At 40.8% G+C, this 116,901-nt stretch overlaps 3 protein-coding genes and 1 non-coding gene across 9 annotated transcripts; all 4 read left to right on the forward strand.

Annotated features, from left to right (window-relative positions):
• Nucleotides 1-1,664: 1,664 nt before the first annotated feature.
• On the forward strand, nucleotides 1,665-81,252 carry dock11 (dedicator of cytokinesis 11). 3 transcript variants are annotated; one of them, XM_085267386.1, is made up of 55 exons: nucleotides 1,665-1,977; nucleotides 9,267-9,383; nucleotides 10,352-10,441; nucleotides 11,083-11,165; nucleotides 11,591-11,657; nucleotides 12,696-12,791; nucleotides 13,828-13,962; nucleotides 14,594-14,777; nucleotides 15,676-15,755; nucleotides 17,447-17,530; nucleotides 17,711-17,851; nucleotides 19,181-19,453; nucleotides 22,236-22,358; nucleotides 22,448-22,530; nucleotides 23,516-23,638; nucleotides 23,865-23,941; nucleotides 24,678-24,862; nucleotides 25,047-25,112; nucleotides 29,349-29,441; nucleotides 31,873-31,996; nucleotides 32,102-32,214; nucleotides 32,398-32,475; nucleotides 32,556-32,645; nucleotides 33,553-33,674; nucleotides 33,764-33,833; nucleotides 33,921-34,046; nucleotides 34,335-34,406; nucleotides 34,817-34,963; nucleotides 35,526-35,609; nucleotides 36,961-37,072; nucleotides 37,460-37,498; nucleotides 39,261-39,442; nucleotides 39,930-40,043; nucleotides 42,264-42,330; nucleotides 43,137-43,225; nucleotides 44,702-44,822; nucleotides 44,965-45,031; nucleotides 45,168-45,215; nucleotides 45,556-45,701; nucleotides 50,000-50,115; nucleotides 51,544-51,681; nucleotides 56,326-56,508; nucleotides 56,787-56,900; nucleotides 58,719-58,934; nucleotides 60,570-60,627; nucleotides 61,278-61,384; nucleotides 62,718-62,840; nucleotides 66,034-66,147; nucleotides 67,975-68,121; nucleotides 68,475-68,685; nucleotides 69,203-69,393; nucleotides 73,046-73,146; nucleotides 73,243-73,381; nucleotides 76,112-76,131; nucleotides 79,728-81,252. In XM_085267386.1, exons 1-54 carry the CDS (start codon nucleotides 1,873-1,875, stop codon nucleotides 76,115-76,117), a joined length of 6,180 nt encoding a protein of 2,059 aa, XP_085123512.1. In that variant the 5' UTR covers nucleotides 1,665-1,872; the 3' UTR covers nucleotides 76,118-76,131; nucleotides 79,728-81,252. The 3 variants fall into 3 exon arrangements, with proteins under 3 accessions (XP_085123512.1, XP_085123511.1, XP_085123513.1); XM_085267385.1 differs by lacking the exon at nucleotides 76,112-76,131; XM_085267387.1 differs by lacking the exons at nucleotides 37,460-37,498; nucleotides 76,112-76,131.
• Nucleotides 81,253-81,355: 103 nt separating this feature from the next.
• On the forward strand, nucleotides 81,356-92,228 carry LOC146580640 (interleukin-13 receptor subunit alpha-1-like). Of its 3 annotated transcripts, none has more exons than XM_085267390.1 (11): nucleotides 81,356-81,471; nucleotides 82,853-82,980; nucleotides 84,782-84,936; nucleotides 85,456-85,621; nucleotides 85,734-85,833; nucleotides 86,217-86,368; nucleotides 86,483-86,616; nucleotides 86,817-86,949; nucleotides 87,805-87,904; nucleotides 91,006-91,090; nucleotides 91,172-92,228. In XM_085267390.1, the coding sequence occupies exons 2-11, from the start codon at nucleotides 82,914-82,916 to the stop codon at nucleotides 91,262-91,264; spliced, it is 1,185 nt and encodes a 394-aa protein (XP_085123516.1). In that variant the 5' UTR covers nucleotides 81,356-81,471; nucleotides 82,853-82,913; the 3' UTR covers nucleotides 91,265-92,228. The 3 variants fall into 3 exon arrangements, with proteins under 3 accessions (XP_085123516.1, XP_085123515.1, XP_085123514.1); XM_085267389.1 differs by lacking the exon at nucleotides 81,356-81,471 and adding an exon at nucleotides 82,555-82,662; XM_085267388.1 differs by lacking the exon at nucleotides 81,356-81,471 and having other exon boundaries at nucleotides 82,670-82,980.
• Nucleotides 92,229-96,594: 4,366 nt separating this feature from the next.
• il13ra1 (interleukin 13 receptor, alpha 1) lies at nucleotides 96,595-107,151 on the forward strand. 2 transcript variants are annotated; one of them, XM_085267391.1, is made up of 10 exons: nucleotides 96,595-96,866; nucleotides 97,394-97,536; nucleotides 98,192-98,309; nucleotides 98,428-98,527; nucleotides 101,724-101,911; nucleotides 102,278-102,411; nucleotides 103,445-103,574; nucleotides 103,874-103,970; nucleotides 104,095-104,170; nucleotides 104,386-107,151. In XM_085267391.1, exons 1-10 carry the CDS (start codon nucleotides 96,809-96,811, stop codon nucleotides 104,479-104,481), a joined length of 1,140 nt encoding a protein of 379 aa, XP_085123517.1. In that variant the 5' UTR covers nucleotides 96,595-96,808; the 3' UTR covers nucleotides 104,482-107,151. The 2 variants fall into 2 exon arrangements, with proteins under 2 accessions (XP_085123517.1, XP_085123518.1); XM_085267392.1 differs by having other exon boundaries at nucleotides 98,195-98,309.
• Nucleotides 107,152-110,853: 3,702 nt separating this feature from the next.
• On the forward strand, nucleotides 110,854-110,927 carry trnar-ucu (transfer RNA arginine (anticodon UCU)). Its single transcript has one exon. It is a non-coding gene; the product is annotated as a tRNA-Arg (tRNA).
• The last annotated feature ends 5,974 nt before the right edge of the window (nucleotides 110,928-116,901 follow it).

Here is a 116,901-nt window from a genome sequence, read left to right on the forward strand (position 1 = left end):
GCTTTGTACCTCTTAAACGATGCCTGACAAAGTTACCTTATATTATAATAAAAAGTAAAGGAAGACCGTAACTGAAGCAAGCGCCCTCCCTCACTGCTAAACTGAACATTCAAACATAAAACTGAACCGCTGCAGACTACAGGTGGCACTTCGTTTGCTGCAGTTTGTGGAATAGTCCACAGGGTGGCAGTGTACTATTAGCTTTACCTGGAGCCAGCTATCGCACCTGAAGGATGAGATTCAGTAACTGATAAACGACCTGTTTCACATCTTCGGAACAATGTTTTATAATCCAAGACATCAAATGAGCCAAATTCCTGCGTACTAATACTTCAGATGTCACAAGATGCGCTCTAATAAATATATATAAAGGGGACACATACTTAATTTATTCCCGGCATTCTTTAACTCTTATAGAGCAGTTTTGCACAGTTCAAAATAGTCCTTGTTTGTTTTATTCCTGACCTCGTCACAACCCCTTCTTAACTCCCTTCCTCCTCCATTTAAACCAAATTTCTTCCCATTGGCTGCCCCTCTGAAACAAAAGGTTTGATCAACAGATAGATAGATAGATAGATAGATAGATAGATAGATAGATAGATAGATAGATAGATAGATAGATAGATAGATAGATAGATAGATGACACACTGACAGTATGTTGGATATACAATAAAAACTAAAGATTAAACATCACAAAGTTCAAATTTTCAAAGAAACAAAGAAACAAACAGACAATTTGCTGTGGCGCTGTACCCTTGTTAAGTGGATGGATGTGACCAGAAACATAACGTATACAGACATCAAACCATGGGCGTAACAACTCTGTGATGGGCCAGGGGAGGATATTTTTCTGGGCCCTTGCCCCCACGTTATACCACATTCTGTGTGTGTGTGTTTATATTTGGATGAAGGTGAAATGGTTATGTTTCAGTCTTCTATAATCATCTCTCAGAATTTCATCTGTTCAGCTTTGCACTCAGTACAGCCCTTGATAACACCACTAAAGTCTAAAGTCATCCTGATCTCTTCTCTCCTTCCTTCCTTTTCTGAGCACCGCTTTTTTTGTTCTTTTTGTGTGTCTTGATAAACATCATTAACAAAAACAAACTCCTCTATAAGATTCAAAAGAAAATTGTTGCACAGATAGCTGGTAGAGCTGACTTATGAGACGAATAATTATCAATTTGAAAATTCAGAATACGTTTTAATGACCAATAAATCACTGCGATTTCTAATTTCCACAATAAATAGTTAAAACAACAAAACACAGCTTTAAGCTTCTCATATATTTTGAAACTGATTTTGTTTTGTTTTTTGTTTTTGGAAGTCTTGATTGTTAATGTGCCTTTCTGTACATCACTTATTAAATTTCGTTTTTGTGATATTTTATTTATGGACTTCTACTTCTTTTTGTCGCTTATCCTAGTAATGTAAATGTCAGGCTTTTTTTTTTCAAGAATAAGTAATACCTAAAAAGCCCACCTGTGACGCTAAAAAAATGTAATAAACTCTCCAAATGCGACCTGTGTTTGCAGTCCTTGTATGTGGACCGTGTTATCATCTCACACTGACGATCTTTGAATCTGCTCTCCGCCGGGGCGGGAGAAACGGAAGTGGGTCCGAGTGAAGCATCTCACGCTGTCAGCCCCTCTTTGGTCTCCTTCCAACATCATCAGCAGCAGCGGTGGCAGCACCACCAGCAGCAACGGCCCCGCCTCGCGACGTGAACCGCTGGCTGGTTCACCTCCAGCACCGTCTCACATCTGGCTGTCAGGAAACAGCGCTGCCCGCCGCTCCGTCCGGTACCGCGGCATGCTCATATCCGAAGAAGAAGAGGAAGAGGATTTTTATTTATCTAAAAGGGGAGCGAAATGTCTGAGGTGCGAAAATTCACAAAGAGGCTGAGCAAACCCGGGACGGCCGCGGAAGTCAGACAGAGCGTGTCGGAGGCTGTGAGGACCACCGTGGACCTTGTGGTGAGCGGAGCTTTTTAAAGGCTGGCTGTGAACCGGTCATTTTAGCCACCAGGGATAATGTAACTCATAGCCGACCCCCTCCACTCTGCCCTCCTCGGGGAGGATAAGCCTATACGGACTAGTCCTCCTTTCTAGGTGGCTGCTCTTCTTCCTGGACTTTTATGTCTGTTTTGTGAGTTTTCGCGCTCCGTCTGTGTCCTCATTATTACATCTTTCTGTAAAGCCCTGGTATGTCTGCATAACTGCCACTGCTGCAACCTGTGCAAAGGCTTATAAACCAGGGTCACTGTGGGAGCAGGTATGTGCTTTAAATCCACTCCACGTGGTGGCTTGGTTTTTCTAAACGGCCTTTATTTGAAATAAATAAATAAAATGACAGCGTCCTCTAGCACACACGCTTTCTCAGCTCTGTGCGGCTCCTTTTGTGTGCTGGCGGATGAAGAGCAGTGCCAGTTGGACAGCTGCAGCAGCATGGCTTCCCTGTCCTTGCCTTGGAGCAGTGTGTGTGTGTCTGGCTGTGAGTGCTCGCCTCTCTGTTTCTGCTGGAAATTGCTCACATTGTGCATAGAGAAGCCTGTCTCCGTAATTGCTTTTTATCACATTTGTCTCGATGGTTGTGCAAAGCAGAAGGTGTTCTTTGAATGAATGTCGATGCTGGTGGCTGTCATTGGGATTAGGCGCAGTGGCTTGAAATGAACAGCGTTTAGTATCCTGCTGATGCAGCATTTGTGTGTCAGGGGAAGGATTTTCATAACAGTAAATCGAAGGCGTGACATTTGTCTTGAAGTTAAACCACAGTGATGTCAGCGCAGCATCAACACTTGCCTAATAATGACTTGTTTTCTTTTTCTTTTAACAAAATGCATCTGCCAACTCATCCGCTTTGTGTTTGTGTGACTGCGGCTTCTTGCATCTTTTTCCTTTTAGTTCTAGGTTAGTTTGAATAAGAGATAAACTCTTGTTCCCCTTGAGATCAGTCTCATGATGCTCATCTTGAGTTGTGTGATGTAAGGCGTTTCCAAGTTTAAAAACCCTGTGATAAGGCACTGATTGTTTTTCTTTTTACAGAGGTGAGAGTGTTGTGTGGCTGTGTGTATGTCTACTGTTTCCTGTTTTAAGGTTGGGCTGCAGCTGAGAACAAATGCTGTTTTGTGGAGGGTGCATGGCCTGTGCTAATTTCACATGGGGATTCCCTTGGGCATGCTGTGACCAATGCATCCTCTGTGACTGTGTCTGCGGATTCATTCTTAGCTTAGTCTCAGGAGAGTTGGTCTTATAGGAAGAGGACTCTACTCCTGGGCCCCAACAGGAAAAAAATAACTATCTTATCAGTTTCTAAGGAGAATGTTGAATAAAACTTAAAGTTGGGCTATGATACTCATTACAGGCTCCATATTTTTATTCTTGCTAGATTAGATTTCTGTAATTCATTTCAAGTAATCAGTATTTCTGCTGGGCCTTGGGGAAGCCCCTCACTATCTGAAGCAAGTTGTTTTGATCTCTTCTCTAGAGTGCATAAGGCAAAAACAGTTTGTTCCTAAAGTAGTAGTAAATTCTTTAAGTAGGAATAATTCTCCAACCGTCTTGAAGAACATTCGGAGCTCTGCTGTGGTTATCGGTCGCTGTCGAAGTGTCGAAACACTGCATCAGTCATGTTGAGGTCTGGGTATTGGTACATCCATGACTTTAGAGTTATTTTGTGAGATGGTATTGCATGGTGGATTAAAATCTAATTGAGATCATTGCTGATGATGTTTCAGCGAACACTGGATGAATCAACTGAAGGCCCAGATGTGTCTCTCAGGTCCTAAACAGGACATAGGACTTCCTGTTTCTTAAGGACATGACTTTCAGATACTGGTCGTCTGGTGTAAAAAACTTTTTAGTCCTGATACTTTTTCGCTTATCCTCCATTTGTCCACTTTCCTTCATTTTTTTAAGGACATACTGCAAACTATGTTGAAATATACCACGTTTTTGGCTAATAGGCTTTTGTTGGAATGGACATACAAAAACTACAGTTTTATGTTTGTGTTATCTTTGATATTTTTCATAGATTCAACAAAAGAAATGGGAACAAATTCTATGTTTTTGCGACAGGCTGTAATTACCAACATTAAAATTGGCTCTTTGCTAAGCTGTCTGTGCAGACATCCCCTGATTAGGTACCTGTTTTATGCTTGAATGAATCATATGCCAGCGTTATCTGGGTTAACGAAGCAAACAAACAAAAAGCACCCAGGGTCCAAATCAAGACTTTAAGGATCTTCAGAAAGCTCAGAGAACTATCGGTCGAGACCAGTTTAAAAGATGCAACAGAATCTGGATCCTTGGAAGCCAAAGATTTTTGCACAGTGTTATATATGACATAAAACATAGAAAAACTAAAAGGAAACTACACAATGGAGAACATGTGGGTTTTTGTCTGGCCTTGAGCCAACTGTGTTCCATGGAAATTCCCATTAGAGATGTGTTAGTGGTTATTGGGCTTCCTGCTGTTCCTAGAAAGTCCTGCTATCAAATCCACATCTGTGTGTGTGTTTTGTTTTCTATTATATTAAATTGCTTTGAACCAATTGGACAATGATAACGTACCAATCCTAAAATTGAAACCGTGTGATTACCGCTCTGTGTTGTGCCGGTGTCTCTGGCGTTATTTAATCTGACTTGATAAACGTGAGTCCTGCTGTGTGTTCTCAGGTAATCTGATAACAAGTACACAGTGATTTATAATTTCAGAAAACAGCCACTGGGAGTTGCTGGGATCTGTGGTGTGTCTGTGGTTCACACATTTGCCTTTCATGCAAAAGTCCCCTGGTTTGAGACCAGGAGGAGTCATAAACCCAGCCTCAGGGGGTCAGAAGGTAGTGTGTCCCACGTGTTGGTTGCAATGGATGAAAAAATAAGTCCAATATAAGGATCCATCTGCTGTAGTGCCCCACTGGGGAAATAAAGGAAGTGGGAAGTAGCTATAACAATGTTGGAATCCAGCTTTTTAAATGTGAAAATGAAATATCTTTGGATTTTGGACTAGTGGCACAGGAAGCCATCGATATATTGGCTGAATGTCGGTTTGGCAGATATGGGGGTTGATGACTCATGTCATTGTTTCTACAAATAAGGTAGCGTTTTCCAAAGTCAGTGGTCATTTAATCTGTTGAAGAGTGAAGAGATTTTTTTAAAATCTATTTTATAAATGGAATTTTTTTTCCCCCTCGTAAAAAGAGATATTTGATTGGTCAAATTGAAAATTAATAGCTGAGCATCATCCTTCAGATGGATCCCATTCTAAGGGTCTTGGAGTGCATCTGATGGTAGTCCCAATAGGAGCATTGCTGCATATCCGCTAGCTCTCCAAGGACTGCAGGTTAGAGCAGCACGCCAGCTCCCAGCAGATCTCTGGAGCAAAAGAAGGAATTCTATTGCCAGCTGGCAATTAGCCTCCATTTGACTGCAGGGTGATAGACTCTGTGGGAAAGTGGCTAAATGATACCGAGCACTGCCGCAAAAGCCGTCAGACTGGAGAACCAGTCATAAGTGAAAACACAAAGTGGGAAGAGTCGGGCCTAGCTGATTGGCAGTGACTAAACTTTCAAAATAAATCGATTGTGGATGGCTAAAAAAGGAGGAAAAGATCCCTAAAAGTTGTTCCTAATTCCAAGTTTAATCGTTAGCAAGTTTTTATGTGTGGGAAATACTGTACAAAAAACAAAAGAATTGGTACTGGCATGTGATATGAGTCATATTGGTATTTTAAATATAGCTTTGTCATAATCAGGGTATCTAAATAAAACAAGATGCCTGAGTGCATCTTGTTTCCATGGATTGTTGTCAGATATTCTGTAGACAATCGATACAGAAATCTATAAATAAATAGATTCATTTATTAATAAATTCTATAGATATCCTGTAACCCATGACATTACGGAGAAAACAGAGAACAGAGACAGGTGTAACTAAGAACAGATATGCTTTTTTCTAGATTAAGTAAAGATTAAAGATCAAGTCGTTGTTTGTTTGTTTTTTTAAAGAGACAGGAAGTAAGAGAAAGATTAAGCAGACGTATGCCTGTGCGTCTCACTTACACACAGATTGGAGTACTTAGTGGGGTCAGCTGTGGGACAGTGGAGCTGCTTTATGCTGTATGTGACTCTAATGTCAGTGTGTGTATATACTGTGTAAGCTCCCCTCTTAAAAGTAATGAAATCCACTCGGTCACGTTGGAGTCGCGAGTGCCTTACATCTGCAGAACCATAAAGGGACACAGACATCTGGAAATGCATGCTGCCCAACATCATCGTCATCATTGTAGTCCTATGGAGGCGGGCTGGGAGTTGTGCTTTGTACTCAGTGAATGTAGCTCACTGATAGCTGAGAGAAGTGAGTGTGTGTCCTAATTGGAGGTGGCAACAGTTTAAAGAGCCTCGACTGCTTTCAAGCTACACCCAAGTGTTGCGCTACATCCCTTTGATTGTTTTCAGCTCTCTTTGTGCCTCTCTGTTTCTCAATCAGTGACACCGCCTGTGGCTGCAAAGCTTCTTCAGTAAAAGCAGAACTTGCTCCTTCACAACTTGCTTCCTCTTACTCCCTCCTTCTGTCTGTAACGTGATCACCGTTGCAGTGGAGGCAGTGCGTGCTGCCGAGCCTGTCACCTCTGACTTGTAGCGCTGCGGTTCAGGCTTGTTGCACATGACAGGAAGCAGAGCTGCTGTGTTGGGTGCAGGGGCGGTGCACAGCCATATGTAATGGTTTTACCAGACTTGTAGGTGTTGTTTTGCTGCCGCCGGGTCTGCATGTAAAATGATAGCACAGATGCTACATAGCAGCATAAATAGGAAAATACTTAAATCCACATAGCACAAGTACCATTAGGGTCAGGAAGTTTTTATTTAAATTAGTGGTTTAAAAAATGCGAGACACAGGGTTTGTGTGGACTGCCAAGAAAGTCAGGCTCTGGTGGAAAATTGTGGAGGAACATGTACATGTACCACACTTCTTTCACAGGCTAAATTACTGGTTACTTACAAAAGGGAGAACTTTCTCTTCATTTATGGCTCATGCACAGATGCCACCATATTCAAGAAGCCGACATGCACTCCTGAAACATGCACCCTGATTTGAAGATTTAGGGTTTTGGAGAAAACGAAAAGCATTTGTTTTGGTTTAAAATGAAATAAAATTGATCAAAATGGCAATAATTACCATGTTAAAACTCAAACTGACTGTGTTAGCACATCTGAAATTATTTCTGTACAACTTTATTTGTACAGCAAATTTGAAAACACAGAATTACAAAGTGCTTCATGGTATCAATAAAAGCCAAATGTTAAAGATTAGAATACATGTTCCAGCATACAGACACACAATCAGCTGTAGGGTAACAGATTCATTCATAAATAGGTGTAAACTGTGGCCCAAAACAAGGGGAAAAGATTAAGGTAAAGCAAACCTGTAAAAATGTGTTTTCAGCAGCAGTTTGAAACAAACGTTCAAAGTTTAAGATCTGATTCTAAAGTAAGAGCGTGGAAGTGTTAGGAGAGCTGGATCAGATGTTTTGTGACGCTGGCTGCAGTGATAGAGTCTCAGTAGCGCTCATGTATAACAGGAGCCTGTCCAAAGTGGATGTAGCTAGTTGTTTGTCTGGAGCATCATCTTTAGTTTCTTTAAAAATAAAGTTAATAAAGTTATCATTTGAGCCTGGAGTCATCTATTACAAGTCTTACCTCGGGGTCTCCCACTTTCCCCTCTGTTCTAGTTAGAGCTAGTCTGCAAATCTGTGAACACATTTGGATGGATTTTCTGAGCTCAGCTCTTTGAACAAGCAAACAAGCAGAGCTCTTATTTTTTGCCTTTTCACTTTTCTTTAAAAAAACAAAAAATAAACAAAGTGCAAAGTGGTCCCACACTTTTTACTTAACTAAACTGAAGAAGCCTGCACTTGTCTAAATCCAGCGCACTTTCGAAAATTGTAATATGCCCCAAAATATCCAATATGTCAGGAAGAAATTTGAGGAAACGATACAAAAAAACAGCTGGCATTTTGGTTTTGAGCTTCAACTTTACTTTTTCACACACTGTAAAAATACAGCCTAAATAGGGAGTGTATAGCAATATATGAGATGTTGCTGAAGACATATATATAGGCTCTTTTCATGCAATCAAAGGGGTGAATGCTATATTTGATCATAAAGCTGGATATTTCCAAAAGGCCTATGTGAGAGCTTGGATCCAGCCGGAATAATTGCACAGGTAAACAATCCTAATGATAGGCTTAACCTAAAGTGAAGAGAGAGGGGGGCAAGCAGGAGCCAAACTACTGCCTTTCTGTTGCAATAGAAGCACAAAGCTCTAATCTCAGCTACATGAATGGAAATATGACAGAGTACAAGGTGGAAAATCGCTCAGTCAGTCTCTTCCAGCTGCAAAGCTCAGTCAGCTCTTTACAACCTCGGCTCCTTAGATTCCTCACTGCGTCTGCCCACTAAGCGTGTATCAGACTATGTAGCAGCGGCTCACTAATGGGGCACAGACGCTGATCAAATCCATACAGTCTGATTGCCTCCAAGCAGCGTGGTGTCGCTGAGCCAGAGCCTTGTCGGGCTAAGCTTTTCATCACTTTTCTCTCTGCTTAACTTGAGCTTAAAATGGAACTTTGTTGGAATTAATTTTCAATCCTTCCAAGTGGGCTAGATTTATATGTGAGATCACATTCTGACCCAGTTGTGGAAAGCTACAGTGAACAGAGGCTGCATGCCTCTTTAAGACACCGTGGAAAGGCCCATTTGTTGTCATCTACTTCTCTATGAAACTTAAAACAGGAAGTCGTGATAGTTTGTTGTGGTATTTGGTTGAACTTGCTTTTTTTTAGTTTCATTATGTCTCTGTCAAGCTTTATCAGACTTCATGAATCGATGAAGTTGTTGCCTTTGCTACCCTTTCAGTCCTTACCTGAGACTTTATCTTCAGTTTCTTCCTTTTTGGTCATCTTTTGCTTTATTTCCCTCCCATCAGCCCACATTTCTCCCAGCAGCTGTTTTCCTGCACTGTGACAGCCCTCTGAACTTTGTGGTTGTGTCTTTAATCTCTTGTGGCTCTGCTGAAGCATGGGTGGTGAGGAGTTCCAGAGGTGAACACTCATTAGCTGCTTTCAAACAGCAGGGGTGTGCAGGGCCCACCAGAACCACAGAAAAGACAAACATAATTGGTGCATGAGATCAAAATGAAAAGAAAAAGAAAAAAAGTTTATTTGAAATGACATGTGTTGGTGTCCTTTCCTTCCTCCCCTTCAGGAGCAGCCAAAGATCATTGAACCGCTCGACTATGAGGCTGTGGTGTTTCAGAGAAAGGCTCAGATCCACAGTGACCCCCACAGAGACCTGCTGCTCTGCCCTGTGGATGATGTCTCGGTGAGTCCACGCCATCAGAATAACCATGTGTCAGCTATTTTTTATAACAGGTGTAAACTGTTATTTTGTATAGATTTCTTCTGTAATCTGCAACAGTTCTGTTTATTGTGCTACATGGAATATAAGCTTTAGATCTACAATATTGTCAGGTGCTTAGTTGTTATTATGCTCTTAGTTTAGTATCCTTATCAGTTTATTTCTTATTATCACAGGTGGCCCATTGCTAGCTAAACTTGAACCCTGTTTTGGGCCCCAAAACCACGTTACACCGTTAAAATAGCAAAAATCCAAGAACTATATGACATTAATTACCATTGTAACACTTTAAAAAGTAACGATTTGAACATAGTTACTTTTTAAAGTAAATTTTTTGAATCTCAAGTCATTCCTGTTATTTCAAGAGTTACACTAGTATTCTCCCAGAAGGTTAAAGTTAAAGGAAGTGCTCATTCGCAATATAAACTAGTGCAGGGCTTAACCCGTCACATATGTTGCCTCTGTCTTTGGCTCCGTCTACGGCCTGTGATTTATGGATCTTTTACAAATATGTTACGCTCAAAGCACCTGCGCTGAAATTTCCACAGTAAACAGCCAAAATCAGCTGCTTTTTCAGTCTGTCCGAGTCAAAGAGCTGTGAACTATTACTTTCCAAAGGACGTTTTCCCATCATTAATCACTGAACATCCTCAAAACACTAGGCCCAGTTATTCACGGCTGAGTCCAGCTCTCACATACGGTCCAGTCAGGTATTTATTGCTGTTGCTTCAGACACATGTGGTTTTGTTCTAGTGGTGCATCTGTTTGTGTCGACTCTTCTCCTTCGTACTGAGAGAATTTGTTTCTTTGTATATTTGTCTTCTGTTTTCTCTCATTCTCTTTTCCCGTGTTTGATGTTATGAGAAATATCTCCATCATGCACCATGCATGTGAATCCACATGTGGCTCATTTTGTGTTTGCATGCGTACAGGAGTCTCAGATCTCCCGGCAGAGGAGGACCGTTGTTCCCTCTGTGCCCCAGAATGCCGAGCGGGAGGCTAGGAGTCTGTTTGCCAAAGAGGTACTACAGTTATTTTGCATTATTTTATCATATATATCATTATTTGCAGTCTGCTCAGTAAAGAATACGAGTAAAAATGATCAACAAAACAGGCTGTGTCTTGATGATTTCACACCAGCCTGCATGATACTGACCCTGACGTGTTCCTTGGGAGCTCATAAAGAAACGGGAGTACTCACCGTCCAGTCGTAAACACGAGCTACGCTGATGAAATATTGTATTAGCAATGAAAAACAGACTTCTCTGGCACGATGCAGTCATACACTGCTGCTCTACCAGGCTTTAAATCTGTGTTCATCTGCCAGCCGTCATGACTGCGATGTAGCACGGAAACAACTGTCATAGGGGCAGTTAAAACAGACCCTGGGCTTGCTCAGCATTTATTGAACATTCAGATGACTTGCAGGAGACTTTTTGCTTGCAGTTCTATGCTGAATTAAAAACACAAAAAGTCCACTTAAAAGTGTCTGATGCTTTGCAGACTTGTATTTTGAGTTCATGAAAAATGATCGAAGTTGATTCGTCACCCCAAAATCCTCCTCCGTGATTTACAGTCATTAAAAAAAGGTCTGCTTGCTGGTATGGCTCGCTTTTTCCATTTGAACGTATCCACTGCTAATCCAGCTCTCTGTGTTCTGCAGTGCATTAAGATGTACAACACTGACTGGCACGTAATCAACTACAAATACGAGGCTTATTCTGGAGACTTCCGCATGTTGCCGAGGTAAGGAACATGAGACAGAAATGAGTGGAATAAACTGAAAATGTAGTTTGGATATATGGGAAAACATACAGGCTAAAATAAGGTAAAACAGCCAGATGTGTAACATGCAGCGGATTTCCTCAGCTGGATCAATGTGTTAGTGCAGCTCTGATGTTCAGCCAGATGTTCCTCCACACAGCAGGTGCAGTCCAGATGTAAAGAATTTATTTCCATGGTGATAAATCTTACTGAGGAAATGACTTTATCACTGCAACCATGAATTTTGAGAAGTATTTTTGAACATAAAAAATACATGAAGGAGGCTGTAATCTGATCTAGCGTTACAAACAAGAAAGACATAAAGAACCCAGATATGTGACGTAGCTGTCAGCAGAGGGGGAGAAGGCCAGCTTCATCCATTCACCCTCTGTTTTGTGTTTTTAAAGCAAAGGCCTGAAGACGGACAAACTGCCAGCTCATGTGTTTGAAATCGATGAAGACGCCAAAGACGAGGTGAGTAGAGCGGCCTGAGCGTGGTTAGATCACAGACGTCGTTCCCTACAGGGAGGAGGAATGATAGGCTATTGACTCACTGGGCCCTTTATGAACACATTGTGTCGCGTGCATGTGCACAGCTTTTAGTGCTCTTCTATAAATCTTGCTTAGAATTTCAAAGCCTTCTGCTCAGCGAAGCAGGTATTACCCGTGTCTTGCATGTTCCGGCTTGTCGTTCGACCCCTTCTTAGACTGACTGCAGGCCAGTGAAACCAGAACCCTTATAGTTTCTATAAATAGCTCTCATCAACCCTCCTCCCCCTGCTACCCTCAGGCCGGATGCAGATAAACTTAGACAGAGGAAATTTAACTGAAGGCAAGTAAATGCTGCTGCTCTGCTGGCTGCACAGGGAGGGCAGCTCAGGCTTCTGTTATTTTATCTCTGCATCTTTGTGCATCCATGTTTTGATAAGATGATAAGAATAGTAGCACCTTTTTACAGACCTGCCAGTTTATGGGTTAATAGCACTCAGTCAGTAGATGATAATAGCAGGTATAGACTTGAGTCGCAGCTGTCAGGAGGACAACGAGAGCTGTGTGTCAGAGAAGGTACAAGAACCCTTCTTGCTCTGTGTTATGATTTCTGCATGTTGTATTCCTTCGAGTGGCCCGATGCATTACCATTATGTGTGTGTGCGTTTGTGTGTATGAGCGTGATCATTAACAGATTTGTTTTCTGTGGTGGTGATGAACAGTCCCATGATATTTACTGGTTGAGATGGAGATGTTACACTGACAGGACAAAGCCTGAATTATGATGAACTGCTTCATGGGATCCCAAAGAAATTCTCCCCATACACTGATTTATGTTCATGCTTTCTCACTGACAAAGTTAATACAGCTCTGCTCTAATTAACAAACAGTTCTCACAACCACAGGAAAAAATAATTGTTTCTTCATGGCAGAAAATACTACAAACAACGATATTAACGTGAGTTGACCGCAGTAATGAAATCCGTCTTTGCTGATTGCCAAGTGTTTGTGTTTGTGTGTCAGGACTCGGCATCGCTGTGCTCCCAGAGGGGAGGCATCTTGAAGCAGGGCTGGCTTCAGAAAGCCAACATCAATAGCAGCCTGTCTGTCTCCATGAGGGTGAGTCAGCACCAGACCTCCTGTCTGTTATCACAGCATAACAGCAACAAGTGAAACAACACAAACATGTAGAGGTCAGAATAGGAGCGTAGCTGCAGCTGCAATTTGTAATGCTGGAAAAACGATACACCGTTAAAGCTGCATCGATGTACGTGACTTTATCCTGTAACACCGTCCCACCCAGCATAAACCCTCACTTTCACAGTCCTGAATAATCAGCCCACATCATTTTACTTTCCCAGTGAAATTGCTGCTACTGTGAACCAGTGCTATATGGATAAAGTTAAACTGAATTGAACTGAGAATGTTTTGAATGTCCAGGATCGTGCAAATAAGTTCAGCATGCAACATATGAGACGTAGCGCCATGAGAAACATACAAACCCAACTCTGAAAATGTTGGGGTGGTATGTAAAATGTAAATAAAAACAGACTGTAATGATTTGCACATGAATCTGTCATTTATGAACAAAGGAACGCAGAGTTGGAGATAATTTATATGAATTTAAGGACTGGGACCACGATTCAATGCATGCCCCTTCCAGTTCTCTCTCTACATACAACCCCTGTTTGTTCTCTTTTTCGTGCCCCTCCCTCTCTTTTTCAATTCATTCACTTCTCATTAATACATGAGAAATACTCTGAGGCTTTCCCCAAACCGCATCCTTAATTTGTGTACAAGCTGTCTGCCATTATCTACTAGAAATGCTGTCTAACCTAAATGAGGATATGGTCTCAGATAGTGAAAGTATATAAACTGTTGGAACTGATAAACTGTACCATTTTAAGAATAATATTTGCTAATTTGGAATTTGATAACAGCAACTCATCTCCAAAGTTGGGACAGTAACAACAAAAGGCTGTTGCTGAAAGACACAGCTGTATAACTTGCAGTATCCAGTGTATTTGCCCTTCATTCTGGAATTTTAACTACATTAGGAAGGCAGCACATGAGCTTGAAGTCACATGTCATAGTGTCATATTTCTGCTGTCATGAGTTGTCAGATGAGTCATATGAGATGTGCTCTGGATTGCAGGTGTTCAAGAGGAGGTACTTCTACTTGTCTCAGCTCCCCGATGGCTCCTACATCCTCAACTCTTATAAGGATGAGAAAAACTGCAAGGAAACCAAAGGATCCATCTACCTGGACTCCTGTATAGATGTCATCCAGGTAGACTCAGTACAATTAGGATCCCAGCAGCAGTGGATAAAGCTGTTTTCTCTGTTGTGACCATGTTGGTGTGCTTAATTAAACTCACTGTGTTTATTTCCCTCGTGCGCTCTCTGCGAGGTTTCAGAACTTGGCACGAGCTCCCACCCTCGTGAAATTCAGCGTGTTTCTGTGTCTTACTTTCCCTTGGGGGCTTTTGGCTGCTTTAATTGGGCAGATCTGCTGCATTCCAGTGACTTGGGCAGAAACGTCAGCTTCTAGCAGATTATGAAGAGCTGTTGCTGGCTCATGGCACAGCCTAGTACCTTGATTGCTCCTCAGGCAGAGCTGACAGCTTTCAGTTTAATGAGCACGCTCAGAATATGAATGGAGGGAGTGAGGGAGTTCATTCTGGCTCATGGATTTAATGAGGAAGCTTGAGTTTAGCATGGAAATCAGGTTTTGTTTGGTTATGGCCGAATAGCATTGACTCTCAGTTTGTTTCTGAATTTAAGTTGAGATTCTTCTGATTACATTTGATTCCCTACGCTGTGCTTTTAACGGCTTATTTAGTTGTACCAAAGATCCTGTAATTCTCATCAGTTTCCACCTGTTAGTCAAAAATCAGTCAAATATGATGTTTCTTCCTCAGAGTCCCAAGATGCGGCGGAATGGCTTTGAGCTTAAGATGCAAGACCGCTATAGCCACTTCCTGGCTGCAGACAGTGAGGCAGAGATGGAGGAATGGGTGGCCACACTGAAACAGGCTCTGCAGAGCAGCACAGAGGCTGGCCAGGACAGGAGGAACGGTGCTGAGTCGCTGGACTGTGTCCTTGGTGAGCTGTTCTACCAAACTTTGAGCAGTTACATGTCCACATTATCTTTCAGTCAACATAGTACTTATAGTCTTATTTAAAGGTTTCTATAGTTTCATAGTCAGTTTACTTTAAACACTGATTCTAACCACGGGCCTATCATGTTTTTTTCCATTGGTTTCCACGTTACAGTCACACATATGCAATTAGCAGGCGGACTCCTTCACCTGTAGCCCCTGAGACAATAACATGCTAGTATATCAGCTAACTGAGGAACAATGGAGTTTGTGTATACAGGACAGTGCAACAACCTTGAGCCACCGCTCACTTCTATTCAAGTGGACTTGAATAATGGTTCTCAAGACTTTCTGAAGGTCCTTCAAAGTCTTTCTTGGACTCAATCCTGAACATTGTCAGAGGAGTATTTTTTTTGTTAAGTCATTTACACGGACGTGTGAATCGATCAACCATAAAAAAGACACTTAGGATAAGTAAATGTGTCTACATAGAGCAGACAGAGGGAAATAAACATTTTAAAATTGTATCTTTAGGCACTTTGTTGCAAAAACAACAAATGTATTCCCATTTGTTTTGTTAAATCTACGAGAAGTGCCAAAGATAACACGATGACAGGCATAAAATACTAGTTTTGAACCAAGATGATATCAAAAGAGCTATTAGCCAAAAACTTGGCATAATATAATTTCCTTAGGGATTAATAAAGTATTCTGATTCTGATATTACTGAATGGTGTGGAAAGAAAGAAAACTGAGGAAACTAGATAAGAGGAGAACAAAAGAAGTATTAGCATTAAGGGAGGGAAGCTTTATAGGGACTTGTAGTGTGCATGGTTCTTGGTGAACAGGCATTCATGTGGATTACATGTACTGATGTCTGGTTATTGTCCTTTTCCTCTCAGATGATGACACGGCCAGCCAAGGTAAAGGCGAGAGCATGCTGGAGAACTCGGGGAGGAGCTTGCACACTGAACTCATCAAGGTATGAAGGAATGATAGATGATTAATGAAGCTGCGTTAGTTGGGCCAGACTTACCAAGTGGGTCAAATTAGTGTGAAGCTGCAGAAATGTGCTGAAGGGAGTGGAAAGTTCTGTGGCTATTAACACCGCGCTAATTTATGAACACAGACCCAGACGGGTCTTTTCAGTAACCATCAGCAAATTCTACACAGAGCTGCTCTCTGCAAACAGCCGTGCATGTGTTAAAATATAAGGGTGAAGTCCTCCATTAGAAACTAAAGAGGGTTTGTCACCCTATCAACCTTTAGCATAACATAAAACAACAACAAAAAAAGAAGTGTGCAAACTTTAAGGCATTAAATTCAACTAAATGTACATCTCGTTTTTGCATGTGTTCTTTGTGATGCTGCAGATATCTGCAAAAATCAAAGGAGAACAGTCTGACTCACAGCCACCTGTGGGCTACAGCTACAGATGCATAATCCTGAATACAGATCAGTGGTTTGTTAAATCACACTGTGGCGCTTTAGTAAATGACATAATAAGAAAGCATATGAGATGATTTTAATGAGACATTATCTAAAAAATGAATCGGAAGCAGAACAAGTTCAGCATCTCTTTTATTTGTGGTGCTCAGACAGAGCCGCTCTGATGTGTCTATAAACCCCAAACTACACAGCAGCAACAAAGCCCTCTGTTGCTGCTGTTCCACTCTGTTTGCTTTGGGCCACTGCAGCAAAGCTTTTCTCTGTGCACGTAAAAACAAGGTCGAGTTTGTCTGCAGGCTGAGCAGACAGTGAGAACAGAGGCGCGAACACGAGGAAGAGAGGGGAGAGAAATGGACTCTGAGGGCTCTTACCTAAACCTGAGGCTTTGATTGTGCTCCATTGGACGCCCTTTGTTTTCCCCCTTTTGTCCCTTGACTACATATCAACCTTCCTGTCTTTTTCTGTTTGTGTAAGTTTACAAGCAGCTCACTGAGTACACTGTACCAGACCATTACAGTAAGGGCTGCTCTTCTACCTGCGGTTCCTGCCTCATTCATAAATGAAGTCCATGCAAATAAGCTATAAAAATCTGTTGCAATAAAGTGTGCAAATAAAAGAGAAGGAACGCAGCGGCTGAAGTGCTACTGTTTAATGTGTTAGAAGAGTTCACAAAAGGTATCAGAGATAGTTACAGATTTTTTTCTTAAAATGTGAGAGTAATATACAGATTTTGGATATTTATGTAAAAAAAAAAAAGCCAGACTTTGTCTTTTATCTCTAAAACATATCATCAGTTGATAACTTCCTGTTTATGTCTGCTTCAAGTGTTAAGCAGTTCGTTATGATAACTAACTCGGGGAGTCCTGAGGAGGCCAGGGCCCATGAAGGCATTGAATATTTTAATTTAGAGTTTTGGCGGGGATGTGGATCGAACAGAAACAGATGGGAATGCTGTTTGTTGTGGAAACAGTTTCTTCATGTTGTTTTGTTGTGTGGTTTATCCCTCAGCCTGAAAGGGTGATTGGGGTATTGTTGTCATCACTCCAGCGCAACTTTGTGAACTCGATACCTCGAGAACGAGGCGATGTAGGTTTTCAAATTTACACCATTTGTTTGTATAGATAAATAAATTCATGGGGGAAAAAATTCTGCAGTTAAAAAAAGAGAAGAAAGAAACACCTGATGGATTTTTAGCTCGCTTACATCGCTGCTGTCTGTCTGCAGTACACCAGGGAGACAGACCAGCTCAGTAAGATGAACAGGAACGAAGGCAGGCTGAAGCTCTCCTCTCTGGATCCTGAGACACAGGTACAAAAGGTTATTCCTTTAAAATGCTTAGCTTTCCTATGATTTATTTATTTCACTATTGATTCACCCTGTTTGATCTCTCCTCCCCCTTCCAACTCCTCACGCTCATCCTCCCTCCTCTCCGCGGGATCACTCTCTCCCCTCTCCTGCTTTCTCACTCTCCTCCTCCCTGATATCCAGAGGCTGGACTTCTCTGGGATCGAGCCAGACGTGAAGCCCTTCGAGGAGCGTTTTGGTCGACGTATAGTGGTCAGCTGCCACGACCTCACCTTCAGTCTGCAGGGCTGCGTGAATGAGAAGGGCGACGGTGTCCTTACCAATGTATGTCATCACCTTTGTTCCACAACACAGCTGTTCTGTGGTTTGCTACTTGTGCTACTGTTACATTAAACAGGTAAAAAAAGATGAATCATGGCCGCAGTTTTAAATAGGATGGCTTTGAGCACAGTCGCTCCATCTACCTGCTCTTTAAAGCATCAAGAGCTGAAGAGAGTTGAAACCAGGTATTATCTCTTCGTGCTGAGACTGTGAGGTAGCATAATGGCTCGTTATAGATTAAGACTTATGTTCAACAGAGTACATCACTACTCCTTCTAAAGGTATGTCGCCAGGTTGAAATCTATGGCTTTGACAGTGAATTACATCCTGAACCTGAGGATACATTTCTTAACTGCAGTACATAGCTTTCCTCTTCACACTGCAGATTTTCCGCCAGCCTCTCCCTCTGTAGTGCTGCCCCACATAATACACCTTCATAATTCATGTCAGTCTGGCTGGAAGCAACGGAAGTAGCCAAACTAGGATAACGCAACTCGATATTGTTGCATTAGCACTAAAACAAATCTTTCTTTATTTAAGCCTGAGGCATGGAGAGTCATGCAGAAATGTTTAATGTGTGCCGGATGAGGAGCTTTCAGTAGCGTGAGGTAGCATTTTTGAGCATATGTGAGCTCGGCCTTTGTCAGGGCTTTAGATCGCTTTAGATATAAAACACAGAGCTAGACCAACTTCTCCCCCTCCTCCTTTTCCTGCTTGCTGATGCATTAGAAAGGCTGGCAGGAGAAATCATCTGACTCATTTGTGGTTTGGAAGCAGCACACGCTCTCGTTCCCTCCTCTTCTTCCATCCCTTCTTTCCCTCGGCGGTCTCAGACAGCTTTAAAGTTCACTGGATGGAGCGATTTTGTCCATCGTGCAGGAATTGCAGGTTTCCAAAATAGAAAACTTTTTGCTTGTGCTTGAGGATGACACACTGAGAGAATACAAATATTTTTAGACATTTATCCATAAATATTTTGTCTGAATCTAGAATTTTGATTATTTCAGATTAAACAGATTAAACCTGTCCATTGAATCCTATTATAATAATTATAAATATATTCTTGAGCTCACACATACGACTCTCATGTTGTATTTAGTAAAACTTTGCATGTTGGTTGGACCCAGAAGTGACCATATTTGGGCAAAAGGTTGCTAGCTGATGTTAGCAGGCTGCATTACTGGTGGGAAGAGTGTGCATTATTGCTTAATTCATGCTAAAACTAAAGAGTCATATGACCTGATTTCTGAGATTTTGTCCTAAAGTGAAATGTTGTAAAGTAATAAAGGTACGTGCTGGACTGCAGCCTGTAACCGTCCCTCTGACTCGCAGGTGGAACCGTTCTTCATCAGCCTCGCTCTCTTCGATGTCTCCAAGAGCTGCAAAATCTCGGCCGACTTCCACGTTGAGCTCAATCCACCATCTGTCAGGGAGATGCTCACCGACACCTCCGCTCAAGCATCTCCTTCATCTGACTCGGACGGTGGTGGTGGAGTGAAGGACGGGGGACAGGGAGGAGTCCTCGTGAACGGAGACTCAGGGAAAGGAAACGGCCTGCCGCTGCTTCAGAGGGTGTCAGAGGCTCTGCTGCGCTTCCCCACTCAGGTAGGAACTATAATAGCATGTCGACAGGTGTCTGATAGAGAAAGTGACTGCAGCTGAGTCACACAGTCAGACCTGGGTGTGAAAGCTGAGTCACACTGGGTCATACAGATCTTGCTGTGTGGAAAACAAAATATTTTGTGCTCTTTGCAAAACTTTGGTGCTGGAGCTGGATTATTAAAAAGAGATCCAGCATGTTTGTCATCCTGCTGCGTTACAGGTTTAGTTGATGTGAAACTGAGACTGAACTCTGCTTCTGGTTTTACGTGACCTATGGTCAGTTAGCTTATATATAGAATACGCTGAAAAGGAGTGTTAATTTATTTGGGTGGGGCTTCCCTAATGACCGTAGGACATCACACAGATCGAAGAGTAAAACAATCTGAACTTAAGCTGCTGTCCTTATTTATAAAGATGGCGATGTCATTATGTGAAATCCATAACAGGAAATATATGAAAAAACCCTGAAAGCTGAAAAAACCCTAAAAAACTAACATGTTGAAACACGAAGAGTCGATCGTTCTTACGAGAAGAGGGAAAACGTGTCTTTGAGTAACTCTCTCCTTCGACAGAGCAGGTAGAAGCATGCAGAAACTAAAAAGTAATGAGAGACTGACTCAAACGCAAGAAAATGATGGTTTTATGAGCTAGAATTTATAGAAATCATTTGTCTTGCATTGTTTTTATCACTTTCTGCACTTTTCTAAGCCAAGTTGATGGTTGGAGGCGGCCCTCTGTCATGCTTAGTCTTTAAAATGTCTACACACTGTTGAGCTCTCATCTGGTTCTGTCACATAGGTTCAGCTTTGCCATATTGGTTGCAGCTGGCCCAGCACAGTCCTGGCCTCAGTCAGGACTGCTGACACTGTGTGTGCAGTGAGTTAGCTGTTTTGGCCAGTGCATGATCTTTTTTGTTTTTTCATTCATTTCTCCACTGTCATGCTGAGTGTGTCACAAGCCAGCCTTTGGTCCCCAACCAGACCTAAAGAACTGTGAAAGGATCCCGTTCGGCTCATTCGGCGAACATTTGCAAGTGATTTCAGAATCACTTTGCTTCCTGATGTGAGCTCAGGCCTCGGGATGTAAGCTTTATGTCCTGTCACTTTGTTTTGCAGTATTTTAAGTCTAGAGTTTATTTGGGGAGAAATAATGTGCATGTGTGAGCGTTACTCTTGGCTCAGGCCCTTCTGCAAACATTTGCAGGTGCTGTGAGTTCGGCGCACACACGGCCTGTTCTTTACCTCTTGCCGCTTGGCCCGTTGCAGCGATGAAGTCACTAAACAAGGCCGGTGCCTGGTATAAACCAGCAGCGGTTATAAAACAAGCTCACTTTCCATTTCCATGACGGGAGAAACGAGTTGATGAACAGCGCAGCAAAAAGCAGGAAAAAGCTCAGAGACGAGGGGATGAATCAGGGCAGAGAGTGACAAACGCAGGATTTCTGCAGCCAGCAAACCAGCAGCAGGGCCGCCTTAAAGCTACAGGCATGAAAAAGTTTCATTTTTGGACTTCTCTGCCAGAAACATCTGTGCAGCACCAGCAGAACACACATGTACACACAAATATATGCATACAAACAGAGCGGCTCCTGCCTCTGTGATTAGTGTGCTATTATAGGTCTGCAGACCGCAGTTTAATTTAGGTGCATTGGGTGTGTTCCAAGGACACAGGCTTCACCTCTCATCTCTGCAGTAGCTCTCAGGAGGACGCCACAACCTCTGGACCCTCTTTATTACGCAAGTCACAAATCTTACCCATTTGAGTTTCAGCATTTTCAGCAGTGAGATGGTTTATCTTTGCACAAAAAGGATGTGACACTGTTTATGAACTATGAGGAAAGTTTAATGCCCAAATGGAGCATTTACAAGCTTTTTTTTAACCACACTGTAAGAACTGGTCGACGATGAGCGGTGAGGAGCAAATAACGTCAAAAACTGAAAGCAAAAGCAGCTGTGTGTGGTTTTAAGGGCTGTGAATGAGGACAGAGGATGGATAGGCTTATGGCCTGGAGAGTAACCCTGCTCTGTGTGTGTGTCTGTGACTGGCAGCATGCTAGCCTCCTTAAAGATAAGTGTTAGTAATGTCCAGATTGTTATGTCTGCATCTGAATCAGCTGCTTCCTTGGTACTGTCATTCAGTTTTGTCACTTATGCTTTTTTTCTATTTCCAGAAATTTCTATTGAAGTTTTTATTAGTCATACCAGTGCGAGCAGCATAGCTTAGTCTGATTGTAGTTACTGTCGCCTTTGTTTGCTTTACTTGAACTTGGAAGCTTAAATGCAGACGCATCTCATCGGCCCTTAAATAGACGTGTGAGCACCATGTGGTTTTCCTGTACAGCTTTAGCATCAACCATTTCCCCTGAATCGATCTCACACAGAAGCAGGTGATGAATTTAAGAGTGACTTTTACACTATCACACATTCATACAGCGCTTTATTCCACACCTTTAAATTCCTTTTACCTCTCTCACACACACCACTTGATTGGATGACCCTTCCAAACAGGAAGTCAGCAACCGTTCAAGCTTCTGTGCCCACAACTGTGTTCCTGGCATGACCACGTTAGGGATATCTGTTTTCACTGAGATCATACAGAGCCGTGAACAGACTTTGGGAGTGAGAACGTGTTGAGCAGTCTGATAGGTTGGCGTATCATTTGAAACTTTGGCCACGTCTGTAGTCAGATTTCTCGGAAGAGCGTTCTAAGAAAAGACCCTCGAAAGCTGCCAAATCAAATCCCAACCACATGTCTTGATTGCTTCATTTCTCCCTCTCTTTTGCAGGGTATCTTTTCAGTGACTAACCCCCATGCAGATATCTTCCTGGTGGCCCGTGTGGAGAAGGTGTTACAGAATGGCATCACCCACTGCGCTGAGCCATACATGAAAACCTCTGACATCACTAAGGTACGCTGCCATTGATTTTGACCTCGTGGAGGAGACGGTGGAAACCGCTCCGGTGTTGACTTGATGATGTCTTTCCTGTGTCTCCTCAGACTGCTCAGAAGGTGCTCAAAGCTGCCAAGCAGACGTGCCAACGCTTGGGCCAGTACAGGATGCCGTTTGCTTGGGCTGCCAAGTAAGACAGAAATAATTCATGAGTCAAACCTCATAATCTTGTAAATAATCTGTTTTGATTCAACTCGGAGTGATCTCATGTGAACATGTGCAAAGGCATGAGCATAATAACATCATACAATTAGGTGTAAAGCCTCATCTATTTGTCATAGAGGGAGAAAATAAGATAATATTTACTTTTTGGACCCCAAAAGTTTAGGAATTTCTCAACTTTGAGGTTAAATAAAGTTCGTGTAAAAGAACATTTACTTGCTTGCTGATCTAGTTTGATCTGGATTATATTGATAAACATTATATTACGTTATCCCAGTTATGGAATTCAACATTCATAATGAAGAGCAGACAGTTCTGCTTTTTATTAGCTGCTGTTGGAAGTGCAGCTAATGAAAAGCAGCACAGAAAACTTCCAGGAACTGTCCGGTCTTGACGTGAAATTAGAATCTGTGACAGATTTTACAAGCCTCACGCCCCACCCCCATCTCCACCCTCATCCCCACCCCCATCTCCACCCTCATCCACACCCCAAGCCTCCAGGCCTAGTGGAGGCTTTCACATGTAACTGGTAATGCTGTGAGCTATAAAAATACTCCAGGCCAGCACAGAAGTCACACCTTTTTCTAAATGGTGTGAAAAATGATTAAGGGACTTCAGGCGTCATTCAAAAATGTTAGAACCCGCTGACATATATCCAAATATCCAGTAGAGATCACACAAAGACAAAAAGCCCCTTTCATACAACTGTTCTAAACTATAATCTGGAAGAAGAACAACAGCAACAAAAATATGGAAACACAGGGAAGCAGGGGAGTCTGTGTACAGGAGCAAGTAACTCTTTAATAGAACACATGAAGAAAACAAGTGTTTTTAAACAGTGAAAGCAAAACATTCCTTTATACTTCATACTTTATACTTTATACTGAAATGTTGGTATTTGGTTGCACATATGAGGCGAGAACTGTAATGAACCATGTGTGTTGTGGTTGCAGGCAGGTGTTCAAAGACGCTCAGGGCAGCCTGGATATGGATGGGAAGTTTTCTCCTCTCTATCGCCAAGACAGCAGCAAAATCTCGACCGATGACCTCATCAAGCTGCTGGCCGACATCAGGAAGTGAGTCAACACCACTCCTCTGCTATTTAAGCTAGCGCTTAGTTACTGTGGCACAAAACCATCATCCAGGGGTACACTTATGCCTTTAGGTCTATATTTCACATGCCATTGCCTAAGAGGAAGTACTACTCACCCAGGATTGTCATTAAGGAGGTCATCACATCTAAAGCACACTTAACCCTTAAAAGGACACTGATCTTGTACTGAATCTCCTTTTCCCTGTCAGACCAGAGAAAAGCAAACTTCAGATCATCCCTGGACAGCTGAACGTCACCATCGAGTGTGTCCCGCCTGATTTCTCAAGTAAGCAGATTTGTGGTGTTCACTGCATAAAACCCAACAATTCCATTAAATGATTTTACATTGGCCATCTCTGCGCGGGATGCAAGCAGCTACCTGTCTGTCGAGTGTCTGGGTCTGATGTTGAGGAAATGATCTCCATTCCTGAATGAATGTAGCCTGCAGATAGGCAGTGGTCACTGCCTCTGATCAGCCTAGTATATCCCAGTGATGTTCAATAAGAGACATAAATGATTATTTAGCCACTTTCTGATCCATAAAGCCTGAACTATTAAGCCAGTGTGTACGTCGGTCTCCGTAGATCTGCTGAAACAGCCGCAGGGTGGGACGCTAAAGCAAAAATCGCACAAGCACAGGTTGGAGCAGACACTCTGTTCCTTCAGATTTCCACTAAGAGCGATCAGACTGGGCTATTAGCATGCTGGATGCTGCCTTGTAAAAGCCTTGTTAGCATGTTCTTTGAAGAACAACAGAATCAAATATTCCTGAATTAAAATTTTGTTAAATCTGAGAACTTTTGAGAAGTTAAATTTTTAGATCATCCGTATTATCAGATGCAATGATTCCCACAGAGAGCATGTGACACGGCGTGTAGGCAGCGTCAGGTTTCATGTCTGGGTTTGCACAGTGAAGGGTTTGTTTTGTAGCTCAGAAATGACGTTAACTGACATGACACGAGAGGCAGGGACACAGCAGTGGAGGTTTGGTCCTCTGACTCGACGTGTGCTCTGTGCCCCAGACACGGTGACGTCCTCTTACATTCCTGTCAAGCCCTTCGAGGACGGCTGTGAGCGGGTGTCGGTGGAGATCGAGGAATTCCTCCCCGAGGAAGCCAAGTACAACTACCCCTTCACCACTTACAAGAACCAGCTGTATGTCTACCCCCTGCAGCTCAAATATGACAACCAGAAGACCTTCACTAAGGTGCGTGAGTTAGGATGAAAAAGATGTGATGGGTGATGGTGCTGGTACATTTTAAATATTGCCCGTTTGTGTGTTACTGGTGCATACTGAGAACGAAGCGTGCGTGACTGACTGAGCTCAGAGACACAGTCGTTCTTACCGATCGTCTGCTTGGCTGACTAATGTCACCTTTCCTCCGTTGCAGGCTAGAAACATTGCCATCTGCATCCAGTTCCGAGATTCTGATGAGGAAGGTGCTGCTCCTCTAAAGGTCAGTGTGTACTGCAACATGTGACTTTTTCTAGATGCTGTTATGGTAAAGGTCAAACATTTTTCAGGTTTACCAATAAACTGTGATTGTCTTCAGACTATCATTGACATGATATATTGATGTATGAATTTATAACCAGATGTGTAGCAGTGGCTGGGGGCTGGAGCGGACTCATCGCTACATGTTCATGCAATCTGTCCAGTGTGTTTGAGAAGTACTGCACCTATATGACCTTGCTGTTCCCACTGTTTCTGTTATATATAGCAGATGGTCAGAAATGCATTAACCAAGTGCAACATTAAATCACCGCTGGCAGCCATATATAGGACAGAGAAGCAGCCACTGTGACGTCAGCCGTTGCTAGCAAAGAGCTGCTGTGAAGCCTCAGAGTATTGTTACAGTTGCCACCTGGCTGTTGTAAAACTGGATGTGATGAGTAATTTGCATATCTTGTGGATGAATGAAAGGACGCTGCACACTAATAATTTATAAGCCTAATAGGGTCAGCTGGGGTCACGGCAGATAGCTGCCCCTCCCTGAGACTGGTTCTGCTGGAAGTTTCTTCCTGTTAAACTGGAGTTTTTGTTCCCACTTTTGCCAAACGCTCACTCACGGGGGGGTCGTTTGATTGTTGGGGGTTTCACTCTTTCATTGAAGCGTCTTTATAATACAGAATGCTTTGAGGCAACTTTTCTTGTGATTTGTTGTTGTATATAAACAAAACTGAAGTGAATTACTTACAAGGTAGGCCCACTCTAATTCAAACCCTGTTTTGCCATCTTTTTTACCTTTGTGGAGACTGTTGTTTACAAAATGAACATTGTGCTGTATGAAATAAGATTTCAAGCTAGCGGCTGAGACCATAAACTCATCAGGAAAGTTGTTTGTGAGCTCAAAGATCAACGGAGGTCCGTTTTTTCAGAGACGTTTATATGCACTAGGGCTCGGTATCGTCACTTATTTTGATTCAGATTCACAAGGTCCCGATTCAATGTGATCAGATTCGATTTGAATCGGGGAAATTTTGCCTCAGACTGTCAGAAATATTATAATTCTGATCATTTATCAGTACATATCCATATTTTTATGTCTATAAAAAGAAAGCTGACACTTGTGAGACTTTATCAAAGGTGTGAGCATCACAGCAGATGCCTTTATGTCAAAGTAGCTGAGGACAAAACACAGAAAAACATGTCAGAGATTTTCCTGGCCTGTTACAGAGGTTAAAGAGTTACAGAGGTTTTATTAGAGGCACAGCTAAGTGTTTTGCAATTTGGCATCATTTTAAGAAGTTTAATTTTCTTCAGTGAACAGCAGAAATGAGGCTTTGTTGTCAGAAGTCAGTTAAATTAAGTGGCCGACAGCGCTGTACATAACGGTAGACTGGTGCGTAATAAGCAAGCGAATGATGCAGAAAACAGAGATTTTTAGATGCGAAAGTGTTCTTAAAGTACAGAGAGAGAGAGAGAGAGAGTTGTGCAGGAAGTTTCATTATATCGTGGTGGAAGCAAAGCAGCAAAAGTAAGAGGGAATTCATGAGGATGTTTATGAGAAGCGAAATGTGAAGCGTAGTTTGGATCTTCTTTTGCTGCTGGTTCAGTCAATTTTGTTTGGAGACAGACAAAACTGCAGCTTCAGAGTCTAGTGCAAAAAAAGGACGTAAACACAAAGCACGGACCCGCCAACGCATCAGAATCTGTGAGCTTTTGGCTTTTAGCCCCGATGGCATCTCTGCGTACGTGCCGTCGGGTGAGAAACCTGACATCTCACTGATTCTGATGTGTTGTGCAGAATCCGTGTACCTGCTCTCATTTGGTGTTTGGTGGTTGTCGAAATTTTGTGAGGTTTAACCTGAGATTCTGTCGTTTTGGGCAAAATAAATTTTTATTTAAAAATCGGTTCAGGATTTTAATGAATCGATATCGTGTTATTCAAGCTAAAATCGATTTTAATCAGAAAATCGATAATCTAAACCCACCCTAATATACACTTCTTTGCAGCCAGGAATCGCCCCTCTGCTGGCTGCCAGAAAGAATGCATCGGCTTCAGTTTTACAGACCCTGAAGCTTTTTTTTGACATTATTCTGTACATCATTTTTCTTGTCTTATATGGAATATCTGTTTTTGCCTTATTACTTCTAGAGCTTGAAAAGGAGAGTTTATAGACAAGGAATAATGTATGGAAGAGAGAGTGACTCACATCTGTGTCTCATAGTTTTGTCAAAAGACAGGCTTAGGGTGATATCCTGGCTCTCTACATAGCTCAGCAAAGCTAATGGAGAGAAGAACATAGGAAAGGTTTTGAAATGCTACAGTCAACATAACGATAAAAAGGACACAAGGAAACAAATAGAGGAAGACCAATACAAAAAAAGTGAAGATTGTTGAAGAGGCGCACCAGAAGCCCGGATTATTGTTTGAGAAACAATAACACTGCAGTGGAATGTCCTGGGAGAGATTCGATCAGTGACAGGGGCCTCAGATATGATAAACTTTTCCTTTTATTGCTTTTTACAAAGTGGACTTGAGATTGCAGCTGAGGGGCCCAGGAGGAGAAGGGAAGCTCTCGCAGCAACCAGTTATTATAGCTGGCAACAGAAGATAATGAATGGTCACTCTTTTTCTCTCTGGCCACACATTTCAAATATTTGTGGTCGGAAATAGTCATCAAAGCGCTGCAGATTGTTTTTCTTTTCACGTTTCTTGAGGGAGAGAAACAGAAATTCTGAGTTTAACCACGAAAACATTGAGAATTTTCAATCAGCGGGCAGTCAGACATATTACACCGCAGCTAGAAAACACACAGATTGACCCAGACGTGGGTCAGACTGCGTTCCAGACAACGCTCAAAGTACTGTGAGGCAGAAAGCTGTTTACAAACAGGAGCAGGCGGCACACCTCTCGGGAGATTTAATCAGAGTTAGCGGAAGCTCAGTAAGGTCCTGGGGTTTGCATAAGACACAGCCGGATTGAGAGGAAATTCATTCAAAGCCTTATGGAGTCGGAATGTGAGGGCTGAAGAGGATGGAATTCTCAGAGGACGGGAATTTAAAGTGCATTCATTTCCATTTCATCGTTGAGAGACCAGTTGCTCCTCAATCCTTGAGTTCATGGTTGGAGTGCTCTCATTTTTGCACCAGTGGCCGACACTTTAAGTCATGTGTGGTACAGTTCATGTGCTAACATGCCAGCCTTCGGCCCCCATCCTGACTCAGACAATCGTAACTCCCATCAGCCTCTTTGCCTCTGCAGTGAGGGCTCTAAAGGTACACATCAAACCATGCACCACCTGCATTCCTGAATCTCAGATCTTTTCCCCCGCCTCTTTCCTGCTCCACCTACAGCTTGTTTCCAGATTGTTCTGGCATTTGTGAACCCTGTCTTCTCTCACGAAGCCTCTCCCATCCTCTGGGCTCGTCTCCTGCGGAGGCTTTCAGGCATTTGGCTCCTGTAGCTCTGTCCGTCCTGTTGGCTAGCACTGCACATTCATGCTCATTAGAGATGACAACAATAGTTAGCATCCTAATTACAGTATGAAGCCATCACAAGAGGTTGGAATTTTTTCCCTCCCCTTTGTCACCCCTCATTAGAAACATCCTGACCTGGTCAAGCTTGAGCTTGTTGCGATTTTTTAATTTTTCCCACAGAGTTCTTGCACTGACTCCTCCTCAAAAGTGATCATCAGAGGTCAAAAGTCAACTTAACCTTAGCCTGGTCCTGCCAAAGGGTTCTTCCTGTTAACGGGGAGTTTTTCCTTCCCACTGTTACCAAATGCTTGCTCATGGAAACGGGGTGGGATCTCTATTATTAGAGAACCCAATAAAAGACCCTCTATTGTTGTAGGGTCTTTACCTGACAATATGAAGCAGCCCTTGAGACAACTCTTGTTGTCATTTATTGAATTGAATTGACTTGTTTGTGTCATCATGTCCTGGAGGAAGGGCTCTGCTGCTCACATAAAATAAGTCCGTGAGTTTTGTGCAAGGTTTGCGCTGTGGCATCTGTCTAGTCAGAGCCCAAACATTTTGCGATCTTAGGTCGTCCTTTGTAGTTTCTCTCAGGCTATGTTTAAATCATTGCTGATTCAAAGTGTAATGCATGATCCATACAGGCTTGCTCACTCCCTCGCCTTTTGTACAAATTATGGCAGTAACCACAGCTTCCTGAGCGCTTACTCATCACTGTGCCCGTAAAATCAAAGGAGTCCAATAACCAATGTGCCTCTTTGCCTTTCAGTGCATCTACGGCAAGCCGGGAGATTCACTCTTCACCAGCAGCACCTACGCAGCCGTCCTGCACCACAATCAGAGCCCTGACTTCTACGATGAGGTGAGCTCATGTTGCAGGCTCGACCTTATTTCTTCTATGGCATCGCCTTTCAATTCATATTAAATTAGATCAAGTTAGCAGATTTAGAGGAATTTGAGTGCTTCCAAAAACTGAGAAATGAGTTTGATTTTAAAAAGAAATTTAGTTTATGCCCTTAAATCTTTTTTTTTTTTTTTTTTTCCTAATTGGCCGTCTTTAGTACTGACATTCCTCAGCAGCACTGAGATAATCCCATAAATCTGTCTCAGGGCTGTGATCTCGCACTAAACTGACCCGACAGTCAGTGCACGCATGCACATGCACACACACACAAATACAGCTCAGCGAGAGAGGTACAGTTAGAGCGGTAGAGCAGAGGGGGTCCATATGGCCTTGATATCAAACGGATTAGGATCTTAAGCTCCCCCTGTGTGCACCCACATGCATGCAGGAACACACAGAAGTGCACTCTGTGGGATTTCCCTTCACATTGTTCAGCTTCCAGTCACATCAACCAAAATTTCTGCTTCAGCAAGGCAACGATGATCTTTGTGCTTCTAAATCTGTCAGTCTTGTTAGTTCCATAGTGAAGTGCATTTAAAAGCAACATGTAGGACACATTTATAGTTACTGATATTATATAAAGGGTTCTGATTTTGTTTTTCACACCTAAAATTTGTTAACTTTTATATCTTAAGGATATATCTTGTCTGGTCTTTAGACCTTTGTCTAATTTACCGAGAAGAGTAAATTTAAAACAGAACGATGCATGAATCACGTGTTCTGGTGTTATAAATGTAAGAGCCGTGATATTCACTCATGGCATTGAGAGGCTGTTTATGACGATGTGGGTCTGTGCATGTCATCAAAACTTTTTTGTGTCATTTCCTGTCAATAAAAAACAGCATGTGTGGTTGCAGGGAAAATCCATCTCCCTGTTGTTGCTGCCCTCTGGTGTCTCAGTGTCACAGCAGCAACTCCCAGATGAAACAATGCTTTTGCTGTTGTTTGTTTTTTTGATTTCATTCTAAACATTAATTTAAGGATAAACACATAAATAAAAAAGCACAAGCAAACCCCTTTCATTTTCTTCATGGAGAGAAAATGCACAAAGTGTTCAAATTCATGCCAGAAACACTCAAAAAGAGAACTGTTACACTACAAAAGCATCCCAAACGTCTCCAAACAGCTCCAGTTTCTGCTTCAGTACATGTGTCGTTCTCTGTAGAAGGTGATTTGACATCTTTAGTGTGTGACATTTACTCCAAAACAATGCTGTTAGCCTTTCGCCATCTAAAAAATATCATTTTCATTGATGTTCAACTTTTTTACTCAAGTAAAAGTGTCAAAGTACAGGCTCTGAAATGTACTCACAGTAAGAAAGTAGCTCTTTGAAGTTCTACTAACAACTTTCATACAAAGGTAACTGAACCGATATTAATATAATAATATCATAATATTAGTACATATTATTCAAATTTAAATTCAAATTTTAGTAAATGTAATTAGATGCAGTGAAACAACAACTGAATTCAACAAGATGTCAGCAGTTTCACTGTGGCAGATGTCCGTCCCTTACACTGACACTAAACTGTTTATCCTGACTTTATACCAGACAGAACACAGTTGGTATAAAGTTGGAATTCAGTGCATGAATCTAATCTTCATCAGCTTAAATGCAAATGCATCTCTGCTACACTTGATGTAACCTAACTCTGACTTACTTTCTTATCCTTCTCCATCTCTGAGTGAAGCTGGCTCTCTTTCTTCTCTCCCTGTGAAATCCAGCAGGTGGACCTGTAGCTTGTAACACACTGTGTGTTTGCTGATGTTCGCTGAACTGGTAGAAGCGTTGCATTTAAAATGACCTATTCTGCAGCACAAGCTAGATTCTGAAGTACTGCTATCACAACTTACACCTGCACTCACCTGCGCCCACTTTAACTCCCAACTCTATAGATGATACTGCTGAAGTAACAAGTCTGTTATGAAAATGTAAGGAATAGAAACTACAGATATTTGTTTAAAAATGTGGGGAGTAAAAATGAAAAGTAGTCCAAAAAAGCTACTCAAGTAAAGTACAGATAGCTGAAAATACACAAGATGGTTATTTTTAGATGCCTTTTGTTGATTTTATGTTAATTTTACCTCTTAATAATTTAGAGGCTGAAGGAAACCCTCACTGTCAGTACATTTTTGCAGGTTTAGAGAAACACTAACGCCATTATGGTTAATGTAACTCCCTTAATTTGAGCAAAAAAACATCAAAAAAGACAACAAGGAAATCACAGCATGTGGCACATCCTTTAAAATGTTGCCTTGGCAGTACTATGTAATACCTATATGGTATCCATTATTGGAATCAGTGCCTCTAATCTTGTTTATGTGTGAAGATTGAACTGATGGTGACATAAGAAGATTAAAACAGCGACCTGCTCCTCTGTGTGTGCAGGTGAAGATCGAGCTGCCGGTTCACGTGCATGAGAAACATCATATCCTCTTCACCTTTTACCACATCAGCTGTGAATCCAGCAGCAAAGCCAGCAGCAAGAAGAGGGACGGAGTGGAGTCACTTGGTGAGAAATTTGGCTTAATGAAGCTTTATTAAAATGTTGGTGAGCACATTATTTAGCTTGTTAAAATGCCTTCTTCTAAAGCTCGGCTGCTTTCGCGTGTTTCAGTGGGCTACTCCTGGATGCCTTTGCTTAAAGATGGGAGGATGCAGTCGTTGGAGTTCCAGTTGCCCGTGGCTGCCACTTTGCCTGCTGGATATCTTTGTCAGGACACCAGGAAGGTTAGATTGTAGCCATGAAAACGATCTGGTCAGCTCTGTCACTGTCATGCTCACGATGTTAAAGCGAACGTTGACCCCTCATGTTTTAGCCCTGAAGGTTATTGGAGTTTTGAGGGAATGTGAAAAGTTTGCAGATACTTTATTGACTCTGTTTTGTCTATTATTCTCTTCGAATGGTCTCAGGCTGATATCAAGTGGGTGGAAAACGCCAAGACACTGTTTAAAGTGAGGACCCACGTAGCATCAACGATATATCCTCAGGTACAATTTGGTTCTTTTGCTTTTTTACGCACAAATGAAGGTTTTCAGGAACACTGATGTCCTGTTTTGTTTCGCCGCAGGACCTCCACCTACACAAATTCTTCCAGCACTGCCAGCTGATGAGAACAGCATCAGAGGGCAACCCAGCAGAACTGATCAAATACCTGAAGGTAAGATGCTGTGAGGCAGTGCACAGTCAGTTTTTTAGCTTTGGTCCATGTGCAGTTATTGATCATTTACAGTACTTCCACTATATGTGTCATTCGGCAATGCACTAACAGATCGATCATTTTTGTAGGGCATGCATCATTATGACTACTTATGAGCTTTCACAGTCATTCAACAATCAAAATACCTTTCAGTGCTATTATACAACAGCCTCCATTAAAGCAATAAAAGGCTTATAACACAGTTTATTAAGTTAATAAGGGATATGGATGGATGAATGGATGGATGATGGCAACCCCAAATGCAACAATGACAAAAGATATTGCCAAAAAACGAAATCTTTTTAGACATTAACCTCTTTTGTACTGAATTTTGTATGAAAAATCATAACTATTTAAATGCTAGAGGAAATCAGTTGAAGTATTTGTCTTATTTTTGAGAGGTTTTCCTTTGGGAAAACATTTTTATGGGATGACTAACATTTTAGGGAGCAATTAACATGTGTGGGGAATGAAGGCTGGCCCGGGTGGTCCGACCCAGCAGGCAAACTGCTGCAGGTCAAAGTTTTGCTGTTTTGGCAGCATAAGTGGTACCAACAGAATGTCACTGCGGCTAAGCCCATCTTTTTTATACAGTCTATGCTGTGAATATGAAGGAAATGTGTCAGCAATGTCTGACAGGGAATTTCATTACATCAAGCACAGAGATTCAGCTACAGATCAAGACAGATTTTCACATATATTTCTTATCAGATAAAATAATGCCGAGCGCTGATTTTATATCTAATAGGCTACAGTTTTTCAAGATCAGGGTGATATATATATATTGTGTGGAGGCGTGTAATCACGATTCTTGTAAATATCTGGGAGTCAGAAGTAAAAGTGATCTTGTCTGGCCTCTTTCCCTCAGTGCCTACATGCCATGGAGACTCATGTCATCATCACCTTCCTGCCAACAGTGCTGATGCAGCTGTTTGAGGTGCTCACAGCCGCCACCAAAGAAGCCCACGAGATTGCCGTTAACTCTTTGCGGTCAGCTAAAAAACAAATTCTTTGTACTTTTACTGCTTTTACTCCTGATAAAAGGACATAGATTGAATTTCCATGCTCTGTGCCCTCAGTGTGATCATACATATAGTTTCCAAATGCCACGAGGAGGGACTGGAACACTACCTGCGCTCTTTTGTTAAGGTAAGCTGCCGCAAACACTGCCTGTGTTTCTGCTTGTGTCTATAAACTAAAGTGCTTTTGTTTTACTGTTCTCTCTCTTCTTCGTAGTACGTGTTTGTAACCAACAATCCTGCATCAGGAAACTCAGTGACCACTCACGAGTTGCTGGCCACAGCTGTAACAGCCACCCTCAAGCAAACTGCTGATTTCAACACCAGCAATAAACTGCTCAAGGTGCGCACTCAGTCGCGCGGATAATTCATGCATCCGTCCACACGTAGAACCAACTTTAAGCAGCAGATGGTGCAACTCTCTAAGAATGGAAACGAAGGGTTCTGACAGCAGTTGTCACCAGTTTCGAAAGAGAAACTTGTTCAACATGTAGCTGCTTGTAGGACACTACACTTCTCATGTCTCTTTTATCTCTCTTCCAGTTTCCCCTGACTCACTCTGCTTGTAATGTACTCCCATTATATTCCTAGGAAGATTGCATAATGGGTAACCTTTCGCTCTTTTCTGCAGTACTCTTGGTTCTTCTTTGAAACCATGGCAAAATCCATGGCTCAGTACCTGCAGGAGGAGAACCGCATGAAGGTTGGTAAAAAGCGTTTTTCGCTCAATAACGCTGAGCAGTTCAAGAGTTTGTAGTCTTTAACTGAAAGTCTTATGTGGACTGGATGTTGTTATAAGACCTAGTCCACATATTGTTATGTCCGCGTAACCACATGCGATGACACAAAACACAGACACCCAAAGAAAACTCATTGTGTACTTGGCATTCTGATACCGCGAGCCTGTGTTACATCTGAGTCTTTGCCAAAAATCCTAAACATTCAGCAGCAGGCCGAGCTGCGCTGCTGTTTGCTGCTACACAGAAGTAGTTAGAGACAGTATAAACCTTTTAGTCTTATCTATATGCTGGGAATGATCTGTCTTCATAATATGGGTGGCTGTTTGACTTTAAAGTGATGCATCATTACATGCTATTCCTCCCCACTCTTTAGATGCCACGGGCCCAGCGCTTTCCGGAGAGTTTCCACCAGGCTCTGCAGTCCTTGGTGTTGTCCATTATGCCGCACATCACCATCCGCCACTCAGAAATCCCAGAGGAGGCTCGCTGCATCAACTTGAGCCTGGCGAATTTCATCAAGGTGTGAACCCCAAAGGCTAAATATGAAACCAGCTCAAAGAAGACCTGTTGCTCATTTCCAGCTGCTTATTTTTATTCATGGACTTTGCTAGAGTAGGGCCTTTTACTGGGCCTTGCTGTAGTCATTCAAGGCATCCCTTGATTTAAACAGGCTGATTTAGCTCCTTCTGATTGGCAGCCCTTCATAAGCAGACTGTTTACAACGGCAAACTGGTGAGGCTTTGTTCTTTAAGCAGCTCTTTAAGCCTAAGATAACCATTTTAGGTACTCTCTTTGAGGCCCTTTCCTTAATAGGGATCACTGTTATTTATATATGACAGAAAATTAAAAAAACAAAACAGGTTTGCTGTAATTTTAGTTCAGGGTGTATTACGAGCCTGAACTTGTATTAGCAGTGTTGTTGTGATCCGTAAGATTATGTGTTACTGCTGTGCCTCAGGACACGACAGCGCCGCCTTTAAATGCTGATCTCAGACAAAATAGTGCATTGTTTTGTCTGAGATCTCCATCGTTTTGCATGAATTTCAGCAGCTTGTTTTCTCGTGTCTGCTTTCTCTCCTCAGAGGTGCCTGACTGTCATGAACAGAGGTTTCGGTTTCGGCCTGGTCAACCACTACATGTGTCATTTCAGCCCTAAAGATCCCAAGGTACGTGTTCCACAGAGCTGGGCAACCTCACAACGTCAGAGTGGAGGTGTAGCACATGTGTGACAACCCAAGGCTTCAATAATTCAATAATAAATAGCACATATCAATAATATTTAATTTATTTGTTCAATAAAATGTTAATAAAAGTAATTTTATGAATCATACACACTGTTATTGATTATAGCTGATGTAGTATGTTTTCTAATAAAGGTTCTATTACTTCTCAGTGAGTCAGTTCTAATAAAGCCGCTTCCTGCTCAGAGGTTTCCTGTCACGTACAAAATTTCATAAACGTATTAAACCATCTGTTGTAAACACAAGAACGTAAATATTTTACAAACCTGTGGACAAATTGTTTACAAATCTTAAAATCATATTGTTGTTTGTTAGTGAAATAAACTGAATGGATGTTTCTGAACTCAGCTTTGTGCAGGCATACTCTTCCTCTCTGAGATCAGAAATGAATTAAATGCAATATTAAACTCTTTTAGCAGCTTTCTTGTAAAACTGTGCGTTTGAAAAATTCATGCATGATTGCAATAATTATATTCGCATTAAAAATATTATTACTGATGGATTAACCATTACAGAAACATGAAAAATGAGTTATTATAGTTTTATATTTATTAGTTTTATATATATTTATATATAATTAATTTTTAATTTCATTTTAAATGTTTGTTTTTAGTTAGTTTTGAGGGCAGCTCTTCTTATTTCAGTTTAATTTTAATTGTTTGAAAATGTTTAATTTTAGTTGAGTTTTTATTCGCTTCAGTGTCACTTTGAGTCTTTATAATTATTACTGTACGGAGGGCATATGTCAGAGGCAAATTTAGGTTTTTAGGAAGTTTTTTTTTTAAGTTTAAAAAAACAAAACAAAAACTAGTGAAACTACTCAAACTAGCCTAAAAAATTTTATCCAAAAAGGGGACATTTTTTCCCCCTTGGAGCAATTTATTATTGAATTTTCTTAAACACGTGCATCAGCACTGCTGCATTCTAAACATCAGTTGCACCTTTATGTTTGCAGATTCACGGCATTCATTATTTATTATTAACCACCTTAAAGGACAAAGATCTAAAGTGAACTGAAGCGTGCACTGGGGCGTTTTCGTGAGCGCCTCCACGATGTGTGTGTAGTCGCGCCCTGTCTCATGCTCACCTGTCGCTGTGTCTGATGTTGAACAGTTTCTCCCGGCCTTCTCTGTTTATGTTGTTTGGATTTGTTAGTCAAATGTGTTGCTCTCGCAGACGCCCCGCCGCGGGCAGCTTTTGATGTTACATTGAGAATTCTGTTTGGCCGAAATTTGCATATTTGTGTGCGAACCGCACTCTCGCCCGTTGGCCACAGGTGCTGACCGAGATGAAGTTTGACTTCTTGATGACCTTGTGTAACCACGAGCACTTCATCCCTCTCAACCTGCCCATGGCTTTCGGGCGCACCAAGCTGCAGAGGGTACAAGGTAAGAGCGCGCTGTGTAGGCCTACTTTTTACCGCACATGTATCCACTGACCTGCTGTCACACGACCCCAGCCCCTGACCTTTTTCTGACATGCATCCACCACACTGATCCTATTAACCCGCCTGATTGTTTGGCCCACAAACACACCCACACACACACACACACATTACATCACACCTATCCGCATTAGTCGGATCTCTGGTGAACAAGGTTTGCCAACACTTTATCGCACAACCCGTTTTACACGACACCATGAAAACAAACACTGGAGTGCGCGCTGTGGAAATGCTGCATGGATTGTTTACAGTTTTACCCCGAATGTCTTTATTTTTACTCCACCCCTCTCTGTTTTTTGTTGTTTGTTTGTGTGTTTTTGCTTGTGGTCAGATTTTATTCCGTATGCGACGGAGCTTTTTGGGCCCGTAGGTAGGTGAAGCCCACCGCACCCATTGACACCACCACGTTTGCTGACACCTTGCACATGACTGCTCCTCCTTGTCCTCACCTGCACTAACCACACCGCCGCCTGATTTTTTTCCCTCCCACCCACCCTCATAGGGCACTCGGAATAATGCTAATTCCGGGCTCTTGCCTTCATTTTCCTACCAGGGCCCGAGCCTGCGTGCTGTAGAGGAGAGCAGCTGGGCTGTTATGGGAATCAACAAATCCTCTTTTCCTAATGCTTAATTCACTTGATTGTTGTAAACACCAGTCAGAAGCATCTCTCATGAAGCTGTGGTTCTCTCTCGCTTTCCTCCGCCCGTCTGTCTCTCTGTCTGCCTGCCCGTGTCTGTCATTAGAGGAGATAATTGGAGATGGTTTCTGTTTTCCAGGCTGCACTGCCTGTGTTAATATTAACCCAGGGCTGCTGTTGAACTCCATGTCATTGTTTCTGTTGAACTTCTCATTTTTTAGTGGTCTGTTTGTTTACTTCTCTTGTCTGAATAACACCGAAAGATCATTTCCAGCAGATTTCCTGATGAATTATTCAAGTCCGCTCCGCTTTGTGTGTTGTGGAAACGTTAATGTCCTGATGAATGTGTTCCGTGAGTTTGTTGCATAGTGGTTTGGAGCGATGCACTTTGAATGATTGAATTTGCCACACTTGCTTCTATCAAACATTATAACTACTGAATAAGACACATCATATCGTATAAATCTGCTGTGTTTGTGTCGGTGCTTGTTTGGTGCTTTTAATGCAAAGCGCTCTGAAGCATTTATCTTGCAAGGCGCCGCAAAAGAGAAAAGCCAGGAAGTAAAACTCTTGAGGGCCAAGTTGTGCACTATTAAGCCAGGATGTTTTTTATTTATAGTTATTTAGTAAAAATATGCAGTCTGAGGAGAAATTAAAGGAAAAAAACAAACAAAAACAGTTCATTAGCCGGATCACTGTTTCCCTTATGAAACATTGATTTCAGCATTCGTGACTGGTCTAAAATCTCCTATATCCAATCAAAATGCATTGTTTCAAGCATGTGTTTATAATAAAATAAAGCTTATTTACTCATGCTTACTTTCAGTATGTTTCAGAACCTAATTTTATATGTCATTCTATCGTGTTTTAAGGGTGTGAGAAAATGTGGGAATATCACTTCCTGGCCGATGAGACGACAGAAAAGAATAACCTCACCAGTAGTTCTAGGAACCCAGTTGTAACTCCCAGAATATCCAAAAAAATCTTTTTATTGGGATTCCCGTTTTTTTTTGTCATTCACTCTTGCAGCTTGTCCACAGTTTCTGTCCTTTCCAGCCTTCAGCTGCCTTTACTGGGTTTTGCAGGGCTGGATGATGCTGGGCTGATTCTATCATGCTAACCTTTGTTTCAATAAAATTTTGTTCCCATTTTTCCTGTTAATAACTAACAATAGTTAAATGTGTCGTGCAGACTTTTTGTGGTTTGAGAAGTGAAGCATACCAAATGAAGTTCAGAGCACTGCCCTAAGGGGCCTAAAGTGTGCTAGCAGAGTGTGTTACACAGCTGCTGAGGTCGAGGATTTAGGCTTTCCCTTTAACATCTGCAGCTTACGTTGTTACATTATAGACTGATTGCTCACAAGGAAAAAAATGTTGTAAGAAGTCGATTCAGTTAGATTGGAAACGGATTTTTACCAGACCAGAATTTACTGTTAGGAAATTTCACTTCAGCTCATCCTGATGCTCTCTCACTTCCTATTTGGCCCAATCACAGAGCAGAGTCTGGAGTTCAGTTTGACGGAGGAATACTGCCGTAACCACTTCCTGGTGGGGCTGCTGCTGAGAGAGGTGGCTGACGCCTTGCAGCAAGCGCCCGAAGTGAGGCAACAGGCCGTGGGCATCCTCAAGAACCTTCTTATTAAACACGCCATGGATGATCGCTACACCGCTTTCAAGGTTAGGAGCATGCAAACAGAAAGGAACTAGCAGAGGCAGGATGAGCAGGAATGTGGACGGAGAAAAGGGCAGAACAATGATTTATTGTTCTCAACGATTCTGTTTGGGAACAATGCAAAATAACAATGAGTTCCAATGATTAAAGTATTTGATTTGGCATTTACACAATACACACCTGCATTAAAAACAACGCCTATCTTAGAAACAAAATAAAGGAGATATTGTTTAATGTGTAATACATCAATCATCAACAGAGGCCAAATGTCCTACCAAGTGAGCTCAGCATTTTTACCCATAAAAGTAAATGAAGTATGTGACACAGGTCACCACCTGTGCATACCTTTCTATTTTAGTTTAGATAAGATTGTCTCTTATGCAAACCACCTAAGTTAGAGTGCAGCCACAGAAAGGTAAGGGCTATGTGTAGTTAACATTAACCTACAATAATCATCTCCTTTTACTTGTTTTCAAATGTTTATGGTTTCAGAACCAGCAGGCCAGGATCTGTTTGCTGTACCTCCCACTTTATGAGCTGCTCTACCAGAACTTGAAGCAGCTTTCCGCTCAGCCTCTCATCTCCAGTCCTGGGCTGGGCCTAAACGTGAGTCACCTCACAACGCTCCTTTTCTTGGGGATTTCTGTGATGTAACTAAAAGTCAGTTTCACATATGAATTGGCTGTTGTGCTGTAAGATCTTCAGTCAGGCATAGACTTATTCAGAAGGAGTGGTTGTTGTAATTCAATGGAATCATGAAGCATACTGTACAGTATGTACCAGTCTATTTTTATGACCGTGTTTATCAAAATAAAAATCTGATTTCATCTATAATTAGGGCCTCATAAGTTTCTCAGTTCAGTTCAAAAAGTCTCATTTACAGTTTTCCAGTTTCAAATAATTAGTTGCAAAATCCTTAATATGACAGCTACTTGTCGTATGAAGTACTAAACAAAGCCAGATACATGATGTAAAATCGAGGTAAGGAATCTTGAATTTTTCTCCAGCACGTGTCCAAACTAGCCTGTCTGACAGGACTGAAAATGACAAATGAATTAAAAAGGTTAGTTTACCTGTGCTATACAATAGGGCCCAGCCTACTGTGCTGTCGCTGTTGACCTGTTTTCAGTTCAGCAACATTGTGAGGCCTCTTGGTGGATGTGGAGTGAAAATTCAAAATGTTAATGCGAATGCAAAGGTAGAGTCTTAACACCTGGCTTGAAACCGTCTGCCAAGGACCAGCGTGGCCTGCAAAGCTTGGTTTTGGAGTGAAATTAGCCTCAAAAGGTTTACAAATGTGCGTGTGGTCTAATCCACAAACACAAGCTAACATTTACAAATGTTTACAATGATTTGTGTGCACATTTTTGAGTGCTAACAAATGTATACTCCAAACCGCACACAAATACAGAGCAATTCAAACACAACGCTATTTTGAAAAATTGATGGGAGACGGGAAACACCAGGGTAACAAGTCACAGCTGAAACTGATCAACAGCAATGAGACAGGGGAGGCAAAACTACACATCAACAAAAATATCAAAACACCAAACAGCGAGTGAGAGTTAACAGGGAAACACGGGAGGGGGGGATATAAACTGAAGGTCCAGGGATCAAAGAAACAGACGTATTCATCTTTCTGATGTCCTGAAACTCAAAGTGGTTGTTACAAAGATAGCTGAAGAAAGATCCCCGACTTGATCCCAGGACAAATACTCTCTGCCAAATCAAACATGCAGAGCTACCCGCTTTGGTGACCTCCTGTGGATAAGAGAGTAGTCAAAAGTAGCTTTTAGCTTTATTATTTGTTTTCCTTGGCAGATGACTTTAATGTCATGTAGTTTGAAGGAGCACGTTTCAAGAAGACTGCAAACCCCACCCATATGGAAAAGATATATATAAATCTTATAAAGTTTGTATCTGTCTTGTGTGAAACTTGTATGAAAAGCATATAAGAGTGAAAACAGATATAAGATCCCTTGAAAAATTATATAATGAAACTTGTATGTTTTGGATACTTACTAAAACAATATATGAAAGCGATGAGAAAGTGGCCACTTTCATGAGTAAATCACATATAAGTTTTTACTATTTCTTTTCCATATGGGCAGTGTCGCTGACGCCACTCCAGTACTGGGATTACTAGCATTACTAGCCGGAGCTTCACAACTATTCCATCCCAGGGAAGTGATCATAAGACAAAATCTTGCAGCATGAACTCTGACCCGCAGTGGGCACACATTCATGGGATCCTACAGACTATAAAAGTTTTAATGTCAGTCTCTCTATTTTAGATTCAATTCAGTTGTTGCCAAATAGTGTACCGTGGTGCCAAGTGCAGTGGATTTTGTGAAAACTGGTCTGGTCTGGTATACAGTTAAAACCCAGTGCATTTACAAAAATGTACAGCAATTATTTTGGTAATTACTGTTAATTTAGGGCAGCTGTAGAATAATAAATTGGTGGTGCAATAGATGTATTAAGCACCGTACGTGCTGGGAATCCCTCCTGTGTAATGCAGGAATTCTCAGACTGAGTGAGTAAACAGTAAAAGATTGCTCCGAGGAAGCTAAAGTGGCACAATACATTCCGAACAAAGGTGCCAGAACTGTTACGTTTTTCAATTCAATTCAATTTTATTTATATAGCGCCAAATCACAACAAAAGTCGCCTCAAGGCGTTTTGTTTTCACCGTTAAAATATTTCCTCAAATTGCAGGAAATAGAATGTCGAACATCTGCTCTTGGTCTGATTATAATATTCGGAATGTGCCAGCTCACCTCTTTGCAACACAGTTTTCACTCGCTCCATCTTGTGGTTGGCCAGGGCTCCAGAGATGACCTAATATCCACAGACATGAGGAGGATCAGCACAGCGATCGAGAAAGAGCACGGTGAGTAGAGAACAATAGAAACCGTACATATGGCGTCTTCCTGTTTACGTTATTCATTATGATAGAAACATATGGCTTCAACACCCACTGATCCATTAGCAGCACTCTGTCTGAAAGCAGCAGCTGTTGGCCAGACAGACATCAAACTTCTTAGCCAATCCTACAACATTTCTAGTATTTTATTCACTACCAACATGATGTTGAAATCAGATGAATAAGATCGGTATCAAACAGAATCCTCGAAAACCCAGTGAACGTGGGTGTTTTACTGAGTTATAGCAGCTGCTCATTAGGTCAAATACACGTTGACCTGAGAAGATTGGGAGGCTAAACAGTTTTTATTCTTCGAGACCAAAAGGGTTAAATGTTTAAAACAGGGACCACGTAGTCTTGCATTTCGGTAGCGTAAATAGGCAGATTGAAAGTAAACAAATATGAAAATCAAAGCAGCAGAAGCAACAATGTAATCATCTGTAGTCTCAAGTAGAAAGCCTTTGTTTATTCCAGAAAAGTTCATTAGCTTCTTATTCCCTGGTGACACAACAAGGGTTGTGTTCTCAGACATCACGGTGCTGGACTACTGCGTACAATGATGTTCACAGGCTCAATGGAATGAGTAATGGTGTGTTGTTCCTGTATAGCATATTGGCCCAAACATTTCCTGAGAGTCCTGACGTAAGAATGGTTTCATACGTTTTTATTTAGAATTATGAATTTGTTTAATTTTATTGGAAAATATAAAGAATTTTCCACTAGGAGCTACTGTTAGGAAGCTTTGGACCCCAACAAACCTATTTTGGTTGCAGGTCAGCCAACTCAGAATGGCCACGTTGTGAGGAGGGAAGACTCCAGAGGCTCTCTATTTATGGACCCAGGAACACCGGACAGCAATGAGGTGAGGTAACATTTCATTTTAGCCCAACAGGTTAAACATATTTAGGGCAGATTGTCAGTCAGTTCATTTTTAGATAAATAAACTTTGTGGTTTCTCTAAGTTCCAGAAAACCGACAAGCTGGACACTGGTTTGTTCTTCTTTGTTTTTTCCCTTACCTGGAATGTCATTCAGAAATGTCAGTTATGCTGAACTGTTGACATCAAGACAAGTCTGACAATGTCTGATTATCACGGTTTTGCGTTGCAGCCCTGAAACTTTTTATATGCATTTTTAAATACTTCTAAGAATGCAGTCTGAGCCCTTTGGAGTCACCTCACGGAAGCACTTCTGAAACACTGTGCGGGAAACCTAAACATACCGTATGCAAAGCAGCCTTGAAACATGCGATATGCAAATTTCGGTTTAAGTGTTTTGTTCACTGGTAGGTTTGTTGTCACTTCCCAAATCAGGAAATTCTAATTAGTTCTGAAGTGCTCAAACTTTTGCGCTGCTTTGTTCCACTTTAACATTTTACTCACCGGACGTGGGCTTCGTGTAGGCCACATACACACACGGCCTCGGCGTTACATCTGAAGCCTTCACGGCTCACTTTCTGGCAATGATGTTAAAAAGCAGCTGCATGTTACTTTTGGACAATGGCGGTGTCTTCTCAGCAGGAAACCTCTGTAAACTCAGAGCCAACATAAACTCTTCTCCTGCTCTTCAACCATGACTCATTTGGGAAACGTGTGACGTGGCTTGTACTGGAAAACGCCACCTTCATGTGAACCAGCGATCATTCGCGTTTCGCTATGAGATGCCAGATGAGCAGGCGCCCGTGCTTACAATTCAGTCGCAACGTGAGAAAGTGCTAGTCATGTGGATTTGACCTGTAAATGACAGTTAGATGAAACCCCTGACAGATTGAAGAAAAACACATAATGACGTTTAAACAGAAAAAGCACTCTGAAGCTATATCGTCCCCCTAAGGCCAAGGTGTAAAGACAAGTGAAAAATGAATAGGTTCTTCCTTTTCTCCGTCTCCTTCTCGCCTCCAGGACTGATGACATTCTGCTCAGTGGTTTTTGTGCAATTTTGCTCTAAATTTAGCTTTTCTGCTGGTTTATCTGTAAATCTGTATATTTTTACATCCACGATTCACCTCATCAGCATAATTCTAAGAATTGTTTCTTGTCACTGCTTTGTGTAATCAAAAGCAATAACATGTTTGTTTTGTGTGTTTGCTGATAAGAGATATTAATTGCGAAAGCAACCTCTCACATACTGTTTGCGCTCAGGATTTTTTTTGGTAACAAAGGTTTCATCAGTGAGCCTGTCCTCAAGTCTGGGTTTAAATAAATCATTCTCCTTCTGTAAAATACGACCGTTTAGATCCTCTGACACTCAAAGATTTTCCTCTAGTGCTGGTCCTAACCAAACAGGAAGTAGGAGTGCTTTAAAATGAGTTAACGAGCGTTTTCTGTGTGTTGTTCCAGCTGCAGAGACGCGCCTCAACCATGAGCAGCAGCACCATGCCTCCTATCGGCAGACTGGGACAATATGAAATCAAAGGCCTACTGTTCTCTTTCCTGCACATCGCCAAGACCTTGTCAGAAGGTCAGTGAGGCTCTATAGCCACAGTGCACATCACTTACTCAGAACGTGACTCGGCTACCTGTTCTGCTATTTCTGACAGTGATCGCTCTGGGGGACTAAAACCATATAGCCAAGTGTGTCCACTTTGTCTTTTTGCCCACAGACACTCTGATGGCCTACTGGAACAAAATCAGCCCTCAAGACATCATGAACTTCCTCAGTTTGCTCGAGTGAGTAGCTAATGAAACAACAGCCATATGTAAATATTAAACAAAACTATACGTGTGTTTTAACTGCTCTATCAGTCTTGTGTCAACATTCTAAGTGGATGCAAAAGGCGCCTCGTGCTTCATGTTTTCTCCGCAGGGTCTGTCTGGCTCAGTTCCGTTACATTGGAAAGAGGAACATCGGCAGGTAAGGCTGGAAAACAAAGCTGCGCCTTTGTATTGTGTGTCATATTTACCTTATCTGTCAGCGCCTGAAATTTGAAACCCAAATAAATTTAGTTGAGTTTTAAGGATGCAAGGTGCCAGGTCATGTTCCAATGAAATACACCTTTACTCCTCTCTTTTTTTAAATGTATTAAAATGTTCTGTTTGGTATTAATCAGCTTGTGTCGATCTTTTATTAATTATCAGGTATTAACATATTTGTTATATATCGTAATACATCCAGCTCAGTGAGAGTTACAGGAACAGGGTCTTATGTTATTCCTCTTCCTCCTTCCTTCTTGCTCCTGTTATTATCGATATAGGAGCCAGGAGGCATGTGTGTCGAAGCTGTTCTCGTCAGGTGGAAAGTCTCAGACTATGCCACCCATGCGCTGCAACCGTGCCAGCCTCATGCAGAGCAAGATACACCAGTTCAACACCATGGAAGCCTCCTTCACACTCAACATATGTAAGCACTCCCACTAGTTCACATGCAAAACGTCAGGTTGCAAAACACTTCACATCTAAGATTCCTAGAAATTTACAGGAATTGAAGTCGTAATGGAACAGTTAATTCTGCCAGCACCGCACTAATCGTCAAGAAATCATGCGGGTAAAGTGATATAGATTGCATTTGTGTTCCAGCCGAGGGAGTCTGCATACAGTTGAGGTTTGCACAGGAATATTTCATATGAAAGACAATAATTCCACAACCAATGATTTGTTTGTTAAAGATTAGGCTTGCAGAAAGATTCACAGGAGAATCTGGAGAGAGGCGGTTACATTCCTAATGTGGCACGCCTAGTCTGTAGTGACAGTCCTTATTATCCTTATGTTCACCTTTTCTGTTGAAATGAAAGTGTTTAATTTAAGAAATGTATGAATGTGAAATTATTAGTTTTGTTATTGTTTTATTTGGTATTATTTGAGGACACAAAAATCTATAAGTAGTAGAATCAGATGCAAGGAACTGGAGGCAACTGGAGCTACAATAGAGCATGCACACTAACACTCCCATCACATCATAAACCAAGTGCACGTTCCAATTTTGGCATTAAAAAGATAAAACATGTTCTGTCTCAACCTCTGTCATGTGAGTGCTGCTGCATCACTGCCTGTTGCTTCAATCCTTCCACCACACCAGCTCCACGTGTAGGCTCTGGTAGGATGTTTGCTGGTCACGCTCCAATTTGTGTGTCATATTTGCTGGTGCAATGAGTAGTTGAAAAAGTGTGTCAACAACCTAACTGTTCAGCTCTTCTCTGTGCATGTGGACGAGGAAAAAGAAAACTTCTTAGTATGACACTAATTTCCCTGTAATCAAAAGGAATTTAAATGTATTTTATTTACAAGGTAATTAAGATTTTCCTGCAAATACTTAATACTACCAGTCAGGTTTTTACTGGAAACAAATAGTTAAACTAATTTAAAGTAAATTTTAATAGTCTGTAAGTAATACTTCTTTATTATTTGGTAATTTGTGGAAAAAACAACAGCATTTTCCCATCTTACCCTGTTGTAGGCTGTATTATGAAGGGGTTATTGTATAAGGTCACATAGGCCTGCAAATGTAAACTGGTAAAGAAGAACAGCCCTTCTCACATTTATATTGGTAAAATAAAAAGACAGTTGAATGATAAATAATAAATGCACATCAGCATAATGAATTAAATAAAGTTGTAAAAAGGCAAGATTACGATTTATGATTATTTACATTTTTCTACAAAATTAGCATGAAATTGTACACTACTTAAAATTATTTACAGTATAGTCATTTCTTTGTTTCCTGTAAAAACCTGACTTGTTATTCTAGTGCCTCTACCTTTAGGTATTTATAGGTAAATGTAATTACATTGTAATTTCAAATAACATTGGTTGAAATGACATTTGATTACAGGGGAACTACGCTGTTAGTCGCCGACCATATTACAAAGTGCTACTTAAAGAACTATTAGAAACGATCAGTTCTGTTGCAGAGCAGCAGTTTCTCAACTGTGTGACCACTGATTTCACAAGTGCTAAAGTGTGAAAATCACCAAAGAAAATTGTATCTGTGAATCGTCAGAAGAAGGTCTTTTTAGAACATGAATCCACGTGTGCATCTACATCCCCCTAACCTGGGGGATGTGGCCATGACCTGGTTAGGAGCTCTGGGGGCTCTTGGATGGTGTTTTCCTTGTGGCTGCATACAGCGGAGATGGGGGAGGGTCTGTGCTGGCGGACGTTGGTTACTGGCCTGGTAGCCTGGCTGCCCCTGGGAGGGTCCGGGACGGGCGTGGAGGCTTGGGGGTCTGGGGGTGCTCCGCCCCCCGGTCTGGGGTGCTGGCCGGGCCTTGGGCTTGGGGGCTTGGGTCCTGGCTGTTGTGTCGCCGGAGCAGTGGGCAGGTGGGTGCAGGGGGGCTCAGCCCCAGTGCAGGGGACCTCTGGTGCATCGGCCCAACTAGGGGGCTCTCTAACTGGTGGGGAGGTTGTTATATCTTTGCAGGTGGTCACCTCACTACAGGAGCTCACTCTGCAGGTGGGGGGAGAGATATAGGAGAGGTGGAGAATGAACTCAACCTGTCTGTGCAGTGTCTATTTGTGTCTGTCTACACGTTGGGTGAGTGCCGAGTATTTGGTTGTGCATATGGGGTGGGAATGCACGTCTGTGTCCGCGTGTGCCTGTTCGTCTGTGTCTATATGTCAGGTTGGGTCTTAGACTCGAGCTCTCTGGGTACATCTCAGGCCCTCTAAAGTACGCAGGCCTATCTCCCCTCACCACACTCCCTGCCGGTGGCTGATGCCCTCAGACGTTGGTGTGTTGGTGGTCCTTGTCGTCTGGGGCTGGGCGCTCATGTATGTACCGGCTCACTCCTGGTGGCCGATTGGCGGGGCCGGGCGCCTGTGGCCCGGCTGGGCTCCTTCCGAGGGGTGGGGGACCCTCAGGCCTCTGGCCTCTGGGCCTGAAGCTCGGTCCTCTCTGGCACAGCTGGCTGCCGGCAGAGCCCGCGGGCACACCACTGCAACCCCCTCTGGCCTCTGCTCCGTAGCTGCGGGGTGACCTCTCCTTTGGGGCTCTACTCAGCTCTTCCCAGGAGGGTGGCATGGTTCCCCCCCTTTGGTGGTCCTCCTCGGGTCCTTGTACTCTGGGGCCTCTGGATATCTGGGGCCTGGATCTCCTCCATACCTGCTTCATACCCTGGAGGACGGGGCTGTGGCTCCCCACACTCCCTAGCAGATCGTTACATGGAGAAACCTTTGGAATACAAGCATGCTGATCCACACAGGTGTACACATGGGTGTTCACAGACGCGGACTACAGCTTTCTTGGCTGCTGCCTCAAAGCACATTGTGCGCTGTCTATCTTGCGTGCTGCACAATATCGTTTATTATTTAGTATCTACTGTTATCTACTGCTAGCTAGTTTATTGTGATGGTGCCGTTTTTTTTATTATGTTGCTCTTTGTTGTTTGCTTTCTCTTCTGTTTTTTTTCTCCATACAGGTGATCCAGGTGTTTTGTGTGTTTGTTTGTTTGTTTGTTTTTCTTTCTTCCCCCCCTTCTCACCGTCTCTTCTCCCCTTTGGTTTTCTTTCTCTCCCTCTCTTTCTTTCATTCTCTCTCCCTGTCCTATCCCCCAGTCATGTCTGTCCCGTTTGTAGCAACTGAAAATAAAATAAATTCATAATTATAATAAAGGTCAATCAAATGGACCAATATGGCAAGGCCATGATGATCCACTTGGCTAAAGATCCAAACGGGACACAAAAAAAAAAAAAAAAAAAAAAAAAAAGATGTGTTGTCAGCGAGATGAAGAGCGTAAGAACTGAGGGATGACAGGGGGTATATGCGCAGGAGGGGCTGTGTGTATGTCGTCACAGATCATCCACCTTAAAGGCGTGAATAAAGGTTTCTTCAGCCAGGAAATGCAAGGGCGCGATATCCCATACTTATGTGTTGTACCGAGTGAATCGACTGAAAGGAAACAGTTCATCATGGGTTGAAATGCCGCTCCTCCAAGACAGAGCTAGCCAACTGACTCTCAGGCTGTGCTTTCTAAACAGACATTATCTTGAGCCACTGACCGCAGTATGTCGAGCTCTAAGGCCTCTCTGGTCTTCACGTAATGGATTTGCAGCAATGCTAGATTAATGCAACAGTGTGTAGAATCACCACGGAAAACGCTGTTGCAGAAAATAAATGGGCGCGTTCACCCGCATACAAACAGGGATTTTCTTTGCTGCATCTTAATCTTAAACATAAAATCCTCTATAAAAAATTCTCTGTGGCTTTAATGCAGTGTTTGCTGTTTACAGGATTCTCAAAAGATTTGCATGTAATAACCTGTGTATAAAATGATTGTACATGTACCCTATAGACTGATGTGTCACATGTGTTTTCCTTGTTATTTTGCACTTTACCGAGAAACAAGTTGTTCTTATCTCTGGCTCTATGCTAATAATGAAAAATGGACTTGCGCTGGATGTTATGTTCTTTAATAACATTTGGTACCTACTAGGAGTATCTTAAACAAGATGTAATTACATGTTGATTTGTGCAATTAAATCAGTCAATGAAGCATTTGCCTAATGAGCTGTATGTAAATTACCATTTCAAAGCAAGCAGGAAATCAGCAAACACAACAATACTTAAGAATAACTTTGCAGTCATCAGTATTTTCTGGATAAAAGGGTTACAATTAGAATCTGTTCTACACCACAATGTGAACCATTAGCATGCACAGCACCTCAGGATTTCTTTATGTCTCCATGTGTGTTTCTGTGTTTCAGGGGCAGGGCTGTCAGAAGCAGAAATCCACCATCAGGCCCTGCTTGAAGGCAACACCTCCACCGAGGTCTGCCTCAGCGTCCTGGACATCCTGAGTCTGTTCACTCAGTGTTTCAAGGTAAGCACTGCACACACAGTCCAACCAAGATGGTAGATAAGCTTTTAAAGTGATTCAAATGTCACTGAGTCCTTAAATAAGTGATGTGCTTGTTATGAAATTTTGAGTCAGCCTCCGTGATGTTTAAGAGGTTTTCAGCTCTTAATAACACTCAGAGAAATCTTAATATGTATGCTCATCTTTTCTTTACATATTTCTGCAAGTCACCCGAGTAAGTGCTGAGTCTGATGTTGTCTAAATGAACGATTTAAAAAATGAACACATTTTAAACAGTTTGTTTAACCTTTCGTGGCTCTGCCTGCTCCACTCTGTGTGTAGCGGGACACACACACTTTTGCCTTTTATGTCTTAGTGAGGACATCTAATTGACATAATGCTTTCACTAGCGGCTTACCCTAACCATCAAAAATGAATGCATAACCCTAACCCCTAGCATAAATCGAATCATAACCTAACAGTAACCACATTTTGAGCCTCAAAAATGTGTTCAAACTTGTGGGGCCTGGAATTTGGGCCCATTTTTTGTTGTCGTTGTATTTATGAGAGGCTATTCAAGCATTTAAAGCTCCTTCGAGTTTAACCATCACTCCTGAGTGCCAAGCTAAACCCAAGTCCTAGTCTTGACCTCATGCTTCACAGTGGATGGATGTCTTTGCTGGATTTGTGGAGCTAATTTTTTCATCCTTCATGCAGGTTCATATCATTCTGGGAGAGTTTGATTCTCTGTTTTATCGGCTCTGCCTTTGTTTGACGTCACAGCTTCCTCAACTGCTCGGTGTTGTTTAACGCAGCTTACCTAAAGACAAAAAACAAACCCAAACACCAGACTTGGTCCTTTTGCTTATTATCCTTAAGTGGAGATATGCTTTCGAGACAGTTCTGGACCCCAGCCAGCCTACTGAACATCTGGTGTTGTTCTCAAGTAGTCCTTTGGTGTGGATGGAGTGAAGTTGGACATATTTAGATGTCATTCTTTTTATTTGTTGGCAGCTGTTGTCTGGCTGGGTTTTTCTCAAGAAAGTTGCAACCAACAACCTACGCAATTCGCATTGCCACATTACAAGCAGGCTCACATATAGAAGCTTTTATTGGGTGTATCCTCATGCTCTAGCTGTGGGTTTTTTTTCGAAACAGTAACTTTATCAATGGCTTCATCTGATGCGAGCATGAGTACCGATACTGACACTGGATCCCAAATTGTAGGGTCCCGAAATTGATGGGACACAGTAAAAATCAGCCGCTGCCATCAGTCGTTGTCATCTCGTTTGCTTTTAGTCGATGAGAACAGAATGAGATGCGCCTAAAACGTCATCAGCATCGTTCAGCTCATAAATCTGCTCACACATCAACAGTGATGTAGGAAATTGATGAATATAGTTTGCACTGATATTTTGTGCATCTATTCTTGTGTGTGTATGTGTGATTCAGAACCAGCTGCTGGACAGCGACGGTCACAACGCACTGATGAAGAAGGTGTTTGACGTCTACCTGACTTTCCTCAAAGTCGGCCAGTCAGAAGCTGCCCTCAGACACGTGTTCGCCGCTCTGCGTGCTTTCATTAACAAGGTATGTGTTCACATTCGTACGAAGTGTTGCTGCAGTAGTAAAATCAGTATGACTCAGATGATGCCTGGAGCAGGTAAACATGCTGTGTTTTTGATGACCGGAGCTGATATACATTTTTGTTTTTGTTTTTGCCGCTGCCTTTCCACTGTGAACAATGAGATGAGTGAGATGTCTGGTTCCAGCCTTCACACAGACGTTCTCTCTCATTCCATCTAATAGCTAAAAAAAACCCATAGGTCACACTGCTCCAATAAAGTAACCTGGCTTTTCAGTGTTTCTCGTGTTTTCTGCCTCATTCCCAGCCACTGGCTAGAAAAATGCTCTGAAATGTATCTAATAGGGCTGCCACAAACGATTATTTTGATAGTCGACTAGTCACCGATTATTTTTGCGATTAGTCGACTAATCAGATCATCATCATCCACTGGACGTAAAATGTACAGCTTATTGCACCAGCAGCATCTGCTCTTATATAACTATCATTAGCTTACAGCTTTAAGTGTTTAAGGTCTGTGCTAACTAAAAATAAAGACAAGATGATAGTTTATTAAATTTTAATGAAATCTGCAGATTGTTTCATTGGAGTTTAATAAACTCAGCCGTCTGCTCCTTGCTATCTAAAATATAACAGGACACCGCAGTATATTCTTGAGCATCTCACACTTCTGATAATCAGCTGTCTGCTTGACGTTTATTCAGCTGTGTAAAAACTAACTTTAATCTCAGCCAAACCGATTTACTCAGGAACAAATAAAATACTGAAAAAAGCCAAACAATAACATTTTAAGTTATCCAAGTGACTTATATATGTTTAACCTGAGTAGCGAAAGACGGTGGTGGGTTTGAAAACGATTTGCCCGGAGTCCGGTGTTCTCACCGGCTCTAGTGAGCCTTGAACCCCAGCTAGCTATCGAGCTGGTGGGTAACAGACGTCTCCGAAAATGTCTTGATAAACTGAGCAGATATTTGAAGTTTGCACAGCTACATTCTCGCCTGAAAACATCTTAAAACTTTATTTTGTGACCCAGAAAGAATAATAAGAGTAATATTAAAACTAACTAGGTGCCGCCAATGTTGGAAACTGAGCAGGGCCACCCTATGAATTCTGGGATAGGTTGGGCCACGAAGTATACACCCAACCCATCCTTCATATCTGGAGAAATGAAGGGCGCATTTGTCGGGCGCATTTGTCGGAGTCTTCAAATTTGGACAGCCTTCGTCATGTCGCTGTAACGTAATCGGCCTACAAATGCGGGCAGAGGAGGATGTGGTTTCTGACTTTGGACACAGCTACGACACAGGAGTTGCTTCTTCTTCTTCGGGGTTTAACGGCAGCTGGCATCCTTGTACATGCAGTGCTGCCATTTTTCTGTTTCAGTCCGTTATTACACTCTTAAATCCTACTACTTATTCCTGCGTCCTTTGTGATCTTACAAAGCTTCAAACGACGCGTCGACTATTAAATTAGTCGTCGACGATTTTGATAGTCGACTAATCGTGGCAGCCCTAGTATCTAATTGAGTATTTCTCACTGTTATGTTGCATAGAAATGAGCTTCAGCACAACTCAGTCAAAAGCTGCTGAGGTAATAAAGGTAGGTCCCAAGGGAGAGAACAACCCTCTTCCTAGAGTTATCATATCAGCAGTGTCAGTGTCATGTGGGTTAATTAAGTGATGAATCAGAGAACAGCAGCGGTGAAGACTTTGTTCTGGCGTGCTTCCTCCTGTTACAGTTCAAGCATTAAAGGTTAGCCTCTGCAAATAGTAACTATCCGAACATGAACACTTTAAACACTCGTGCTTGGATCAGGCGAATAGTCGTCTGCAAATTGATTACAGTGTGTACAGGTTCATTAAAATGTCAAACAATGAGGTTTGTGAGATTCTAAAACCAATAAACTGCTCTTTGATTTCTTTGTAGTCCAGGTTTCCTGTGTCAACAGATTTTGCGCACAAACTGTTAAAGGCACACGAGCGAGCCACAGTGCAGACGTTGTCCTTCATTAACACAAATGGTGGAGTGTGTGAATGCACGGCTGAAAGTAGTCCCCCAAAAAATAGTCTTTGCAACTTGTACTTTAATCTATTCTGTCTTTATTTCTACAAAGTGGTCTGTTTACACTAGTTTGTTTTGTAGAGATTTAGTGTTTACACAGAATAAAAGTAGCAAAAACCATCACTAGGTGTTTAAATGCTACTGTAGACATCTACTAAAGAGACATGATGTCTATTTAGTAACTGAGCAGTGCTGATACAGTTATTTTTGCAGCCAGACTTATTAGGTTGTGTTTGGTATGTTTGTGTGTGTGTGTGTGTGTGTTTCATTTTCTCTGCAAACACTCAAAAAGCTTAATTTAACTGAATTCAAATAAAACTTTGTAGGAGTGTGGAGTGAGGTCAGCTTAACAAGCCTTTAAAAGGTCTTCAAGGTCAGAAATTGAGTCAACATATGGAAAGTACTTTGTAAACATTTAAAGTATCACATTACATTTGATGTTTTTTCTGCTTTTTACTGTTTAAAAAGAACGAAGAAAACAAAATGAATATGTACAAAATCCAATACTATTCCCTTAAAAGTCCACACAGCCCCGGTAGTCAGCTCTCTTGGCGGAGGTTTGAGTGCTTGTGTTTAATTTCACAACACAAAAAACAAAAGTTTGTCTTTATTTGCTTTGGCGGTCGTCATTCATTTATTTTAAATGCTGGATGAAGATGTTATCACTATGAACGATGATCCCAAAGCTGTGAGCCCCTTCATTTCTGTTATAACAATAACTTACTTGCTTAACTGATGTGAACTTATCATAGATTGCAAGAGGCAAATATGCAAACATGGTTTTCACATAGGCAGAGCGGTGTCTCTGGGTTTTAGCCGCAGTTTTGTGTGGCTAAAAATCCACCACACAGACAAGCTGAGAACGGTCTGTTTGTCTGTTCTCAGCAGTCGACACACAGTCGCGTGTTTTTCTTCTTTCTTCTTTCAGTATTGGATCTTTCACACTCCAAACGGAAATGTCAGTGATCTTTTGCTTTCTTCTGCACATCATGTTTATATATGTTGGAGGTAATAATGGAGCCTTCTCTGGCTCAATCTTGTGCTCCAACTGAGCGGTCAGATTCATCCAGGTATCGCACACATTTATCCACGCACGACACCTTCTAACAGAAGAGCTCGTCCTCGTATCAGAAACATATTGATTCTCCTTCAGCTGGCTTTCTTTGATCGGTTTCCATGTGGAACACATGCGTGAAACTTGTGCCGACTGTTATTTTAATCAGGGATTAGCCACGCTCTCATCCGGTCTGCTTGTTTTTGATCCACTCATTTATGCTGCGTTTGGTAGAAATTAGGCCTTTGTTAGCAGACAAACAGAACTTTCCACTTCCAGAAGTGGATTTTTGCTATTGTGAGTATTGTGACTGCCTGAAAACTGGAGAAAGGTGATATGGGCAGCGAGGACTTTAACAGCAGCATTCTTTTGCAGTAAATAAAAAAATGTAGATAAACAGTTCAGATTTCCCCCCTCATTAGTTAGAGACAGAATATCAGTTTTTGTGACATTTTATTATTTATTTCGTCACAGGTTTATATTTGTAACTGCACTAGATTAAAACTCTTACCGGCAATCATAATTCCTGGCAGCAGCGTGCCGTGTTTTCCTGTTAACAGCCAAACCTTTGCTGTTCTTGGCCACACAAACACTGGTAACAACATAGCGCATCGAGACTAATTCAAGTCTAAACACGACTCAAGACTTAGCTGGTACACAAGACTCATGAGGCAGGCATTGCAATAGTGTCCTTTAGTTCATCTTATATGTACTAGTTCAATTTATATGTACTAGTTTAAACCAGTCAGGGTCATTACAATGTGAAAGAAGAACTAAAATGTTAACAGGTCCGTTTTTTGTTACTTCCTGACAATAAAATCACCACAAAAAAAAACCCAAGCAAAACTTTGCAATAACCTTTTAACGCCAAGTGTATCATGTTTGATACACAGGTTGATGATGCAGATGTTTTCTAGACCTTTGATTTCCCCCCAAAACCTGAATAAATTTGACGTTTTACGATGTTTTGATTGAAACGTGCTGATGCCATCCTGCTTATTTTTAACAGCACCCTAATGTCTGACCTTTGACCTATGACGTCGAAGGATTATTTACCAGAGAAGCGTCTTTTCTTATCTCCTTTACCCAGTTGTCGTGCAACTCTCTCCATGCAGTTTCATGTGATATATTATTACTCAATATGGTTTCTTGAAATTTTTTTCAAGGTGAACTTTGACCTTGAGTGCTAACAATGAAGGTCAAATGCTTAGCCAACCTAGGTACTTAGCCCAGGAGGTCTACTATGTTTTTGTGAAGTTTGAAGATGATCCATAAAAAATTGTGGGTAATATAAAGTTTTTTATTTTTTATTTTATTTTTTAGTTATTTTTTGTGGTTTTATTTTTATTTTCAGCCAAATCTAAATGGACTTATTATTAGTATCTACCATAACACAAAGTTTTAATGTGATATCTTCACTGTGTATCAAGTGATTTATCGTTTTCCTGCTGTCTTTCCTACACACTCACTCTATTTTCTAACTCCAGCCCTGTCCTGAATCTGTCTTTAATACACTAACCCGTTGTCCCGCCAGTTCCCTTCGGTGCTGTTCAAGGGTCGCGTGACGCTGTGCGAGGCTCTGTGCTGCGAGGTGCTCAAGTGCTGCGTCTCCAAGCTGGCCTCTCTGCGGGCCGAGGCGTCGGCCCTGCTCTACCTGCTCATGAGGAACAACTACGAGTACACCAAGAGGAAAACCTTCCTACGCACACACCTGCAGGTAAAGTGTTAATGTTGACAACTGTTGACGTTCAGCACTCGGTTTTCTTTTCTCCAAGCACGCTCCTCTGAGCAATTCACGTGCAGTAAGGGAGGAGAAGAATGTAAAGCGTGTTTAATTGCAGACGGTCTGCTGAGTTTCTCTTTCTGTTGTCTCGCAGTGATTAGTGCACATACTATTTACTGGATCGTGTGTGCATTTCCTCCTTTCATTTTCATCTTTCTCCGTGCCCACTGCCCCACCCCCTCCACCTTCCCCTGCTTTTCTTTCCCGAGTAGATCATCATTGCAGTAAGCCAGCTGATTTCTGACGTGGCGCTGACCGGAAGTTCACGCTTCCAGGAGTCTCTCTCCATCATCAACAACTTTGCAAACAGCGACAAGGCCATGAAGGTATTGTGGAAGTCTAGACAACCAATCACAGCTGGCACCAACAAACATTCATTGTTACCATTATTCACTGAGGAGTTTCCAGGTGGATGTATTGTAAAATCAATCTGTAGATTGATCTAAATCCACACTTTCTTCATAGATGATAATAATCAGCGAATGAGCTTTATTTTTATGCTCTTTTCGTGTAAATGAAGTGTCACAACAAGTCGTTACTCATTGCTTCATGATTTTTTTCACTATAATTCACCATTTTTCTGTAGTACACACAAAGCACGGTGCTTCACTTCACTTATCAGGACAGAATGTGATGATTAGGAAATCCCGAGGTATTAGTGTTATAATTCAAAAACAGTAATTATAGTATTAAAGTATTAAAGATGTTATGACTTGGGTTTTTTTTTAACTTGTTAATCAGGATTCAGACAGTCTAGTTAGCAGTGGATGATTAACCACCAAAGTATCTCTGTTTTTGTCATGAGTTGTTTGGAAGAGACTGTGAATTAGCCTTCGACGATCTTCGATGACCTGAAGGTTAATCGAGCCTGACTTAACCTTCAGGTTGTTCCTGCTTCGTTTCTCTTGTTCTTTCATGAGCGATTGAAGGGAGCAAGTTTCGCTCCCCTTGTTGTTTCTTTGTGTTCTTAAGAGCAGCCACACAATCACACTTGTGAAACATTACTCCTCATGGGAATTTGAATCATTGCTTGAGTGATGTAATTTGGTTAAACAGTAAATACCGCTCAGGAGGTTTAGATGACAGATTCAAGTTACTGCTAGGACTACTAGTGTGAAGTATGGCGCAGTGTTTTAAGGCGTATAGTATTTACTGATTAACTTAGCAGAACAAAGTGACGATGAGAATAAAAAGTTTACGTTTCAATAATGGCAAATGTAATCTAGCACAAATAAGAGGTCACAAACAACCAGCTTGTTGAGAAACTGACTGGACTCTGCAGCATCATGAAGCTTGCTGGAGACTTGGATTCATCTGGATACATTTCACACCTCACACCTCACCTAACAATCACCCAGAAAAAATGCTGCTTTACTACAGACAAGTCCATAATAGATGAGCTGGCATTGCTGTGCCACTTGCGTAACTCGGTGATATTCTTCCTCCACGCAGTGTCATACAACAGTTGGTTAATAATGACTAAATGATGACTCTGATTTGCTCTGACTAGCTGGTGATCTGGTGTTGTTCCCCCCTCCGGCATTTCAAACAAATTGGCCTTCATGGCAACTATCAAAGATGCAAATTCCGACAAGTTTTGGCTCAACTTGGCAAAAACGCTTTCGTGCGATTCCTGTAAATAGCTTCCTCCCCAGATACGATGCTCTGAAAAGGAAACAAATACACAGGAAGCACAGGCAGCAGCAAAAGCTACTGCATTCACACCTGTAGTCACTAAATTGTCTCTGTGCATTGCTGTTGAGTAAACCCCAATATTAGTATTTGAATGCAGAGTAAATCTGGTCCTACGTCTCTTGCACCTTCTTGTGGGTAGGACCTTACATAACGAGCCAACCATATGCATAGGTAAGATTGTAATGTAATGTAACTGTAATGTAACAAAGCAGTAACACACATAAAATGAAGGCTGGAACACAATATGGATGACCTGCATGTTGTCTTCTGTCGCTCCTATCAGAATAAGAGCCTTTTTTTAGAAGATTAGAAAGTCATCCCCCACGCTGCACTTAAAACGTTTAAAGGAGTTAATTTTAGTCTAGCAGCAGGATGCAGGCCACATCTGAAGCTCCTGTTTCCTCCTAGATCTGTTCCCTTTTTAACCAGTGTCTGTATGTTTGCTGCAGTCCACAGCTTTCCCCTCAGAAGTGAAGGGTCTGACCAAGCGGATCCGCACAGTTCTGATGGCTACAGCCCAGATGCGAGAGCATGAAAAAGATCCTGAAATGCTGCTGGACCTCCAGTACAGCCTGGCCCGGTCCTACGCCAGCACCCCTGAGCTGAGGCGGACCTGGTTGGACAGCATGGCCAGAGCGCACCTCAAAAATGGAGATTTGTCAGAGGTATGAACAGGAAGACTGTGAGTGATTCTGACGTCTGTGTCTCTCCCTTTTTAGTCATTATCTTTGTATTGTTACAGTCATGTGGATAGCGGTCTGTAGGAGAATAACGCGGACAGGCAGGTTGTGTTGTTTGACCAGACATCTTTGATCGCACATCAATCACATTCACGCTGTCTGGTACACAGACAATGAGACCTGCAGAATTAGTCCTGCAGGCCATGTTTTCCTTTCTCAGCTGCAGTGGTGTTCAAGTTAATCCAAGATGCTGTCATTTCAAACTGGACACTGTAATATCTATAGGCCCAGCTCAACATGTATTTGAGTATTTTCAGCATTTAGTATTTTTATTGTTATTAAATGAAACTTTAAACGTACAAGTCCACTTACTTTTTGTCCCCTTTTCTTTTGTTTTTGTGTTTTTGGTGATGCTGCAGCAAAAGGTTATTCAGGGTGACTAAGACACAAAACTGAATGCTGCATCCTCTGCCAAATGAAACTCAAATGAAAATTTTCATATTAATACCGTGAATACATCCAGTCCCGATGTTGTACAAGGAAACGCTTGGTCAGGATTAGATCATGGGAAAGCGAGTTCAAAGGTGAAGACTGATATAGAACTTGACCCTGGGTCGTGCAGCTGATGCGCTGTTAAGTGCAGGTCAAGTGTATTTATTTGGTTATTTAAAAGTTGATATTTATATAAGGACTTTTCTCAAAGGATTTTTCAAACTTTTCAGTATAAAGTGAGCCAGTTAATTTAAACACTCCAGAGGGATTGTAACATTAGATCTGTTTTTATCTCTGCCAACGAGGTTTTTGGTAGCGTTGTGTGCGTGTGTTCTGGACTTTGTAGGTGTGTGGACAGCGGTCAAATTAGCGATGCAGTTTAGCAGACATCGAGGTGTTCAAGGTCAGCTCAGTGATTTATTGATTTATTATTGATGTGAGGGTCAACATGATAATAATTCTATGTAGAGCTGCTATTCTTTTTATTTGCAACATATAGGCGTAGAATTATCGTGTTAGCTTATTGTGGCCTTGTTACATACATTACAGTAACAGGTTATAACAGTTTAAATACACATTTATGTGCAGTGTTCCTGAATACGTTTTTTGTACTTGATGTTTATTACTAAATATTTAAATAATGAATTGAATGCTGCACATGTAGCCACACAAAAACTAATTACACGTCAAATCATGTCAAGTTTATCCACATGGGTTTCAACAGGATGAACATTTTTATGTACAATTAAATGAGTGAAGTGAAAAGAACTGCTGAGCTTTTCAGCTACTGTCTATTCCACATCACGTCTCTTCCTGTGGAGAAACATATTGGGTTATGCTTCAGTAAAGGATAAGAGAAAGTCAAAAATGGCTTTCATGCCTTACAGCTATTTCGCACAGTCTGAGAAGACAGTTTCGTTTCAGTGGTAGGTGTGGCTGTAGATATCTGCCTGAATGACTGAACACAAAAAAGTCATTAAATGCAGCCTCGAAAATCATGTGTAATGATGTTATGTTGCTTGAAATATTATTGAGCAATTGCCAGCTGCATTTAAACAGTGTGCCCTGGTGTTAAAAAGTTTTTTTTCAGTGTGTTCTGTTCATGATGGCCTCTTCTTGTCTCCACAGGCTGCGATGTGTTATGTTCACGTGGCTGCGCTGGTTGCGGAATACCTGAACAGAAAAAGTAAGGTCCCCCGCCCTTCTGTACACAAGAAATACTTTGATCCTTCTTGGCATTGTGTGCCTAGTGTAACTGATCTGCTAGAAACTCGTGAAGCAGCCTTTACTGTGGACCTCCTGGTGATATACTTGGCAGTTTGTTTGTGGCTCGCTGTTGTCACAATGTGCAAACACTCCACAGCACAGTGGAGTCGCAAAAGCAAATTCTCACAATGCCGTATGTTATTTTTTTAGGTTATCTTTATCTTATGCAAAACTGGCTGTAAGTCTCTGTAATCCGCCAAACAAATGTGTGGTGGATACGCTGACAACAGTTGGTAGACGACAAAGCTTATCTCTGAAAATTTGTTTAGGTTTTAGTCCAGCGGTACGTATGAACTGAAGCTACCTTCCATCAGGTAGATTAACTATCACCAGGCAGTTACAGCATGTTGGGAATCGAAGAATATCCACCTTTCATGTGTTTCATTTGGTTGTGGGTCACACCTATCTGGATTTTCGTGAGTTCTCAGTGTCACAAAAACACCTGCCACACCTGCTGGGGGAAATAAATAAATAAATAAATAGAAATGTGTTTTGTAGAAAATGTTCTAGTGGAGATTTTTGTGAAACATTTTTTGTTTTCCTCACTCATCTTTGCTGTTTGCTTACCAGAGTTGTTCCCCAGCGGCTTGGCAGCTTTCAAGAAAATCACCTTTAACATCGACGAGGAAGCTGCCATGAAGGAAGACGCCGGCATGCAGGATGTCTATTACACTGAGGTGTGGCACCTGTTCAGGAAAAATGCTTATTTAAGATTTTCTGAAGATATAGAGATCGACCCGACAACCCAGTTAAACAGTCGTTTTACCTCAAATCAAACAGAAACAAAAATAAACGGCTTATTTGTCACTGAATTTTGTACTTGGATTTATGTTTCTCAAGCAAAGCATCAAAAATCTGTTTGGCCATCTCTACTGTAGAGTGTTTGTTAAAGAGGACCCACTGTGCTCAACACAAATTTGGATTCAACCCTTTCATGCATGAATTATGACGACCTCAATCAGGATTTATTTTCTTAAGTATTTTTATTCGTCTTTAGGCATGAAAAAAATGTTTCAAAGAGTTTTTTACATGTCCACTGGCTGACCAGTGGGTTGCTGGGTATGGAGTGACAGGTTCTTATGATACACGCCGGGTTACAGGTAGAAATCCAGTAGAATGATGCTCCCGCTGATTTAAGTAAAACCAACATACATGTGTAGATTCATTCCAAATGGTTCTCATGTTTCCGATCTCGTAATATAGGGACGTATTAGGTGCCCGGAAGTGTGATATACCAACGATTTGTCACCTAGCGTAAAATGTTACGCTATGAAAGTGAGAACGTGTTAGGAGTGACACATCAGTGTCCAATGTACTGGCTTATGTGCGAGTATACCATCAACACTGACACAAATACCAGAAAACAGCCTTTGAATAGCTGTAGTGACCACTACGGGTTAAAGGGTTAAAACTGTGAATTCAGTTTATTAATCTAATAAAAAACAACATAATTTTTAGTTTTAGATTTCTAAAATATTTGGAGTTTTCTTGTTTTTATAACAAATGGGGTTTCCTAATCAGTGTGTTCAGCACCGTTACAGTGGTGGATACTTATATTAGACCTTTCAAATAATACGATGAGCAGATATAAGACATTTTTAGGATCCAAATGTTTCAGCACCGAAGATGTGAAGACGTGTCAGACTGAATAGGCTACTGTCATGGGAAGAGTCAACATTCACAAACAGGTGTTAAAAATAATAAGACTTCTAGCAGGAGCAGCTAAACTTAAATTTTAATTTAATTTTAATTTGGTCATGTTACATATGCAACACTGGCTGTGAGAGTGAACCATCTAGGAAAAACTTGGTCCAAGGGGGAGGAGCCTAATTGGCTTGTTTCAGACAGAGAATGAACTGAGGGGCTGCCCCAAGGCTCAGTACAAACTGTAAATGATGCAAAGCTACTCTACCAGAGTCCACAAATAAAAGAGGAAATGAGCATAATGGGTCCCGTTTTATGAATCAGTGTTAACATTTTAAGGACATTTCTTTTTCTGCCATTGTTTAGGAAGTGTTGGTGGAACACCTGGAGGTCTGCGTGGACGCGCTGTGGAAAGCTGAGCGCTACGAAGTCATCACACACATCGCCAAACTTGTTATCCCCATTTATGAGAAGCGCCACGAATATGAGGTAGCGTGACATCATCCTTACACGCATCCGTCGTGCATAAGGCTGTGTTCCTGTGAGTGTCAGGAAATGGCCTGCATTTACAGAAGTGTCCTCTTTCACATGAAGTTCTCAGTAACTTTACCTGCACAGCGGGACATCATTTCATCCCTTCACAGTGCATATTTTCACTTTGCGCACCTTCTCACCCTGTAAGAATTTGTGGTTGATGATTATTTCGGTTTGACAAATGCAGCTTTAGTGGATTTGGAGGGTTACTCTGGGAGTCATGAAAGTGGCTCTCTGAAGACCTGCCACGGAGAGTTTCAGTTTAAAATCAGCCAGAAATGACACCTTTTCAAAAGCGTGTTCTAAGTGTGATATCAAACTGCGCAAAACTGCAAATGACTTCAATGCAAACAAGACTTCAATGCAAACTGTGCATCGCAGGGTTACTGGAACTTGCATGTAATCATTTAATGATGCAGAAAATGCCTAAATGTTGTTATAGGTGATTCTAATCTGCTGTAAAGGAATTTCAGCTGCTAGAACCTAGAAGCAAAGTTCCCTCTAATTTTTCACGTGTCTGAGCGAACACACAAACCTCCTGAGCGATCCCTTTGACCACTGTGAGCGACGTCAGACGTGTGCACTGTGGTCACGCCGGCATCGAATCCATCCAAGTTACATGGTTTATTAAAATAATCAAATTAGAGCGTTTACATTTATGTTAGACTACTTTTAATTAACTGCTTTAGCCCACTTACCATGAAAATTTAAAAAATCTTGTTCATGACCTAGTATTCCAATATGTTAACACTATTGGAAGCAAAAATAACTTGAACTCCAATTTCGAAAACACAACTTCTTTTTTTTATATATATATATAAAGCTCTGGCTTGTATTATGAGTCTGGGAGAGAGTCCTGTAACTCTCTGTCTGCAAAATACAGTAAATAATGACCAATGTTGGGCAATTAATTATATAGTTACTTCTTCAAAAAAGTAACTCAGTTTGGCAAACAAAGTTTTTTGCAGCTATTTTTTTAAATGCAGCCAAGACGTTTTTAAATAAACATTTCAAACTATTTACAGAACAATCAGCTGTTCTGCATCAAATCTGATGCCACACAAATTATTTGTGCCACTCCAAAAAATTATTTCTGTCCACTATGAGATAAAGGAGAACAACAGCCTGATGCAGGCCTGACAACAGGAGATGTATCACTCTGGAGTTTGTTTTTGCTCACAGGTGGAGAGTGCTTTCGAGCCTTTTTTTTTTTTAACGCCGATTTAATCGTTTCTTCCCGCAGTAAATATAAACAACCAGTATTCAGGAAGAAAACCAAACATTGCATTTTTTTTATCACAACTCTGGTTTTACGTGGCCGATCAACACAATTTAAAAACTGGTATAAAGTCCACACTTTTTCCGTCAATTGTTCCGTCTGTCCTGCTCACATCTCCAATGGTTGTACACGTTGTCATTAACGTCGCTTCACTCCACATCAGCCACGCCGCTTTGCCAGCTAAAACACTGGTGTCGGCACATAAGGACGCTGTCATAGGTTGTCAACGACCTTGATTGGCTGCGTACATATGGTAGGCATTATTAGCTGGACTATGGGATAAGGTGGCATCGTTCTAATCCCATATGGGAGCAGCCAGTCACTCACTAACACTGCAATACAGCATTGTTAAAGTTTTAATTTTAATTTCAATTCAGGTTAGATTTTTTTTGTGCGCAACGCAGATTTTCTGTGCGCAGCTTAGAGGGAACATTGCTTAGAAGGCATACCAAGGATACCTGTTTTATTGGTGACCTTTAATCTCTGATCAGAAACAAATATCAGCGCTTTGATAATAAACCCAAGCTTCAGTGATTTACAAGTTTGCCACAGTTTGAGGTGACACAGATCTCTTCGGGGTCGTGGCAGGAAGGGAATCTGGCACAAAAATAAGTGGCAGCTGCCTGCTGTGATGACCCCTTGTGACTAAGAAAGCTGCCATAAATAACTATAACAAAAAGAAACTTTTTATTTATTTTAAATCTCATGTTTAACAATTTCCTGCTGCGTTAACCTCTTGTCTTGCTTGCAACAGTGTTGCATTTCACTGTTATATTTATCTTCTCTGTCGATTTTTACCACCAGTTCATCATCATCATCATCTGATAACGTCTCTGACTGGAGCAGGCGGCACTAATAGGGATCATTTTGTGCAGAAGAAGAGTCATATGATGCATGAAACATCTCCTTTTACTTCAGTGCGCACCAGTCTGAAGCATTGAATGGTAGAGGACTGTGAGCGCTCACCGAAACGTTCCTGTGTGTTTAAAAACTTCAAGAAAAACAATTAAAAAATGCAGGAAGCATCTTGAGTTTGAAATCAGAGATGTCAGCATTACAATCCCGAGGAGCCACTGGCACTGGTGTTTGTGTTAGATTATTTACTGCTTCATAACTTCATTTCAGTCTGTCAAATACCAATTTGACCTTTCAAAACGCCCAGTGTTACACTTTCTCTCACGAGTATATCGGGTTATATTTTGTGCTTTTAGCAGCTCTTTGCTCTGAATGGAGGAGGTCTTTCGCGGCATTTCACCCCACTCTTTTCCTCTTTTTTTTTAAGTACCTGCTTAACCGGTTCCGTCATATCTTTACTGTGCTCCACTGCGGCAACATGTTGTAACAGCATTGAAAAACAGCATGAACCAAATGTCAAAATGACAATGTGTGCAGTGCGTTGGCTCCTGCACTGGATGTGTGTGCGGCTCAGAAATAGCAATGCCTTCTTGGCGCCGTTAGTCTACTGGGGGCTGTGCTGGAACAAGTCTGATCCACAGACGTTCCAGTACTTAACCTACATCAGGGATGAGCGGCTAACCAAATACAACAGGACACCATGACTGGTGTCCAGAGTCCATGCCCAGGGAGGTCATGGTTGGCGTCACACGATGTAGCAGCGACATGTTTGGCAGAGCTGTCATAATATTTTGGTTTGTCTTGATATACAGAATTGCTTCTTTGAGCCGTGGGTTTGCAGTTTTTTTTTTTTTCTGTATACAAAAACAAATAGACTTTAATTCGTGTGTGTTTTGCCGAGTTGCATAACTCAAATTCCTGTGCCGGCTTTGTGTGTACGGCCCACTTGCTGCGATAAACAAACAATCGCTAACAACAGGCGAGCTCTGATGGCATCTGTTCTACTTTTTCCAGAAACTAAGCCGACTGTACGAAACTCTGCACAGAGCGTACAATAAGATCATGGAGGTGATCCAGTCGGGCCGCAGGCTGCTCGGGACCTATTTCAGAGTGGCCTTTTATGGACAGGTGAGGTCAACAAGCAGCTTCTGAAAGCACCCACACACTCACGAAGACTGTGTGAAATGTAAATGTTGAGTGTATACAGGGCCTGGTGATGATTCAAATAATATAAATAACAGTACTAATAGTCTTGTCACCTCTTTGCTCACTTACAAAGAGGTGAAGAGTCGTCTCTAGTTTCTGTGGGCGTTTACATGTTAATGGAGAGAGACCAAAATCACAGAAAAAAACACATTATCGATTTGCATGTCACTGAAGGACATAAACATTTGATCCCCTGCAACACAGAATTCTGGCTCCCACCGCAGATTGGCTGTGTGCCCGCAGGTTGCAATCAGTAGTCACTCATTCAGTCAGTCAGTCAGTCACAGATGCTCCGGATCTCACATAGTAATGCGCCTCTTCCAGTCTAACCTCTCCACGACCTTGGGCAAGACCAAAGATGTGTCAAAGGACATCAGGGACACGACTGTAGAATAAAATGCTGACATCCAAATTAATTTCTCACTTCTTTAGTTGATATTCTGTCTCTCTCCTTTAAAATGAAACTACCATAAAAATTAGCCGCTGTTCATTTCTTTGTAAATGAGCAAACTTGCAATTTAGGCAGGGATCAAATAATTATTTCCCCCACTGGGAGTCCTCAGACTTATGTGTGAAACTTTGCTATTTTTGGTCATTCTCGCCTGTTAGGTTTATTAGTGGCTACTTCTGGCTTCTTTGCATGTTTAAGCTAACAGCTATGTTATCGTTGGCTGGGAAGCCAATGATGTATCAGATATTCATTTCTTCTGTTCTGACACCATCCCAGTTGGGTTAGATAGATAGAGCTTCCTCAAAAGTGTCCATGTTATGCTTTTCTCTATTAGGCAAAAGAAGAGTTGTTTCATGTGTCAGAGGTTTCAAATATCTATTTACTCAAACTACAAAAGCAGGCAGTTAGCAGGAACAGCACGCCTGCTAATTTGTCTGTGCTCATGTGCAGGAGAGCAAACAGGAAGAAATTACAAGCTGTACAAATCTCTTTGATGGACATTTCAGCATTGCAGTTATATAAATACAAAGCAGGATGTTCCGTGTTTTTTTATTTGAATGAAGCTGTCATGTTCCAGCCAGTCCATGTAAGGAAAAAGACGTTATGCTTTTGAACGTAAAAGAAGTAAATTGTTCGATGGGAGATAATTAGGCCTTGAAATGCTTCTCCTTATTTCTAGGGTAGTCAGACATTATTGTGTGTTCACTTTTCTGGGAAAATGTCTCAAATTCAGACTTTAACCCTGGTCTGCGAACTACTAAGCTAAATGTTCTGCTTCTTGTTCCCTCTTGGCTTTATATGATGTCTTTAATATGGCAATCTGTGAGCACAGAAGCCCCACCCTCCTGCTGCCTAGTCTTTCTATTTATGTGAGGACAGCCAATCAGCCAATCAGACATTTGGCTTGAAGGAAGAGGAACCAAAAAGTACTTTTTCAGAAGAATAAATGAGGCAAAGTTGAAGGTAAATGAGGATTATTTAGAACTGTGAATCAGTTTCTCAACTTTGCTTTGTGTGATTCAAAGCTGTGAGTAAAAACAGTCACCTACACAATCTTAAATTATAACGGTTAGAAAGTGACTATAGGCAAGATTTGAGGAAGTTTGAGGAAAATAAAGCAAACATGTACAATGTGACATCCTTCAGCATGCGCCATGTGGTCTGTGACTGCATCTTTTATGATCATTTACTAATCAGTAAGGACATTTGTATTGAAGAAAAAGTTGAAAATTTAGTCCTAAGCAGTTTTGCCAAGTTTTTTTAAGATGTTTTCCAATATAAATGTGTATTTTGAACAGGGCTTCTTTGAGGAGGAGGACGGGAAGGAGTACATTTACAAAGAACCCAAACTGACCGGCCTGTCCGAAATCTCCCAGCGGCTGCTGACGCTCTACGGGGAAAAGTTTGGGCCAGAAAATGTCAAGATAATTCAAGACTCAAATAAGGTACAGTAGATAAATGGAGGAAGGAAAGGGTGGGAGACGGTTGGAATACTTTAATTGGCAGGCTCCTGTTTTTGTGGAAAGCAGAAAGTAGCAGAAATAGAAATAATTAATTTGGCAGTGAAGCCACACTCGGGTGTTTACTCAGAAAATTTGTCCAACATAAAGTGATCAGTTTCCACCCCGTGGATTTTCAATGAAGTCCCAGTTGGTGGTTTTAAAGACTGTTTCTTTGTCTGCTTTTGATTTCAGAAGAATTCAGTGGGTTATCTAGTGATCTTTCTTTCTTTAATAACAAGACTTCATGTTGCTTCTGGATGACGTTCTCATTTAGCTTGCTGACTGCTTGCCTGCAGGTCAACCCCAAAGACCTTGACCCCAAGTTTGCCTACATCCAAGTGACCTTTGTCAAGCCCCACTTCGAGGAGAAGGAAGCGCCAGAGAAGAAGACGGACTTTGAGAAGTGCCACAACATCAGCCGCTTCGTGTTCGAGACGCCGTACACGCTGTCGGGGAAGAAGCACGGCGGGGTGGAGGAGCAGTGCAAGAGGAGGACCATCCTCATAAGTACATAGAACACGTTTAGAAAGCAAACACGAGAAGAACGTCTCATAGAGTTTTGCATGTGGATACGCCACATTAGTAACACATTCTTCCTCCGCCGTTGCACATTTCAAAGGCAAAAAAAAACACCTAGTAGCAGTGTGCAGAAACATGGGTCTTTTTTTTTGTAGTTGCACGTCTGCCTACTGAATTATCAATAAATACTGAACTGTATTAACAGCTGGTTACTGTAGCAAGTGACAGCTGGACATTAGTCTCCTCTGAGCAATGAAGAGCACCTTTTATTTTATCTATTTATCTATTTCTGTTTATGTATGCTGAATGCTTGTATCTCTCATTGTTTGCGCACACAAAAGTTCATATGTCCACTTCTGCTCGGGCATGTCAGACAACAAGAATTCACCTGAATTCACCCCTACAACATGTCACTGTCTCTTTTTTTGTTGATTTTTCTTTCATTGTTTGTTGTATCTGCAGCGTAACATGACCTAACAGGTTCTGCCTGCGCTCTTGTCTTTAGCTGCCAACACTTTCCCATATGTTAAGAAGCGGGTGGAGGTGGTGGCTGAGAAGCAGGTGGAGCTTAAGCCGGTAGATGTGGCCATAGATGAGATGAAGGCACGGACGGCGGAGCTGATCAAGCTCTGCTCCAGCCAGGAAGTGGACATGATCCAGCTGCAGCTCAAACTGCAGGGCTGCGTCTCTGTGCAGGTAAAGGCGAAAAAAAAAACAAAATGTAAACTTTCTCAGATGTGCTGCACAGCTGATCACTCACTTTTATTATTATTTTTACATTGGTTTTTCTGTGAAGAGTGAAACGATAAGCGCTAGCCCATCTTAACTAATAAAAAGGTCCAGTACAAGACGGCGCTGCTCATCACTTTGTATCTCTAGCTATCAGAAGCACACACCACATAAGGCAGGGAGATGAATTGTTTTGAATTTCACAGATTTTCTTTAATCTTAGAGAAAGGTCATTCTAAAATCTGTGTTGTTTTAGTTTACAGATTACCAGTGTTGGTCAAGTTACTTGAAAATGGTAATTAGCTACCAATTGCTGATTACTTCTCCAAGAAAGGAATCCTGTTACTTTACTGATGACTTATTTTCAAAAGTATTGCTGAGTTACTTTTTAAAAACATGATACATAATACATAAAAAAGCAATAGACCTTTCAACCCAGCTCTATTTTTCTGCATAATTCATCATATAAAATTGAATCAAATGAAAAAGCCTCTTTTTAAAACTTGTTTTATTAGTTTTAATCTTTTAACTTTATGCACATTGCATCAAGCAAAAATTAAATTATATGCAACAGCCTCTGACTGGAAGAAATGTCTTTAACATTTAAACCTATTTTCTGCATATTCCAGCATAGAAAATAAAATAATGTTTTGTGTTTATACTCACTCTTTCAAATAGATGCGAGTAAAACACAGCAGAGAAAAAATAAAATCAAAGATTCAACGGCTCTTAAATCTATTTTCACCTGTATAGCAGGAGTGCGGCAGGCGGAGGTTTGCCCAGTGACCCAGCGGTCATGTCAGTGGGAGGATCCAGGGGTTTCACATTCAGCGTGCTAGCTGTTTGCTCAGATTTGAAGTTAAATTTTTTGCTGTAGAAAGAAGTTTTCCTCTCACGCAGAGTGAACAGCAGATGCTAATGTTTTTGTGACTTTTTACAGAATCAAACTCAAAGTAATGTCAGCACTTCCACGCTTTAGACGCTGCACTGTTATACTCTCTCCCGCACTTGCTATACTGTCCATTGTTGTTGTTCTATGGCATTTCTTGCACACTCCCACTAAAATAGTATTTATAACTTATTAAGCATATATTCTTTAGGGGGTGAAACCTCAGTTGACTGGCCATAGGTACCTCCAGATTAGTTGAGATAACAAGATTTACGCATAAATAGATATTTCAGTTTTCTGTCTGTAGTTGACTTGTATCTGTAGTTGACTTGTATTATTTCTTTCTTTTACATGTTGATGAGTTATAAGTGTCATTCTTGAGTGAAAATGCTGATGGGGGGTGATTGACCCTCCTCCTCAGTCATACAGAGCACAGGATGAAAACGTGCAGTTACCTGGGAAATCCTCACTGACTCAGTAGTTACAAAGTAACAGCTCCATGGCTGAACTTCTGTCCGTAATAGGGCTGTAAATCTAAGGATGACTCAGAGCTCTTTCTTGGAATAGATTAACTGATAACCAGGCAGAAGATGTGCTAAACTGAAAATCTGATAATTTTGCTGGCTTTGTGTTTTTTTCCTCATTTTTTACAATCACCCAGTGGACATTACCCTTGAACAAGGCTGTGCTGGCAATGTGTCTGAAACCCCTGTTTTACTGTCTTTAGGTATTTCTCTCAGTGCCGCAGTCTTTCACGTTTTCACTCTTGTAGATCACCGAAGGAAATTCAAAGGGTTGATTCCAGAAACTCCCTCCAACAGTCTCCTTTTAGCGTTTGCAGTTTAACTATTAGTTATTAAATTAAATATTGCAGTTTTTACCAGAGGCTAACACACTTTTCCTGAAACCATTCACACTAAACAAACATTTCCCGAAGCTTATTGTCTGTACAGTCAGCTAGCATTTTTAAAGAAGTCAGACTTTGCCATCAGAGAAGACACGCAGGACTTTTGAAAGCTTCTTAGAAATCACGTTTACATTGCAAATGTAATTACTGAGCAACTACAGTGTGTCATCGTTTCTTGTGCGGTCTGGACCCGGCCACACTTTTTATTAACACCACATAGGATGTGTGGCCTGGTCAGGCAGTCTGCCAGCTTTAACCTTGGATGTCCCGTCAAGCCTTGCTTTGCATCTATGGATACTTCCCACAACCTCCCTAATGGAATTAAAGCGGTTTCCTTTCGTGTAGGAGTTTCTGTCAAAACACTCCCACTACTATGCTGAGAATAGATCCCCTGTTTACAAATGTGCAGTTTTTGATGACGAGAACAGGCTGGCGCTGCTCCAGTTCCCCTTCCTGTTAAAGTCACCTGAAGTAAGACTTCAAACAGATGTGCTCGTGAAGCGGCTGCTGTTTTGATGTACCATTTGTCCAGCTCGAATGTTTACAACAGGTTTTGTTGTTGTGGTCTTCTTTAAAGCTCTTATGCGGGGCAAATAAGGTGTTCACCTCCTAAAAACAAGTACATCATTCACTGTACCTGCGTGATGGATGGGACTGAAATTCATAGCTCTCTATTTGCCCTGTAACATGTGGCATTTCAGTTGTTTCTGCCCGTGAGGGTAACGTCTCTTTTTTCCAGTAAGCTGACAATTCCTGAAACTTCTGTTCCTCGCTGTGATTGGTGGACAGTTATCTTTGGCCACATGGCCACAGGCTCGATGTCGGACAGTTCACGTTAGCGACCTCCACGCTGCTTCTCTTTTCTTCGTGCATCCTTAGTCTGCCATATACTTCCAGGCGGTTGAATGAGCTGAGGTGCTTTGTAGTGCAGACACAGTCCTGTAGCACTCTTTGCTTATGATTTGTTCTTGTGGAACATCAAAGAACTTCTAAGCATTTGAAGTTTGTTGCATTCCTCCTCCAGATGGTTCAGGATAACGTTAACGCTACACAGTGGAAGGAACACAGTGTTCATGCGAGTATGTTTCAGGTGGCGATTGAGGGAGCGCTCGATTTGCTTTCGCTTCGCCTTCTGTCGGTGGTGCACACATTATCAATATCGCTCGATCGTGTTCGTTTAATTCCGGGAAGCCAAAATCACGATTGAGATTAAAATTCGATTAATTGCGCAGCCCTGCTGCTTTTCTTAATGATTTTTCTTAATGATACTTTTCCTTAATGTATGCTTGACATAAACTGGAGATATACTGATGAAGTAAATTTCATTTACCTGATTCCATTGCTAATGTTACATGTAATCAGATTAAGTCAACATTTTCGGTGTAAATAGTTTTTTTTTGAGTGCAACCTTCCTGGTATCTTGTAAGAATCTGCTTCACCAAATTTGACGAGTAACTTTGCGTTAGCACTTTACGAGAAAGTGCGTTCAGATGATAATCAGTGAAATGTGTTTGTTGTTGTGTGTTTATTTTATGACTCACTTGGGCAGAGTGCCAAGTGTTAACTGTGTGTATTTTTTATTATTAAATAAGTCCCCGTAAAAAACGAGTACAGAGCTGTTTTATTGCTGTTTGTAGTTAGAAAATACAGACGTTCCTTACACATCACTTGCAGACAGTCATAAAATCACTTGTATTCCCTGCAATCCACCCACCACGTTTGACGCTTGGATGAAAGTGAGTGGCATGTACCAGTTGTTATCTGCGTGCACTGATCAGTGAAGAAGAAGAATGCGTTACATTTTGAGGCATGTTTTTCTGCAGGTGAACGCAGGCCCCATGGCGTATGCCAGAGCATTCCTGGATGACAGTAAATCCAACCAGTCCGGCAACAAGAAAGTAAAAGAGCTCAAGGATGTTTTCAGGTATATGTCTGCTTTATGAGTAGAAAAAATCGCAAGGGGCTTATTGGCTTACCCTCACTTTAACTTGTTGACATAATGTCTTTCTTCTGATTCCAGACGTTTTGTCGAGGCTTGCAGCATGGCGCTGGACATAAACGAGCGTCTGATCAAAGAGGACCAGTTTGAGTATCACGAGGGCCTGAAAACCAATTTCAAAGAAATGGTAAAAGAGCTGTCGGACATCATCCACGAGCAGGTAATTTTATTTCCCCGAGCGCAACTCATACGTCATTTGTCTGTGTTAGGAGTGGGAAAATCCCACAGTGCATTAATTTAACCTTTATATTTTGTTCCGCTTTGCAGAGGTGTGTGGCAGAGAGGTTCCTGCAAGGCAAATCAAAATGTAGTTCACTAAAAATTTATTTTTCCGCTTGCGGTGCACACAGGTGCAATCAAAATGACCACACTCATAATAAGGTTTGAAGACAAAAGTACCAAATTTAAATTTGGCTGCAACCTTTTAAGGTCATTAAATGGTTCAGAAATGCACCGCTTCCAGCTCTATTGCCACATTTGGATCCTGCCCTGATAGTCCTGTTCTGACTGCCTACAGAAGCACTTTGTTGACACGCTCTGGTCTACCGTTTTTAAACCGACTTAAAACCACTATCTTGAAACTTGAATATCACTTTTGGGAAGCAGAACAAATTCCCATTTGGTAAGTGAGATCTGGTGGTGAGCCACAACTCACTATCATATCCAGATACAACAATGTGTGCACAATGGCATTTATGAAAATGTCAGGCCTTTGTACTAAATGTTTTCCCTGCGATGCATCAGGGCGCCGCACCACCATTTGATGTTCATTTTCAAAATCATGGTAAACAGTCCCATGATGACATAGGCAGCAAAGGCACTCATGAGCCTTTTGAACCTTCCCATTAAATAATGGAGGTCGGAAAGACGTACAGATCATGTCTGTATCAGGTCAGTCGGTCCATGACCAATTCTGGACATCTACACGACGTCCAAGGTCAGAAAATTGGACATCCTGCCGTGACCCAACTTGGACGTCAATATGACGTTCAACATTTGAACGTTGGACTCGGAAATTTTTTGGGACATCATGTGGACGTCTATGACAGGGTTAGGGAATTTACATGATTGTTAAATGTAAAATCTTTTTATTTACATTTACAACATGGATTATTTATAAACAAACACAATTTATTATGCGTTAGCCTACTGATTTATTCAGTACATGTGGGTTGGTTTTTTTGTTATTGTGGTTTTTAATTTTCCTGCTTTAACTGGTTTATTTATTTTAATTCATCAACTTACTTGTTTGTAACCAGTTTAAAACTGGGATTCATTATTTTTTTTAATATTAAAAACTTTGAAATATATGTTAAAATATAAAATAATAATGGTTAAAGTATTTAGAACAATGTTGGAATTCATTTCAATAGGAGTACAATGTGTTTAACAAGTTCAAAAGTGCATTTGCATTATATATAGTTTGTTTTTATTTTAGTGAGGTTGGTATCCTGTCTTATTGTAAAGAGTCTTGTCAGAGGAAGTGAGTGTGTGATCAGAAGTAGCACTGGGAGGAGTTGTGATGGAAAGTCCGAGAAGTTCGTGCGAGTGTGTTTGTATGAACTGGACTATCTGCTCCACAGTCTTTGTCGATGTGCACGTTTTGCAAACTGTCTGTGAGAAGCTCAGGACATTTCTGCTCCCCGGAGCAGCTGCTCACTGTTGTTTAGTTTAACAGCCCATCTGGAAACATGGGAATACAGAGTCTATACATGTGGAAGCATTACGAAAACGATATCGAAAATGAGTCTAAGTTTGACATTTAAAAGGCGTCCACAACGACCATGTTTGGACTATAAATACCCCGAACACGGAGGTTGTATGGACATCAACACTAGAAGTATAATAGACGCCTGCCGTTATAAAACAACCCCTTCAGTAGAGCAAAATTGTATGTCCAAAAGTGACTTTGTGCAGTGGGTTGTTTCTGGGTCGTTGCTGGACAGCTGTCAGGTGCAGGATGAAACCACGCAGCTGTAAAAGGTCAGAACAGGACTTCCAGGGACCGATCCCAATTCACTTCAGAAAGAGTCTGTCTTAGAGTCTAAACCTTTATATGCTGGACACACACTGAAAGATTCATGTGTAAAAGTCACTTCCTGTTGCAATGCCTGTGTGCTGGATTTTGCACCGGTGTGGAGAGTGGATATCTGAAAAGCTGGGCAAATGTCCACATCGGCAAACGAGCTGCCTGTTTTTAGGCTGATATTCAGAGTTACCCTAGTCAGGGTCAACAATGAAAAACTGTGCTTCATGCTCGATATAAACGGGAATGCTGGTGCGCTTATCATTCAACGTGAGCCAAGTTAAGTTTCATGAACACAGGCCTGATTTTGTGAAAGCGTATGTTGAGATTATTTGACCCTTTCGGTTACATAACTCACAGAGCGGTTTTCAGAAGCAGACTTTTGATTCCTCATTTTCACCACTGGGCACAACCAAACTGGAAGTGAGATGTGATGAGTGACAGTGGGAAGAAACAGTTCCTAGAAAAAATTATTCCCAGCGTTACAGAACACTGCTTGTGTCCTTTGCCTTCTAGTTGCACGGTCTTCAAAATCCTTGACAGTAGAATTTAGGCTAAACCAAAAAATGTTCGGCTTAAAAAAACCAAATGAGTCGGCTCTTGTGAAACACGTCTGTGTTGCAACTGTAACAGCGATAAATGAGTTTTTATGCATGAAAAAACTGGTGGGTGTTGCTCATCGCATTTGTGCATTAGTTTGACGTCTCTTCCCGTAAATGATAAGTCATGATGTATTGCTGCACAGCTGCCACACATCCCGTTGGTATTGTTAGGCCACATTTTCATTTGTTTTTGTGCCTGCCGATTTTTGATGCAACCAAACTAACTGGTCTGACTTTTTCTCTCCATTATGCTGGCCTTAAGCTTTAAGGAAAAAACCCAAGGTAATGTGCGACTGTGTGTGATTTTGTTTTTTTTTTAAGTATGTGTTTGATTAACATTAATGATGACTGTGCACTTTTGCGGTTAATTTCTTCCAGACACCTTATGGTTAAATCTAAAAGTAATCTAAATACATTTATCTGGATCCCCAAAAACATTCCAGCAGCAATCGATACCTGGGTGGTTAATAGTCAGGTCCTAATTAGAAATAAAACGGGATTAAAAGGAATGGATCCGACAAATGCTTGTTTAATGTCAAATAAAATGCATTCAGCTGGAAAGATCTTTATAATGCATTCAGAGGTTAAAAGTGGTTTGGCAGACGAGACACATTTTGCACACAGTTACTTCCTCCTTTGACAAACTTGTCAGATCACACTGGGACACACTGTCATCAATAGCACTACTGATGGCGCTGAAAACCATGCAAATGAGAGACATCTTTAATCAAATCCTGTTTACAGTCACACTGGTGTCCTGGTTAAGGTTTGACTATTTGCGTGTCCGCATATGTAAAAACAGAATCCCAATTTAAAAAAAGGGATCTTCTGCCATCTGAATTATTCCCAAGCAAACTAGACTACAGGCAAACATACCATCCACTTGGCTGCCATCTGTCACCTTGTGTCTTATGTCACATGGGTGTGTTTTTAGTAGGAAGGCTTCTCTCCTTGTTAGAATAAAACAAATATAGTTTTGCACTGAATGGTCAAAGTTTTGATCCTGTTGATTTGAGGCGAGGTGCTGTTGTTGCGGGGTCATCGACAGCTGGGGAACACCCGGAGGATGCTGTGCAGCCTCACTGACTGCTGAATCATCTGTGGAATAAAGAAATATTTGCTTTTGTTTGCTTTACTGTTGCACCTTTTTTGTAAATATTCCTCGACATAGCTTGTTGACCCATATGGAAAAGATAGATAGATATATCTTATAAAGTTTGTATCTGTCTTGTGCGAAACTTGTATGAAAAGCATACAAGAGTGAAAACAGATGTAAGATCCCTTGAAAAATTATATAAATGAAACTTGTATGTTTTGGATACTTACTAAAACAATATATGAAAGTGGCCACTTTCATGAGTAAATCATATAAGCCTTATATGATTCACTATATGAAGTAGGCCACATCTTATGCAAGTATTTCATAAGTTTTTTCTATTTCTTTTCCATATGGGGAGGCTCAAATAGATCATAGTAATGCCAAGCTGTCGACGACCTTCCTCTGATTTATGAAAGCTCTGACACTGCCTGGATGAATATCTGCTAGCTAAAGTAATTTTTATGTTGTTGCATTTTATCTTTAATAAAATAAATAAAGTGACATGCATTTTAAGTCGATAAGACATTATTCTTCATAACCTTTTTCACTAAGAGTGCAGATTTTAGTGACATCACCCTTTCCAGTGTTTAGTTTTCATTGGAATGACTGATGATGTTTTTGACTTATTACAGGGCCTCTTAGTTAATATTATTCTATTATTTTTATATGAATATTTTTTAGATTATAAATATATATGTCACCGTATGTCAAATTTTTCAAAGGGAACCTATTGTGCTCATTTACATTCTTGGATTCTATTAAAGCAGCTTTACCTGAAATCACAATTCAAGTTTGGGCAAGCACTTGGCGACAGTGGGAAGGAAAAACCTCCTTTTAACAGGAACAAACCTCCAGCAGAACCAGGCTCAGGGAGGGGCAGCCATCTGCTGTTTTTGGACAGGATTAAGACACAAGACAAAAGAACCCTTAAGCCATAATGATCCACTTGAGGAAAACACCATTGGGCATCTTTCTTGGCCTTCACATAATAATTCTGATTGTAAAAGTAGCAAACGGGACAGGCCAAAAAAAATCCTTATTTTTCTCATGCGCCTTGGTGAAGCACTCTCACTTTAAACCTACTTTCTTCTTATTGCAAGACTCTCAAACATAAAGTTTTAACAGCAGGTGGGTGGGGCTGGTACTGTTAGAGCTTAGTGCAGCATTTGACACTGTGCATCATAACATACTATTAGATTATAACATTCAGTTGGTCCCACAGGAACAATCCTTAAATGATTTAGTTCATACCTTGAAGGTATAATTATTATTTATTTATATAGATTATTTTGTCTTTATTAATACTTCTCAGTTGCATAAAATACTGCGTGGAGTCCCACAAGGGTCCGTTCTTGAGCCACTTTTGTTTAATCTGTATATGCTTCCTTTGTGTGACATCATTCAGGAATACAAGTCAGCCTATCATTGCTATGCAGATGATACTCAGATTTATTTGGCTATCTATGTTTGTGCCTTGAAAAAGTGAAAACAAAACAGAGATTATCCTATTTGGACACAAGGATACACGATTGCAACGTGTGGGAAAAAATCATGGAAGAGAACCTTAGATTCACTGAGCGTATTGGGGCTGTAACTAAATCAGCTTTTTGGCATCTCACAAAAGTAGCTAAACTGAGAGATTATGTCCTCAGCAAGATCTACAGAAGCTCATTCATGCCTTTATTTCTTATAGAGTTGACTTTATTGGCCTGGCTAAAAAGACTACAAGACATTTACAGTTAGCCTAGAATTGTGCTGCTAGAATTTTAACAAAATCCAGGAAGAGAGTGGATATCACTCCAATTCTCAGCTCCCTGCATTGCTTCCATTAAAATACAAAATTCAATTTAAAGTTTTTTATTTTAAATAAAAAATAAAAATAATTTTTTACTGGTTGTTAAATGTATGCCTAAGATGTCTAAGATACAGATGTGGTAGGCTTCTCCAAGATCTGGTCACCTAGTGGTCACAGAGCTTAAACTAAATGGGGTGATTTAGCCAGTGTGATGCCCAAAGCTGGAACCAGCTGCCCACTGAGGTCAGGACTTCTCCAACTGTATCCATTGAAATTAAAAGAAGCTAAACCAGCTTTATTCACTATTGCTTTCAACTAACCGAGTAGCTGTTCCATCATTGTTACCATTGTCGTTTTTATTTATATTATTTCTGTCTTCTTTTTTTAAAAATCCTGTTATTTTTGTTTTTCATTTTTCTTGTAAAGCACCTTGAATGACTGTAGTGTTTGGTTCCATATAAATGAAATGCCTTGCCTTGCCTTGCATGACCTTCTCAGAAAACTATCTGCACTTTGTGGCAACACAGTACACAAAAACTGTGTTTTTGCTGCTTGGAATTAATATGCTTCATAAACACAGTTTATTGATCAACCATAGAATAATGCATCCGTTAAACACAATGTTTTATCCTGTAAATGTATCTAGCTTGCTCACAGTGCCATTAAGCCATTATTCTGCCAGTGCAGACTTATGCCATTTTCACATCTCCCACAGTCTGCGCTTTGACTCAGTACATTCTGAAATATTCTGCATTTGACAAAAAGTACCCCACTGTTGAAGATTATGGCCAAAATTCTGATCTTAGTCTCTGGTGAGGGCAGGGCGATGCAGGTGCACCATCACCCACTGTGGTGTAGGCCACTGTGCAGTACTATAAAGTCCAGCTTTAGTGTGCACTCAGCTTGCATGTGAAGAACATCAACTCACAGTACTCAAAGTGTGTGTCTGACACTGATTGTGCTTTTGTTTTGCTTTGACCCCAGATATACCCGGAGGATATGATGCGATCGCTACTACAGAACTCCCTCCATGTGTTCCGTGCCATCAGCGGGACGTCCACTGACCTCGGTTGACCTCCTGCACACCACCCTCCGTCTCTTGCGGCCACCCACACTTCTGTATATCCTTGCACTTCTCCCTTGAGGACCTGGATTGGTTTATAACAGGGAATTTGTCAGTGCAAATCTGCCCAGCTATGCATGCCAAAACATTCCCCCTGGTGAAGATGCCATTTGGCTATCAACGGCATCTTTGCTGAATGTGCAGTGGACGGTGGGGGTAACAGCTTGCGGCACAGCACTCAGATTTAGTCCTCAAACCACAGCAGCAGTAATTCTGAGAATGTATTACAGCAACACCATTTACGTGTCTGCATGTCAGGTTTAGGTGTTACGCTCAGCTGCATTGCACTTTTTCCCCCCCCCACCTTTACAGCAAACTGCCAGACTGACTGCTGGTTAAACAGTTTTTCTATTTTCTATTTGCAATGCCGCCCTTTAGATCTATGCAGGACACTGCGCTCCGTCCCAACTTTTACAACTTGAGTCACCTTTTTAAAGACAGTAGCACCTTTAGATTGCGTCTCAGTGTTTGTGGCGAGAGGTTTCGTGCTACCATACCGGCTCAACTAGTTCAACTCTTTTATAAAAGGCACTAACCGAAAGCATTTCGAGACTCTGTCTGGCAAAGGGTCGATGTTTATGTGCTAGCAGCGCATTCCTGACGACTGAGGAGAAGGTGATAAACAGATAAGTCACAACTAAAGAGCAACAGCTTATAGAGCATCAGGGCAAAGTTACTACCTTGTTTATTCAATGGCAGGCCTCTTGTGACTGCTCCAAAGTCACAGTGAAGACAAGACAGAGCTCAGGGTTGGAATAAATCTGACAGGAGTGGCTTGTGTAGTTTAAAAGTTGTCAAGTGCATTGTTAAGACAAAACAAAATCCCTTTGGAGTAACAGTGTTCTGGACTGTGCGCGCGTGAATGCATAATATAGATTGCTAATTCTATTACAGCTTGAAAACAATCATTGAAATATTATTATTTTTGGACATTTGAAATGAGAAATTGACAAAGCGATGACAGCGTTGTGATGAGATTTACTTCAGTGCATTGAGTTATTAAAGACCTGATTTTGGATCCAGTGCCTTTGTGCTCTGTCTTCTGAAAAGACTCCTTTATCTTGAGTAATAAGAAGCCTCACATGCTGGTTATTCACAGTATTTCACAAGTGCTACACTGAAATTAGCAGACAGATAAATAATATTTAAGCAGATGTACATAATTTGTCAACATGCTGTAAAATAAACTCTGTATCCATGTATGTTTATATGTATTGTATGTATGGTGTATTATTTAGCCACTTTTTTGGACTCTTGTTGGTCCAGAATCCGTCCTAGCAGAGATTTCTGTTTGTCATTTTTATTGCATTGTTTACTGAGGTGAAGCTGCTTGTCAAACTTCCTTTGTAAAATCCCTTTTTCAATAAAACCTGTGGGGGGGAAATACTCATTGCGTTTGCCTAAAATGATGTTTGAACTTAAAGACAGTAGTTGAAAAGATCTCTGTAGGGCTTTTTTAGTATCGCTCATACATTCTTTCTCCGCAGATGTGGCTGAGGACGCCGCACTGGCCTTTTAAAGCCAACATAAACAGTCTCCCAAAACATTTTCATTTCCATCACAGCTGGGAAAGCACAGGAGGAGCGTATACAGGCTGTGTCCAGTGTAAGTACAAGCAAAACCCAGTTATCTGGATATTATTTAAAAGGCTGTGTCCAGTGTAAGTACAAGCAAAACCCAGTTATCTGGATATTATTTAAAAGGCTTTTAAAAAAAGAATTGTCAGTAACTGAATCAAACGATGAAATGAGAAATTTGATTTTTGCTCATTTAATGTCAGCAACATTTTTTTTAAGAGAAAACATATTTCACCAAGACAGTACCAAAGCACATTCCTCATATATATACCAGCCTCGCTTCATAAGTTAAAAAACAAAAGTTGTTAGGTGTGACACTGCCTGTCAGCAAGCCTCATTGTTCAAAACACTTGAGCCATCATGAAATGAGGCCTGGAACAAATCCTACATGAGACGATCATGATAAAACTTTCCAAATGCATGAAGACGTAGATGATAAAATTATTCACAAATCACTGCAAGTACAGCGTGCAAACAAAAAAATGTATGGCTTTTGTCTGCACACTCGATTCTGCTTGTCCTAGTGAGAAACAGGGTTTATGACTGGATTATACTATCACGTCTCACACCACACATGAAGTGTCGCAGCAGCAGCTCGCTCACAGGTTTTGGGTTTTCAGGCTTCATGCGCTCTTTGGAAACCCTCGCTGGGGTTTGCTTGTTCCTCTTTCAACCACCGGCTGCTTTCTGCATGTTGAAACAGGCGAAATCCACCACAAAGTTTTCAGCAGTTTTCTTTACAACCGCAATTACTGTAGCATTAATTTAGTCTAATATCATCCACGGAGGCTTTGAGCTTGACCCATAACCGAATAAATCTGAAGTCTAACACAACTATCTATGTTTTTCTTGGCCTTTCCTGCACCCGTGTTATCAGTTTGGCCCACTCTATATTGTTTGTTGCAGCATAAAGCCATTACCACATAGATAATAAGCAGACTCATTTAGGGCCTGACGACTTCCTGGAGGAATGGATGGACACTTGCGGTTTGATATATCGCACTTAAGATCACACGCATGCGTAATGTTGCCCCCATTAAGAGAGCGACGGGAGCAGCTTCCTTTATTCCCCAAAACGATTTGTTGTATGGACGCTGGATTCCCGTTTCCGACAGCGTTTGGTAACCGAGGCTGACGCATTTTCACTCCGTGACATGTCGTAGCTTCGTTGTCATTACAGTTTCCTCCCACTCGAAACAACTCCGCCCCGACCTTCCCGGTAAGGTTCAGTGGGCACGGAGACAGTTAAGGTGTAGCTGGAGTTTTGGCTTCGTTTTCTCGTTTCCCGGTTTCCATTCACTTTTTAGAAAAAAAACAACCTTTTTTTCTTTTAACCTAGACGGTCTGTCGCCGGTATTTTTTCCTTTTACATAGATATATATACATTTATTTTCTACTTTGATTCCTAGAGGGAATCAAACGAGCTCCTGAAACGCTTCCAGGAATAAAGTCCGGACGCTTGGAGGCAACATGACTGTCGCTCAGCAGTTTTTCATCTTTCTCTGCGCGACCACCATGACTTTCAACTGTAAAGCAGGTAAAACACTCATTCGTTGTTATCCCAGTTTTAATAATAGTCTACATCTAAAAATTGTTCGGTTAAAGGGAACCTGTCGGTGAGCGTACCCAGCCCGTCAAACCAGACTTTAATTAGCATGTTTTAGACGCACGCGCGTTATTCGTTAACCGAGCGTCTCGAGCTCTCTAACAACTTGCTATTTATTTGCCAATTAAATTAAAGCACTTTTGTGGTTGTAGTTTGTGTGTTTTTGCCCTTGTAAAAAATAATAAATTAACGCATAAGTCAGATAATATTTAAATTTTAAATGTAAGTGCGTATTTTTATTTTTATTTATTTATAGTTATTTCTGTCTCCGCTTTCCTCTCACCTTATCCGGGAATCCCACCCTGAGGTTTCTTCCTCTTCAAGGAGCATTTCCTTTCCGCTGCACTAATAACACTTGGTGAAGTGTTACTTTAAGGGTCTTGACCCTATTACACTAAGTGGTATTATTACTATTATTATTATTGTTGTTATTATTGGCATGTAATGAATTATTGCTATGAATAAACGAATTGGAAAGCACATTAAACTTGACCTCGGTGGTTTTGCGTTGTTAATTCTAATCCCCAGTAACAAAATGTGTTAATGTGTTAGGGTAGTTATCTCCAAGGATCTGGCTAATTCAGAGAGCTCTTTGGAACACATTCGCTGATGTCTTTCTGTTTGAGTATAAATTCAGAGTATATTTCTTATTCTTATGACTTCACTCAGTCTCCCTCGATTTTACCAAGTGCACCTTAACGGTTAGTTTGCGCTTAAAGAGGCTGTCTTTCACTTTACAGGTGCGCAGCGCAACCAGTTGCGGGGTAACCTGCGCAAGTGAAAGTGTAACAATGACAGAGCTGAGGCAAAATTTAAAAGGATGTCTCATAGCATTTAAATTAAATCATCTCCCCCATTATTTTTGATTCCAGGACATCTGTCTAAGATATGATATCCCCCATTATGTTGTATCACTTTGCATAAAAAGCCTGTGCACATATACTGTAATCCGAAGAAAACGTCAGCGTCACATTTTCAACGCCGAGCAGCTGCACTTTATTGTGTGATTGTAAGATAAATCTAAAGACGCATTCATTTTTATGACAAATGAATTTAAAATGACACATTCATATTTATAATCATGTGTTTAAAAACTACTAGGAATCACTGCTGTCCTTTTCCATGCCCAGTGTGGATATCAGCGCATTTTACTACACCCTAACACTCCATGTGTGGGTGGTGCCGAGGACATTTTGCATATGATTCAAGAGCATTTCCAACCAATCTAATAGTAAAAACAGAGGTGGAGGGGGAATGTGAGGAATGTCCTCCAGTTCATGTACAGTCAGGTGATTTTCATGCTGGATATTTCCCTGATTTGGCGCAATTAAATGATTTCATTTTTCCTAGGTATTCCTAGGTGCAATGACATTTTCCGTGAGTTTGCTGGTAATAAATCTGATCATCTGTTTTTGGAGATGACTTTGCCAAATTACTGCCAATCAACTACCATTATTGCATAACAGAAGCACAAAAAATGATATATATAATGATGTATAATGATGACAACAGTTACAGCTTTACAATCTTCAGCTTCAGTCCGAGGTATTACAAAACACATCAGTGTCACAATGAGTGTCACAAGGAACTAATTGCAGACTGCAGCGAGTGTTGTGAAAGAGTTCGTGGGAAATGTCATTTCTGGCTTCGGTGGTAGCCCACCACGATCGTTTCTGAGCAGCATTGATCATTTATGCAAAGCTGGGAGTAACGGCTCTTCTTATACCTGCAGATTATCAACTTCCCGAACCAACAGATGTGACATATAGGTGGGATGACCAATTTCAAGTGACCGTGTCCTGGTCCTGGAAGAAGCCAGACAATCTCCCGAAAAACTGTACAGTCAAATATGCAGTATCCAGATATGAATTACCGCAGTCAGTTGAGGTAATATTGAACTGAAAGCCAGCAGTGAGACAGGCTGACATTAGATTTGTGAAACAAAGTTTTAACCTGTATTTGGTATTAGTTCTTATTAATAACTGTTTTTTCCATGTGTAATGACAGTTTTCAAATCTATAAAGAATATCCACTTGACCTATCTGGCATTTTTTTCATGTACCATAGACCTACTATCATCAAACGTATGGCAAATTAGTCCAAACATGTTTAATGATAATATGAAAACAAACAAAATATTAATCAAATTCTAGTTTTTCACAATGGTGAATTTATTGACCTGATAAGTTAAAATAAATAAATAAATAAAACATCATTTATATTGAACAATACAGCGCCGTAAATAACCCTAAAGTTAAGTTAAAAAAACACAAAAAGCGTCATTTATCTAAAAAAATGTTTTCTATTTATGAAAATAAAGTGCCCTTAAAGTGGATATCAGACAGAGTGCTGGAGAACTAAGAATTATTTAAATTTCACTAAATATATATATATATTTTTTTCCAGCCATTGCCCCGAAGCCTAGTTAATCATTTCACAGTGAAGTACTTCACAGAAGATGAGCACTCTGATCACTGGAATATCAGCATTCAAGCTGTTCTAGATCCTGTGTGTAGTCACTGGAAGGAAAGCAGACCTGTGATCAAAACCATTAAAACTTCAAAGCGCCGCAGTAAGTACCAGAAAGCTGAAATGCTGATATATAATAACTTAAGTCCTTCTAGAATAATTTTTTTAAAATATATATCTATGTGTGTGACTTAATTCTTTTGTTGTACTTACAGCTGAATTGGTGACGGACTTCAGATGTTCACTTGAGTCTCACAGAACAAAGTGTTTCTGGAAACCAGTCAATGAGTCAGTCAAGCTGAACATCAGCTACAGGTGAGCATAAAAGCTGCAAACAACAAAAGAAATGTAACGCAGTCTCTGTGTGGAGCGAAATTTTATCTAAAGAAAAAATATAGGATTAGTGCCGTGAATCAGCACATCATTAGTCAGGGGTTCTGTGAAAATGAACTACTGCAATACATTTCTGTAGCAGTACTCTGTGTATGGATGTTACAGAGTGACAAATATTGGACAGCAGTATTTTGTTAAAACCTGCTTGTGGCTTCGTCAGAATCTTGTGCCGATTTGAATTATTTAACATTTCATCTGAATATTAATCTGGGAACTTTGAAGGAATCACATGAGTCACTGGCTGAAGTGAAAAAGCTTTTTATGTTTTTCACTTCTCTTGTTAACTCCTCATTCTGTTATTACAGGACTTCAGAGGAACATGATAAAATCAGAGCATGTGATGGGTCCACCAGCCATGAAAAGGATGTTTGTTATCTAAACGTGAATAATCTTAACTTTGGCATCTATGTGCTCGTGGAGACTGAAACTGGACGCAACACCCTCAAACCTAAATTTGGTTGGTGTTATTTTTAATTTTTTTATTGTTAATGTCATTCCAAGCTGTGAAAATGAATACGAAATGTTAACGTTTTTTGTTTTTTTTTTAACAAGTGTTTTGTTATTTCCTCAGTGATACCTTTACCAAAGATGAACATCGCAGAAGATAAAGGCTATCTCGACCTGACATGGGAAGATCGAGGTCCGGCTGTTGGAAAATGTGGATTAAACTATAGTGTCTGCATCACCGAGTGCAATAAAGTCAGAGTAAGTTCTCACATTGTGACGTTCTGCTTAAGTGTTTTATGAGACGCTGGAATAATCTCATAGCTGAACATTTCTATCAAATATCAGAAAAAAAATTATTTTCACATTTGTCTGTCTTAAATCCAGATATTATGTCAATGCTACAGTTGTTCCATACTGACAAAGTGCAACATTGGTTTTGTGTGCTTCTTATTTTTCAGACTCTCCACACTAAAGAGCCACCTCTGAAAATCCTCTATAACAAAAACTGCCAATACAAATTCCAATACAGTGTGCAGACTGATCAATACTGCATCCCTTTGTCCAGTGACCTCAGTGAAGTCATAACTCACGGTAACTGTCTAACCAGTATTACTAATTATTAATATGAGTATATTTAAATAATTATATCTACATTATCATGAGATCCCATGATGTGCACACAGAGTTGTATGTTCGTGTTTTTATCATGTACTAATCACATCACTGACAGCATATTGATTCAATGATTCAAGTTTCACTTCATCTTTAAATTTTGTGTCAAACTACATGTTGGTGCAGATATTGTAATGTAGGCCAAATCAGCGTGAGGCTGCAATCGGAAATGCACCAATTAGTGTATAAAGTTCTGTGGGTGGGTGAAGTCGGGTCATTTTAATAATGACTCATCATCATCAGGAACTTCGTTTACAAGAAAATAACTCACAGTCACTTGGACACAAGGAATCAAAGCAACACTGTCGTATACTAAACAGTATATTTTAAGGATCACACATTAATCTTACACACTCCATAAAACAAATAAATAACTAAAATGCCTGTGTCTGATGTTGCAGTGTACCGTGCTACAAAAAAAAATAGTTTTGCAGGTGCTGGCTCACTAATTCGAGCTATGTTGTACAACAGGAACACGGCTAGAAGCAGAAAATCCCAGCATTCATGTGATGGGTGATTGAGCTATCTGTTAGTTAATGAAAGCTCTATACAGCCTTGCTTTTTAGCTGTTCTCCATCATGTCTAATGGCACATTTTAAAATGAATTTACAAAAAGTATTGTTTGTAAACTTTGGAGCACTGAATTTGGATCATCAATTAGAAATTAGACACTAGGAAACCACTGTGATACACAATATTATGTGCAACACAATGTGCAAAAATGTTGAAAATCTCCTAAAAGCTTTACCAGGAAGTCTCTCTTGTTCACTCCAGGGGAGAATAGGTCTCCAGATGAGATGCTGACTGTGATCGCCATCGTCGTCCCAATTATTCTTTCTGTCTCCGTCATTCTGTCCTGCTACTGCTTCCAGAGGTACATGCCAGAATGATTTCAAAAGTGAATGTTTGTGTGCAAGTGCAGATTTTGCAAAATCCATGTTTTAAACAATGGTTTTGCACAGCATACAGTATTGTTGAGTTGATTTAGTCAGTGTCAAGAATGATTTGTGCAGTAGCCTCATTGCACTCAGAGAGACATTAAAAGACTAATGTCAAAAGAAGCTTCTCCTACTGCGTCTGTCAAGCAATAGTTAACCAAATAAACACTAGCATGGAAGCTACCTGAGGAGGTTTCTTCTTGTAAAAGTTTTTTCCCCTCCTCACTGTCAGTAAATGTTTGCCCCGGGGAGAGGGCTGAGTTTCTCTTTGCTTTTCATGTAGTGAAAATATCTCCTGATGTGATTTTGGTGTAATTTGATTTTATAAGAAAAGAAGATAATAGAATTGATAGACCATGGCGAGTGGCTACTCTTGAGGACTCTTGAGGACTAGTGTTTAATCAGTAAACAGAATGACGATGCCTCTGAGTGGAAAGGTTGACAAAACTGCCCCACCTGTAGCCACAGGCAGGTAGGTGTGGCCTGCAGCAAACACGTAGCAAATAGCAGAAGGCTTAGTCATAGGCCCAAATGATTAAAAACCTCTCACCCTCTCCTGCCAGACTGTGCCTTTATACACACAGACACAGCAGAAGTGAAAGCACTATAACCTCCCATAGTGCTATGAACTCATATGACTTAGCAGCTTAGTTTATTTACTCTAAGAAAAGCTTTCACACATTTTTATATCATAACTTTATTGAGTCTGTGGCGTGATCTATGTGCAGGGTAAAATAATAAAGGTTCAGACTAGAGCCTGGCCTATGCAGGATCTTTAAAACTGATATTCATGTTTGGTATTTTAAAAATCAGATATTCTGTTTGTTGTCAAAACATAAATAGATTTCTTTTACATTTATGTAGTCACTTATTTACTCTTTTGTGCTCTACATGACTCTGGATAAGCTGGTTGTTGTGTTTGTGATGTGTTGCCAAGAGGGAAGATTCAGAGTGCCCTCTGGTGAAGAAACTCTGTAACATCATGGCATGGTTGTGGGGTGTTTTTCCCATGTGTCATTTACTGGCCGCTATTAATGCCAATGCTAATAGATAGGCAAGTAGCTAATATCAGCTGGTTATACTGAGACCTAAAGTGATTCTCCCAGCACAACAGACTGGTGTGTCAGGTAGAGCTGCATCGATAAAATAGGTAAAAATATGACCTACTCTGCCATTTTCCAGCTGTGGATTTGTATTCATGGACCTACTCGACTAGCTGTGCATGATCCATAGTTGGAAATAATATTTATCTAATACTGGAGCTTCATATCGTATCTGTGTGAACGTCTGAAGTTACAAAACATACTGCTGTGACAGCCTCTTTCTGCCCTCATCCTGGCTATAGAATTTGAATATTTTATTACTACTGTAGTTTCTAACTATTTAGCACTAGCTTGTAATGAGGAGTGAAGGACTGTTTAAAACTGCTGCTTTAGCAAAAGTAGCAAAAGAATACTTCACATGAAACTGTATTACTGTAAAATTGCACATAAAGTATCAAAAATCAAAGGATTTACTTTGCAGAAATATGTTTCCCATCAGTGCTAAATGAATTAATATTATTGCTGCAGATGTTTAAGGTTGGACTTATTCTAAACACTTTCTTTCATATACATGTTCTGTTTAATCTACACTAATGCCTCATATCCTATCAAATCATAGGTTTTCATCATGATTTTAGCATGTATTTTAATATTCATCTATTCAAAAAGAATCAGAGCTGAAATGAAAGACCTGAGCATGGTCTAACTTGATTTAAGAAAATATGTGGGATTAAATAATTAATGAAAAATGAAGGTTGTGTATTAGTAAAATAGCTGGGTTAATTGTACGTTAGGTCAACCAGGGGGTTTCTCAGAGATATTGAAAGGCACTTTCAATATCTCTGAGAAACCCCCTGGTATAAAAAGTTAAAAGTAATAAAGTTAAGCAAGCTGACCAGGTGATGGTTCTACCGTGCCGGTAGAACCATCACCTGGTCAGCTTGCTTAACTTTATTAAATTTAAACGTTTCTTACATCACGCATGTCGGCCAAAGTGGTCACTAAGAAAAAAACCTCTTCTCTTACAATGATAAATGAGAGCGCTAACTCTTATTTCTACAACTCTTATTTCTGGTAACTGATCTCAGAGCAGTGAAAGCAGAGCCAGCAACAGCTTAGCTAGCACGCTAATGTTTTGTCAGTCTTCCAACAAACACCAAAGATTTACCCACAATGCACATGTACAAAAAACTAACCAACTGCAAGCTGCTGAACACCTACCAGTCCAGATTTCAGTGGCTTCAGTGTTAATTGTGCTTCCAGAGACCATATCCACTGGTGGCCTCAAGATGGCAGTGGTGTAAAGGATGGGTCCAAACATGCACGTTTGAGGAGAGGTCTGCTTTTTACAGTTCACCTGACATGCTCTGGGTGTGTTGTTTGTCCTGACTGAATGCCAGTGAATCATGTAAAAGGTGCAACATGTTTTCAGATAAGATTTAAGATCTTTAATAATTAGTTAAAAACTTAAATAAAAATATAATATTTTTCTTGATAAGAATTAATGACAAAAATAAAGACTATATACTCCTATAGACACTGTCCTGTAAGAAATCCAGATTTATAATAAATGTTGATAAAACAGCAAATATGCAGACACACAGAAATAACACTAGACCTTCAAAGAGTCCCTGTTTTTTACACGAACTCCTCCATCTTCCTTTTCTGCTGCTGTTTTCTTGGAGAAGGTGAATTGGTTCACTTCAAGACATAAAAACGACTCTGCTTTGAATCTCAGTTGGTGTTATCTTACCTGGCTAAAATACTGGAATAAAAACCAAAGAAACCTAGTTCTCACTTTTGGTTCTTGAAATCAATGAAAGAACTTGCAGGTATTTGTACTACTTCCCTGAAAAGTATTTGAATGATGGTTTAAATTTTCCATATGACGTTGTGTAACATGATTTCACACCACAAGGTACTTCCAAGGTATTTCCAGTGTCAGAGTCATGCCTAAACATGATGTGTTGGGGTTTTGTGTGTGTGTGTTGCAGGAACAGGGAAATCTTTTGTCCCAGGATACCTGATCCTTCAACAATATTCAAGGAAATGATGATGACTGGAAACAGAGATTCTAAGGTATATACTTGAAAAAAAAGTCTAGTCAAATGCTCTTTCTGTCCTCATAAATACTCATTTTTACACTGCTGTGTTTTTCAGTCCATCCCTGGAGATCTGTACAAAGCGGAGCCAGAATCCACTGAACACATCATCCTTGTATCTGAAAACACAATTCCTCAGGAAATCTCCTAATCACACATGTTCAGAGGAATGCTCGCAGTGCAGATGGACTTGAAGGAACATATACATAGTAACTTAACAGCAGGTTGAAAACATTTAGTTTCACTTGCCTTTTTTCGGTTGAAAGTTTCATACCTGTTGCAGGTTTGACGTGTGCTGTGGGGCACCTCTGCTGCACTGGTGAACACCTGTGTCCGTGTTTGCATAAAAAGGAATTTCACCTGCTAATAAGTAACTCTGTGGGACAGTGCAGATCCACGCTGATTGAGCGTGCTGTGGACAGGATAAAGAAATGCAGTAAATCTTCGGAATTTGCTTCAGAAAAGCTGCCCGACCGTGGACCCAGAAATGTGAGTGGGATTGATATCCTCATGCTGAGGCAGAGGAAGATAAGGGGAGGCTTTGCATTCCCGTTGGAAAGAGAAGACCAGAGGAGGCTGATTAATCTGGAAGATGTTCTAGTGGTAACAAGAGCTGACTTTTCCCTGGATATCTACTGTAACTCATAAAATGGAAAGAAAAACAAGTGTAATCTTGTCACAACATGAACCTTATTTGTACAAATGAAAATTTGACTGCCATCCGGAGTCACCTGTGCAGGAATTAACTAGGATGCAAGGTTTTGGTAGCAAAAAAAGCCCCAAACTGTGGAAAACACGTCGGGATGAGAGCACACTGCTGGGCTTTAGTGCTGGGTGACTGCGACAGCCTACGTATACTTCTCTGTTTTACCATTGTTGGTGCATGTGAAAAGAACTTTCACCTTGTCCGTCTAAATATTCACTTGCATGAACTCTGCTGGCAGACATGTTTTGGATGGCATTTTCTAACTAAAGTTAAGCTGTATAAAAGATCTTTGATGTGTGGCATTAAGAGTTTTCTGTCTTTGTACAAAACTTTCAAACTTTGTAAAGAGAGAAGTGATGTAAGTACTCCAAGAACTGTAAACATCTGAACATATAATAAAATAATTACAAACTTCGACGTCACACTGTCAACTCCGTGCAGCGCTATTTTGACTTGGCATTTAACACAACCAAATGGAAATATCACCTTGAGAGGGAAATGCTCTTCCTTGAAAAGGAAGGAAGGAAGGTGAAGTCCAAAGTAGCTCCAGGGGAAATGGGGGCTTCCAACACAACTTTTGAGCTTTAGAGACTTTTTGAGAGAGATTAAAAACATGGATTTGTTTGGGGGAGGGAAACATGTGTGTTGATCTGTGTTTTGGATGTGATAATGTGGAACCCGCTCAGCCTTTCTTGTAATAGTTGCTCAAACAGAAATGAGCAGCTTGTCTCAGCATCTGGATGTGTGTATTTTCAGTGAGCAGGTATTAACCTGAATCATTAACATGTTTTTGTTCCTGAAAGACGGAAACAAAAAAAACCTACCCATTGTAGATTAAACTGGAGGTTGCAGGGGGAGATACTCCCCGAGGATAAGTACAGAAGCTCAGTTTTTCAGCTCATTCTTAAAACAATAGTCAGGTTCCTGTATGAGCACTGAAACAGGATCTCATGATGTAAGTGAAGAAGGGCAGAACAATAACGCTCTTTCTAAAGCTTATATGAGGCTTCAGACACTGAGTTTGGGTTTTTTTTTTTTATCATTTTTTTAATGATCAACCTATTTTTCCCTTTTTGGCTGCTGTGAAGTCATAGCAACAAAAATAGGCTTTAAATAAACTGACGCATTTGCGTGAAATCTTTAAAAAGTGAGGCCATTGCAATGGAGTTGTAAACCTGCACTTTGTTCTACTGGCCAGCAGGGGGAGTTGCTGCAAAAACAAGTGTATAAAGGTTTTAGGCTGGGCATGTGAATACTGTATGAGCACACAGTGTCTGTTTATCTGTCAGATCCAGCCCTGCTCAGCTGATTTCAAAACACTGAGGTGACAATGACAAAGAACTTTTTTACCCCACTAAACCATGTATTGTGCCACAGACGACAGTCCATTTTTATAAGTCTTTGCTTGAAGGTATGAGTGGCTGTCCATGCTCTTTCTCTGCCTGGAGAACAGGGTCGGACATCAGTTACTTCATTACTTACACATAGCTAATAGTGGGTTGAACCTCTTTTTGCCATCAGAACTGCATCAGTTCTTCATTGCATAGATACAAGATGCTGGAAACATTCATCAGAGATTCTGGTCCATATTGACACAACAACATCAAATCTGCAGCAAATTTGTTGGCCGCACATCCATGATGTGACTTTCCTGTTTAGCCACATCCCAAAGATGCTCTATTAGACAGTGATCTGCTGACCGTGATGGTCATTTGACTCATCGTTATGTTCAAGTTTAAGTTTACGATGTTTTAGACCAGTTGGGCTTTGTGACATGGCGTGTTATCCTGCTGGAAGAAGATGGGAATACTGTGGTCTTGAAGGGATGGACATGGCCTGCAACAATTCTCAAGGAGGCTGTGGCAGCTTAATCAACATTTGGCTAAAAAAAAAAGCCCAAAGTCCCCAAAATGATCCCCAAACCATAACACCACCACCAGAACCCTGAAATACCCATACAAACCAAGATGGATCCACGCTTTCATGGTATTTGTTCCAAATCTTGACCCTACCCCTCAGATTATTGAAGAAGTCTTTTGACCTTCCTCATTTGCACATCCTCAATTGCTCTCCTCACCCTCCTCTCTCTCAGCAACGTATTTCATTGGTCAACATAAACCAACCACACGTAGCATGAAGATAATGGACATATAAGTAAATACTTTTATGTGGGTGTCAAACATTTAACCTGTTTGCTATCACCAACGTGCGTGTTTGTGCTTTCAGTTTTTGAGAGGACAAAGGAATAAGACTGATGGGCAGAAAAGCGGAAATCTCAAACATGTTTTATTCACAATAGCACAAAGAAAACATCAGATGAGTGAACTGAGACGCTTTACTATTTCATGAAAAGAAAAATATGAACTCAGTTTGAATTTGTTGGCAGCAACGCATCCCAAAAAAGCAAAAAATAAATAAATAGGAACAAAAGACTAGAAAAGCAAGTGTTACTGGATGCAGCGCATTTATTCCACCAGCTGTTTTCAGCTGGATTTTCAAAGAGGCAGAGTTCCTCCGAAGAAAAGATTCCCGAGGTTCCCATTTACATCTGTACTGTTAAACAGAGTCTCAACATTTTTTTGGGAATTTGGCTCCACAGCGGCATTTACTCAGAAACTGCAGATATCTACGAAAACTAGTGAGGCAGGCAGCGAGGAAACTACTGTAAATATGCTCATACATGACGTGACCTTGCTTCCCACCTGCAGTCAAAATTAAATATAAAACGGCCATGTGTGACTCTCTCACTGCCCCGTTTCTTTGACTACACCAGCCAAGAATGACATGAGAGGTGTTATTTTTCTATTTTTTTTAACTAATATATAAACAATTAAATTGGGTCTACAGCCACGGCATGCACCGCTAACATGTAAAAAACATGAAATATGAAGGTACAAGTTTCACAAGACATCATTAAAATATTATTTGCATGCACCACGGTGTAATGGTCACAGATGGTAGCTTTGCAAAACAAAAAAATGTCTCTTAATGTTGCGACACGCTGAAACATCTCAAGGTTACAAAAACAATAGCATGTGTAGAAAGCAACAACAGCTGTTGTTCCCGTGTGCCTTTTGCTCATAAATACGTGATCACACTCAGGACACCAGGTCCTACAAGGCATCACAAGCTAAAAACGCAATGACACAACATTTCAGACATTGCAGCATTAAAAAGGTAAAATGTCCCTGATAAACTTGGATAGAATAGCATAACAAGAAATCTGATCATGTTGTCTTCTTAAATGACTGAACATCAACTTTACAGTAAAATATTGTTTTTAAAAAATAAAGTTTTAATCCTGTTGGAGTGATGCTTGTGAATGACTTGTGCAAACCTAGTGTTGTTAGCTGTCTACGCCTGCTTGGCTGCAAGAAGACCATGTTAGTCTACAACTGGTGCAGAGATGCAGAGCCTGATGTAAGCACATGGTTACACTGTGTTGGTGTATTGTGACCTTTGTGCTGCCCTCTTCAGATATCTCAGGCAGTCGCGTGTAAATACTTCAGGAAAGTAAACACTCTGAAAGCTCCTGGACCAGACAACATTCCAGGTCGAGTTTTCAAAGCATGTGCCCACCAGCTGGCAGATGTCCTGACATCATGGTGCGGCGACAACAACCTGCTGCTTAACGTCAGCAAAACCAAGGAGCTCATCGTGGATTACAGGAGACTGCAGAGAGGAGGCCACACCCCCATCCAGAGGTGGAGAGAGTCAGCTGCTTCAGATTCCTGGGCATCAACATCAGCGAGGATCTGAGCTGGTCACACCATGTTGGCGTGATCATAAAAGCAGCAAGACAGCGGCTCTTCTTCAGAAGATTCAGAATGAACCCCAGAATACTTACAAACTTCTATCGATGCACCATTTAAAGTATTCTGATTGGCTGCATCGCCACTTGGTACAGCAGCTGTAATGCTCTGGACCGCAAAGCTCTGCAGAGGCTGGTGAGAGGTGAACTGCCAGCCATGGTGCATAAGTAAGACGCAGCGGATCCCAGCCACAGACTTTTCACACTCCTGCCGTCCGGCAGGCGGCTCAGGAGCATCCAGACCCGCACTACCAGACACAGAGACAGTTTTTACTCACAAGCCATCAGACCTTTGAACTGCTGATATTCCATACACACCACTACACACTCACTACAATTACAGGACTCTGCACACCATCACTTCAACAAATGCCACTTAAATGCTCGTTGCACAACTTTGCACAACCTGTAAATACTCTTGCACAAACGCGTAAATACCAACTCGTCTCAACTCTCTAATATTTAATACTTTTTTTCTCTCCTTTTCTGCACACTCTCTATATGCTCATGTAAAGCTGAGGAGCACAAGCCAAAGAATTTCATTATGGATAAATGTGGCTATACTTTTTATCTGTACATGACAATAAAACGTGAATCTTTGTCCAAGCCTTTAAACGTTTTCACATACTTACAGACTACCTGCAGGTCTTAACACGTTCTCACTCCACACAGCACATTCTACCGGCTGTTGGGGGACCAGCAGCAGCCAATGTTTGTTTGTTTTTTTGTCTTTACGCCCCTGTTTGTTAGATTTTGTTTGGTTAGAGTTCTGAAACTTACAAATGTGTCTTAGTAGTTGTGCAAAGGTTTATCATAGGTTATTTGTTTTACATAAAAAATAGAATATGTGTACTGAAAAATATGACTTCTAAAAAAAGGAAGAAAGCACAACATGTCAGTGCGTGCGTCAGCGTGTCTACATCAGAAGGAGGAAGCGTACCACCCACTTCCAGCCTCCCACTATTTTTCTGTGCCTTCCTCCCAAGAAGCTGGAAGCGAAAGTAGATCAGAGACATGGCAGACGTCTCTCTGCTTTTGCCTTCTGAACAGCTGTGACCACACAGAGTCTGAGAAGCAGGGGACCCCGTTTCAAGAGCGCTTCCCCCGCTCTCCTCACAACAGAAACTCAGGAGATAGAAAGTTTTCAGGGGGAGAGCTGAACACACGGGATCAGCAGGATGTTCCCAAGTTTGTTAGTTCTGTGCTGCCTGTCTCTGACGATCGAGTCCAGTCACGGTAAGACGATCTACACGTCCACGCTTACAACACATTTACCTGGGTTTTTGTTATTGCCTGCTTCTTTGACACCTTTTCCCAGTTTTCTCGCTCGGGTCATTTGCGGTGATTCCCAGTGACGTCACGTCTGGCATTCGCCACTGTGTAGCGGAACAGTAAAACGGACTCTGGAAAAAGAGAAAACTTTGTGGGAGAATGTGTTTCGTGTAAATCGCGCGTGTAAATCCTCTCACCGCACCCCCATGTTAGTATTCCAATCCGGATTCTGTTTACGTGACAGAAACAGGAGGAATCTGACTTTTTTAAATTATCCACGTAGAAATCCGAAAGCAGGATCAGATCTGGTAAATAGACTGTTCAGCAGTGCAGAAGTGTGCGTAACAGCTGTGCCTTGAGGGAAAGATTTTTTTCCCTCCTGAGTGACTGGCTCAGCGCAACAGCTTGCTTGGCGAGCCACATAAATCGTCTTTATTCGCTGATCCTGCAGATGTTGACTCATTTTCTGTTCTTTCTCCTTCTTCACTAAGGCGAAATCTTACCACCACGAAATGTGTCCCTGCGGAGGATTAACGACTTTGATCATAACGTGACCTGGGTACCACCAGAGAATTCTGTCGATTACCAGTATAAAGTGTCTACAAATACAAACGGACAAAAATATGAATCCACTGTAAGTACGCTTATATGTGTATATGCTTACTTTAAAACCTCGTATATTCATTGTGATCACACAACGTTTACCCCATAATTTAAAAGTCTTTCATCAGTTAATAACCAATAATTCCCGGAAAGACCGCTGCTAAGAGACTGCAAGTAATCTCAACCACCTCCTGGAAGTAGAGGCTCATTATTTGCATACTGCTGAAAAACATTTTCAGATATGAAAAGTAGGTTTGAGTAATTTCTAGATTTTGTATAGACAACCGCTATTTTAAGTTTTGAGGGGAAGACTGTGTTGTGTTGCAGCGTACCGTTTCTCCAGCTGCACTCTTGTGGACCTCACATGTTTTAAGCCATGACAGCTATAGCTGTGTGTATGTGTGGCACTGAGTCCTGGGCTTTCTAGATCTCGCGTGGTAACCGGACCACTGTTGTCTTCACCCTCCACATCTTCTCTCAGCCTTTGGTGTTTCTCGGGCTTCTTGTGTTCCTTCTTCCTGATGTTTCTCTCTCGGTATTGCTACATCTATTACCACAACCCTTTTGTTCTGCATGTACACCACAACTATGTCTGGTTGGTTAGCCAGTTCTTCAAACAAAAGATCTGGGATTGGTTTAGACTGTTTACTCAAATTAGTTTTTTTCTTCTCTTTTTCTCTTAATAGCAGGGCACTTCCTTAGTTTTGAAGGGGTTAATGAATGGAAACGTCTTAAATGTGTCTATCAGAAGTTTTTGGAATAAGTCATCAAGCGAGCCAGTGGTCGTCAGTGAAACTAATCCAGGTAATTCTCACCACTGACTCTGCTTTGTTGTAAAAAAATGCTTTTGAGCCACATATGAAGCAAATTGCTGTCTATGTGTTTGATTATTAATCTGTGTCTGTGTCTCTGTCGCTCTCAGAGCTGGTGACAGATTTTCAGTGCTACGTCCACTCCCCAAAGCAAACAAACTGCTCATGGTCACCAACCGGTATCGCCGCAGATCTCCGTTTCTTCTACAAGTATGTGCTTTTTTATTATGCAGTTTAAAGAAATAGAAATTCAGCATTACGCAGTACAGGTAGTTTTGTAATTTTGCAACACTTCCTGATAGTCAGTGGTCACTCTGAGCTGAAGTGGAAGTAATGAGCCAGAGTTCAATCAGGGCTAAATTCTTGTGTTTAATGGCTCTGTCTTTTTTGCCAGCTGCAGGCTGTTTGTTGGGGGTGTGGGGATTTATGCATACAAAACCAAACCATATTTGGCAATGTAACATTAAATGAAGAGGGTTAAGTGTTAACTCAAGCCAACTGTAACACGCCGGAGCCCTGATATCCCAATGGACTGCCGTTTAAGGTCATGTATTTAAATAGGCAAAACCTAAGCAAATTAAGTAAACGTCTTCACAAACTTGAAACAAATACGTTGCAAGTAAAAAGAAAAAGAAAAAAAGAAAAAACAAAGAAACCCAAAAGCAAATACTGAAATGAACTAAAGCAACACAGCGGTTTTCTGCATGACAATCCATAAAAATGAAGTGATCTTGGACACAAGTGGGGATCATGTATCCAAACGCATTTTTATTTATTTAACTTTTATATTGCCAATCCAGAGCATAAGATATGTTACCAGTTTACATAGGAAACCCAAGACCTGCTGAATTGTACAAAGAGAAACTCTGCTGCTCGTTCAGTGTAGTCCTATTGCCCTCTTTTGTTTTAAAGGGCACACAGAATTATCATAAATAATAATTTAACACACATATAAAGGAAGTGGCAGCTTCCCACTCTCACTCTCTTTGTCACATCAACAGCAACATGACTTTATATTAAATGTATGAGCCTCACCAAAGGGGAGGGGAGATGTGTCATGAGAGTGCATAAGAACATTTCTTATTAGAATGAGCAGCAGGACTCAGTTACACATTAACTCAGTTTTTGCATTGGCTGAACAAAACCAGAATTATTCACCCCTGCTCTTACCTAGGGCTGTCCCAGGGGAGGAACCTGGAGGCAGGTCTGTGCTCTGACACAGAAGTGCTCTTTTGGGGTAAAATGGTACATTTAATGTGCAGCTTGGTGATTATTTAAAGGGCACCTGCATTAGAAGAAGGTATTTTAAATTTTCATCCACACTGCCCGGTAGCCAGTGCATCAAAGATAATATTGGAGAGGTATATGTTTAATCCGTCTGGGCCACAGAGCTCCACTGTTATCCATGACCCTAACACTTAAATGAGGTGTTTCTGCTGTAAATAACCTACCACACCCTGCGGAGTCAACTAACTTAGATAAATGTCTCGCGAGCTGTCGAGCGTAAAGTGAGAGGTTTCTGTATTACGAAAGTGGCTCTGTTTTTAACTGGCTAAATCACTACGCTAACTTGTAGCGAACACGTAACAAGTTCAGGAGCAGAGCATTTCTTTGTAAATCGGCTATAAGCACCACATTTTCACTGAGTCTTTTATTTACATCATTTCAAGTGTATTATAAATTCTCTACTATATATATATAATGGTGTTTTATATGTGCAGGTTGTTAGGCGTGAATACTAAAACCACTGAGTGAAGAGCAAACTGTGCCTAGTGTGGGTGAAATTTCTGTTATTAAAGTCTGCAACACAGTCAGCTGTGGTCAAGCTAATGTAATTGCTGGATGCAGGAAAGCTAACACACATCAAACATCACAGTTCTACAGTCACGAGAGCGCTAACCTTGGGATTTCCCAGCGTCCCTTTGATAACATCACACACACTCTTTGTATCTTTTCAGTTACAACAGTCTTTTGTCCCACCCGGGCTGTTGCTGGCCAGGGAAGACTTTCCCACTATCTATTTTCCAGGCAGCACCTGGCACTGGTCTTCTTGTGAGTTTCCCTAACAATTAGAGGTTAACTTAGTGAAACATCGTTAAGCATATCTAAGAAGTTTTCACCAGGTCATATTGACACACACACATCCTTCATCTAAGAAGGAAAAGGTCAAACTAAATCCAACAGTAAAGTTCTACAGACCTAAATCTAAATGTGAATTTTCCCCCGTTACACTAGCATTATAAGGAATTATAATCATTATATCCTCATATCATTATAAGGGAATGGGTAGGGGGCGCTCACGGGGATCATTTTTGGTGGAAGAAGAGTCTTATGACCTGTGAAATGCTGCTTTTTATATGAGCACGCTCAGAAGCTGAAGCAGAAAGCTCTGCTTAACAGTGATAACTTTGATCTCCAGCAGGGGTTTTAGGTTCAAACTTTTACTTGCAGTATACCCCTCTGACTCGTTGATTGAGATGACCTCTGGGAAGGTTGTATGTACATATTGGCATTCACTTGGAGAGTGTTATTCCTCACTGTCCACTGATTTTGTCAGGATGCTGTTGAAATTACTCAAAGATGTGAGAATTGTGTGTTTAAGTTGTTGCTTCAAATGTGTTATGACTGCACTCTTGTATCCAAAGCACAAAGGCTAACTTTCACAATAGCGCCTCTATTGCCTCACCCGTCGACATCGTCGAGAAGTTCATTGTCAACATAAACTTTTTAAAGTGTCTCAGATAACGAAGGTGACAATGACATTATTATGTGAACATCATGGTATTTGCACAATATTGTTACCAAGACGAGACTGAATCCAGAAGTCACTCCTGTTTTGTTAGGCTGCAACAAAGACCCATTTTCCTATGAACTTTTGTCTTCTTTGTTTCCCAGTGAGAGCACAAATAAGGAAGTAAAAGAAACTGTTTAATTATACAGTTTCATAGATGTTAAATTAGTATCTTAAATTAAAATGTTTTTGTTTTTTGCATCACAAAACTTTACAAAACATTGCATAAAACTGCAGCATCACAATTGTGTCCAAACTTGTACTGTAGGTACAAATATTGTACATGGTATTGATAACTGGCTGTTTCCCACCGGGTGGCTTCTTTGTTAAACACAGTTATTACATTTTGCATTTAAAATATCCAACAAAATGTCACGAGATTAAAGAAATACTTCAAATTTTATTATTTTATTCGGTGGCTGAGTCCCACAGTCTATGTGATGCTGTTGTTGCACATTAGCAAGAAACACATTTCCCCTGCTTATTCTATTCACCAGCACCGAGAGGCAAAAGCATGCCAGTGTCTTATTATTAGTTCATTGTTTTGTCCTTTCCTTTTGGAATATACCGTGTGTTGGTAGAAAAGTAAATCACCTTTTTCTTTATGTTTCCAAGGTCTGAGGATGAGTGGAATGAAATCGTCAGTGGAATAGAAGAATGCCCATCGTATACTTACACTGATGATCTGAGGACTGGCTGTTATCTGCCAGTGAGCACACAACATATTATAAGCGTCTTGTTTAACACAACACTGAACAACAAAACTGTCAGGAACACCTTCCTTAAACGCCTCATTCGCTTTGGTAAGCTGTGTAGTGGTCAGTGCTAATTCAGAATTTAAAAGTAATGCGAGAGGAAACTTGTGTTGAAATATTTTGTGCTTCCTCATTCAGTTTCTGGGGTATAATTTGTTCTTTCTCTCCTTTCTTGGAAATATTTTAGCTGTTATCATGGTGTGTGTGTGTGTGTGTGTGTGTGTGTGTGTGTGTGGGGGGGGGGGGGGTGGCATGCATCTGTGTGTATCTAGCACTGTGTATTTTATGACACAATCTAGAACTACCAACTTTTTGAAAGGCAAAATACACACTGTTTTGCATTATGATTTGCATTTAAGGCACCTCTGGCTAGCTTGTACTAACTGCAACATCTGTCTGTTATTCTCTGTGCAGTGAGACCACCGCCCCTTAACTGGAAAGTCGAGAAAAGTGGGAATCAATTTAATATTACTTGGTACCCTCCTGAAGTGATTGCACAGGACGAGTGGGAATATATAATAAATTACACTAAGTGTGGTCAACTAAAAGTAAGAATAACAACAATACTATCTTACTTTGTCTGTCACGTCCATTAGTTTAAAGTAATGTGTGTTACGATTGTGTTAAAAAACGAATAACTGAAAGCACTTAGAGCATAGGTGTCAAACTCTGGCCCGCGGGCCAAATTTGGCCCACAGCCTAATTACATTTGGCCCGCGAAGCCATACCAAATTACTATTAGAGCTGGCCTACTGGTATTATACAGCTAATATATATATTGTTTAGTATTAAGCTTTGCTTGTTCCATATTCAGTTTTTCAGCAAAACGTGTTTGAGCACATAAGAAAAGATTCATTCTTATATCTGGAGGAATAAATATATTTCAAAAAATACTAACGTTAGCCCACGACTTTGTTCCAGTTTTGAATTTTTGCCCACTGTGTATTTGAGTTTGACACCCCTGACTTAGAGAATGAGTTCCAGCATTAGAGTGAAGTTGGAGGACACGGTAAGGAGTTCAAAACATTGTGTGGGAGCTCATATAAGACATGGGGTCCTTTGTGTTAAAAGACATCTGTTAGAGGCTAACTCATATTTCAGTGGACAGATTATATAACCTTTTTTTTTTTTTTTAACTGGGAAAGTCTTGGAATCCCAGAGGGGGAGGAGGAAGTGGCTAAGGATCAGCTTCCAGGGCTCCCTCTGGAACAGGACTTAGCTTAAATACAACCTTAAGCCATGCTAGCATGATAGCTCTTGGTTTGGGAATAATGGTAGCCATCATATCCAGAGAAAATAAGAAGAGAAAATAAGGAGAAAATTACAGACTTTTCTCCAAGCAGCTAAAGCAGCTTTTTATTTAAAAAAAAACAAACCCTCATCAGTTATAGTGGCGGTTGTTATTATATTTGGCAGAAATCGACAGGGTCCCAAGTAGATGAGTCCAAATTAAATATTTAAATTTGTCCTTTATGGTTACGTGCTGAATTTTGCAAACTCACTGATGTTTCTCTCAGGATGAAGTTTTAATCAACTGATTCAAGGCTCAAATCGATCGTTTCCCTCAAACACTTTTCACAGAGTCCAATAATACTAAAAGAAAAAACATCACACGAGCTGGACCGGGTCCCTCACTGTAGCTACAGCATGGCTATCAAAGCAAAGTATGGAGAAAAAGGAGAAACACCGTGGACCGACCAACAGTATTTTGGTAAAGTCATTTTCTGTTTTGTGTCTTTTTTCTAATCTTGTGTTAATAAAAAACAGAATGCACTGACTTATTATTTGTTTTTAAATTATAAAGGCCATACATTCTTCTCTGGGGTGGCTCTAGTGCAGGTCATCTGCTAATCAGAAGATAGTTTTATCCCTGGGTGTAAATGGATGAATGAAGCCGACATGTTATTTTCTCTATTAAAAAAAGCTGAAAGGGGAAAGTAACATCAAAGGCTGAAACATGAAACAGTTTCATTGTTGCTGAAATGAATGCTTATATGTGTTTGCATGCAGAAGCAGACTCGGGCTTCAGTCCATTAGTGTTTCTTGCGATTACAGTCCCATTGGTGGTTGCCACCCTGACAGTCCTGACTGTGATGTGTTACCAGAAGTAAGTAAAAAGTCTCTTCTTCTTACTGAATGGATCCTGTTGTTCGTTGGCTTTGTTTTGGTTTTATTTTGTTCTGTTTTTTTGGGGCTGCGCTAACCTCTGATATCTAACTGTCTCTGTGTAGAAACAAGGATACTATCTTTCCCAAAGTACCAGAGCCTCGGGATCTCCTCAGTGATATCTGCGACAACAACAATAAGGTGAGTTTTTTGCTCTTAGGTGTACTTGTGTGCTCGTTTCTCCTTTTCTTTTTCTTTGTAAGTGCATGCTTCTCATAATCACCGAGGTACTGCAAATTCTTAGAACTGCATTTGTTGTTGTTGTTGTTGTTTTTCTTTGAATGCCAGGCTACAGTTGGCTTTCTCTTAAACACTATCACATTTTCTTTTCTACTTCTTCTTCTTCCTCTTTTCAGACGGCCCTGTGCAACTTTCAGGCCATGGCGGTGGAAGAAGACAACTGTAAAATTGCTCTTGTGGTAGAGCCCAAAATCAACAAGCCAGACTGGTGATAAGTGCCCGACGTCCCCTCGTGCTCCCAAAGAAGAAGAGCAACTAGAAGCAGCTGCTGCTGCTTCAGCACTTTGTATTTAGTGCTGCTAAAATCTGATGCCATGAATCTCACAGGGAAATACAAGACTGCATGTCTTTATCATCCCTATGGAGTGACACACAACATATACCAACGCATTAAGTTGATTCTGTATTCACAGCAATGCTCCCATGGCATTTTGATCCCTTATCAACATGCTTTGTTTGCGCACCGAAGTGGTTCCTTTTTTGGAAATCATGTCGGTTACATAATCGAGCCTAACACAAACGTCCATTTTAGTGCAGGGTCACAGCTTTGCATTGCACCGCCATGTGTCAGATACTGTGAGGCTCTTTGGACCCGTCTGCTGCTGATACAGATGAAACAACAACAACTGCAACCCCATCGGCAGCAGACAGTAGGCGGTTGGTCGTGAGCTGAGCCTGAATGTTGAGTCAAATCAGAACAGCGTCATCCACGCATGTATCCCAACAGACTTACTACCTTTGCACCGCTTACAGGGCTGCGAAAAAGCATTTGCCCCCTTCCCGATTGCCACACTTAAATGTTTTATCAAGGAAATATTAGCATTAGGTAACACAAGTGAATATAAAATGCAGGTTTTAAATAATGATTTCATTCATTAAGGAAACAAATCTATCCAAAACTACTGTTTCCTATGTAAAAAAAGTAACTAAAATGTAACTAAAAAATTGTTGGATGGCCTGAAATATGTAAGTGTGACAATCATTAAGTGGGCAAATACTTTTTCACACCGCCCCAATGGTGTCACTGTCACAGCTTAAATGTTTTTACTTCATATATATGGAAGACTTACTGAGCCAGTCTGCTGTTGACCTGTGAGCACTGTCCCTGTCCAGCTGCCATTAACTGTATTAACTGCCTTGGATTTCTTGCAGCCTGGTATGCTGTACATAAGAAACAAAGACATGCCCAGCTTTCTGAGAGTATACGATGTAATGAATGTATCACTTAGTTGCCTACTTTACTAAGAGTAAAAAACAAAAAAACAGGGAACAGATTTGCCGTCTTTTGTTTTAGACGGCCAGAAGGCTGAAAGGTTATACCCACATGTCCTTATGAATCATCAGCCTCATTGTTTGGTCTGTTAGTGGACAGTAGTCTGGGAAATACCTCATGCTCTTGGAGGAAGGAAATGGTGAACTTTTTATCAGAAGCAGAGGCTGATGATTTAGCTTTTAACAGCACCATGTTTCTCCAGCAGGCCTTTAACAGAGGATATCAGCCTTGATGAAAGGAACACCCTGTGCTTGTTTACCTTTTTACTTTTTTCTCAAGTAGAGATATAAACCACCTTCTTAAGTTTCTTTTTAACTAATGCTTCCACGTTTGCCCCGTAGCCAGTCACACGGCTGATTCGTCACCTCAGTGGTGCTCACGGTCGAACGTATAGTTTGGCTTCTCCTCCTGGACACTTAAACGCAGTGTAAAAACACAGAAGTCTTTGTGTGATAGTGTTTAAATGTTTTGATGAAATTATTATAGTGTTCAATGCTGAAAATAAGTTTATAATCGACTTTATTTTACTTCCTCTGATCTGTTTTTTTTTTAATGTCCCACAAGTAAGATTGTTTTTCTTCTTTTTTTCTTTTTTGTGGTTTTTACACATTTCTCATGAAGTATTGAGTCTTTCTCGTGTTTGTTTGGGTTCATGTGTGGGACTTCCAGATAAGCTAACTGAGCTTAGACTTCATGTGGAAAATACAGAAATCTAATTTCTCCTCTAAGAAATTTGATTTCTGTATTTATACTTAGCCAAAGGAGCTTGCAAAGAAAAGCGTCTGGACTTCTTTAAGTTACTTGAAGACGTTCTCAAAACTGGATTATAGATGGCAGAGAGTTGGTGTCGTAAACCATCTTTCGGTGGTTTACGACCCCTTCCCAGACCCAGATCCCAGATCCCTTCCCAGACGCCTTAACGCCCACTCACATCCTGGGCCATCTGATCTCAGGAATTCGCATGATAAGGTGGTGCCAGGTTTCACAATGAACTCACCCGAAACTCTGGCTGATTGGGACCCACACCCAGTTTCACACCTTGGCTCAGGCGATTAGAGGATCATCAGGGGGTCCTTTTGTCCCTCTGTGGGGGGAAACTCCCACTAGGTTTATATCTGGGACTCTCCACCATTTGACCTTAGAACTGAAGAAGCTTCTCGGATGAGAGGTGAAACGTCTTCAAGTAACTTAAAGAAGTCCAGACACTTTTCTTTGCAAGCTCCTTTGACTACGATGACCTGGATGACTGAGAACCTTCACAGACATATTTATACTTACTTTTTTTTGCTCTAAGTCTCAGCAAAAAAAGTGAGTAAGTATTTTCTCCATATGTTTATCATCGTGTTAATTTTAAGAAGACTGTATAATAAATAATGCAAACTTAATATTGTGTGAAATATAGACGGATAATAGATATAGAGAACTAACTGTTTATGTTTCTGTCCTCGACTGTTTCACAAGATTGGACCAAACAAGCCATTTGATGCTGTCTGTCTTTTATTCTTTAAAGTATGCTTCCTGGCAGCTTGCTGCACTCTTCCTGGGCCCTGTTCCAGGAGGGAGGTTCAACAAAACTTCGACTTTAAAAATAAACTCTGAGTTGATTGCCTTTGAAATCGCAATTTTTTTCCCCCTACAGTTTTCAGATCCAGAACAGTTGATCAGAGAAGTTCGATGAACTCTGAGTATATTTACTCTTTCATGTGCGTGTTCAGGATGTTTATTAAGTAGGGAAAGAAAACCCATCATCAATGGAGCTCCATTATCAGGATTGCCCGTGGGTAAATAAACAGCAACGCCTCCGTTTTAATCCTGTGGACCGAGGAATGTGAACACAGCGCAGACTGTGGCATTTATCTTAAAAAAACAAGAGGGGAGAAGAGAGATTGTAATGAGCTTATCATCACTGACAGTACAAAAATTTGAATATGCAACATATCATTTTCCAGAATGTTTGCTGTTATTTACTCAGCTTTAATTTTCATTAGATAAAGCCAGAATCCAGGCCAAATTCAAATTTGCCTCCACAATACGCGAACAGCTACAAGTTCTGCTTTTGCTCATCTTTGCTGTACGTATGTGGCCGGTCTCTCTGGCCACGCGGACAAACACCTGACAGGGGCACAACGTTCTCCACAGCCACTGTTTCTAGATGGCGTGGCAACATGGCGGCTTCTGCAAACCTGTTTATTTTCTACGTTTATGAGAATGCATGAATTTGTTGGCAGAGGTAACTGCACACATTTCAGTGAGCAGGAGGCCAAGATTTTTTTTATGTGTCGTGTGTTAGATTGTTTTTCTTTTTTTACACATTTCTCATGAAGTATTGAGTCTTTCTCATGTTGAATTGACAGTTTGTTTGGGTTCATGTGCGGGACTTCCAGAAAAGCTACTTGAACTTGGACTCCAGTTTCATGTGAAAAATACAGACATCAAATTTCTCCTCTAAGTCTCAGCAAAAAAATATGAAAAAGTATATTTTCTCCATATGTTTCTCATCGTGTTAATTTTAAGAAGACTGTATACTAAATAATGCAAACTTAACATTGTGTGAAATATAGACGGATAATAGATATAGAGAACTAACTGTTTATGTTTCTGTCCTCGACTGTTTCACAAGATTGGACCAAACAAGCCATTTGATGCTGTCTGTCTTTTATTCTTTAAAGTATGCTTCCTGGCAGCTTGCTGCACTCTTCCTGGGCCCTGTTCAGGAGGGAGGTTCAACAAAACTTCGACTTTAAAAATAAACTCTGAGTTTATTACCTCTGAGATTGCAATTTCAGTTCCAGAACAGCTAATCAGAGAAGTTCGAGGAACTCTGAGTATGTTTGAAATGTATGTCATGTGCAGATGTAACTGCACACAAATCAGTGAGCATGAGTAAAACATGTTTTTTTTCCTATTCAATAATCTCGAAAAATGTCTAACTGTGCCTTAGTGTCCACTTTTTCTCCGAATAACTACATTTTTAAAATGGATTTCCAAATATTTTTGAACAACAGCAACAAATTTCCTTAATATACTATTGTGTTCTTTATATAGTTATTTTCCCCTTCTGTCATTTTGTCATTATACTGTAACCAACATGCACCTCATTCGTCTGTACGAGTATTACCAGCACATAATATTTTGTGATCGGAATTTCACAATTTTGAATTTCGTAGCAAACGGTTTCTCAGATCCACTTCTGCAAATTATTTTTTCAAGGGTGTCGAGACAGTGTCAAAACTTAGGCAATACCAGCAAAGATTCAGAAGCAAAGCGAGTAAAGGCAGATCAAGTTTCACTGATTAGGGTCGCTGATCTAACAGAAATCAAAACCGAGGTATAGCGGGTTCAAAGAGCGCCATGTGTCTGCTGCTGGACGTAAACGGTTTATTTCCCTCTCTGAAGTTTCAGATCCCCTTAGTAGTAATGGCATCACACAACTTCAGAAGAACATGTTTCACTTCAGTATAAGAAGGAAGTTGTGTAATCTGCTTTAAATAGAAAAATGTGTGACATTGGAGAAACCAAAGATTCTTTTCTATAAATGGTCTTCCTTACGTTTTCTGTGAAGTGGCTAGCTTCTGTTAATCTTTCGGTCTCTAAGCCTGCATGCATGCGATTAATCCAAAGTCCAAATATCAGCACTCAAATTTCAAGCTGAGGGACGTGTCTGTGCTTGTGGACTCTGAGTCTTGTATCCATTTTAAGGATGCCAGTTACATTAGATTTGGGTGGAAGTTCCTTTGCAGGGTAGATGTGGGGAAACCGGGGCTGGTTGTCACATTGCTGGGTGTTGCCACTTTAGAGGCCACTGTGGAATTCTATTGATATCATACAGTTTGTAGTTTTCATGGGTCAGAGTAAGTTTTCTTGGTTTTGATGTTATTGTATTAAAAGATGAGACAATATTAGTCTTTTATAAAATGGTCACTTGTTAAAAAGCTTTGATTTAAATCAGTTTTTCACTAGCCAGCTAAAGGTTAAAACGTTGAGAGAAATGTTTTTGTTTTTCTTTCTTTCTTTTTTGTTTCTTTGTTGGAACAATGGTTTGTGTTGAGCCATACACCAAAGGAAGTATGATGTTGATGTATTGTGTGCCAGAACTGATTACGTGTTGTGATTACCCCTGGCAATTCAGGGAGAGAATCTAGATCAAGACTAGCAACCTTAAAATGGAGATCCCTGAAAATTTGCTTACCTGGATGATCGAGCACACGTGGAGACTTAAAAAGGTTTAGAGTCGGTTTGATATTGATGTCATTCACTGTGGTTCTTGTGTTTACGCTGCCTTGCTCACTATTGCGCAGGTTACCTTGTGGGAAATCTTGCACAGACTGTTTTTGTCTTTTAAAAGATACAGACAACTGCTTTCATTAAAAAATAATAAATATAAATGTTATCATTGATATTTTTATGGAATGTGGAAGTCGTTTTGTGTCAATTCCTTAATTTTACTTCTCTTAATTCACAATAATTACCACTGCTTGATCAGCAATTCATGCAGAACAAAAAGTGTAGCAACCAACCCTACTGTCAGCAAGACAAGTGTCTCCACAGCTGTACGACGGGACGAAACCCGGAGTGACATGGAATGAATCGAGATGTCTCACTCTGTGGTTTCTGGGGACGTGCACAACTGGATTCTGATGCAACCCTGGTGTAATGCCAGCAGGATGTCAGTCTCTTTAGTGAGTCTGCGCACCATTTCCACTCATAAACATAAAAACGACGGTGACGGTGGCCTGTAAAATTGACATTACACAGATATGAAATACTACACGCAACAGCCGACATTAGAAAGCCATTTCATTTAAGCGTATTAAAGGCCGCCCGCTAAAACAGACGCTTAATTTATGTGACGCTTAAGAAAAGCCTTTAATCGTTTTCGTTTCTAAATCCGTCAACTTACCGACACTCAGCCTAAAAAATAAAACGTTTGGTTATTTTGCTCCCACAAAAACCATTTTCGCTCTGTGGGGCTATTCTAATAGCTTGCGCTAAGATACAATAATAACGCTTAGCGTCTCGATGGTGCAGTTTCAAAATTAAAGCCCCAGTTACGAATACACGTTAAATTATTATCTGCAGGCTTCGCGGCTTTTATTTTTTAACGCACTAAGTCTGGATTTCCGCTTACACACAGGCTAGCTTGACGCACTCCTCCCCTCATCGCTGTACAACAGCGGCCTCTCGTGGTCAAAACAAGGCACTGCCAATATGTCGGCTCAGAGTGGTCCTGATGCTGCGGGGATGCAGAGAGCGGCGGTATGAGAGGATGTGAAGTATGTAAACCTTGGCAGAGAGGGGAAATCCTGGCGCAGTCTCTGTGGCGCAATGGAATAGCGCGCTGGACTTCTAATCCAGAGGCTCCGGGTTCGAGTCCCGGCAGAGATGAGTCACTCTGTGTGCCGCACGGCAGACCTGCGATATTTTTTTTTATCAAATTGTGCGGGTGACATTTTGATTGCAGATGATCATGCTATTAATAGTGAGCCTTAACTGGGAGCTCAGAAGGTTGATGTTCAGCTACACAGAGCACACAAACATAAATTTAACCTCTAGTACAGATTTAATGCAGGAGCTGCAAACATGAGCCTGCCTGTTCTGTTCTGATATCCCAGTCTGATTAGTTTATGCTCTCCTTACGTTACCTTATTTATGTCCTCTTTCAAGTCCTCACGCCTTTGGTACTGATTTAGTATTTATGTCTCCATTTTCAAGAAGCTTAAAACCCATAAAATAGATTTTATAGGTATATATATAGCCATAACATTTTGGATTTTAAACATTGGGATTTTCCCCCCATTATATTTCTGTGTTTAAAAGCTTTAGTAAGAGTTTGATGAAAGTCATTTTCCAGTACCTATGACCAAACATAACAATCCTAATCCAACTTTGCAATGTATTTTACTGTATATACTGCACTGTATGTATTTTAATGTCTTTATTTAAAAAAAAAAGTGAAAACATTTAGACTTTTGACTGTAGCCAGTGCAGTGTATTCATAGCACCGCAAAAGCTTTTATCAGCCAGCATGTAGATGACTTTATTATTATTAGTATTATCGTTATTATTATTGTTATCAAAATATGATTACCTCAGGTTTTATCATTACTACATTTCGCCTCTAACATCCCCCGGTGAAATGTGTGCCTGCGCGCGCATATATTTTCGGGCATCTTGCTCAGCAAGATACGGTTTTTGAGATATTAAACATTATTTTATAGGTCATTCAAAGGTCACCATCCCCCCAGACTGCTCCAAAACGGGCCAAAATGGTCTACTTTTTTAGTGCTACATTTGTGCTGATTTGTGCAGGTAAAATTAGCGTTTGTGCTGCTACAGTATCTGAGATATTAAAAGTTATATTTTTTGCTGATGACATCACCATCCCCCCAGACTGCTCCAAAACAAACCAAAATGGTCTACTTTTTTAGTGCTACGTTTGTGCTGATTTGTGCAGGTAAAATTAGCGTTTGTGCTGCTATGATTTGAGATATTCTGTTATGGTTTACTGCTGAAAAATGTCTTTTTCAAATGACCTTTCACTTTGTGTGTTCACTTGTTCAATAAAGTTCTGTTAAAAAACCCTCTTGTCGTATTTAATCAGCTAAATTTGTAATGAGTGTATTTTTTTTTTAAACTTCAATTTCTTTACTTCAATCACTTTTTGTTCATAAAACCACGATGCAAATGCTTGAGTATTTATTTTTTTTAGAGTGGATTAAAAAAACTTTATTGAAAACTACATTTGAACATTTTACACTCCCATGAACACTTTTTGAGAAACGAACAAGCTCGCAGTCTTTTGCATCAAATACACATTTTCTGGCAGAAAAAACTATTATTTGGCATTACTGTGTCTGAAGGATTCTTAGAACAGCGTTCATCTGATTTCTGAACAAGGTAAGCTTACATTTAAAATACTGAGATTTTAGTTACTGAGTTAATACATGATATAGCTAACTGTTTGGATCAAAAGGATTTTTTTTCAATGTTAAACATTTTCAAAAATGTCCAAGAAAAAAGTTTCTAAAGCACTTTAAAACATGTAGCACACTGGACTAAAGTGCTGTACAGTACATGGGTTAAATACTCAGACTCTTTAATAAACTCACAAATTCAATAGCTCCATCTTAAAAACAATAATTCCACAAAATATGAAAGTGTAGATTGGTGGAGAACTTGGGGGAGGGGTTGCTCCTGGCTGTATATATAGTTCAGAAATCACGTTTTGCTCCATCATAATCATAGTGTGGTTTTTTTTTTTTTTTTAAAGATGCCTCGAGAGCCATCTGTAGACAAGGTTTCCATTTTTGCAATTCTTTGCAATTCAAAAGAGGCCATAGTCCAAAATGGCAAAATAGCCACTCCAGCTGCATCAGTCTGGAAAGAGCTGAGTCAGCAGCTAGAAGACAAGATGTCAGCAAAGGCCCTGTACACTTTTGTGAAGCTAAATAGACACAACATCTGGTCAGCTTTGGAAATCAGTGATCAGGAAAGTAATAGTGAAGGAGAGTTAGATTCACATTGCATTTCTCCTGGACAAGAAAACTGTCAAGCTTTTGAACTAGAAGTCCCTTTTGAGGACTGGGTTAAATTTATTCCTGAAAAGGTTGAATACAATGACAAGTTTTCTCCTACCCAAAAAAGGGAATACACAATTTTGAAACCTGGCACTTGGACTCATATCATCAACGATCTTATATGGAAGAAGATCAAAAATACATGTACACTTGTGTTCCGTAGAGCAAAGGTCCATCCAATTGTCAACAATAATTATCTGGACATCAGAGGCGACTGTAAGGAGTGTCATGGCCAGTTAGAAATGTCATGTGACAGACAGCCAGCAATTAATAGTCCAATGGTGCTCCAGTGTTTCATGAGAAATACAGATTTCTCCCTGCACACTGGCCACTCCAAGCAGTTCATGTCTGGAAACCTGGGTGATTGCTAAAGAGCTGTGTGAGGGCAGAATGGAACCAGCTGTATGGAGGTCAGCGAGGGCAGCAGATCTGATGGATGTTGGAGATCCTGAGCCAAGCCACCTTCCAAATTTAGCCACTCTGCGAAAAGCCAAACAAGAGAGAAAAGACTTGGAATTAGGAGATAAGGACCCCATTGCATCTCTGCAATTGTTAAAATATAGTGTTCCTCACAGTGGTAGCATCCGAGATATTGGACTGGACAGGTTTTTCTGTCACTACTGGAGTAAAACACAGATGAATGTTTATAAGACATTGTCAAAAAAATCTCCCCCAACTGTGTGTTTTGATGCAACCGGTTCAGTTGTGAAAAAACTGCTGAGACCAAATGGCAAATCTGGCCATATATTCCTTTATCAAGGTATTCTGAAAGAAAACAATTGCCGCAGTGTCCCAGTGGTGCAAATGCTGTCAGAGAAACATGATGTTAATGCCATCGCAAACTGGTTGACAGAATGGATTCGTGCAGGTGCACCTGTGCCAAAGGAAGCTGTGAGTGACTTTTCTCTGGCAATTCTGGGAGCTCTGGTCAAGGCTTTCACTCCTCATCCTGATCTGAAGTCATACCTTAATGAATGCTTTCATGTCCTTCTTGGAACCCAGTCTGCCAAACTCCCCTCTTGTTATATCAGGGTTGATGTTGCGCACTGCATCAAGATGATATGCCAGTGGAACTGCCTGAAGAAGAAAACACATCGTGTTAAAGATTTCTTTTTCAGGTCATTAGCAAAACTTCTTCAGTCTCAATGTTTGGACCATGCAAAACAGCTCCTACATGCTATCACTGTTGTGGCCCTCAGTGAGGCAGAAGGTGATGACAGTTCTGGAGCCCCTCTTCCTTCAGAAAGGTGCAAGAAATACTTGAAAGCCCAAATTGCTCAAGACTCCATCATCATTCCAGATGAACAGACGGAGGAAAGTGAGAGAGTGGATTCAGTGGATGAGATCCAGACTGACCTACGACAGTGGGTAACAGAAAAATGTGAGGAGAGCAGGTCACTTGCTGCAGCAAACGGGGATAGAGATAATATTCACTTTCTCCCTGAGATCATTCCTCATATAATAAGACTGGCAAGTTACTTGCCACTCTGGACAGGAATAATGGTCCCTCTCTTCCAAAGCACCAGCATCACAGCAAGTTCAGCCACTGTTGAAGCTGAGTTCAAAAACATAAAACATGGCCTTTTCAAACATGACAACTTGCCTCTTCGAGTCAATCGCTTCATTGCTCGTCATCTTTCCTTCATCGAGGGAAATATGCGGATTTGTTCTGCAAAAGAAAAGGTCAAAGATGAGGCAACAGTGGGACCACTGAAAGTCACAGATGCCAATTCTGGATCCATGACGACTCACAATGCAGAAGATAAAATAAAAATGGATGCTCACCCGTTTGTGGGATCTGATGCTGCCACAAACATTCTTCCGGCTGATGGGGATGCAGTTGAGAACTGGAGGGGCCTAGCTGTTCCACCCAAAAAAAGGAAGAGGACTTCCTACCTCTCTTCATGTACCGAATGGCTCCATGCAGATGAAACTTTTGGGGCCAAAAGAGTGAAAGTGGGATTATTAAAAAATGGAAACCTCCATCAGCCTATTAGATTAGGGGGAATCGACAATCTCTGTGCTCAATACCTGTGCATTTGATGCATTTTTTCAGTGCTTATGTTGTGCCTTCTGTGACAGCTCCACATTTCAAAATGCTGTTCTGAAAGACAGTGAAAACCCAGTCCTGCAGCTGGTGAAAGCCATTGCCACAGATGGTGTGACCCAACAAACCTACAGAAGGAGAGCAGAGCTGCTTAGTGTAATGTTTGAAGCTGTCTCGTTGAGGTCTGGTGCGATCCAAATCGATGCTCAGTGCAATATCTCTGCTGTAATTGCTAAGACAATGAGGAACATCTCAAGTGTTTATTTTACCAAACACTGCTCTTCACAGCACTGCTAGCTCAGCAAAGGGATGACAAGGGAAGTGCCATTTGTTTCTCCTGCCATCCTGGTTTCCATGGAAAGTAATTGCTTTCCATGGAAAGATGACCACTGATGGTTTGGGGCATTACACTGCATACTGCAGGAGAGCTCCATGTGTGTGGGAGTGCTATGATGACCTGGGAAATGGAGTGACAGGAGCATCTGAAAAGAAAAAAATACAACCCCATGCTGTGTTATACACAGTATAATGAGTGCTGCCTGCATTTTTCTGTTTTATTTGGTTCATTACAGTTACATGTGTTCAAATGGCTAGTGTGTGTTATCAGTAAGTTCAGTTTTGCACATAAAGTTAAAGTTCTAAATTAAAAATCTTTTAACACTCTTTTCTTTGTCAGTCTGATGCATATTTGCTTTTACACACCCAGTCACCTTCACCCGTAGCCTTGAAAGTACCCGTTCCATTTTTCTGTCAATAATTTTTCTGTATTTGTTTTGTGTTTACCTGGTGGCTTAAGTCAGGGGTCAGCATCCTTTTCATTTCAAAGGGCCCCTTTTCCCCCTGCTGCTACAAAACCTGTCTAGACCCTAAAAAAAGAAAGAGCCTATAAATATCTAGAAAATGAGTTGTTGTATCGTGTAAGCTATGGAAATGTAAATAAAAATGTTTATTTTTAGATTTGATAAGACAATGAATCATCAAAGCTTTATAACGAAAAAAAGTATTTGTTAAAATGAAGCCAGCTACGTGAGTCCTTTCCATAATAATTGAAAATGAGGAAAGATGGGCAACCAACTTGAAAATTACAGTAAACAGATTTGAAGCTTTTAAAAGCCTTGTACATTCAGTGAATAGTCAATGCAGATATTTCATTTAAAAAAAAAACTGTTAACAGAACCCTTTCTTGTTGTCTTTATAATAAAAAAATGACTTACTTGGTCTTATAAGAGCCACAGTGGAGGGGCCGGAGAGCCACATGTTGCTTTAGAGCTGCAAGTTGAAGATCCCTCGCCTAGGTGCTGTGGAATATTCAGTTTTCTACACGTAGGTAACAACCTATCAAAGCAAACACTTCATTTTTTCTGAGACAGCTACATTAATAATAATGAACATATATAATTCAAAACAAAATCATAGAGGCCAACTGGGTATGTAAAAAATAATAATAATTTAGGTATACGTGAATCACTTCACATGAAACTCAGTTTTGCCACAGATAAAATAAAAACTTTAGCCTACCTTGTGTACGTTTCTGCACTAGTAACAAAAGAAATATCGACCTTTCCGCTGAATAAATTGTGTTACTAAAGTGTAAACTAATAAAAGTTAATATGCAGCAAGCCTAGAAAAAGTGCAAAACTCCACAGCTGCTGAAAGTCACTGCCACAGACACTGGTGTTATACAGCGTAGGCCGTAATAATTAAAATCATTATATCTCAGATACTGTAGCAGCAC

Source organism: Mchenga conophoros, linkage group LG3, assembly GCF_057382185.1.
Source record: "Mchenga conophoros isolate Kocher_MC1m ecotype Shallow Benthic linkage group LG3, M_conophoros_male_GT1.1, whole genome shotgun sequence".
In the NCBI taxonomy this organism is placed as follows: domain Eukaryota; kingdom Metazoa; phylum Chordata; class Actinopteri; order Cichliformes; family Cichlidae; genus Mchenga; species Mchenga conophoros.

Bases quoted from the DNA above. Each gene is read 5' to 3' on its own strand.
- LOC146580640 (XM_085267390.1), top strand. From the start codon at position 82,914: ATGACTGTCGCTCAGCAGTTTTTCATCTTTCTCTGCGCGACCACCATG. The intron at 84,937-85,455 runs GTAATATTGAAC...ATTTTTTTCCAG, and splicing joins AATTACCGCAGTCAGTTGAG to CCATTGCCCCGAAGCCTAGT. The intron at 85,834-86,216 runs GTGAGCATAAAA...CTGTTATTACAG, and splicing joins AAGCTGAACATCAGCTACAG to GACTTCAGAGGAACATGATA.
- il13ra1 (XM_085267391.1), top strand. From the start codon at position 96,809: ATGTTCCCAAGTTTGTTAGTTCTGTGCTGCCTGTCTCTGACGATCGAG. The intron at 103,575-103,873 runs GTAAAGTCATTT...GTTTGCATGCAG, and splicing joins GACCGACCAACAGTATTTTG to AAGCAGACTCGGGCTTCAGT. The intron at 104,171-104,385 runs GTGAGTTTTTTG...TCCTCTTTTCAG, and splicing joins TCTGCGACAACAACAATAAG to ACGGCCCTGTGCAACTTTCA.
- dock11 (XM_085267385.1), top strand. From the start codon at position 1,873: ATGTCTGAGGTGCGAAAATTCACAAAGAGGCTGAGCAAACCCGGGACG. The intron at 33,675-33,763 runs GTCAGCTAAAAA...CTGTGCCCTCAG, and splicing joins ATTGCCGTTAACTCTTTGCG to TGTGATCATACATATAGTTT. The intron at 42,331-43,136 runs GTGAGTAGAGAA...TTTTGGTTGCAG, and splicing joins AGCGATCGAGAAAGAGCACG to GTCAGCCAACTCAGAATGGC.